Source organism: Gossypium hirsutum, chromosome A04, assembly GCF_007990345.1.
Source record: "Gossypium hirsutum isolate 1008001.06 chromosome A04, Gossypium_hirsutum_v2.1, whole genome shotgun sequence".
NCBI classification, from domain to species: domain Eukaryota; kingdom Viridiplantae; phylum Streptophyta; class Magnoliopsida; order Malvales; family Malvaceae; genus Gossypium; species Gossypium hirsutum.
In genome coordinates, this window is record NC_053427.1 from 50963058 (window position 1) to 51107236 (window position 144179).

General features: G+C 34.0%; 4 protein-coding genes and 1 pseudogene across 9 annotated transcripts; 2 read left to right on the top strand and 3 right to left on the bottom strand.

Moving 5' to 3' along the window:
- Positions 1-25329: 25329 nt before the first annotated feature.
- LOC107948383 (pentatricopeptide repeat-containing protein At2g36240) lies at positions 25330-27592 on the bottom strand. The gene has a single exon (XM_016882911.2). The coding sequence runs from the start codon at positions 27590-27592 to the stop codon at positions 26114-26116; it is 1479 nt and encodes a 492-aa protein (XP_016738400.1). The 3' UTR covers positions 25330-26113.
- Positions 27494-31556, top strand: LOC107948384 (1-(5-phosphoribosyl)-5-[(5-phosphoribosylamino)methylideneamino] imidazole-4-carboxamide isomerase, chloroplastic). Its single transcript, XM_041111044.1, has 9 exons — positions 27494-27687; positions 27843-28001; positions 28100-28161; positions 28507-28714; positions 29439-29524; positions 29648-29749; positions 29963-30096; positions 30723-30771; positions 30926-31556. Exons 2-9 carry the CDS (start codon positions 27866-27868, stop codon positions 31100-31102), a joined length of 954 nt encoding a protein of 317 aa, XP_040966978.1. The 5' UTR covers positions 27494-27687; positions 27843-27865; the 3' UTR covers positions 31103-31556.
- A 404-nt stretch (positions 31557-31960) lies between these two features.
- Positions 31961-58135, bottom strand: LOC107947811 (AT-hook motif nuclear-localized protein 22-like; annotated as a pseudogene).
- A 68284-nt stretch (positions 58136-126419) lies between these two features.
- LOC107948385 (heme-binding-like protein At3g10130, chloroplastic) lies at positions 126420-129790 on the top strand. Of its 6 annotated transcripts, none has more exons than XM_016882913.2 (8): positions 126420-126820; positions 126909-126995; positions 128104-128174; positions 128256-128357; positions 128447-128551; positions 128735-128870; positions 129241-129350; positions 129437-129790. In XM_016882913.2, exons 1-8 carry the CDS (start codon positions 126604-126606, stop codon positions 129521-129523), a joined length of 915 nt encoding a protein of 304 aa, XP_016738402.1. In that variant the 5' UTR covers positions 126420-126603; the 3' UTR covers positions 129524-129790. The 6 variants fall into 6 exon arrangements, with proteins under 6 accessions (XP_016738402.1, XP_016738404.1, XP_016738405.1 ...); XM_016882915.2 differs by having other exon boundaries at positions 129449-129790; XM_016882916.2 differs by having other exon boundaries at positions 129241-129327.
- Positions 129791-132230: 2440 nt separating this feature from the next.
- On the bottom strand, positions 132231-133212 carry LOC107948387 (uncharacterized). The gene has a single exon (XM_016882920.2). It carries the CDS (start codon positions 133083-133085, stop codon positions 132441-132443), a length of 645 nt encoding a protein of 214 aa, XP_016738409.2. The 5' UTR covers positions 133086-133212; the 3' UTR covers positions 132231-132440.
- Between the last annotated feature and the right edge of the window lie 10967 nt (positions 133213-144179).

A 144179-nucleotide genomic window follows, 5' to 3' on the forward strand; every position in this document is an offset into this window, starting at 1 on the left:
ATTTAACTGAAAGACTATTTTTCAAATTTGACTGAAAATAGGAGTCATATTTAACAAATAGGATAAAAAAATTATTATTACAAATAAATATGGATGCCCATATTCTAACCCCCCTCACTTATGAGGTAAAACCTTTCATTCATTATGCAAGTTGTTTAATGTATGCGTTAATGAAACACTTAAGTAAGCTTCATTTATTGTATTGCATTGAATGCCAGTTACTTATAAATAGTAAATAGAATCCTTATGTTAGTGAAATAAGATCCGAGAAAGTTCTCTGTTGATTTGATCTATTGTTTATTTTTAAGTATTTTTTTATTTGATTATTTTATAACACGTTATCAGTACGAGCCTCTACAAGTTCATACATAGTGAAATTCATGTCATTACGACTATATATAACTTGCCTGTAAAGCTTCCATTGAACTATATATGGCATACGTATTTTCATCATTGTTTTAATTTGTTCATCATATTTCAATAGAAAGAGAAATATTCAAAGCATACAAATCCTCTCTCTCTTTTTTTTTTGTTAAACTATTTGATTTATTCACTATTTTTAAAAGGTTACTAAAAAAATTAATTATTTCAATTTATTTTAATTTATATCTTATCTTCTTGATCTAGATAATTTGCATAAAATTTTATATTATATTATATTATATATATATATATATATATATATTACATTGCTGCTTGCATGCTCTTTCATGGATATACTATTTATGGACTACGTGGTAGTTTGGGATTTCATGTTGATGCATAATGGATATAGATTTGCAGTTACATTATATGTAACCTATCAAGCATTTTGAAGGAGATTTGTTGTTTGTTAATTTTGTGTGTTTTACATTCAGTTGACATGTGCAGTAAGTTCCTAATTTTATTTAAAATTTGATTGGCAAATGCACTATTTGACATTTTCTATAAGTAGCTCTTGAAATTCTTGATGAATACAGTTATTATTGTTCATAGTTTTTTCCCTTTAATTTATGGATTTATGCTGGAAGTTACCACTTATCTTTCTTTTTAAATATCCACCATGAATCATTTCAATATAATCAAGTAAATCTGGTTAATTATCTATCATTATGCAATGCTAAAATGTAATATATATTTTTAATGCTTTTAGTCTAGCTATAATCACTAGATTTTACAGGCTAGCAAGGTTAGTAACTTGTATAAAGATTATCAAACCTCACAAAGAATTTTTCTTTCAAGCATTTGTACTCGAGAATTTCTTTATGGGTTTCTATACCTCCATCTTTGTTTTATTTGCAGTAATGAGAATATCTTTAAAATTGTTTACTCATTTTATTTAATGTTCACATGTAGCTTAGTGGTAATCTTGATTGAGTCAATAATTCTCTGCTTACTGTTTAAAATATTTTAAAAAGTATTATGAATTGATCTCATGCATTCTTATGGCTAAACAAAAAAACAAGTTATCTGTTTAACTAGTTATGCTCCATTCCTCGAAGTGAATGTAGCAATACATAACAATTATGAAAAATAAAAATATAGAGATGTACTAATAACTGTTATCATGGTGGTTATAATAGCGATACTTCTAACCACTAGAAAAGAATAATAATGAAAAATAGGAAAATTATGGTCAAAATATTTGAAGGTTATTGAAAATTCATACTACTGATGTGGTATGAAAATGCATTGGTCACGTACCTGTCGTTGTTAAATATCTAGTAAAACATTATCAAAACATCCATTAAAAAAAAGAGTAACAATAGTCAAACAAATTTCGTTATCCCAAAATGATAAAAAATATGAAAAATTCTGATTTTTTCGTTAAACCCAAGAATAAAGCCACATGTCACATAGATTTTACAACAACATATTTTACCTTGAAAGGTAAAAGATTATTCTCATTTAATATCATATTAGGTAAATGTAAAAGTAATAAAAGGCTCTAGAAGAGTTATGATAGTATTATTTTAAGGGTAAAGCATATTATAGATGATGCATTGTTTTCTTTTAAGTCTCAAAGAAATTTAACTTTATAGATATTCACCGAAATGGATATCATATCAAGATTGAATATCTCTATATTACAAATGTTGAATGTGGAAAGAAATATGTTTTGGAAAAATAACCTGCTTTTCATCAGGTTTATATTATGCACATATTAGTGCAATTGAGACACATGTTACTACAAAACTAGAAGTTTGTAAAAGCACATACTTTTACTATTTGGTATGATCGGTTAGACCATCCTGGATCATAATGATGTAAAAAAAATGAGAATTCATATGGACATTCAGTACAGAACCAAAAGTTTCTTTAATTTAAAGAATTTTCGTGTGTTGCTTGTTTTCAATGATAATTGATTATTAAAAGCTTACTAGCTAAAGTTGAGATTTAATGTTTTACATAATCTGAAATGAATATGGATTCATTCATTCACTATGTGGATGATTTTGATATTATATGATTTTGGTAAATGCATCTACAAAATAATCACATATGTATTATCAACTTGCAACCTGTCATTTGCGAGATTGCTTGTTTAAATGATTAATTTCAGATTATGCAATTAAAACAATTTATCTTACTAATGCTGGTGAGTTTATATTCCAAGCTTTCACTAATTATTGTATGTCATTTGGGATAAAAGTTGAACATCCTGTAGCTCATGTTCACATATAAAACGATTTAGCTGAATCATGTATCAAACGCCTCCAACTAATAGCTAAACCATTACTTATGAGAACAAAGCTTCATATTTAAACATGAGATTGTGTTGATTTACATGTTGTACCTATCAAGCCAATCAATTATAAATACTCCCTATTACAATTGGCTTTTGTTAAGGAGCTAAATACTTCTCATCTTAGAATTTTTGGATGTGTGATATATATTTCAATTGCTCCACCACAACACACAAAAATGGGTCTTTAAACGAGGTTGGAAATATATGTTGGTTATGAATCTCCTTCTATAATTAAGTATGTTGAACCATCAACTGGAAATTTATTTACTGCATGATTTGAGGGACTAAAATGTGAAATAAATGAAATGTATGGACTTGTATGAGAGCTATGAAAATTTAGCTAAGCTTGTTACAAGCAAACTTTGTGCTTGAAATGAATTATCATTGTCTAAGATCCTTGTACAAAGCAATGTGAATAAAAAGTTTAGCAGATAATTTATTTTACAAATCAAACTACCAGATTCATTTATTGACCTAAAGAGAATTACAAAATCTTACATACCAGCTGAAAATGCTCCAATACAAATTGATGTCCCAATAAGGCAAATTGTTAGTACAAAATAAAGTAATCCATGCTTGAAGCATGAAAGAGCAATTGGTTCCATAGATAAAAAAAATCCTCGTAAAAGGAAATGAGCAAACATTCAAGATGGTCATATAGTTAAGGCAAGGGTTCCTGAAGAAACCCATGACATAACTAATTATAAAACTCAAGAAGAGATATAGGTGCCTAGAAATGAAAATGAAAATGGTGAAAATAAAGAGATCTCGATAAGTTATGTCAATACGAGAAAAAGATGGAATCGGAAAAAAAAAATTATCAACAAAAATTTTGCTTATAATGTTGCTATTGAAATAGCAAAAGAAAATGAGGAATATGTAGAAATAGAAAAGATTGGCCAAAATAGAAAGACACAATTCAAGCAAAATTAAATTCACTTTCTAAACGTGAGGTTTTTAGACCTATAGCCCAAGCATCTAAATATGTAAAACCGGTAGGATATAAATGGATATTTGTGTGAAAATGAAATGAAAAAAATGAATTCGTAACATATAAAGCATGACTTGTAGCATAAGGATTTTCGCAAAGACTCGGCATTGATTACAAAGAGACATATTTTCTTGTAGTGGATACAGTCACCTTTAAATACCTTATTAGTCTGGCAGTACATGAAAAACTTGACATGCGTCTAATGGATGTTGTTACAGCCTATTTGTATGGTGTACTTGATAGTGAAATTTATATGAAAATCCTTGAAGAATTTAAAATCCCAAAAGAATTTAAAATCCTCGAATGATATAGAGTTTTTTGGGAAAATTGCTCAATCAAATTAAAGAAAAGTTTATATGGATTAAAACAATCTGGATGTATGTGGTACAATCGTCTTAGTGAATATTTGTTAAAAGAATGTTGTAAAAATGATCCAATCTGTCCATTTAGGAGTTCCAATAATATTTAGATAATCAACATAAATAGCAATTATCACAAATGAAGTAAATTATTTAAAGAAATTTGAGATGAAAGATCTTGGAAAAATAAAGTTTTGTCTTGAAGTACCCCGATGGTTGTACGATCATTATATATGAATAAAGATTAATTTCGTCATTGCGAGAATGATGAAGAGTTTTTTGGTCCTAAAGTACCATATCTAAGTGCTATAAGGGCATTGATGTATCTTGTAAACAACACAAGACCTGATATAGCTTTTGCTGTAAACTTATTAGCAAAATTTAGTTATTCTCCAACACGTAGGGAATTAAACATGTATTTAGATATCTCAGAGGGACCATTGATATGGAGTTTTTTTCTTCAAATGATTCAAAATCCCTATTAGTCAACTATGCTGATGCTGGATATTTATCGGATCGACATAAAGGTCGATCTTAAACTAGATATTTATTTACATGTGGAGATACTATCGTATCATGGCATTCAACAAAGCAGACTTTAGCTGTTGCCTCTTCAAATCACGCTAAAATAATTGCAATGCATGAGACAAGTCGAGAGTGTGTTTGGTGGCTAAGTTTATTAACCTAACATATCCAGAAGATATGTAATTTGTTTTTATAGGAAAAAATGTCAACTATTTTATAAGAAGATAATGCAGCATGTATAGCTCAATTGAAGGGTGGTTACATCAAATGTGACAGAACGAAACATATTTCACCAAAATTATTCTTCACTCATGATTTTGAGAGAAATGTAACATAGAAGTTCAACAAATTCGTTCTAGTGATAATTTAGCAGATCTGTTTACCAAGGTATTGCCAACTTCAATGTTTGAAAGACTACTACACAATATTGGAATCCGTTAGTTGAAAGATGTAATGTGATATTGCTATTAGGGGGAGTCAAAAACACGTTGCACTCTTTTCTTTTAAACAAGGTTTTGTCCTACTAGGTTTTCCTAATAAAGGTTTTTAACGAGGCAACTTGTAACAAGAGATTGTGTACTCTTTTTCCTTCATTAGGTTTTTATCCCACATGAATTTGCCTAGTAAAGGTTTTAATGAGTCACAATTTTCTCTAGTTGACATCCAAGAGGGATTATTACAAATAAATGTGGATGTCAATTTTCTAACCCCCTCATTTATGAGGTAAAACCTCTAATTCATTATGCAAGTTGTTTAATGTATGCATTAATGAAGCACTTAAGTAAGCTTCATTTATTATATTGTATTGTATTAAATGCCAATTACTTATAAATAGAATCCTTACATGAGTGAAATAAGATATGAGAAAATTCTCTGTTGATTTGATTTATTGTTTACTTTAATTGTTCTTTTATTTAATTATTTTATAACATTTATTATATTATGTGTGTGAAAAATAAAATAAAATAAAAAACACAGATTTTTACGTGGAAACCCTTCTGGGAAAAAACCACAGGCAGAGGAGAAGAAAATTCACTATGTCGAATTCAAATCATTACAAGAGGAATAGACTATGTCTATTTATAGACTTGTAAAGCTATATTCTAGTAAGACTAAAACACCTTATTCTAATCAATATCAAATAGATGAAATTTAATAAGGTTTAAAAAACCTTATTTTAAAAATAAAATAAAAGAAATGTAATTCTATATGGATTCTTCTTTTATTTTATTTTACCACTGTATTTTATTTAAATAAGAATTTGGGTCACTTAATTCTAACCATCTCCACCTTGACATGAATTCTTAATGAACAAGTTCTTCATCGCGAACTCTCAACGAACAAGTTCTTCGCCTCTTCCATAAAACCCCTTAAGGGTTTAACTTCAACAATGAACACCAACCAAGTCTAAGCAATGCTCAAACTTGGTTATAGAAAGTGACTTAGTCATCATATCTGCAGGATTTTCATGAGTACTAATTTTGCTCACAACAATATCACTACGAGCAATAATATCACGAACAAAATAATACCGAACATTAATGTGTTTTGTTCTCTCATGAAACATTTTATCTTTTGTAAGAAAGATGGCACTCTGACTGTCACAAAATACTGTGCTGATTTGAATGTCTTCATTGAGTTCACTAAAGAGTCCCTTCAACCAAATAGCTTCTTTACAAGCCTCAGTAATCGCCATGTACTCAGCTTCAGTGGTAGACAATGGGACCGTAGATTGCAAAGTGGCTTTCCAACTGATTGCATAACTTCCGATTGTAAAGACATAACCTGTGACAGATCTTCTTCTATCAAGGTCTGTAGCAAAATCAGCATCAACATACCCAATGATTCCATCTCTAGTTCTTCCAAACTATAAGCAAACATCAGTAGTACCTCGTAAGTATCTTAAAATCCACTAAACTGCTTTCCAGTTTTCTTTATCGGGATTCTCCATGTATCTACTAACTGCACTGACTGCATATGATAAATTTGGACGTGAACAAACCATAGCATACATGAGAGATCTCACTGCACTAGAGTATGGAACATGTGACATGTACTCAATCTCATCATCTGATTGTGGAGACAAAACTGATGAAAGCCTGAAATGGGCTGCTAAAAGAGTACTAACAGGCTTAGCACTCTTCATATTGAACCTACAAAGAACTTTCTCAATGTATCCCTTCTGACTTAGGTACAATTTACTTGCTTTTCTATCTCTGAAAAACTCCATTCCAAGTATCTTCTTTGCTGGTCCTAAATCTTTCATCTCAAATTCTTTACCTAGTTGAACTTTGACCTTTCTTATCTCTCCTTTATCTTTTACTGCTATCAACATGTCATCAACATAAAGAAGTAGATACACAAAAGAACCATCACTATTTTTCTTAAAGTAAACATAACTGTCAAAACTACTTCTTTTGAAATCATGAGAAGTCATAAAGGAATCAAACCTCTTGTACCACTGTCTTGGTGACTGTTTCAAACCGTAAAGGGACTTTTTTAGCAAGCAAACATATTCTTCTTTTTTTGAGACTATAAAATCCTCTGGTTGTTACATGTAAATATACTCCTCAAGTTCTCTATGCAGAAATACAGTTTTTACATCTAACTGCTCAAGCTCCAAATCATGCGTGGCCACAATAACAAGCAAAGCTCGAATCGAACTATGCTTAAAACTGGTGGAACACATCTGTGAAGTCCACTTCTGGAATTTGACTATAACCCTTTGCAACAAGCCTTGCTTTATATCTAGGTTCTTCAACTTTTGGAGTCCCTTCTTTTTTTTTAAACACCCATTTACAACGAACAACCTTTTTACCTTTAGGAAGTTTCATAAGATCCCATATTCTATTTTTGTGGAGTGATTTCATCTCCTCTTACATAGCAAACATCCAATTTTCTGAGTCTTCATAGCTAACCGCCTCAGAATAATTAGATGGCTCTTGATTCACATCTATATCTTCAGCCACATTTAAAGCATAAGCAACTAGATTAGCCTTGGCATACTTCTTTGGAGGTTTAATTTCTCTTCTAGTTTTGTTTTTGGCGATAGAGTATTGTGGTGAAGAAGCAACTCTATTCTCAATTTTTGTACTGGCTTAATGAGCTGACTCTGTATTAATCTGATGCTCCATCTTCTTTTGATTTTCTTTATTGGAAAAATCTTTAAGAGATAAGTTAGGTAGTATAGCAGTTTCATCAAAAATATCTCTGCTAATCACAACTTCTCTATTTTCAAGACACCATAACTTATACCCTTTTACACTAGCTTTATAACCAAGAAAAACGCATTTAATAGATCTCTGTTCCAATTTTCCATTATCAACATGAGCATATGCAGGAGACCCAAAAATCTTTAAATCAGAATAATTAGCAGGATTACCTGACCATACCTCTTGTGGAATCTTTTTCTCAATGGCAACGGATGGACATCGATCGATCAAAAAACATGCAGTAGAGGCTGCTTCTGCCCAAAACGACTTTGGTAAGTTTGCATTTGACAACATTGAACCTTTTCCATGATCGTGCTGTTCATTCGTTCTGCAATGCCGTTTTGCTGTGGAGTATGACAAATTGTCAAGTGTCTCACGATCCCTTCTGACTTGCACAATCTATTAAACTCATTAGAACAGAACTCTAAGCCATTGTCTATGCGGAGATATTTTATCTGTTTTCCCGTCTATTTTTCAATCATAATTTTCCAGGACTTAAATGCAGAAAACACATTGCTTTTCTGCTTCAGAAAGAACGCCTAAACTTTTCTGAAAAAATCATCAATAAAGGTTAGTATATAATTAGCTCCACCTCTTGAAGGTACTCTAGATGGCCCGCACAGATCAGAATAAATATACTCCAACATTCCCTTCGTGTTATGGATTCCTCTAGTCAATCAAACTCTCTTTTACTTTCCAAAAACACAGTGGTCACAGAAATTTAGTTTGCAAATTCCTTGCCCATCAAGAAGTCCCCTTTTGCTCAATTCTATCATGCCATTCTCACTCATATGCCCTAGGCGCATATGCCAAAGTTTAGTAATATCATCATCTGACAAGGAAGAGAAAGCGACAGCTGCATCACTAGTAATAGTAGAACCTTGTAAAATATATAACTTGGCAGTTTTTCTTTGCCCTTTCATCACAACAAGGGAACCTTTGGAAATCTTTAAAACCTTACTTTCAGCTGTATATCTGTATCCTTTTGAATCAATAGTACTCAATGAAATTAAATTTCTCTTCAATTCTGAAACATGTCGCACGTCACTAAGTGTTCTAACAACTCCATCAAACATCTTAACTTTAATTGTTCCAACACCTGTGCTTTTACACGAAACATTATTTCCCATCAAAACAACACTTTCAGACACTGTTTTGTAAGTTGTAAACCAATCCCTATTGGGACTCATGTGGAAGGTGCAACTTAAATCAAGTATCCACTCCTCGCTCACTTTAGAATTGTTGATGGAAGCGACTAGAAGTTGACCATCGCTGTAGTCTTCTACAACATCAGCTTCACTAGAATTTTCTAGTTGTTTTCCTTTTTGATTCGTAGCCTCCCTTTTAATCTTGTTCTGTAGCTTATAGCACTCAGATTTAATGTGCCCTTTCTTCTTGCAGAAGTTACAAGTTTTACCTATGTTTGATGACTTTGATCTACCCTTAGATTTACCGCGAGGATTTCGTTCCTGTGTCCTTCCATGATCATCATCAGCATTCTGATCTAGTCTCCCATGAACAATGAGACCCTCTCCTTGAGAGTCAGGTTTAACCACAAGATGCTTCATCTTATCATACGAGGTTAAAGAATCATAAACCTCATCAACTGTGAGAAACTCGCGGCTATATAAAATCGTGTCTCTAAAGGTTGAATAAGACGGAGGCAACGAACAAAGTAGAATCAAACCTAGATCTTCCTTATCATACTGAACCTCCATGACCTCCAAGTTTGAGAGAATTTCTTTAAACACTGTTAAGTGTTCGTGTACAGATGCACCTTCCTCCAAATGATGAGCATAAAGACGTTGCTTCATATGCCACTTGCTTGTTAGAGTTTTCGACATACATATTTGTTCTAGCCTCTTCCATAATGCAGCGGTGGTCTTCTCTTTCATCACATCCTGTAAAATTTCGTTGGACAAATACAGATGTAATTGTGTTCACACCTTTCGATCCTTATGCTTTTTCTCTTCATCTGTTAATGTCAAAGGCATCTTATCTATCCCTAGCAAGGCATCCTCCAAATCCATCTGCGCAAGAACTGCTTGCATCTTAATTTGCCACAACGCAAATCTGGTGTTGCGATCCAACGGTAGAATTTCATACTTTAAATACGTCATTACCGTGATTGAGATGAAAAAACCTGGAAGCTCGGATACCAATTTGTGAAAAATAAAATAAAATAAAATAAAAAACACAGATACCACGGGCAGAGGAGAAGAAAATTCACTATGTCGAATTCAAATCGTTACAAGAGGAATAGACTATGTCTATTTATATGTAACAGCCCGAATTAGGGCCTAGCTAGAATAGTGGTCTCGGGACCACAAAGCCAAAGATAGAAGAAAATTATTTTATTATTTTTATTATTTTTATGAGGTTATAGTATAATTTTATTAGTGCATGAAAATTTTGGTGAGCTAATTTTAATGTTTTCTAGCTCAATTTAAAAAAAAAGACTAAATTGCATAAAAGGCAAAAGTTGCATTTTAGTACCCCAATGAGTTAAATAGCTAAAGAACTTAAATTGGGGGATTTTAAAGGGCAATTACACCCTTTATATTAGTGTTGGCCGGCCATGTGAATGATGTTAAGCAAATGGTCAAAGTATTAGGTGGATGATGTCATGATTTGGTGATAAAATAATGCCTAAAAGCCTAGCTATCATTTCTTTCTTCTCCATCTCTCTTCTTCTCCAAAAATATCAGCAAAAATGAAGTTTTGAAGGCTGAAAATTTTTAGCAACTAAAAGCCCTCACAAGTAAGTGATTCCCACACCCTTTGTTGATGATTTTTGCATTTTTGAGACCCTTGAAGCTTGAGTTTTCAAATGAGGGTGATATCTTACAAAATGGTCAAGAGTTTAGAGTGTTTCCATAAAATGATTTGTGATTTTTATTGAGTTTTTATGGCTGAATATGATTCCTTGTTGTGTTATAAACAACTTTTGTAAAAGGTGTTAGCATGAAAACACCTAAAGGGACTATGTTGCATAAGTTGTAAAATAGTTAGTAAGCATGTGAAATAGTGAGAATTTGAAGTTACTATAAGAGTAAAAATAGTTCAGTTAGGCCTAAGATATAAAGAAATTCGATGAAAATCGATTTTCGAGTATAGGGGCAAAATGGTCATTTTACCAAAGATGTAAATTCATGATTTCTTAATCTTAATTAGTGATTAAATGAGTGCATATTATCATTATAGATCAAGAATTACCAAATCTGAACCTAGATCGGGGGAAGGCCAAGCAAACCGACTAAACCGAATAGCCAAGTACTTTTTGTAAACCGAGGTAAGTTGTATGTAAATGATACAACTAAACTATTAATACTTGTATTCATATCTCTTTCGAATTGATATTGTATGAGTTGTCAAGTTATGAATTGAGAATGTCTAGTAATATTTGAGATAATAGAGATATCCCGTTGAAATATTAGGATACGAACTGGATATTCGTGCCAAGGCATTGGGTGATTTGTGCGCCAGTGTAAGACATGTCTGGGACATGTTTCAGCCACATTATGAGAACCAGTATAAGACCATGTCTAGGACATGGCATCGGCATCCAGACGAGGGCTACTGTAAGACATGTCTGGAACATGCATCAGCCATACTATAATAGCCAGTGTAAGACCATGTCTGGGACATGGCATCGGAACAGAGATGAGTATCAGTGTAAGACATGTCTAGGACATGCATCAGCCTCGACAGAGATAGCCAGTGTAAAACGTGTTTGGGACACGCATCGGCTAAGAGTTGTGCTAGTGTAAGACATGTCTGGGACATGCATCAACACGCGTATATGAGAGCCAGTGTAAGACCATGTCTGGGACATGGCATCAACAATGTATCCCATGTTAAAGGTTCATAGAATATCCAGTAGCATTCCAAACGTTTCAATGATGAGAGTTATAGATCAATTTTGATAAAGAAAGAATAATCGTGTTGTGAGTGGTACATGTACCTATATGGTAAGCATGAGTAACGAGCTTAATTTAGAGAATGTGACTCGAGTAGATGATAATGAGTAAGTTAAATTATTTTTACCTTTGAGCTATAAGTATGATGACTAATGGTGAGATTGTTATTATATATTTATTCATATGCAACTTACTAAGCTTTATGCTTACCCTCTTTCCTTTCCCTCTTCTTTCAGCATTATCAAGCAAACTTAAAGATCCCTTAAAGTCAGAGATATCGATCACACTATCTGTAACACCCCGTACCCGAGACCGTTGCCGGAGTCGGACACGAGGGGTTCACAGACTAAATTCGCTTACTATCGCAGTCCATTTTAAAAATTTCCAGGCAGTTGGCTAACTGCGTCACTGTCACCTTAAAAATCATATCTTGAGATTCACAACTCGAAAATCAGTTTCATAATTTTTCCCTGAAACTAGACTCATATGCCCATCTACATATTTTTTTCTAGAATTTTTGGTCAGGCAAATTAGTACAGTTTATTAGTTAAATTCTCCCCTGTTACAGGGTGCGACTACACTAACCTTCATGCATTACAATTTGGATATCTCCCTGCACAGAGCTTCAATACTGATGCTGTTTGTTTCTATAGAAACTAGACTCAGAGAGGAATCTATAAATATATGGCATGACTCCTAATTATCTCTGGTTAATTTATAATGAATTTCCAAAGTCGGAACAGGGAATCCAGAAACTGTTCTAGCCCTGTCTCACGAGAACCTGAATATCTCTTAACATACTGCCCATATGATCGTTTCGTTACTTTCCTATGAAAATAGATTCATCAAGGTTCGTTTACATAATTTATTAACTATTTAATTCCATTCCTACTATTTTTAGTGATTTTTCACATCCACATCACTGCTGCTGCCAGCATCTGTTTTTTTTTAAGGTAAACTTTACCTATTTCATGATCCTCCATGGATCAACTAGAGTTCGTCATACATATTCCAAAGGTGATCAAGAATAACCCTTCCCATGGCTAACCGTTACCAACATTTCCATACCTCTCGACGGACAACATACAAAACGATTATAATGTAATGATCAAAGTATATTTAAGCCATTTTCGCATGGCTATCCAAATTTACACAAAACCAAAGGGTCAATGACCAACAACAAAACGGGTAGTCCTATACATGCCATACCCAGAGTTCAATTAAAAGAGTACCAAAAGGGCTTTGATAGTGTGGATGACTTCGACTTCGATGATCCCGAATCCGATATCTAACGAACAAAATCTATAAAACAGAGAGCCAAAGCAACGGGGTAAGCATTTTAAAGCTTAGTAAGTTTCAAGTAATGAAATCGGCTTTGACTAAAGTATTACATTCACATAGCTAAATGAATCACTTTATTAATACACATTCTCATAAACATACTTACTTCACACTTCATCAACATATACACACAAGGTATTAACCTATCTAAAAGCCGAAGGTTCGTTAGTCGATTGAACGAATACTATTTAAAACGAATCGACTTTTCCGATGCACACGCAAACATACCTTATCGTTTGGGTTTTTCGAGCGTATTAATTGAATTTATTACAGCACAACACGCTCACCTTCGAACCCAAGTTTCTTCGGAATTTAGCCGGATATAACCACAAGCACAATTGCCTTCGGGTCTTAACCCGGGTATAGCAACTCGCACAAATGCCTTCGGGTCTTAGCCCGGATATCATTCAAATGCTCATGCACACATATATCAATAATCATGACACATCCATATTTCATTTTCGTTACTAAGGCTCAAACACAAAACATTTATTAAACCTTTCCAATTTCGGCTCAATAGCCACACACAAAGAGCATGATTTCAATTGGCTTTATAACATAGTCTCTATGCACATTCGGCTATCCGTCATAGTATGACTAATCATTTCAATATAATTCAAGTAGGGTCATTACTCGAAGACTTACCTCGGATGTTGTCGAACGGTTTCGACGGCTATTCGACCACTTTTTCCTTCCCTTTATCGGATTTAGTTCCCCTTTGCTTTTGAGCTTAATTCAAACAAATTTAACTCATTAAAGTCTCATTTTGCTAGCTTATGGCCGAATATGACAAGGAGTTTGATAGGTCATATGGCCACCTTTTAGCTCAAATACACAATGGTCATACGCATTTTTAATCACATCAAGCAATTTAATACAATTCATTCGAACATCAAAAGAGAAGCTCAAGGTACTTAGCCCATATATACATTAGACATTAGAGTCACATATGTGCGAAATTACGAATCGAATTCAACATACTAGCTAATATTTCCCTTAGCCGAATTTTCTAAGTCAAGATAAAGCCATCAATATGCTTACCTATGGCCGAACATACACATCAACTTATGTACTCATTCATGTGGCCGAACATACATGTCTATGTTGAGGCCGATTGCAACACTCAATACATTCTACAAGTATGGTCACTTGTATTGACTAAACACCATTTTGTTTCAAGTTCAAAACTTGGCCCATACACATATATTCACTAGTAAAGCATCCTCTCCCTTTCCATCAATTCAACACATGCATTACTCATTAATATACAAAAATTATATTCGGCCTTAGCACACAACTTGCTAGCCGATTCTTCTCCATCTAGCAACTAATGCACATATGTGCTCATTTGTTAGACTCTACTTCATCTAACAACAACCATATTTTCCCTTCTACTTCCTACCATGGCCAAATGCATCACAACACCATACCATTTCAATTTTTGGTCATGGTTAAACAAAGAACTTAATGTCTCACTCAAAAATGCTAAAAAGAAGATTCAAGAATCATCAATCCACCATCACATGCACCATTACAAAGCTTCACTTTTAGCATGCAAATGATATCAACACCAATCCACCTTGGCCGAATATCATCTCCATGACATAGTAAAGATTTGAACCATGGGCTATTTAGAACTCAAGCTAACTACTAAAACATGCATGCATCTCATGGAGCAACCTCAAACATACCTTAGCCTAGTTACATGCATGGCCGAACCTCTTCAACATTTCCTCCTTTCTTTCCTTTTGAATTTCGGTCAAGGATGTTCAAGGATGAACACACATTTTTTTTTCTTTGTTTTCTTTCTTCCATTCACGGCAAAGGGGGGGCATGGATGAGACCATTTTTTTTTCATCACTCCTCCCTTTCATTATTTAATTACCATGCTCATTATTTTATTGTTTCCTCCCATGATGCACCAACACAACATGTCTATGACATGTTTTGCCCATCACCCTTTGTCCATCCTAATGTCATGGCCAGCCACTACTAGATGGGGGGGGAAATTGACATGCAAGTCCCCCCTTTTTCAACATGCACTAATAGGTCCTTATGTTTTGATCTATCACATTTCAAAAATGTCACACATAAGTCCTATTGACTAAATTCACATGCAACTTACTAAATAGAAGCTTAAAATTTTCACACATTTATTTTAGACAATAAATATCATATTCAAACAATTTGGTGACTCGGTTTAGCGGTCCCGAAACCGCTTTCCTACTAGGGTCACTTTAGGGCTGTCACAACTCTCCCCCACTTAAGAAATTTTCGTCCCCGAAAATCTTACCAGTAAATAGGTTTGGGTATCGTTCTTTCATCGAGCTCTCGGTTTCCCAAGTAGCTTCCTCGATCCCGTGTTTGAGCCATAACACCTTTACTAACGGAACCTTTTGTTCCGCAACTCTTTCACTTCACGAGCTAGGATACGCATTGGTTCTTCTTCATAACTCATATCGGCTTGAATTTCAACCTCTGATGGGCTAATTATGTGCGATGGATCAGATCTATAGCGTCGAAGCATCGAAACATAAAAGACGTCGTGAATCTTTTCAAGTTCAGGGGGCAAAATCAATCGATACGCAACTGGACCGACTCGTTCGGATATTTCGTATGGCCCGATGAACCTCAGACTCAATTTGCCCTTACGCCCAAATCTGAGTATCTTTCTCCAAGGTGAAACTTTAAGAAACACTTTATCTCCCACCTGATATTCAATGTCTTTTCGTTTCAAATCCGCATACGATTTCTGACGATCTGTGGCTGCCTTCAGACTTTCACGGATTACCTTTACTTTCTGTTCGGCATCTTTAATCAAATCAACTTCGAAAATTTTACTTTCACCGAGCTCAGTCCAAAACAATGGTGTACGGCATTTACGACCGTACAAAGCCTCGTAAGGTGCCATCTTAATACTTGATTGAAAACTATTGTTGTAAGCGAATTCAATCAAAGGTAAATACCGTTCCCATGAACTACTGAACTCAAGGATGCAACATCTCAACATATCCTCAAGTATCTGAATTATCCGCTCGGATTGACCATCGGTTTGGGGGTGAAAAGCAGTGCTAAAATGCAGCTTGGTACCCAAAGCTTCTTGCAATTTCTTCCAAAATCGTGAGGTGAATCTCGGATCTCTATCCGACACGATAGAAATAGGTACCCCGTGTAATCTCACAATCTGAGAAACGTACAATTCAGCTAGTTTATCCAATGAAAAATCCGTACGCACGGGGATAAAGTGAGCCGACTTAGTCAGTCTATCAACAACAACCCAAATCGCATCCTTCTTACTTACTGACAATGGCAGTCCGGACCCAAAGTCCATTGTGACTCGATCCCATTTCCACTCAGGTATCATGATCGGCTGAAGTAATCCTGAAGGCACTTGATGTTCCGCTTTCACTTGCTGACATATTAAACATCTCGAAACAAAGTCGGAGATGTCTCGTTTCATACCATGCCACCAAAACTGACGTTTCAAATCGTTGTACATTTTCGTACTCCCCGGGTGAATTGACATTCGGCTACAATGGGCTTCGTTCAGAATCATCGAAATGAGTTCTGAATTTCTTGGAACACACAACCGACTTCTGAACCTCAAACAATCGTCATCATCAATTTGAAATTCGGATTCCATATTCGGAACACATTCAGCCCGTTTTGCAACCAATTCATCGTCGACTTTCTGAGCTTCACGAATTTGACGAATCAATAATGGTTTGGCCTTTAATTCAGCTACTAACACATTTTCGGGTAGAACAGACAAGTGCACATTCATCGCTTGTAAAGCAAACAGTGATTTCCGGCTTAAGGCGTCCGCAACCACATTAGCCTTTCCCGGGTGGTAATCAATGACAAGCTCGTAATCTTTCAACAACTCAAGCCAACGTCTTTGTCGCAGACTTAAGTCTCTTTGAGTCATCAATTATTTGAGACTTTTGTGATCCGAAAATACATGGCACTTTTCACCAAATAAGTAATGTCGCCATATTTTTAAAGCGAATACGATGGCAGCTAGTTCGAGATCATGGGTCGGATAATTTTTCTCATGTGGCTTTAATTGTCTCGACGCATAGGCCACCACTCGACCTTCTTGCATGAATACGCAACCCAACCCAAGTAGGGATGCGTCACTATAAATGACAAACTCTTTGCCTGATTCGGGTTGCACTAAAATTGGAGCTTTAGTCAAATAAGTTTTCAGTTGATCGAAACTTTTCTGACATTTCTCCGTCCATTCGAACTTAACATCCTTTTGAAGTAGCTTCGTCATTGGTGTGGCTATCATCGAGAAACCTTTGACAAATCGTCGGTAATAACCGACGAGCCCTAGGAAGCTTCGAACTTCGGTAATATTTCTTGGAGGCTTCCAGTTAAGTATGGCTGAAATTTTGCTCGGGTCAACTCGAATACCCGATGCGGATACCACATGACCCAAGCAGCTAACCTCTCTTAACCAGAACTCACACTTACTGAACTTAGCATATAACTGCTTATCCCGCAAAATTTGCAACACTAGTCTCAGGTGCTCAGCATGTTCGGTCTCATCTCTTGAATAGACCAAGATGTCATCAATGAACACAACTACGAACCGATCAAAATATGGTCTGAAGATCCGATTCATCAAATCCATAAATACCGCAGGGGCATTAGTGAGCCCAAACGGCATCACTAAGAACTCGTAGTGACCATATCTCGTTCTGAAGGCAGTTTTGGGTATGTCCGAATCTCGAATTCGCAACTGATAATAGCCCGATCTGAAATCTATTTTTGAGAACACTGAGGCTCCCTTCAGTTGGTCGAACAAATCATCGATACGCGGTAACGGATATTTGTTCTTTATTGTCACTTTATTCAGCTGACGATAGTCAATGCACAACCTCATGGTTCCGTCCTTCTTTTTCACGAACAATACTGGTGCACCCCAAGGTGAGAAACTTGGTCGAGCGAAACCTCTATCCGTCAATTCTTGCAACTGAGCTTTCAACTCTTTTAACTCGGTTGGTGCCATACGATACGGAGCTATCGAAATCGGCGTAGTCCCAGGTACAAGCTTAATACCAAACTCTATCTCCCGAACAGGTGGTAAACCCGGTAATTCTTCAGGAAAAACATCCGGGTATTCACAAACCACCGGCACAGATTCGGGTTTCTTTTCTAATTCTTTGTCATCAAGTACATACACAAGGTATGCTTCGCACCCTTTTCTTACATATTTCTGGGCCAACATTGAGGATATTACAGCTGGCAACCCATCCAAGTCCGTAGACTCAACTCGGATTACTTCGTTATTTGCGCACCTCAAATCAATAGTCTTGCTTTTGCAATTCACAACCGCATCATGCACGGTCAACCAATCCAACCCGAGAATAACATCAAATTCATCAAACGGCAAAAGCATCAAGTCCGCCGGAAAACAGGAACCTCGAATTACTAGGGGACATTTCTTACACACTTTGTCGACAAGCACGTAACGACCCAAGGGATTTGACACCCGAATTACGAACTCAGTAGACTCAATAGGTAAAGTCTTACTGGATGCTAAGGTTTCACATATGTAAGAATGAGTAGAACCGGGGTCAATCAAAGCAATTACATTAGTATCAAAGAGAGTAAAAGTACCGGTAATAACATCAGGCGAAGAAGCATCCTCGCGGGCACGTATAGCATAAGCTCTAGCAGGCGCACGAGCCTCGGATCTGGTCGTAGCATCTCTAGATCCTCTCTGACCACCACTAGCATTGCCCGTATTTCTAGATGGTCTACCTCGAGCAGTGGTAGCACCCGGTTTCCCACTCTGATTTACATTCTTTTCAGACAACCTCGGGCAATATTTAATGAAGTGGTCAACTGATCCGCACTTGTAACAGGAGCGGTCATGGAATCTACAACTCCTCGAATGCCATTTACCGCAATATCGACATTCCGTTCTGTCTCGACGTTCATTCCCAACACTGGCGACCAAAGTGCCTCGTGTACCCACAGGGGGTCGATCACGATCTCGTCTAAAAAGGCCCGAAGTGCCTCTAGACCGGCCCACATCATCTCGAAATTTCTTCGATGCCTGTTGAAGAGACTTTCCCGAGGATCATTTACGAAACTCTCCAGTTCCCACATCAACTTTTTGTTTTTCCTTTCTGAGCTCTTCGGCTTTACAAGCTCGCTCGACAAGTACTACGAACTCTCGTATTTCAAGAATGCCAACGAACATTTTTATATCTTCGTTCAGCCCATCCTCGAAGCGTTTACACATGATAGCCTCGAACGAAACACATTCCCGAGCGTATCTACTAAGTCTAACAAATTTTCGCTCGTAATCAGTAACTGGCATAGAACCTTACTTAAGCTCAAGAAATTCCTTCCGTTTTTATCAACAAATCTCTGACTGATATACTTTTTCCAAAACTCAGTTTGGAAAAACTCCCAAGTTACTTGTTCTCGGGGCACAACAGAAGTCAGAGTACTCCACCAATAGTAGGCAGAATCACGTAGCAAGGAGATAGTACACTTTAGGCATTCATCGGGTGTACAAGATAGCTCATCGAGTACCCGGATAGTGTTGTCCAACCAAAATTTAGCTTGCTCGGCATCATCACTATCCGTAGCCTTAAATTCAGTAGCCCCCTGTTTTCGAATTCTGTCAACTGGGGGCTTATTTGACCTTATTTGGTCAGATAACGGAGGTATTGTAGGTGCGGGGGTTGTATTAGTCGGGAATGGAGGTTGTGGAACAGCCGTATTAGTTCGAATGTATTGGTTGAACCAATCATTCATCACGCTATAGAAAGCTTGTCTAGCTTCATCATTCGGATTACTAGCATTAGGTTGAGAGTCCGCTGGCGCTGTCCCTTGTGCGGGAGCAGGCGCCACACTCTCCACATCATCAGCTATCGCTCGGTTGGGATCGGGATCCATTACTATAAATAAACACAAATTCAAATGTCAGAAATCACCACACTATCAATTAATCACATAATGGCATGTATAGCTAGACCCAAACGTATTACGGTAGTCCTAGAATCGACTAAACCGTAGCTCTGATACCAATAAAATTGTAAAACCCCGTATCCGAGACCGTTGCCGGAGTCGGACACGAGGGGTTCACAGACTAAATTCGCTTACTATCGCAGTCCATTTTAAAAATTTCCAGGCAGTTGGCTAACTGCGTCACTGTCACCTTAAAAATCATATCCTGAGTTTCACAACTCGAAAATCAGTTTCGTAATTTTTCCCTGAAACTAGACTCATATGCCCATCTACATATTATTTTCTAGAATTTTTGGTCGGGCCAATTAGTACAGTTTATTAGTTAAATTCTCCCCTGTTACAGGGTGCGACTACACTGACCTTCATGCATTATGATTTGGATATCTCCCTGCACAGAGCTTCAATACTGATGCCGTTTATTTCTATAGAAACTAGACTCAGAGAGAAATCTATACATATATGGAATGACTCCTAATTATCTATGGTTAATTTATAATGAATTTCCAAAGTCGGAACAGGGAATCCAGAAACCGTTCTGGCCCTGTCTCACAAGAACCTGAATATCTCTTAACATACTGTCCATATGATCGTTTCGTTACTTTCCTATGAAAATAGATTCATCAAGGTTCGTTTACATAATTTATTAACATACGTGTTTGGGACACGCATCGGCTAAGAGTTGTGCTAGTGTAAGACATGTCTGGGACATGCATCAACACGCGTATATGAGAGCCAGTGTAAGACCATGTCTGGGACATGGCATCGACAATGTATCCCATGTTAATGGTTCATAGAATATCCAGTAGCATTCCAAACGTTTCAATGATGAGAGTTATAGATCAATTTTGATAAAGAATGAATAATCATGTTGTGAGTGGTACAGGTACCTATATGGTAAGCATGAGTAACGAGCTTAATTTAGAGAATGTGATTCGAGTAGATAATAATGGGTAAGTTAAATTATGTTTACCTTTGAGCTATAAGTATGATGACTAATGGTGAGATTATTGTTGTATATTTATTCATATGCAACTTACTAAGCTTTATGCTTACCCTCTTTCCTTTCCCTCTTCTTTCAGTGTTATCAAGCAAACTTAAAGATCCCTTAAAGTCAGAGATATCGATCACACTATCGGCCACAATACCCGGTATAGTTCAATTTATATTTTTGAAAGTGGCATGTATAGGGCTAGACTAGGATGTTGTATTAAGAGAATGATTCATGTATTTTGGCTTAAGTCAAAAGCGCTTCATTTTGTAATCAAGCCTGGAATAATGGTTATTATTCATTTTGATGAATGCATGTAATGTTCTTTCTATCGATGAATTAGTGCCCATTGTGATGAGATTTATATATTGAAATGATGTTGTATAGGTTGTGCAAAATGGGCGACAAAAGGGCTTCGAAAATAGCCTAGTTTGTCCACACGGGTAAGACACACGGACGTGTGTCTAGGCTGTGTGTGACACACGATTCACACCCATGGGCGTGTGTTATGGCCGTGTGTCCCCTGCACTTAAATTTTTAAAGTCATTTTAGCACACGGGTAGGCCACACGGGCGTGTGTCCAGGCCGTGTCATAAAGTCAGTATGCATGCTTGTAGCACACGGACAAGAGACACGGCTGTGTGAATGACACGGTTATAAGGCACGGGTGTGTTCGTGGGCCGTGTGGTTTTGACAGAATGCTTATGATTTTAGACACGGGTTCAGGACACGGGCGTGTCCCTGGCACACGGCCGTGTGTTCTATGCTACACGGGCGTGTGAAGTCTTGATGCACAAAAGTTTTCTAAGTTTCTATGAGGACTCGGTTGGGTTGCAAACAACCCTGGATTTATGATTGGGCCTTGTAAGCCCATATATGAGATAGTTACTTATGAAAAGAGGAGTTTTTTTTTTCAATTGTTTAAAATTTCACGGCCCAGTTTTATACAGTTGGTTGAGTCTAAGTCAGGTAGCACCACGAACCCTATCCTAACGTCGGATACGGGTGAGGGGTGTTACATTATAGGCTTGTAAAGTCATACTCTAGTAAGACTGAAACACCTTATTCTAATCAATATCAAATAGATGGAATTTAATAAGGTTTAAAAAACCTTATTCTAAAAATAAAATAAAAGAAGTGTAATTCTATATGGATTCTTCTTTTATTTTATTTTACCATTGTATTTTATTTAAATAAGAATTTGGGTAACTTAATTCTAACAATGTGTTTTTAATATAATAAAACGATTATTATTATTTATGTTAGGGGTGTTTGGTAAACAAAGTTTTGTGCCCTTTTTAGCTGGTTTGGGCACAAATGGAGAATTGGGTAGTCAAAACCTCTAATTATGTGTTTGGTGAATGGAGATTTGTAAGAGCTTGTTGAGCTAAAACCTCTAAAGCAAAAAATGCTAGGATGAACAACTTTTTTTCAACAACTGATTGCGAATTAGATATGTGGAATGACATATCTAACCATACTTACTCAAAAATTACTCCATTCATGCTCTCAAACCTAACAGTGGTACCAAGATATCAGTAGCCTCTATTCTCCCATTTTTACTTTCACCTCTAAAGTCCAAAGTAAATATCAAAAAAAAAGAAAAGAAAAAAAACTCCATCATGAGTATACAAAAAAAAAACCTCCACCGTGAATCTATTTAAATCAACATTGCCGTGAGAAATTTTCAATCGAGCCTATTCACCTTTTAATATTTATGTACTCTTAATTTGTTTTCAATTTACTTGTAGAAAATGATTTCTTATGCAATTTTATATTAATTGAAATATGCTACTTGACAAATTTATTTAGAGTGTTATATAATTATTACTAATTTACATACTAAGAACATGACATAAATATCACTAAGAATATAGTTTACAAATATATTGATACACTATAAATGTTTATCAATTTCCACAAGGTTAATATTTGCAAATAAGGAACTTAAGAAATTTGTTTATTTAAAATTTCAAAAATATTCACTAATTAATTGCCAAAATGGATGTTTAATTCCTTATTAATAGTGTTTTATTTCAATAATTTCACCAAATAAAGACTAAAGTATTATAAACCAATAAATACTTAACAATAAAATGTGTTATGCCCTTATTTGTCATTTTACAGATATTAACTATCAGCTAAGTTTTACCAAATACTTTTAAATAAACAGTTAATAGAATTAGTTGGTTAAATTAGCCACTACAATCAGCAATCAGCTATCAACCAACTGCCAAATAGGGTCTTAGTGTTCTTTAATATAAATTAATGTGTTAGAAAACATTTATTTTAGTGTTTTTAGTGCATTTAGTGTATCATATTTTTTAAAATTTATTTTTAAATAAAAAATTAATCTAAAAAAATCAAATATAAGCAAACTAGGTCTGAGTTTACTTTTCTTAATTTTAGCAGGGCTTGGGCAAAAAATAAACCCATTTTTTGGGTCTAGCCCAAGCTTGAAAAATAGACCTAGACTCCTTGCACGAGCCCTCGCAAGTCAATCATGTATGATGGAATTATCAAAGATTTGACCTTTTCGAACTCTGCCTGTAATTTACTATAAACTCGAAAAACAAAGAGAAGATGTGTGCGAATGAGTTATCCAACAACAATAAGAAGGAAAAAGAGTGAATATAGGAACTCCAAGCTGCTTGATTAAAATATATAAGTAAAAAAAAATCATCACAAAGTTAATATTATATTAAATTAAAATTTAAATATTTAATGCATAAAAATTATTAAAAATAAGCGAGATGTAAAAGAGAAGATAAAAACAAATAGATAATTTTTTTTAAAATTAAACTTAAAAGCAAATGAGAGCATTTTTATTTGTTATCAAACTTGAGGGGCTTTGAATACTTTAAAAAAAAAAAAGTTGTTAAGAGCATACAAAATGGAGCCATTATGAAAAGAGTAGATATTAATGACATTTCAAGTCCTCCTTTGTCCTTCTACATTGCTCTCTTTATGGCAATACGAAAGACTCCATTCGCTGGAATTGCACTTCTAACGGTGTTTTCACCCTAAAATCTGCTTCCAATATCCATCATTGCAATTGGATCAACCTTCCACCTAAATTTTCTTTCTTTGGAAATTGTCTTCCAACTCGTTCCTTGCTTTTTTCGAGAGGAATGAGCGTTAGTATTGAGTGTTCGTTCTGCAACTCCAATCAGGAAACTGCCAGTCATCTCCTAAAAGAGTGCACTATGATCGACAACTTGTGGAAGCTTCTCCCTATCCCTCACTCTCAAGATCCTGTTGGAATGCTCCTTATGACACTTGGATTAAAGATATCCTTTTTTGAAACACCACCATATCCCTTGGGGCAATTTTGTTTGCCTTTCTCCTTCGTACCATTTGGATGACTAAGAATGCTATCATCTTCAATAAACCTTATGATGTTAAGGAGAGTTCTCTGCTTTCTCACTTCATTTTAAAATCAAAGGGCCTCCAGGACTAATTCATGTCAAATGGTCTCCTCTCCTCCCCCTTGGGTTGGCTCAAGCTCAACTATGACTGATCCTCGCTTGGCAACCCTGGCTCTGTTGGCTCGGGAGCTATCATTAGGGATCATAATGTTCATTCGATTGCAGTTTGTCATAGATTTATCGGAATCACAGTAAAGTTATAAGGTCTTAGGGATGCGCTCCAACTTGCTAAAAGCTTGCACCTTTCTCCCATCTCTTTGTGAACACAAAAAAATCATGATCATAAAAATGACTTGTTTGGTTCTCTTCTTCATGATTGAGTAGCTTATAGTGGAGCCGTCTGCTCCATATTTATCCGTTGTGCGGATGCTCTTGCTAGAAAAGGAAGCAGTTCCAATCTTAGTATTTGTATGAAACTAGGAGTTTAACTGATAACTTTGTTGTTTATTTTGACCTCTCGAGTTCTCTTCGTCCCCTAATAGCGTTGATCTGCCTATATACCAAACTGTTTAATTAAACAAAATTTCCTATCCATGGCAGGTGGTGGGATTAACCCTCTTAACCAAGTAAAACATTAAATTTAAGCATTTTAAACCTTTAGTTAAATAGAAAATTTCAAAATTTGGCCCCTCTAAAAATTAAATAATTTAATTTAAGTATTTTTAACACAATAATTTTAGCTTCCCAAAATTTTATAATTATTATCTTTATCACTCCTAAACAAAATTCCTGGTAAGTGTGTAGATAACTTACAAAATCTTCAGAATGGGAAATGGCAGCCATGAAAGGGTGATGTAGGAAGATTAGTAGCTAAACAAGTGGGAAGAACCAAGTAACATCATAATGAACCAAAAAAGAACATCATAATCCAAAGATAATTCACAAGGTAAAAAAACGGAGTATATACTAAATATAGTAATACATACATCATAAAAGGAGTATAGAGCAAAAGGAAATGAAAACCAGAGGTGGGTAAGACGGTGAATAGGGCCACTTCCTTCTGAAGTGCTGCAAATACACTGAGAAATGTTTACAATTAGGGAATTCATCAAATTGAAAATCTGTAGCGGCCCTAGCATCAGGTGTTCAGTCCTTTGGTCCGTTGCTTAGCAAATAAATGCTGTTAACTCAATCATATGCAGGGAAAAAAAGCATGATAGCCAAGTACTAACATCATATAGTATCCCATTTTGTGCTCTCAGACTCAAGTAGATTTGTTGTCAAATTTCGAGTTAGATCCAAATCCGTCCAAGCTTCTTTGTTTGGTCTTTAGCTTCAGGCTGATTAGCAAGCGGAAGATTGCTTTTCGATCAACGGATTCCCCCTTGCAGTTCAAAGCAGAAGATTGCCTTCACCAACTGACTTCACTTATCAGGCACCAAAGTGAATTTCACAGCACATTGCTTGCAAACTCTTGTTCTTCCTTGAACTACCAGTGCTTGTCATGCTAGTTTTTACAAGTAAATAATGCAGTCTTTCCTTCTCTAAATCAACTTATAACATCGGTACTGAATCAATCAAATGCCAATTAAACTTTTCAAAGAAAAAAATTCTTCCTCTCTGTTGATAAGAAAACCAGAAAATCTGAGATAAATTTGGGCTCTGATATTAATATTCACAACTCGTGCTCACCTATGAATGGCACTTACTTTCTCCAATGTGGAACTTGTAGAATTGGAGAGTCTATCCATCAACCTAGTATATGTAGCAATATCAGGTATATATCCTTTATCCAACATCTCATCCACCAAGTTTTCACCTTCCTTTCTTCTCCCATCCCTTGTATATCCATACACCAAAATGTTATAAGTCACCTCATCTGGTTCTAAACCCTTTGCTGAAGCCAATAATCTAAATTTATTTGCATCCATTGTTCTTCCCAAATCACAAAGATCTTGCATAAGACAATTAAAAGTCAGGATATCTGGAACAATACCATCTTTAAGCATTTTTTCCATCAATCCAAATGAATCTTCTCTTCTCTGGGATCTCCTTAAACCTTCAATCAATGTGGTACAAGCCATCGAACTTGGAACATCTTCTTTCAACCATAACTCATTAACCACCTCAAATGCTCTACCAGCATTGCCTTTACCACAAAGCTCTTCAACCAAACCACAATAATCAAACCCCTTCGGCAAAAGTCCCTTCCTACAGAAATCAACGATCATGTCAGATGCCTCCAGAACCTGGCCTTCCATACACAAACCCTTGACCAAAATCTCACAAGTCACGGTCGAAAATTGGCACCCTGATTGAGTCATCTCATTTGCCATCTCAATAGCTTCCTTAACCTTCCTTTCTCTGAAAAACCCTTGAATCAAAGTGTTAAAACTAACCACATTAGGCCTACAGCTTTTCTCCTTCATTTCTTTAAACAACTTCAATCCTGATTCAAACTTCCCATTCCTGCAATAACCACTAATCAAAGTATTAAATGTACACACATCTGGTTTCACTCTGTCCTTTTCCATCCTCTCATAAAACCTCAAAGCGTTATCAAAATCCCCACTTTTCAAATACCCATTAATCATAACATTATAAATAACGACACTAGGCCTTCCATCGATCAATTTCTTCATGGATTCAAAAGCAAAAACAGCATCACTCAACTTCCTAGACCTACAAAACGCATCGATAACGAAACGAAAAAGGGGTTCTATCTGAGGGCAAGAGAAGATACCTGGAGAGCAAGGGCAAGGATTGGCAACTACAAAACTAAGGAGAGAACGAAGCAGGGAGAAACGGTGAGAGGAAGCTAAGGAATGAGCCATCCACAGGTAAGTAGAGTGATCATGACGGAAAGAGTCAACGGTGGAGGCCCAAGAGAAAACTTGGAAGTCATAGTGGGTGAAAATGGGGTGATGGTGAAGCTTAGTTTTGAGGAAGTGAAGGAGGGTTTTAGGGGTTAAGGGTTGGTGGGTCAGGTGAGCTTTGAGGAAGGAAAATAGTTGCTTGTGGTGATGGGGTTGGGGTGTTGTGGGGAAGAGAGAAAGGGAAGGAATTGGTATTTGGGGTGAGTCCATGAGTGGAGAGAGTGGTGGGAGTGACTGTTGGCATTTCGATGGAGGATTTTGGAGAGGTTTAAGAAGGTTCTTCTTCTTCATTAGCTATTTTTTGAAGAACAGAAAACTTGTCAATATGACAAACAGGAAATAATGAATTTTGATAAGGCCATTGCCTTTTGTTGTTTCGATTCCAGGTAAGTTTTTGAAGCCCACCCGAGACACTTTTTCGGCCTATCTCAACCTGTTAACCTTTTGACTTAAATAACCAAGAAATAAAAAATAAAAAAACCTAAGATTTACTAGTTAAGTAACTTAACAACCCATTTTTTCTTCTCTGGACTGGCCCCAGGAGTTTTCAGTTTCAACCCAAAGATGAGAAGTAGCAGCCTCCATGGGACTTCTTCGATACGGGAGCTAAGTAGCATTTCTCATGGCAGGAATTTCAAGTCCTCCTTATACGATTCTTCCAAGCACCCATTTGCCAGAGCCATCCCTTCACTAAGTTTCAGTATTTCTCAAACTTCTACCATTTTCACTTTTGGTTTTTCTTTATTGAGTTTCTTAAATCTCTCATTTTTTTTTCTTTTAATTTATTTCTTCTTGCAGAATCTAGTCATTTCTGTGTTCGTTGCACTGTCAGTTTTCGACCTTGCATTGATATTCACAAGGTAATTTGAGAACAAAGGAATGCTTTTTTTTCTTGGTTTATTTTGGTTGAAGAAAGCTGACATTCTTTGTTATAACTTTCTAGTATACAATTTCTATAGACTGATAGTTTTCATCTCATTGTAGAAATTAATTTGGTTAATTATATGTTGAAACAAATTTCATCCTTTGGCTAGCATAGTTAAAGGAACCTAAAAGTAATATTGATTCTTTGGTGTTTTTATTTTTGTTCTCATTCCTGCACTATGGGAGGAGAAAAGAGTTTTTCTTCATGTATTGGGGCTTGTGTGAGACTGGCTTTGACATTTTTGCCAGTTCCTAACACGTGAAATATGATTTAATACCAGGGGAAAGTGAAACAAATTGTTGGGTCAACTCTTAGAGATTCCAAGGAGGATGGATCAACCCTTGTAACCAATTTTGAATCGGATAAGTTGGCAGCTGAGTTTGCTAACTTGTACAAAAAAGATGGGCTAAAGGGAGGTCATGTAATCATGCTTGGAGCTGAGCCTCTAAGCCAAGCAGCAGCCCTTGAAGCATTGCGTGCATATCCTGGTAAAAACTGATATTTCAGTTTCATATTTAGTTGTCTGTTTATTTCAGTTGTCTTTACTGCTTATCATAGTACTTTTTGTGATCGCTGCCAAATCTTTCTGTCCTAAGATGGCCTAATTTTCTGGTTCCTTGCAATCAAGATAAGTTTTAATTTTATTAATATATAATATTCTTGTAAAAAAGTGAAATTATTGATTCGAAGATATATGGTTCTCTAGACGCAAAAGGAGTAGTCGGAGTTAATTGTCAATAGTAAGTTGTTGGAACTTTATTTTCATTTGTAAATGTTAGGCTATTCTTCGGTAAATTGGGACTTTTTAAGTGCAATGTTTCAGATTATTTTCATAGTAATTCAGGTATTCTTAGATTATCACTGCAGACGAGTTCGTTAACAATACTATTGTCATATATATTTATGATGAATGGGAAACCTTTTACAGGTTGAAAATTTCTGATTCCAATATTCTTATACCTTTGGCATGATTTTCTTTGTCTTCCTGAAAGTACTTGATATCATTGTGAAAGCTTTGAAGGTCAGATATCTATCCTGGTTAGATATGTACACTCTCGAGTCATGATGCAAGCTTCTACTGGTTGTACTGTAATCTCAAATGAAGTTTCTTGAGAGTGGTTGTCTCATCCTTTTTCTCTATCTTTGGTAATATGTTTAATGTTTACCGACCTTTCCTCTGCTGAACTTATTGTGAGCACTGGAATAATCTAGGTGGCTTGCAAGTCGGAGGCGGGATCAATTTAGATAATTGTTTGAGTTACATTGATGAAGGAGCCAGCCATGTCATTGTCACCTCAGTATGTTGATCAATTTTTAACATTATTTGTTGCAAGATGTGAAATCCTGACATGTACAGGGTTTGCTGAGAGAAAACATCTTCACTTAATCTTGTGTATGTTTTCTTGTTGGACTTGTTGCAGTATGTATTTAACAACGGGCAAATGGACCTTGAAAGGCTCAAAGGTCTTGTCAATGTTATTGGTAAGCAAAGACTTGTTTTGGACCTTAGCTGCAGAAAGAAGGTAGGAAATATTTCTGTCTTCTGCACACTAAATACTTGGAGAAATCTCTTCTGAATTTGATTATTGTCATGCACATCCTACATCGTTATCCTCCATTACTCCTGATTCCCGAGTCCCCAATTTTACTCCCTTACTCTTGAGTGTTATCTTCTGAGTTGATAGAATACTTAATTTTGGCTGTTGTTAATCATAAGATGTTGGTTTCCATTGCAGGAAGACAAATATGCCATTGTCACTGATAGATGGCAAAAATTCAGTGATGTCTATCTTGATGAAGAAGTATTGAATTTTCTTGCCAGATTTGCAGATGAATTTTTGGTTCATGGTGTGGATGTTGAAGGGAAAAAGTAAGTCTGAACTGTGTCATTTATTACAACCTGCAATTCACACTTGCTAGTTTGTATGCTGTTGTAGTTTTTACCTGGTTGCTCTTTCAAATATGGATGGTCAATTATGATTTGTCAGTTAGTTGATCTGGATTTAAGTTTTTGTTGTCGGTGATCAGTACGCTTGTTTGAATTATGCGATTGTGTTGTTTTAGCAGTTGTCTCTTGTTCTTGCAGCTTTGAGTCTCTTGATTATCTTGATCCTTGCTCTGAGCTAACCATTGTATTAATGGCACTCAGAAAGGCTTGTCCATCATTTTGCTCACAACAATCCAAAGATATCCAATCAAGCTTTATTCGTGCTTATATGTCTGGTTTGCTTATATCTGTTCATAAGTGCCTGCCGTACCATATGGATTGATCACTCTATGTTTTTAGAATGTCTAAAGATTGGGAGCTTGTAAGACATAATTGGTTAGAGTTTCTGCATTTTGTACCGAACCATACCCCACTCTAACATGTCCTTTATGGAATGTCTGAGGGTTGAGGTGTTTCAGTAGTTATTTGCTTCAAACTTTATCAACAGAAGGGTAAAATGATTTGTACTTCCCTCTGTATTATAACTTCTAATGGTTTATTTATTACAGGCTGGGAATAGACAAAGATCTCGTGGCATTGCTAGGCGAGCATTCTCCGGTTGGTAGCTCCTACATTTGCCTCCATTATGTTTTAGTCCAGTTTTTGGTCTATCATTGCATTTGACTTTTTCTTCTATTCCGTGAATATAAAGTGCCCGGGGAATTAGATTTTTATTATAAGGTTATGACTTATTAAGGTGTATATTTTGCAGATTCCTGTCACTTATGCTGGCGGTGTGACAGTAATGGATGATTTAGAGACAATCAAAGCAGCAGGGAAGGGACGAGTGGACGTCACCGTAGGAAGTGCCTTGGATATTTTCGGGGGTAACTTAGCATACAGTGATGTAGTTGCATGGCATGAGAATAACAGGAGGGGCATAAACTAAAGTTGTAGAGCTACCTGAGGCCCTAGAAGTTACCTGGTCAGCCAGCCCTCACTCAAGGTGTGCTAAGACAACTTAAAACTTAAACCTGAGTCAACCCTCGATCTGCCGGGCTTCCCAAGATCATCACCTTCTTGGCATGGATGATTGTAGCTATGTTGTGTTATAGAAGCTTCTACTGGGAAATCCTTGGAATGAACTTGTGATTCTTTTATACTGCATTGCATATTTTACAAACAATAACCCTTTTTTTTCTATGTATTTCTCCTGTTCAGTTTTATGTATCTGATTTTATGATAAAACCAGAACTTCATGCCACCAAGTTTGTAGATAATTTAGTTGGAAGAGGAAGAAACCTCCGAAGTTGGTCGAGTTGCTAACAATAAGATACCATTCTTTTATGATTTTGAGCTTGCAATAAAACGTGGGAGAAAAAATATAGTACAAGTTACACTTATGATCACTCTAAGATAGAGGTTATTTTATTTAGGTTACTTTAATTTTTTTTTAATTTAGTCACTCTAATTAAAATAATTATTCAAATTAGCCGTTAAAAATTTTATTAATTTATAATGAATTGTTGATATGACGCCTTAACTTATTGAGTGATTAATAAGTGGCAATTTTTTTTTGTACTTTAGATTGAAGTCGAGTCTTTGTAATTAGTTCAAAATACTTTGTTTTTGTTTTTTTTAAATTTTCTGAGATGATAGATGAGCCTTTCTCATCCATTTAGCGAAGATGAAACAAAACCTAGAAAATGTTGCTCAACAAACCCAGATTTCCTAGCTATAAATCTAAGTTTTTTGTTTATCATCCTCTTGGTTGTAGTTGAGGCGTGTAGATGAAGCTGAACTAATATCACCAAGCAGTGGTACTGGAGATTGTTAGCAAGAATGGAGGGCGACCACCATTGGCCCAAAATGCGTCATTTGGTAATTGAATAAAATTATGAATATTTGGTGGTAGTCCATGAAAAAGAGGCACATTTGACTCTGCCAACGCTTGTTGTCGCTGTTGCTGAGCTCCGACTGCATCGGACGATGATTCAATTGCACTGCTTGGTATAGGAAGCTGTGGTTGTTCTTCTTCTTCCAATGGAAGTCGCTCATACGCGACGTTACTAAACGAAGCTGCCATAATCACAATAGGGCCTGAACACGTTAGTGTCCCGACAACACTGCCACCCATGCCCGTCGACCAAATAGATGGTTAGACTTGAGGCTACATGCGGTGCCGCTGGAGGCGAGAACGAACCCGACAATGATAATATTTCAAAATGCCCATGTAAGCTCACGATTGCACCAACCGAGGATGGTTGCTGATAGAGGATTGAGCAGATGAAGCGGGTAAGAATCGAATTCAAAGTTGTTGGATTCAATAAATAAAGATTTGGATGTAATCTAAAAGAAAGAAACCAAATAGATTTAAAAAAAAACAACAAAAATAAAAAAAATATATATGGAATTTAAAAATAAAGAATAAATATTTAAAGTAATAACTAAATAAATAAATATAGATTAGGGATTTAAATTGCGGTCGCGGTCGTGTTTTCGGTCGCGTTGCGTTTATCGCAGTTGCGGACATAACGGATGCTATTGGGGTCAATGCGGCTATCGCGGTTGTGAATTTTTTTAAAATTCGCACAACTTATTGTAAATCATAATAATTATAATTATAATTATAAAAAGTCATTTTTAATGATTTTTAGAGTGTTTTCTAACACTTAATATGATATGAAATTGAGAATACAACTTTTATAATCATGAATTGTTCTTATATTTATTTATGAATTTTCTAAGAATCTTATATTAACTAATAACAAAGTAAAAAAAGAGAAGAATATTAAACATTTATTATATTTAATAAGTTTGAAAGTTTTTATAGATAAAATAATTGAAAATTCATACCTGAGAGATGTGTTCAATATTTCTTGACAGCTTTGAAGATGGTGAAGATATAAACATTCTATGTTGCAATAGGAAAAAAATAATAGATAAATGTATAGATTCTCATTAATTTTCATGTTTCCTACCACTTATTCTCACTCTCATTCTACTTTCATTTATAGTTTAACATGCTTCGATTCTTAATTATCTTTTCATAAAATATACTCCATTCATTTATCTAAAGATATATTTTAAATGTTTTAATATCATCAAAATTAAGAACATTAACAAAAGTTTTCTTTAAAAAAAACATACCTTACAAATAATGGTAGTGGTACAATTTAGTTTTCGCCAATTAGTGGAATGACGAGGAAGATCAGATCCTTCACTTTCACTTTGAGAGCGTTCTTGACTTGATTCGCTTGGCCTTTGTCCAAAAATATATCCAAAAAAAAGTAACATTTTCACCTTGGTTTTCATATAATTGATATGGAGGATATATTTGAGGAGGAGGTTACATGAGAGGTGGAGGTGGGTGATACATTGGTGGTAGAGGATGCATTTGAGGCTGGTATGGCACACCATAATTAGGAAATGGTGGATAATAACCATATGGTTGTGGATAACCATGTGAAGGATGAAAATATGAAAGTTGTTTTGGTGGATAAAAACCTTGAGTGCTAGTAGATGAATCACTGTACCCAAGGCTACTAGAACTCGATCTCGTACCAGATGAAGAGCCTATAGAAGTATGCTTCTTGCCTTTTCCTTTTGATGAAGCTCTAGGTTCACTTCTATCTCTCCTAGGTTTAGGAAACATATTTCCATCAAACTCTGATCTATCACAGAAATGTCCACTAGTGGTACCAACCCCATATTCTCCTCCATACTGACTAGAAGATCTAATTTCACCTCTATCACCACTATATCCATCATCCTCATCAATTGGACTTAAACCACCACCATCGAGTCCATTGCCACTCTGACTTGGCGTTGAACTAGAACTTGAATGAGACAAATTTGTTGCTAAGATTGATCAACATCCATTTCATCATTAGAGGTATCCACAGGCAACACACCGACATTTTCACCATCTAATAATGGACTCTCTTTCTCATGAAGCCATTCTGATAGTGGATCAACATATTCAAAGATATGATCAAGGCTGATAGGATTAAAACTAGCGTTTATATCATCAGTGCTCATTCTTTTTTGATGCTTTATCTGAAGCCTCATATTATAATAAGTAAACACTAGTTTCTCAAGTTTTTTATACTTTAACCTATTTCTTGCCTTGGTGTGAATATAACTAAATGTGCTCCAATTTCGTTCGCAATTTGATTGTTTGCTAAGCACTTTAATTGCTAATTTTTGTAATTCAGGAACACATGTGCCATATATTATCCGCCACTCAGCTGCATAATATTATTTAAATTTCAAAATAACTTCAAAATGTACAATATAATTAAATAATATAAATTAAATAAAATAATTTAATTAACTATTTACCTGGATTCATTTGCTTCCAAGCTCTTTGTGCTTGTGGAATACCGAATGTCTCATGTTTATTTCTAAATAGTAACAACTGCATAAATAAAAGATAGAGTAAAAAATTATAATAATTCTATTTCAAATTATGTAACTAAGTTACAAATAATAGTACTTGAATCTAACTTGATTAACCGTTCTAACTTGAGTATCAAGAGAAGGTTCTAATCTTTCAATTACTGATCGTGTACCTTCTAATGTTTCTATTAGTACATTCTCAAAATGCTCCACTCCAAATTGAAATTGAGGATTGAGAAAATAACTTAAGTATAATTTATAAGAATATCATCAAATAATAATAACCTAAAGCTTAAAATAATAAAATATAAAAATAGTTCTTAATTATATGAAACATTTTATCTTACCAGCTGAATGCAAGTCGGAATGCATAAAATTACATCTATTGTCAATAATCTTTTCATACTCGGTGAAATATCGGCAATCTTGTTGAATTGCTCGTTTAGCTCTATCAACAGCCTCATAAATAAAGCCTATTGCTGGTTTTTCATCGCTATCCACAAGCATCAATACTTTTACTAGGGGCTCGTAAACTTTTATGATCGATAGGTCATTGACTTTTTTCCAAAAATCTTTTCCCAAAACATTTTCTTTGGCTTCATAAGTAGGCCCTGACTTTTGTTATCCCCATTTTGATTCTTTAAATTCCTATATATTCATAAGAAAAATTTTAAAATAATATAATTTAAATTATTTGAAACTAATAAAATCATTAAAGGTTGTTATATTTAAGTAATTATATTAACTAATTATAAAATACTAACCTTTGAATTAAACGTTTCTCTCAAACCCTGCTTTTGTCTTTTTATCTCTTCAAGTTAAATGAAATGAGTTGCAAATCGAGTAAGAGCGGGTCGAAGTGTTTGTTTCCCTTGTGTATACTTCTTCATCAAATCAACAGTCCAAATGTGATTGTATACAAAGCAAGTCACTTTCTTTGCCTCATCTAACACTTTTGCTACACTGGGCTTTTTCCTAATATCTTCAAGGCATAAATCTAAATAGTGAGCTGCACATGAGGTCTAATATAGATGTTTTCTTTTCAACATTAATTTTTTTCTAGCAGCTTTCATTGCTGCCTCATTATCAGTCACTATTTGGACAATGCAATTTTCTCCAATTTCTTCTACAACTGAATCGAGCAAACTGTAGTGTAATTCAGCATCTTTACTACTAACACTTAAGACATCTACCGATTTCTAAAAAATGGTTCATTTACTACAATGAACAAGGAAATGAATGATGTGCATTTGATTCAAACTGTTGGTCCAACCATCACACATTAGAGTTGCACCCAATTCTTTCCAATGAGTCTTTAGTCCATTTACCCAATCATGAACTCGTAGTTTCTCTGACTCCAAATACACATCTGAAACCTCATAAGGTGTTGGGAGCTTTACACCTTGTCTAACTTCTGTTGACACTTGAATTAAGTTATACAACCATGGAGAACTTGCTAATTGAAAAGGAAGTCTTTCATATATTAAAAATTTAGATACTGCTTCACCTATCTTCCTTCGAAAACTCTTTAAAAAGGAGTCATTGACCTTTGCTTGCTTTGAACTTTTGCTTCTAACCAATTCAGGTATAGCTCCCCTTAAGTTAGACTCAGACTCACTTGGGATGGATTTACTTGTTCTATCTCTATGATATTCTCTAGCTGATCCATGAGAAGATCGCCCTTCTTCATAAATGTTATTCCAACCACCAGTACTTCGTCTGAATTCTTCCATTCTATGCCACTCATGTTGTGATTGGATAGTTTCTCGAGTTCCTTGCCTTATAGCAGAAACCTCATCAATGAATTCCTTGTGTTCATCCTCATCTTCTCTTAATTGAGATAAGAATTCATCTTTTCTCCTCTTTTTGTCTATTTTCTTTGTCTTGCTTTCTTTCAGTATATTCATCATACTTTCTCTAATGACACCTGTTAATAAAATAAAAATAATTCACACTTTATATTATTATCAATTATATATAACCTTTATAGAAAATTTACAATAACATTTAAAAATAATAAAAAAATTTACAATAACATTTAAAAATAATAATAAAGTATCACATACCAGTAACATTGAGCATGGTGCAACATTGCCAGTTTTATGAGCAATGTGCTCTTTAAATCGCATTATTCCTCCTTTCACAACTTTACCACAACATTTACATATGATATTTCCTTTCGTATTTGGCACTGGAGTTCCAAAGTGCCAACCTATATCATTACTTGGTGCACCCTCCAATCTTTTAGTCGGGAACTCCTCTTCACGTGGTGGCATGCTTTAGTTTTATTTATATATAAGAAACATAAAATTATATTTAGAAATATAAGCAACTTATTACTTATATTATCAACAATATAATACAAAAAAAAGTAAACATCATTAACATGGAAAATTTAAATTTATTGCATAATCCATACATAATAATAATAAATAATAAATTATGAAAGTTATGAAATTTTAAAATAATAATAATGAATAATAAATAATTATCATTATAAATTATAATTACAATATTAATTAAAAAATAACATATAAAGTAAAATTATAAAGCTGATAAGATTGAAACTTTCATATTAAAAAATATAATAATAGATTGTAGTCAAAGTAATTTTCATTTTCTGTAAAAGCTCTCCAAACTCTAATAAATCATCCAAAATATACTTTACTTTAATAAGTTAAAAGATGAAGAGGATGGGAGTGAGAGGTGGGATTCACTCTTTTCCACTTTAAATACTTACTAGTTTATAGAAATAGTAGGTGAAAACATTTACGTAATATATTTATAAAAAATTTGTTATGAAAATTAAATGCATGAAATGATAAAGTTAAGATGATTTTAAAGTTCGGTTTCAAATGTCATTATTTACATTTATATGCATGTATTTTTTTCTAAATTTATCAATATAAAAATATAAAAATACCTCGAAATAATATTTGTTGTTTTATAAAAATGAATGAATATTTGATAATTTTCTAATTGAGTTTGGTCTCGTTTATTAGGTTACATCAACTCAATCAACTCCTTAATTTATAGTATAGATTATTTTTTATGGTTGCATTAGCATAGTATATAATTACATAAGAAAATTATTAAAACTCCATATGTGTATGTAAAAATTTAATTTCATAAATTATTAATATGTTAAAATTTATATCAATAAAAATTAAACAAATAGAATATGGATATTTATATTATACTTAATTGTCGATAAGTTAATGTCAAGAGTCAACTAAACACTAATTTGATTGGAAATTAATAAAAAACATAACCTTTTTACAAAGTAGCAAATATTACAATATAAAAGTGTTTTTACATTTTATACAAAATATAAAAAAAATCAATTTAAATCCAAAATACATATAGAAAAATACAAACAATAATCAAATTTAAAAACTTTCAAATCCTCAAATTTATCATTCAAATTAAATCTCATTTTTTATATTAATTTTAATAAACATAGTGAGGATATCATTCTCATTAAATAATATATAGTGGTTTTATTTTAAAAATGATTATATATATGTTTAATGGGTATAATGAATTTCATTTATGAGTGTCGAAACCATTTTCAAATCGAGTTTTGAAAAATGAGAATCGATTTTAAAAAACGAAAACGGGAGTCGTCACCAATCATTTTAGGTGTGATTGGATCACCTTTAAAACATTTTGTTTTAAAATCATTAGTTTTGGTCCACGAAATAAAAGGACGGGTTCGGGAGTCGGTTACGTATGAGGAAGGATTAGCACCCTCGTAACGCCCAAAAATTGGTACCTAATTGATTATCAAATGTCTTTAATGTCGAAAATTTAAAAATTTTAAGATGTAATCCTCTTTAAAATACTTTGATTTTGAAAATTTGGGTTCACTCGTATCAAAACATTGACACTAAGTTAACCTTTTGGAATCCCTATCTCGAAACGAAAAATCGCCACATCCAATAAGTTAGGACACAACCTTTGAAATTCTAAGACAGTTGCTCGTATTTTAAAAATCTTAAAAACTTAGAAGGGAACTTGACTATTCGAACTCAACGAGAAAAGTTGCAACCCAATAAGTTAGGGCACAACTTTTCTCGAAGCTTTCAAATACTAAGCATTGCCTTTTTTATTTTTATAAAACTTTTAAATATTGTTTTAAATTACCTTTTAGAGTGACAATTCTATATTACGAAACATAGATATTCAAATAGCATATATTATAAAGTATTATCACACTTTATACAAATGCAATCACTATATAGAGGGTAAAATAGAATAATAAAAATAATCATGCTAAGCAAATAGGAATATACCTAAAAGAAAGCATAATAAATGCACTAATTATATACAATATATCATAAATAAAAAATTAAATAATATAAAAAACATGGTAAATATTAATGTGTAAAATATGTATGAGTAAAAATAGATGACATGCATAGCAAATGGATAAATAGAATCTACATAAAATATAAAATATACAATCCAATAATTTAATGTACATATGAATGGATTAATAAATGAAATGATGCATATAATACAATATATCAATGTACATATATAAAAATATGCATTTGAAAGTAAATTATAAAAGTCTAAGATATTACATAACATATAAAATACATAACATAACAATAATACATTAATACTAAAGTAAAAATAAATATTGTATAATAATAAAAAAACAAAAGTTTTATAAATATATGTATAATATAAACAAATAATAAAAAAATGTGATATTTAATAATATAATGTATAATAAAAAATATTTATAAGAATAATAATTATAAAAAATATAAAATATATTGGTTTAGTAAAATAATGTATAAAATTTAAAATATGTAAAAGAATTTATATTTATAATGAAATAATTATATAATATATATAAATATAAGTTTAAAATAAGTAATTAATGATGAAATCTACGTATTATACAAATTATAATATTATAATATCTTCAAAATGTGTAATAATAGAACATAAATAAAGCAGTTATTAACATATAAATAATAAGTATATAATACAAGTTAAAAAACCTTTAATGATAATAATATATAGATAAAAAAGTATAATAATATAAAAATGACATAATAATATATAATAAAATAATTATAATATATAATATATAATATATATAATTAATAAATATATAATACAAGTAAAAATATAATAATAATATATAAATAATAAACTAATATATAATAAATAATAATAATGTAAATAATATATAATAAAATAATTATATAATATATAATATAAAAATAAGGTTAAATAAAACAAATAACAATATAAAATATATATATAATAATAAATATATAGGGTTAGATTTAAAGTTCAGCAAAGTTACAGGGTGAATTTAAAAGAACTAAAAATTGAATTAAGGCCTTATTTAAAATGCGCGCAAAATCAAAGGGGCTCATTGGGCAAAATGCCCTATCCCCAAAACGGCAACGTTTTCCAGAATATAATTTAATAGCCATCGGGACTAAATTAAAACTAAAATAAAATAATAGGCCAAATCATAAATAAAGTAAAGTCTAATTGTAAAAGCAAGAAGGGGTAGAAGGACCGATTAGGAATTAACCCAATTCTAAAAAAATGCGCGGATCCTCCTCGGGTAATCGGGTCAACGCGCGGATCCTGGGGGCGCAAAACGACGCCGTTTCGTTTAAGCTATATAAGCTACCTTCTCAGCTTAAGGTTCATTTGAACCCCAATTTACAAAAACTAAAAAAATTCTCTTTGAAAGAGAGAGGAAGGGAGCTCCGGGCTCTAGCCTTCGTACGCCATGCGCCGGTCCACGTGCCCACGCGCCCACGCGCAGCCCTAAGGGCCACCGTGTACAGAGATCGGGGGGTTTAAAAACCCTCGTCTCTTCAGATCCAAAACAGGTAGTTCTTCTCCTTTTCAAATACCCTTAGTATTTTGCTAAACAGTTCATATATATGCGCTAAAAAAATAGAGAATAAGTCACTCGGTTATCACCTTTGAAACTGTTTGTATTCGTTTTATATTTCTGTATCTCTCTCACTTTACAATGGTTACAAAGGGCTTTATATAGCCACTGATTTGTTACATAAGGAAAGAAATCTCCGATTTCTTTCTATTTCTTGTCTACTGTATCTTTGACTATTATCTGCTGAGTTTCCTTTTCCATTTTGTAGGTACCCCGACGATCTCAGCATTAATAGTGGTACCAAGGCCAGAGGGGAGGCCTAAGATCGCGGTGCTGGACGGTCGCGAGAGGGACGAACGCATTGATGGCGCGTCAGTGTGCATTGATGGCCTCAATCTGGGGAGTTGAACCGACGCATCTGATGGCTTCTAGAATCTTCTACTTGTGGCGCGAGAAGAAAGAAGGCAGAAACCCTAGGGTTTCCTGCCTGGGTCTATAACAGTTTGGGCCAATTGAGGCTTTGGGAATTTGGGTTTGCAACGGGTAGAGGTGGTTTAGACCTGTTTGGTCAGGTTGGGTATTGGGTCTGTGTATTTGGGCTAGTTTAGTGTATCTGGGTAGGATGTAGACGGGTTTAGCTGAATTGTTTTGGTTTTGGACCCATGATTTGGGCTTTGTAACCTGGACTGTTTAAATAAACAAACAAACATTTATTTATTCATTTTTGTATTTTGGTTTTGGTATTAAGGCCCGGATGAATTTGGGCTCTTACAGCTGCCCCTCTTTGCTTATTGCTGTGTAACAGGAATTGAGCAAAGACTTATAGAAAGACCAAATTTGTCCTGGACCTTAATCTGCTCACTGTAGACTCAAAACTGTCATGTTGATATCTTTGATCTATTCTCCATCGAACGCAAAGATACCGAATTTGCTTCTTCGATTTGTTCTCTGACAATACAGAGACAACAAATCATCCTAGATTTGCTTCATCGTAAACACGTAAAAGCCAAATCAGCTATGTTTTTTATTTGTTCCTTGTAAGCATAAGGATGTCAAACCATCTTGAGTCTGTTTGAGAACATCTGAGAGTCAAATCTGCTATGTCCTTGATTTGTTTCATGTAAACACAAGAATATCAAATCATCTTAGATCTTGCTTCAGTATAAACATCTGAAGGCTAGATCTGCCATGTCTGAGAACATCTGAGAGTCAAATCTGCTATGTCCTTGATTTGTTCCTTGTAAACACAAGAATATCAAATCATCTTGGATCTTGCTTCAGTATAAACATCTGAAAGCTAGATCTGCTATATTTGAGAACATCTGAGAGTCAAATCTGCTATGTCCTCGATTTCTTTCTTGTAAACACAAGAATACCAAATCATCTTGGATCTACTTCAGTATAAACATCTGAAAACTAGATCTGCTATATTTGAGAACATCTGATAGTCAAATCTGCTATGTCTTCGATTTGTTTCTTGTAAACACAAGAATACCAAATTATCTTGGATCTGCTTCATTATAAACATCTGAAAGCTAGATCTGCTATTCTGCGGCCTATTACCCTGCTGTTTAGGAGACTAAAGCACGCCGTCTTTGATAACCTGTAGAATGATTATGCCTGATAATTAGGATGCTATGCTCGAAGTGAGTCGAATGTTCCTAATTAAATGTGTTATGATGCAAAATGCTATGAATATGACCCCTATCCAAAGCGTCGCCATTCAAAATTTCATTCTTGCTCAGCCCGTAGACCTTCCTCCAATACTACAATCTGTTGAAGATGTCTGTAAGAATTGAATCATTGGTTTTGTCTATTTTCCTTTTGGACTAGAAGAAAGGAATTCCTCGAGTTTCTTCATCCCCTATTTATGCAGATCTCTCGAACAATCGTCCTATTTTAGTTTCTTGTATTATCTAGAAACTCTAGAGTAATGCGCAAAACTTCATTTGTGAATGTATTTAGTTCATCTATTATTATTTCAATGCAACATATTTAAAGAATAATGGAAAATGAATGAATCTTTTATGAATTATCAAAAAGATACAAAGGGAAATTAGCCATGAAAGCCTATCTTTAAGAAGAAATAGAATCTAAAGATAGTAAACGAAAGAGAAGTTAGATGCCCTAGATATAGCTTGAGTGCTTATACATCAACTTCATGAAGGCATGTGTTTAGAAGATTCAAAGTATTCTGTCGATGCCCCAGTATGCGACATTCTTTGCTCTTTGAATAGCAAGATTACCGTATGTCTTTCAATATTTGAGCTGCCCTTTCGGGTTTTCAACTCAAAACCCATTTGGCCACAAGGCACCCTTTGCGGGTTTTCACCTTGGCCTCTCCTTTTTTTTTTTGAAACATCTCAAGGCGCCCTTTGCGGGTTTTCACCTTGGACTCTCCCTTCTTATACAAAGTATCTTTTAACTGAGTTTGAATTCACTGGATTGGGTAAACTTTTCCCATCCATTTTTGTTAAGATCAATGCACCGCCGGAGAAAGCTTTCTTCACGGCATACGGCCCTTCCCAATTCGGCATCCATTTTCCCCTAAAGTCTTTTTGAATAGGAAGAATCTTTTTCAGCACAAGGTTTCCCTCATAAAACTCCCTTGGTCGAACTTTCTTGTCATAAGCCCGCATCATTCGCTTCTGATACATCTGACCATGACGAATGGCTCTTAGCCTCTTTTCTTCAATCAAGTTCAACTGGTCATCTCGGGATTGAACCCACTCAGCTTCATCTAACTTTACCTCCGTCAAAATTCGAAGAGAAGGTATTTCTATTTCAATAGGTAATACTGCTTCCATCCCATAAACTAACGAGAATGGAGTTACTCCAGTAGAGGTTCTGACAGATGTTCGATAGGCCAGGAGTGTGAACGGTAACTTTTCATGCCAATCCCTATAAGTCTCAGTCATCTTTCCCATTATTTTCTTAATGTTCTTATTGGCGGCCTCCACTGCCCCATTCATTTTTGGACAATAGGGTGAAGAGTAGTGATGCCTGATCTTGAACTGGTCGCAAACCTCTGCTATCGTTTTGTTGTTCAAATTCAATGCATTGTCGGATATGATCCTTTCAGGCATTCCATACTGATAAATAATCTCATTCTTCAAAAATCGACTTACAACTGACTTAGTAACATTTGCGTAAGAAGCAGCCTCTACCCATTTTGTAAAGTAGTCAATCACCACGAAGATAAACGGATGTCCATTTGAAGCTTTCGGTGATATTGGTCTAATGACATCTATGCCCCACATGGAAAAGGGCCATGGAGAAGTCATGACATGTAAAGGTGAAGGCGGCACATGAATTTTGTCCCCATAAATTTGAAACTTATGGCATTTTTTGGCATAGTTGATGCAGTCTCCTTCCATAGTGGCCCAGTAATAGCCAAACCTCATGATTTGCCTTGCCATCGTGAACCCGTTTGCATGGGTACCACATGCACCTTAATGAACCTCTTCTAGAATTAGCTTGGCTTCCATAGATTGATACATCTCAAAAGTATTTGGTCTTTCCTTCTCTTGTACAGGACATCCCCGTCCAAGACATAGTCACAAGCTAACCTTCTCAAAGTTTGTTTATCATTTTCGGTTGTCTGTTCTGGATATTTACGATCTCTTACATATCGCAATATATCCTGATACCAAGGATTATCATCCTTTTCTTCCTCTTCAAGGTTACAACAGCTAGCTGAAGTTTTATAGACACTCATTTGAATTGGTCTCATCTCTTCCTCTTTATTTTCCCTAATCATTGAGGCCAAAGTTGCTAGAGCATCTGCCATCTGATTTTCATCTCGCGGGAGATAATTAAAGGTGATATTATCAAACTCCTCAAGCAACCCCAAAACTACCTTTCGATAATTGATCAATTTAGAGTCCCTTATCTCCCACTCACCTCTAAGCTGATAGATTACCAACGCCGAATCTCCATATACTTCTAGGCTCTTATACCTCGCTCTATGGCTGCTTGAAGTCCCATGATACATGCTTCATACTCAGCCATATTATGTGTACAATCAAAGTCTAACTTGCACGTGAATGGGTAATGATCGCTATTAGGGGATACCAAGATTGCCCCAATTCCATTCCCGACTGCATTAGAAGCCTCATCAAAATTGAGCCTCCATGGAGAATTTTCAGTCATTGCTATACACATTAATTCCTCATTTGGAAAATCAAAGTTCAATGGCTCATAATCCTCTAAAGCTCGACTAGCTAAGAAATCAACTACCGCACTTCCTTTTATAGCCTTCTGACTTACGTAGACTATATCAAACTCTGAAAGCAAAATTTGCCATCTCGCCATTCTTCCATTTAAAGCCGTTGACTCCATCATGTATTTCAATGGATCCAATTTTGAGATGAGCCAAGTAGTATGGTATAACATGTACTATCTTAATCTTCGGGTGGTCCAGATTAGCGCACAACACAACTTTTCAATTGGTGAATATCTCATTTCATAGTCAGTGAATTTTTTACTGAGATAATAAATTGCCTTCTCCCTTTTCCCCGACTCGTCATGTTGGCCTAGCACACATCCCATAGAATTACTGAACACTGATAAATACATTATTAATGGTTTATCTGGGCTAGATGGAGATAACACTAGAGCATTCAACAAATATTGCTTGACTTTCTCAAAAGCATTCTGGCATTCTTCATCCCAAGTACCTTGATTGTGCTTTCTGATGAGGCAAAAAATAGGATCACATTTCTCAGTCAATTGTGAAATGAACCGAGCGATGTAATTCAACCTTCTTAGGAATCCTCGAACTTCCTTCTGAGTACATGGCAGAGGAAACTCTCGTATGGCTCTGACCTTGTCTGAGTCAACTTCAATTCCCTTTTCACTGACTACGAAGCCTAATAACTTTCCCGATATGGCCCCAAAGGTGCATTTTGCTGGATTGAGCTTCAACTGAAAATTTCTCAACCTTAAGAACAATCTTCTTAAGAACTCAATGTGTTCCTTTTCTGTTCACGACTTGGCAATCATATCATCAACGTATACCTCGATATTCTTATGCATCATGTCGTGGAATAAGTTTACCATAGCTCGTTGGTATGTTGCCCCTGCATTCTTCAATCCAAATGGCATTACTTTGTAGCAAAAGGTGCCCCATAAGGTTATGAAGGTAGTCTTATCCATGTCTTCTGGATGCATCTTTATCTAATTGTATCTTGAGAAACCATCCATGAAAGATTCGCTGTGTTGTCTACTAAAGTGTCAATGTGTGGCAAAGGAAAATTATCCTTTGGGCTTGCTTTGTTCAGATCTCTGTAATCAACACACATTCGTACCTTCCCATCCTTCTTAGGAACGGGCACAATGTTAGCTACCCATTCGGAATACTTCACTTCTTGCAAGAATCCTGCGTTAAACTGCTTCTTGATTTTATCCTTTATTTTCAGAACAATATCTGGACGCATTCTCCGCAACTTCTGTTGGACTGGTTTGCAATCTTGTCTTATCGAAAGACGATCTACTACAATGTCAGTACTCAATCTAGGCATATCCTGATATGACCAGGCGAAGATATCCTTGAACTCTCTAAGCAACTCAACTAGACCATGCCTTGAGTCCTCGCCAATTGGGTTCCGATTTTCAACTCCTTCCTTTCTCTAGGGCTATATTCTCTATTACCTCTTTCTCATGTGGCATGATTTGCTTCTCTTCCTGCTTAACCATTCTTAACAGATCGAGAGATACATCACAATCTTGAGCATCTTCAAAATCCTGAGGTTCCTCTAAACACATGTCTTGCTCGCCAGAGAAATTAGGAGCTGTAGTATCAGCGCTCATATCATTGATATCTAGAGACCTGTAGGGGTATGAAAGAATATACAAAGAATGAATGAATTGAAGAATGATTGTTTATGTGCTATGAATAAAAGAATAAGAATTGCTAGAATTTGAAGGAATATTGGTTGATAAAAATGAAACCATACTCGTTTAAATTGATAAAAGTTATGTTTTATTTAAATAATTATAGATAAACATAAGCCTATTTCACAAATATAATATTACTACTCCTAGGCCCTAGAGTAACAGACATGTTTTGAGAATTACTCTGAAAAATTCCTAAAGACTACAGGAAGGTCTTCCACAGTTCAATTATTCAGAGAGCTCCGGTTCGTAAGGGCGAATGCCCTCGAGGCTTCCTTACTCCGATCCATCATTGTGTACAGTATTAACTTGATGATTTTCCTTTATCAGCAGTCCTCCTGATTTAAAGGATTTGGATATAGGTGGGAATGTCATCGGTTTCCACTCGACTTCTCTTCCATTCAAACACGCCTTTCTTCTCGCTTGGCGCTTATCTATTTCCTGCCTCTTGTGCTTGTGGTCTGGCTTGAAGCCCAAGCCAAAGCGGTCCTTCTTCTAATCAGTTTTGGGATTTGAACCCCTCCTTGCAACTGTCTTCCTAGCCCTTTTCCCGGCAATGCTCATTTCCCTATCATCATTTGTAGGGTCATCCTCGTGGCTCCAGACATTTTTGGTACCGGCACTTCGCTTCCTTCCAAAATGAAGGTGACATTAATGACTTCTAAAGAGCGGAAAGAACATTCAATAGCCTCTTCATTTGCCTCAACATAAGGGGCATTGCTGGTAACTGCCGCTATGATGTCCTCTTCTACATTGATGGTTATTAAGCGACCATCTGTCACTAACTTCAATTTTTGGTGCAATGAAGAGGGCACCGCTCCTGCCGAGTGTATCCATGGTCTCCCCAATAAACAATTGTAGGAGGGCTTGATATCCATCACTAGGAAATCAACTTCATATGTATTCGGCCCAATCTCCAGAGGGATGTCAATTCGTCCCATTACTTTTCTTTCAGTTCCATCAAAGGCTCTTACCACATTATGACACGTTTTCATATGCGAACTGTCAATGGGCAATCTATTCAATGTGGATAGCGGCAGGACATTCAAAGCAGACCCATTATCCACGAGTACACTTGGAAGTGTGTATCCTTTGCACCGAGTAGTGATGTGTAGGGCTTTGGTTGACCCTATGCCCCCAGGTGGAATTTCATCATCATTAAAATAAATGAAATTGCCAGCACTGATGTTGTTTACCAACCAGTCCAACTTATTGATAGATATGTCGTGGGTGACATATGTCTAGTTAAGTACCTTCAACAATGCCTCCTGATGCACCTCAGAACTCAGAAGCAAGGCTAATACTGATATGCGCGCTGGTTGCTTACGCAACTGCTCGACCACACTATATTCACTATGCTTAAGGAACTTCAGAAATTCCTTAGCCTCTTCCTCTCTTACCGGTTCATTGATGGGTATTTTAGTCTTTTTCCTTTTCTCAACATCAATATCTTTTATTTTTGTGGGCTCCATTCTGATACCCCCCTCATCATAACGTTTCCCACTTCTTGTAAAGGAACCTTCATTCTGCACATCCTTAGATGTATTGGCTATACTCTCTTCTTTGGGTACTGTTACACTACAGTCGTAACTCCATGGCACCCTCTTGTCATTTTTGTAGGGGAAAAGGCGTGGGTTTATAGATGACCACTTTGGGTCTGTTTTGTGCCCCCACTTCATTATTCCCTGGCAAGGAAATAATAATTCTTGGCCGATTGGTTCCTTGTTGTACATCTTCTAATGCACTTATTTCTTTTTCATAAGAGCTACCTTCAAAATTTTGTAGCTCTTTATTATCAATAAAGCCTTGTACCAGGCCTTTGAATTCCTCACAATTTTGGGTCTCATGACCCTCCCTTCCATAGAACTCACAGTAGTCCCCCACTTCTTCTTTTCCTTCCTCAGAGGTTATTATCCCTTTCTTCGCCATCACATTCCAAATTATTCTCAAAGGCATCTTTACTTCAGCGACACTTTCCTTCATCCTTTTTTCACTAGCCTCACTAATGGCATTCACTTCTTGATGGTCATGGTTTGGCAAAGGGTTCTCAGTATTTGGGGTACTCTCAAATTTCAAAACCCCATTCTTGATCAACCTCTCTATGGCTTTCTTGAATCCAATACAATTCTCAATTGAGTGCCCCGATATTCCAGCATGATACTCACATCTGGCATTTGCATCGTACCATTTAGGATATGGAGGCTATAATGGTTTCAAGTGGAAAGGGGCTATAGTATGTGCATCATACAAGTTTTGATAAAGCTCTCGATATGTCACAGGTATAGGTGTAAATTGCATCCTCTCATGCCTAGTGCTAGATTCCTACTTTTGAGAGCCCTGTTGCCCAACTGGGGCTACTTTGGGCTGACTAACCGTGACTGCTTTCAAATTGAAACTGCTTGTGTTGTTCACCTCATTATCTTTTCTTCTTAGGGCCGATCTTTTGGCCACTTCCCCCTCAATTTTACCGCCCCTTATGGCGTTCTCAATCATCTCCCCTGCCATAACTATATCCGCGAAACTTTTCGTGGTGCTTTCAATCATGTAAGTGATGAACGACGCTTTCAAAGTGTTGATAAATAACATGGTGGTTTCCTTTTCTAACAATGGTGGTTGTACTTGCATTGCCACCTCCCTCCATCGTTGTGCATATTGCCTAAAACTTTCATTAGGCTTTTTCTCCATATTCTGAAGTGTGATCCTGTCCGGCGTCATATCAGTCACATGGTTGTACTGTTGCATGAAGGCTTGTGCAAGATCCCTCCACGAATTTATTCTAGCTCGGCTCAACTGATTGTACCATCTAGCTGCTGCTCCCACTAAACTATCTTGAAAATAATGGATCAACAGCTGATCATTGCTTACATACCCTGTCATCCTTCTGCAGAACATTGTGACGTGAGCCTTCGGGCAAGTAGTACCATTGTACTTCTCAAACTCCGGCATTTTGAATTTGTGAGGCAGCACTAGGTTTGGGACTAGACTTAAATCTTTGGCATCAATCCCATGATGATTGCCAGTGCCTTCCAAAGCCTTGAACTTTTCTTCTAGCCATCTGCAGCGTTCATCTAACTGCCTTGCAGCTTCATCTTTCAAATCCTCCTTTTCCACCATATCTAGATCAGGAACGAGAGGATTAGTAGGATTGTCACCCAAATTGAGTCCCAAACCAGCCGGGAAATTCATATGGATACCAGCATTAATCAGCCCATGTGGAGGCTTCACAGTGACAGATGGCCTTCTAGGAGGTGCCTCGGTTTGCAAGGGCACATAAGGCGGAGTAAAACCCGGAGGAGGACCTTCATTCTCCTCTTCAGTGATCGTCATGGGAGCTTTTCCTTTATCAATGGCTCTCAAAAGCTGAGCCATTTTAGCCATCATGTTTCTTTGAGCCTCTAGCTTCTGCTCCCTCATTTCATTCTGCATTTTGGCCAACTGCTCTTGCATTTGATCTTGCATATCTTTTTGTAATTGCTCGAACCTTTGATCCATGCTCTTAGTTTTAGTGCGAGTGCCGTAAGGATGTGTGATTTCCAAATTTTCTTTTCTACCTTTGAAAGTAAACTTTAACTAATCAGGGTCTTTCTATAACTTTGAATGCAAATGATGTGATGAAATGCTATGAGATACAAATGCATGAATGCAAAAAGAATATCGATTCTGGTTCAACTTCATTTAGAAAATTTTATTTAGAAAAAGAATATCTTTACATATAAGAGGATCACAAATACGCTTTCGCCCTAAGGCCCAAAGCTTTAACTCTATCTAATAAAAGGGCTAACTCTCATCCTACATCCGACGATGATGAATACATCAAACTCAATACATCAGCTCGAATTGTCAAGTCTTACATATACTCAGCAACCTCTTGAATCTGGGCTATGGCCTCTCCAATGACATGATCCCTTTCTCTGACCTGTCCTCTAGTCTAATGTAGCTCTCCCTTCAGATAATCTTCTTGCGCCTTGAGCTGCTCAACCCGGAGTTCACTGTCATGCAATGCTACCTCCAAATCCTCAACCTTGCTCTTTAGCTCCTTTAACTCGACCGTAGAATTATGGTTTTGGTACCAACGCAGGGATCTTCCATGTTCAATCACCTTAGTCTTTAATCCTTTATTCTCTTCTTCTAATTCCAAATTCTGCACTTGCATCTCTTGGAACCTCCTCTCCCAATACTCGGCTCTAGCCTTTTCCTCTTGGACTTCTTTCTGCAACTGCTCCGAAGATCCTCCTACTCTCGCCCTTCTCAAGGATACTTGTGCCCTTTTGTAATGCTCTTTTAGATCATCTCGATCTTCCTCAAGCTTCCTCTTTTCTTTCCTCTCTTTCTCGGCCTCCATCTTTTAAACGTCGATGTCCAAACTCAAGTACATCTTCTCTTCTTCGAGCTTTGCTATCCTTTTCTCAAACTCCAAGCTTTTTCTCTCGAACTCTTGCTTCATAATTTCTAACTCTGAGGGCTTTGCTCGCAAATATTCCTCCATTGGTCGAGCTTTTTCCACATTTGGCTTAGGGATATTATCATTCACCCTTATTCCTCTCCATTCAACAAATTCTAGTGTGGTAGCAGGGCTAATAGTTACTCCTTTCAATCGACAAGTCTTCTTCCAAGCACTAGACATTTCGCTAACCCTCCTCTTGTAATCGGCTCCTCTGTATACAAATTCACTTTGAACCAACCCATGAGTCACTGGCACGAACTATCTCAACCCATGCTGCCTTAGTACAAGCAATGGGGCATAACCAATGGCACCCCAAATTCCCAACAGGGGTACCCAATCAAAACTGCCACATCAGTAAAGAACCTCGCCAGGCATCATCCATGGAGCCCTCCACTCGACATCTTTCAACTGAAGATTCTGAAATAGCGCCATCCAATTTTCTTCTGGAACATCAACTCTCCTAGTTGAAGTTACTATATCTTTCAACGGTGAATAATCCCCTAAGAAAACCCGACAAACCACCCTATCTATCAACCGAAAATGACTGTAGAACCAAGCCAAAAGTAACTGAGCACATCCTATAAACCTGCCAGCACTAGCCCTCCTACATGCACCTAAAGATCTGAATGTTTCTGCCAGAATTGCAGGAACAGAAGTGACCTTTTTACTGAGTCGATGAAAAAGATCCGTGGTTGCCTCATCCACATATCCCAAAGCCCTAAGGAAAACCATCAATCCATATAAACTTAAGGCAAAAATATCTACCTTCTTCGTCTCATCAGGGTGTGTCAGAATCAGATCTTTCAAAGCGTCCCACGAAATGCACTTGCACTCACCCTTTTCTTTAATTCAGGCCGTGGCCCACTGCTCGCTCATCCCCGTAATAATCATCAATTTCTTCCAAAAGGTAGGGACACAAGGAGCTCAGGAATAGATCCTATCATTCTGAAACCGGGGACAACGAAGTAAAGCAGTGTACTCTTCCACAGTAGGCACCATGTCTACTTCCCCAAAAGTGAAGCAACTGTACGTCGGGTTCCAAAACTGAGTAAGGGCTCGGAATAAGTGTTCGTCTATCTGAACATCAAGCAAGTAAGGTAAGTCTCCATAGTTACCGTAGAATAACTGCTTGGTCTCTTGGCCCCACTGATCCCAAATTGCCTTAAGCTCTTGGAGATTATTCTGCGTGACGCTAACACGAGTGTAATCTGGCAACTCCGATATGTATCCCTCAGCTATACTATCTCCCTTTTCTAGTTGAGTTTGCTCAGACCATCTATGGATGTTAGCGTTGCCTTCCACTCTATCAAAAAGTCCGTTCTCCATAATAAAACTTCCTAACTTAGAAACTGATCGTGAACCGATATCTTTGTAAATGCAAAATGATATGCAACAAAAGAAAGGAAATAGTTAGTATCACATGATAACAATAAACTCAAAGATAACCTACAAGGGTAATCATTACGGTATAATTCTATCTAGGTTGAGCTCTTACGGTTTTTCTATATGTGGTTTGTTTCTAAAGTTTAAGGTACCCGAACCAGCAGATTCCTCGATTCTCACCCATTATAGGCTCATTTGAATCGAGTTCAGTTCAGGGGAATACATTTTCCTATGGCTACACGGAGATGAAAATCTCACGAAACCATAGGTACGGATGTATCTCGAAAGTGATCCGCTATCCTGCGCGGAGGCGAAAACCTCACGAAGGCGTAGTTTCTCACTCCCACTTAAGGGTGTGACTACAACGGTCATGCAAATGCAATGCGTATTAGAATATATAACATATGTAATAATACAAACACATGTAATGCAAAGAGGATTGAATTTTAAAATTTTTCAAATTTTTGACATTAAGACAAGAGGTAATCAATTATATGGCTTGACTCTCTTATTAGTCCCCAGTGGAGTCGCCAAGCTGTCGAAACCATTTTCAAATCGAGTTTTGGAAAATGGGAATCAATTTTAAAAAACGAAAACGGGAGTCGTCACCAATCTTTTTAGGTGTGATTGGATCACCTTTAAAACATTTTGTTTTAAAATCATTAGTTTTGGTCCACGAAATAAAAGGACGGGTTCGGGAGTCGGTTACGTACGAGGAAGGATTAGCACCCTCGTAACACCCAAAAATTGGTACCTAATTGATTATCAAATGTCTTTAATGTCGAAAATTTAAAAATTTTAAGATGTAATCCTCTTTAAAATACTTTGATTTTGAAAATTTGGGTTCACTCGTATCAAAACATTGACACTAAGTTAACCTTTTGGAATCCCTATCTCGAAACGAAAAATCGCCACATCCAATAAGTTAGGACACAACCTTTGAAATTCTAAGACAGTTGCTCGTATTTTAAAAATCTTAAAAACTTAGAAGGGAACTTGACTATTCGAACTCAACGAGAAAAGTTGCAACCCAATAAGTTAGGGCACTACTTTTCTCGAAGCTTTCAAATACTAAGCATTGCCTTTTTTATTTTTATAAAACTTTTAAATATTGTTTTAAATTACCTTTTAGAGTGACAATTCTATATTACGAAACATAGATATTCAAATAGCATATATTATAAAGTATTATCACACTTTATACAAATGCAATCACTATATAGAGGGTAAAATAGAATAATAAAAATAATCATGCTAAGCAAATAGGAATATACCTAAAAGAAAGCATAATAAATGCACTAATTATTTACAATATATCATAAATAAAAAATTAAATAATATAAAAACATGGTAAATATTAATGTGTAAAATATGTATGAGTAAAAATAGATGACATGCATAGCAAATGGATAAATAGAATCTACATAAAATATAAAATATACAATCCAATAATTTAATGTACATATGAATGGATTAATAAATGAAATGATGCATATAATACAATATATCAATGTACATATATAAAAATATGCATTTGAAAGTAAATTATAAAAGTCTAAGATATTACATAACATATAAAATACATAACATAACAATAATACATTAATACTAAAGTAAAAATAAATATTGTATAATAATAAAAAAACAAAAGTTTTATAAATATATGTATAATATAAACAAATAATAAAAAAATGTGATATTTAATAATATAATGTATAATAAAAAAATATTTATAAGAATAATAATTATAAAAAATATAAAATATATTGGTTTAGTAAAATAATGTATAAAATTTAAAATATGTAAAAGAATTTATATTTATAATGAAATAATTATATAATATATATAAATATAAGTTTAAAATAAGTAATTAATGATGAAATCTACGTATTATACAAATTATAATATTATAATATCTTCAAAATGTATAATAATAGAACATAAATAAAGCAGTTATTAACATATAAATAATAATAAGTATATAATACAAGTTAAAAAACCTTTAATGATAATAATATATAGATAAAAAAGTATAATAATATAAAAATGACATAATAATATATAATAAAATAATTATAATATATAATATATATAATTAATAAATATATAATACAAGTAAAAATATAATAATAATATATAAATAATAAACTAATATATAATAAATAATAATAATGTAAATAATATATAATAAAATAATTATATAATATATAATATAAAAATAAGGTTAAATAAAACAAATAACAATATAAAATATATATATAATAATAATAAATATATAGGGTTATATTTAAAGTTCAGCAAAGTTACAGGGTGAATTTAAAAGAACTAAAAATTGAATTAAGGCCTTATTTAAAATGCGCGCAAAATCAAAGGGGCTCACTGGGCAAAATACCCTATCCCCAAAACGGCAACGTTTTCCAGAATATAATTTAATAGCCATCGGGACTAAATTAAAACTAAAATAAAATAATGGGCCAATCTTAAATAAAGTAAAGTCTAATTGTAAAAGCAAGAAGGGGTAGAAGGACCGATTAGGAATTAACCCAATTCTAAAAAAATGCGCGGATCCTCCCCGGGTAATCGGGTCAACGTGCGGATCCTGGGGTCGCAAAACGACGCCGTTTCGTTCAAGCTATATAAGCTACCTTCTCAGCTTAAGGTTCATTTGAACCCCAATTTACAAAAACTAAAAAAATTCTCTTTGAAAGAGAGATAGGAAGGGAGCTCCGGGCTCTGGCCTTCGTACGCCACGTGCCGGTCCACGTGCCCACGCGCCCACGCGCAGCCCTAAGGGCCACCGTGTACAGAGATCGGGGGGTTTAAAAGCCCTCGTCTCTTCAGATCCAAAACAAGTAGTTCTTCTCCTTTTCAAATACCCTTAGTATTTTGCTAAACAGTTCATATATATGCGCTAAAAAAAATAGAGAATAAGTCACTCGGTTATCACCTTTGAAACTGTTTGTATTCGTTTTATATTTCTGTAACTCTCTCACTTTACAAGGGTTACAAAGGGCTTTTTATAGCCACTAATTTGTTACATAAGGAAAGAAATCTTCGATTTCTTTCTATTTCTTGTCTACTGTATCTTTGACCATTATCTGTTGAGTTTCCTTTTCCATTTTGTAGGTACCCCGACGATCTCGGCGTTAACAGTGGTACCAAGGCCAGAGGGGAGGCCTGAGATCGCGGTGCTGGACGGTCGCGAGAGGGACGAATGCATTGATGGCGCGTCAGTGTGCATTGATGGCCTCGATCTGGGGAGTTGAACCGACGCGTCTGATGGCTTCTGGAATCTTCTGCTTGCGGCGCGAGAAGAAAGAAGGCAGAAACCCTAGGGTTTCCTGCCTGGGTCTGTAACAGTTTAGGCCAGTTGGGCCTTTGGGAATTTGGGTTTGCAACGGGTAGAGGTGGTTTAGACCTGTTTGGTCGGGTTGGGTATTGGGTCTGTGTATTTGGGCTAGTTTAGTGTATCTGGGTAGGATGTAAACGGGTTTAGCTGAATTGTTTTCGTTTTGGACCCATGATTTAGGCTTTGTAACCTGGACTGTTTAAATAAACAAACAAACATTTATTTATTCATTTCTGTATTTTGGTTTTGGTATTAAGGCCCGGACGAATTTAAGCACTTACAATGAGCTTTAATTTCAAGTCTCTATAGGCTATAACATATTAAGTCAAACATTAATTCTTTAATTAGGTATAAACTAACAGCTGTCCTACTCTCCTACTACCTGTCAATACTTAAGAGAACACTAGAAATGTTGCCTCGGTTTTGGCTAGGGGTAAAGGAAAAAAAATGAAAAAATAAAGAAAAAAAGGAAATCAAACGGCAGAAAATTGAGAAAGAAAAACTGAAGAGGCCTGAAGTCCTAAACTCTATCGTGAATCATCCTCTCAAAACTCATATCATATCCTCTCAAAACTCTTATCAAACTGAAGAGGCCTTTTCCCTTCATCTTCATCCCTAACCTAAAGTCTATTTGCACTGCAAAAACAAGCAAGAATCAAGACAAAATTTCAGCCTTCAGATACTTCTGTACTTGAAAATCTCTGAAATCTGAATATGCAATTGCAAATGACTAGGGATTTAGGGTTTGCTTTGTTTTCCCTTTGCCATTTGGTTTGAAAACATAACACTAAAACATTTGGTCTCTTGATGGACTGATATTGGTCATGGCGTCATGCAGTAAACCAAATTTTATAACGATGGTTTATATTTTTCATTTTTTCAAGGTTTTCAGTTTTCCAGTTTTCAACTCTCCTCTCTCTTTCAACATGATGATGAGGATGGCAGAGGGTAAAGGAAGAGATGGTGGAAAGTGGAATGGCTAGAAGTAGGGAGCAAAAGAAGAAGGGGGTGGAAACAAAAGGTGGGCGTGGGCATGAAGGGGAAGAAGATGATGAACAATAGTGAGGCCCTCTTCCCCTGTTTATTTGGTCTTCTTTTTATTTTTATTTTGGTTGAAAACACTGATTTTGCAGGTAAGGGAATATATTCCCTTTTGTTTGATTGTGTTTCACTGTTGCTGTTGATTTTTGTTTAGAGAAGATACATTTTTTTTAAATTTACTGTAATGGGAAATAACAGGAATAGTAGTCCATTATTGCTGCAATTGGCCATTACCCGTTAAATTGTGGCCGCGACCCACCACTATCGGTGTGACTCTGCTTCACACCGCAATTTTCAACAGTAGCAGTTTCGGACGGTGCTGCTACCGCTATATAGCGGCCGCTATAGCGGTATCGGACCGCTATTTAAATCCATGATATAGATTAGATGAAACAAACAAACTAATGGATAAAATGATAAATGTCCAATTAAACCCTTTAAGATATGAATCACAATCAACTCAATTAATGGTTCTAATACATCTTTCAATAAATAATCATTAACAAATTAAAAGGTGAAGAATGGATTCTCACAACTCTTTAAAGAAAATCGAGAAGAAAACTATTTTTAAAAATCATAAGAAAAAAAATCTTGCACAAAGAAATAAACTCTCGAAGTTAAAAATTTTATGAATGAAAACAATTGTGTGTTAATGAACAATGAAGAAGTTTTCGTATAGGCTAGTTAAGCACATTCAAATAAAACTCTAAGTACAAAATTCTAATTAATCTAAATAATAAGTAATTTTAAACTAAACTTTCTTGTTTGACTAGGAAACAAAAACTCCTCCTAAACAATTTAAAATATTTAAACAATATCTAAAATTTGGAATAAATAAATAATAAATTTTAAGTCTAAAAACTGAACCCAATTTGATTTAAACTCAAGTTAAAAGCTCGTAACTCGTAATTTATGTCATAATCGCATTTAGAAATTCTGCTCGCGCAATCTTCACTAAATAGTTATAACTTGAGCTCCCAAACTCGAAATCGAGTGAGTCAAAGTGTGTTTTGAAGCTAATAGATAGATCTTCAAACGCTATGCAAACATCTAAACCCAAAAATGCATTGATCCCATCTAAAAATTCATTGCAAGTTGACTAATCTTTTCAGTTTGAAAATTGGCAACTTGGTTGAACTGACTTTAATAAATTTCACTCATTCCGTGCATGTATCCTCCCTCGTTTTCTAGAAAAGGTTTATCTTTACATCTTGTCTTTGATTAAATCTTGGTTTGATTTGCTCGGCCTTTGACCTTATTATTGGGCCTTGAGGTAGTATAAGCCCTTCACATCAATAAGTCTAAAATCAGGCATTGAAACTCCCATCAGTAGCCAAAGTGTAACATTGGTAACGTGCCTAGTTCTGCTCATGATGCAAATGCCTCTCTTGAGTCATCGAGCGAAGGTGGAGATGCTCTTGACGATGTCGTACTCGTTGCCTATTTCCATTACGTGTATGCGTAAAGCGTTGGCATTATCTCAAGTCATGATGATGGCTGGCTTAGGTTTGTTCTTGGATCTAGCAGATCTGCCTCGTGGCTTTCTATTATTTAGTTCAACTTCATCACTGAAGGAATGAGAAAAGGTCATATACCAAAAATAAAAAATAAAAAAAAGTGAGAGAAGGGGAAGTACAAAAAAATGAAAACAAAGTTTTTTGTCCTACTATTATTAAAAAGTACAAAAAAAAGTCACGATCACTTACTTAATCAGCTAATGTGTCATGTCAACAAATCGTTAGTGTATTAATAAAAATTTTAACAGCAATGATTAATTCGAATAATTATTTTAATTAGAGTAATTAAATTAGAAAAAATAGAGTGACTAAAATAGGATGACGGTGTAATTTACTTTACCTAAAATAATAGTTCAATGGAAGTAAAATATTGAATAAAAATGTTTTTTTTTATTTTTTAAAAAATATTTATAATTAATGTGATGCAAATTTTTTTACTTATTAGTTTTTATATTAAATATTATATAATGATGTGTCAAAATCCCAATTTCTCAAGATTGAGTTTTATATGGTCTTATTCTGGTCCTATTTTGAAATAACTGATTATGATTATTTAGATATATTAATTCTCATATAGGATGTGTTTATTTTTAATTTTTTTTAAATAATATATTTTATGATATTTACAATATATATGTTAATTAAATAAGAATTGACCTAAATTATAATAAAAACACTGAGAGAATAAAATAACATTTTAAAAGGTTCAAGAGCTTGGAAAGTTCTTGTATTATAGTGACTGGATCAAATTAGTCTCACTATTATTAAATGGATTAAGTTAGCCACTGTACTACTAAAAAAATTAAATAAGTCCAAATTATAAAAAAATTAACATGTATTGTATAGAAAATGTCTTGAAAATTATTTTTTTCAATTGAAACAAAAGATTTCATTTAGAGAACCATAAAACTTTAAAAATATAAACTCTGATAAATAGTAAATGATATTTTTTAAATAGTAATTGTTAATTCTATTTCAATTTGACATTATTTGATTCTTTTTAATAGTTCATGGATTAAATTGATTCATTAATAGTAAAGAGACTAATTTAATTAAGCCACTATAATAGAGAGACCTCTAAAGTATATTCATTCATTTTAAAAGTATTTAAAAAAAATGAAATAACATATAGTATAAGATACTAAGTAATTGGATAAAATAATTCATCATTCGAATATTAATTAAAATTTCACCTAAAAAGCTATTGCTTTAATATTTTTAATTGCCTTTCAGATCAACGCAAAGGTAAACAACATTCACAATTATATAAATATTATGAAATAATAATAACTAAACATCTCAAATAACAATGAAAATCATACTCTCTTTTTTTTTTTGTAATGAAAACAAAACTTATTAAATAATGTTAAACTGTGATCTTTCCCGTAATTCTTTAAATATTAATTTGAATGGAAATGTTTGATAATGAATATATTTATAGTGTTAAATATTATTTTTAATTGGTATACAAGTATAACACTAATTAAATGGTAATTAATCTAAAATAATAAGTGTAATTTAATATGAATCCAAAGTTTAATTAACTAATAATAACTATTACCTTGATAGTGAAAATATTATTAATAAAATTATTAATTATAATTATTTTTATTAGTTATTTGGTAAGATCATAATTTTATATTCAATATTTAATAGAAATATTATTAATAAAATAATTATATTATATTATATTATATTGTATTATATTATACTATATTATATAGATTTTAAAAAAATATGAGTCTAACATTGATCACCTCTCTTTCAAGCGACAAGAGGGAGATAAATCAATAGTGGGACTAAAACAAATATAAATATCATGGCTTACTGTAAGTGTGGCAGATAAGTTGTAATATTTGTAGTATTGCAAAGGAACACTAAAGTATTCCAAGGATCGAACCCAAAGGAGTTGACGATTGAACAATTTCTAAATATTTGTAGTATTACAATAGAACACTTGGACTAGATCAGGAAATTAAGTCACATAGTTGTAAAGTATCGAACTCGTACTAGAACTACCTCACATGCAATTTAAGAGTGATATCTAGCTAACTTGGTTATTCCTATTGCAAACATAATTAGTTTACTAACTTAAAATGTCAATAGATATAGAGGCAACGGAAATGAACGTATGTATAAGTGTTATCCATCAAAATAAATTATGCGGATTGCTTATAGATATTTAAAAAGAATTGATCATATTTTTTCAAACAAATGCCAGCTATTCATGAATTATTGTGTTGATGCAGGTCCCAAAGTTCTTCTAGACTTGTAGAGTTCTTAGGCTTAAGACAGTTTAGAATTCAAATAACAGACACTCAAAACTGGTTCAAGCATTAGAAATGGTTAAGCACATGACATTATTCCCTACTTGCCCCTAATTTTTTTACAAACTCACCTCCTTATTTTTCGTTCCCTCGCCTACCTTATTTCTCCAAAATGCTAGAAGGTATTATGCGATATAAGTACTAAAAAATTGGTAATTGTGAATCGAAAGATTTTCTTTTTTCGAGCTCAACTTTGATTTAGCGTTCTTTTTCTTCATTTTCCATTCTTTCATTCACGTTTTTTTATTAATGTACTAAATCAGGTAATCTCTTCATTTTCTTTTTCACACACAAAGCCACCATAATGTTTCTACCTAGCCCTCAATGTCCATGGCCTGAATTCCATTACATAATGCATTTTAAAGATTGGGACAAAAAAGGATTGAGTACTAGACTCATTTAGGCTCAAGGTTTTGATATTAAGGTTACAAGGAAAGGGTACTTGAGGCTCAAAGATACGAGAACTGGAAGTATGTAGCAAAAGGTAAGCTTTTAGGCTCTAGGCTAGTTCAAACAATGCCTAAGGTTTTTCCCAAATTATTCACACAACACCAATTCTATCAAGCAGACATCTATTTAAACGAAAAATTAACAATTCAAATTATTTATCTACAATGATCCATATACTTTATTCATCCTATGGTACAGTTTATACATTTCATTTAGGTTACTGCCTCTACACTATTATACGCATTAACTAAATGAACTAATTAGTCTACAATTAAACACATCAAGTTGTCTAGTATCATTCGAAATTTACAGGTTTGGCAATTCAATGTACTTATTCAATATTTACAACTAATAACTTATTACCTAATTATATTCCAAGCACCATGCAATTACACAAAACAAAAATGAAAAATTTGAAATTTGAAATTTTTGAAGGTTTTTTAAAAAGGCCTAAAAATGAAAATAAACATACAAAACAATATAAAAGTAAAAAACTAAAACATATAAAAAAATGTGCATCCCTCCATACTTAGACTACACACTATCTTCAGTGTGTGCTCGAAAAAAGGATAGAAAGTTACCGGACTTCCCTCAGAGGAGCATCAAACTAGTTCGAGTGTCACCTCCTCGTCAAAGCTTGTGAATGTAGTGTAGTCTTCCAAGGCAATTCGCTACACATAGAACAAACACAAACAACTATAAAAATACAAAATAGAAAAATAGAAAAATAAGTCCAAAAGTAATGTATTTTATATAGTTTACATGCTGCACAAATAAATAAAATTAAAATTAAAATTGTGAAAGCATGCAACTATTCTGAGTCGGAGCTTAACTCCTCGATCATTGGTTGTTTCTTTTTACCCTTGAAGGTGGATCCATGTTGATATTGTGGTCAAATGTCTGACTCTTCCTCACTAAAGGTATGAATTGCTATTCCTCTCGGCTTCTTCGGCCAACTTGATTGCACAAAACCATACTCGATGCTTCTCGATTAATATGTGACTTTATTACTTCAATCATTTGAGTATTGTATTGGCTCATTTCTACCAACACATCAATCTTTGTTTGCATGGCACCAATAATCTTTTGCAAAGGGAGCTCATCTTTCTAACCTAAGGCTCAATCTTTTTTATTCTTTTGGTTACGACTTTTCTCTTGGTTTTGTTACTCCTTCAGCTTTTGGAAATCTCATGGCATTGAATCACCGATTACAAATGTAGGAGGGCAATGGTGCAGTTTAGTGGGATCTATGACTACCCCAACCTAACTGCATAAGTCTGTGATCAAATGGGGGGAGATAGATGCCAAACGCATCATTCTCTTTGCAACATAACATGCATTGATAGATCTAAGTTCTTAGAAAAGCATGATTTCGGTGCAAAATAAAAGTCAACAAGATAGCTCCAAAAATGCTAACCATTCAAGCATTAGGCGGGGGAATAACTCAGGTACAAATAAATTCCATCCAAAGTTTCACAATTGAAGACAATAATACATGGTCAAATGAAAGTGGTCGTCCCAACTTTTTGTCTTGAACCTATTCTCCCCTATTTTCCTTCAAGTATGATAGTATGACATCCATATTTAAGCCATAATAGCTAGAGATATCCATCAATTCAATATCATCATTTTCAAAAAATGAAATGCATAATATACACACATGGGGGGGAGAAACTTCCACCTCCTAGTTCCTAACATATACTTTACATCTTTCAACGTACCCAAAATTTGCATAGAATTCCAAAACTATTAGTATAACCATAAGAGTCGAAGGTCGGAGGCAAAAGCCTTGTCACCAATGAAATTAAATTAGGTCTAAAACTTTATCTCCTAAATGTGAGTTGGGATCAAAGCCACTTTTTTGGACAAATAATCATCCCCGAAGCTTAAGAACAAAATTCTTTAGCTTGTTTCAAGACAAATTTTGCACTATTAAACTCGGGTGACCGAATAGATAAAGATTGTGATTTATTTTGATGGGGAGGCATTTAGGGTTTCTCTATTTTAGTTACTAAAACGGATCAAATCATAAACAATTACCAATGCAAGAAGGAAGTATAACAATATATCAAGATAAGGAATGTGAAACCTTAACTCGTCGTTAATGATAAAGGTGAAGCCCTACTTACGGTTCTTCTTGTTGATTTAAGAAGTCCCAATGAAGGGGGAATAGAGACTTGCAAATATGAGAGAGAAAAACAAGACTTACAACAAAAAAGATAAAGTAGTGAGTTAAAAATAGCAAACAACTTATATAAGAAGTGCAATGGGGGGGAGAAGGATGGATTAAAAAAAATTAGGGGGTTTAGAGTTTTCATGAGTGTTTTAGGGGTTAAAATAAGGTTGCATTCACGGATCAGGATATTAAAAAAGACTATTTTGCTCGACCGAACATGAGTATAATGATATCCTATGCTTTTGGACCCTCGCCCAATTCAAATATGCCCGAGGTATAGTGATATCGATGGTTCGGTATCACAATACCATTGTGTGTAAACCAAATTTTTTATTTTTGAAATTCCAGGGTTTTGCGATACCATGAGTTCGATGTTGCAATACCTAAAAAAATTTGTCTCCCTAAATGAATATGTTGAAGAAATCGCGATATCCTCATTTGAATATCGAGATTTCACTGTATAACTCCCCAAAGAGTCCAAACTTATCATCAAAACTTCCTCTTATCCAACGATTGTCCTAGCAAGTTCTGAGAACTAACCATGCAACTAATCACATCCAAACTAAACAAAAGAAAAATCACAAATTGAAGTTCAAATAATTCAACTATATATTTACATCATGTCACATAAAAAATCCACGCTCATAAAGTACAGGATAGGGTTAAACCTTATTGAGAGCTTGGAGTGCCTCTTTGAGGTCCTATTCACATTCAAGTGCTTGTCCATCCATTTTATCAAGGTGTGTTTCATGCGCGAGATAGTGAACTTCCTTGAACGTATTAGGCATCCCTCCAAAATAAAATTTTGAAAATCGACCCGATTTATGATATTTATAGCAATAAACCTTAACTGAAATCATACTTGTGTTTTTGGATTAAGTGGATCCTTATTTTTTTTGGCTTTCAAGTAAATAATCTTCTTCACTATTCTCATCCCACGAACTATTTCGAGTGTGGACTTGAACCAATTGAATCAAAACATAGAACTAGAAAAAGTTTTCTTTTCTTTTTGGGGTGAAAACAAAAATTCCCTCTTCTTTAATAGAAATCGATAGAGATGTTATTCTGGAAAATTATATTTAATAGTTAATAATAAATTCTCTCTATGTTTTGGTAGAATAACAATCTCTCAAAGTTGCGTAAATAGCTCTACTGATGCCATCTATTTATAGGAAGAGAATGTATAACCCTTGTTGAGTTGTACTGGTTTATTTCAAATAGAAAAACAATTTCCTACTTAGAGTAGCAGAGGGGTGGACGGCATACCCTAGTATTCCTAGTAAGGTTGTCGCCCCCTTCATGTTACATGAGGGTTTTGAGCCTCTCTCACATTGAGTCAGACTACGAGTACTTCTTTGGCATTTTTTTAACCCAGTACTCTATAATGTGATCCAACCCGATTCAGTTTTTCTATTTCCCAAAATAAACTATAATATTTATATTAAAAATATTTCTTATCCCTAGTTTGCCGGAGTAGAATTTTAACAATTTTACACCTGGTAAAAATTTCACGATTTTGATCTTGGTAAAATTTCGAGAAAATATGTCCAATATTTCACAACTCAAAATGTTCACTATGACCGAATAGTTTATTTCATTTTTGGGCTTCAAAATAGTCCAAAAACATAAACTCATTCTTCTGATCATTTTTTAAGTAATCCATATAGGATTGCAAATTTCCATTTCCATTCTCGAAAACCTACATTCATTTTTAAATGATTTCATTTCTCCATTTCAATGAAAAACATAACAATTTTTAATTGTTTATCATTTCTCTTTTTCTATTCATTTCATTCTTTTCTATTCAAACACAATTCATTTTTGGTTTCAATGAGCTAGCAAAAGGACTAATTGGATATATGTAGTTGAGGCTCAAATGATTTATAATTAAGATTGGGCTTTTCAGCTGTTAATTTAAACCCATTTATCACAAATTTATTCCACTATAGTATCCTAATTGAGCTCTCCCCAACGACATACCATTACGAAAGCAACTACTTAGTACTCGTCCAATGACCTTGTCATTAGTGTGTTACCCTGATATGATATCCTTGATCTCTTTGAGATAATATGCATTCTCCCAATATGATCCTATTTTATCTCATGGTAACCATTACATCTTTCTTCACAAAAAGTAAATCACTATCAAATACAGATCAAGTCATCCATCACAAAGATAGATGACCCGTGGCCACGTTTACTTTTCATCAACCATGTAATGCCAAAGAGAGGATATCACTTACCCATGTTTTGGGCTATGAATTCTACTGTTGTGAATGACACTACATACTATAGAAGTTGTACACCCAATGCACTAGCTTTCGGTTCCTTATCTATTTGAACTCAAACTTTTACTTACATCAAAGTGTATGAGTCACGCATACATAGACCGCTATCTACTTAGGATTTAGGTATGCTACACTATGAATGTTCCAAGTAAATAAATCCATAAATGGATTCAGGATCTATTTTGCTTGGGTCTTATTTGATGTACTGTTAGTCTACTCAGTTACATCTATGTCTCTATTTTCTGAGAGTCACCCGCTTTGATACCCAAGATAATGCATATCCCCAATTGGACTTAACAGACAACATATTAGTCTTTTAATCAGTTTGCTTATTTCTGATTAGACTAAGGACATGTTTAGATTCATCTACTAATATAAGTTGTCTTTCCGTACTACAATCCGACCACATAATACCACTTAGTATTAGTTAAATATTTAGACAACCAATGAGCAACATTTTCTTCCATTTTGCTTTGCATGCAAAAACCATGTGAGGAAAATTATACAAACTATATTAATGTAATTAATGAATTTATTTTATTAACCAATTTGTTCGAAAAAATTATAAGTGTATATTTACGAAAATACTACACTTAGGGCACCAGATCTAACACCTAATATGTTTGTTTCTCCAACTCAAGAGGAAGATGTCAATTTTTCCCATAGACCAATTGGTAGGGAAACATCCCAAGTGGTGTATTGTAAGTTGTTCTATACAACTATAATGCATCATCCAAGTGAGCTAACAAATCCTTCCTATTTGGGTTCATCGTTTTTTTCCAATACTTTCTTAATTTTGTGATTGGAAACTTCTATTATTTGGCCACTTGCTTAAGGATGGTAAGCAGTGATGATGCGATGCCTCACACTATATTTATCTAGAGCACTTTCGAGTTGTCTACTACAAAAATGCAACCCTTCATCACTGATAAGAGCCCTGGGTGTCCCGAATCGTGAAAAGATGTTGTTCCGAAGGAACATGACAACAACTTTTGTGCCATTAGTCAGAAGTACAACAAATTCCACCTATCTAGACTCATAATCAACTGCTAACAAGATATATTTGTTCCTAAAGAAGTTCAGGAACGGCCCCATGAAGTCAATTACCCATACATAAAAAAAATTCACTTCCAGAATTATTTTCTTAGGCATTTCATAATGTTTGGAAATGGTTCTCATTTTTTGGCACTAGTTACATCATTTCGCAAACTCATATGCTTCTTGAATCATAGTGGGCCTCGAAGTGTCCCTTACAAGGAGAAGTATGGCATCCATTAAAAATACCCTTCAACTATTCTTCTGCAACACACCATCGGATGATTTGTTTAGCACACTTTCGAAAGGCATAGGGTTCCTCCCAAATGTAATTCTTAGCACCATGAATGATCTTTTTTTTTGTGACTAGATGCTTCTGCATGGAAAATGCCTCGCACCAAATAATTAACAATATCATCAAACCAATGTATGGATTCAATTCTGTCCTTCACATGATAACATTGGATAAGGAATAATTGCTAGTTTGTAAAAGATCCATTTATGGTGCCAGTCTTCCATTGGTCATCTTCAATCTCTAACCACGATAAGTGATCAGCCACCTGATTTTCTGTTCTTTTTCTGTCCAAAACCCATAGATCGAATTCCTACAAAAGCAAAACCCACCTCATTAGTTGATATTTGAAATATTTCTTTTTCATTACGTATTTTAATATTAAATGATTTGTATATACATAAACCTGATTTGCCATCAAATATAGTCAGAACTTTTCACACGCAATTGCCATCAAATTCAATTCTTAGCCCTTTTTTTTCCCTAACACTACCCCAACCACATAATCACTGGCATCGCACATGACCGCAAAGGGACCATTCCAATTTGGGCTTGTTATGATTAAAATTGTAACTAACTTCTGTTTCAGCACCTCAAAGGCTTTATGGCATGCTTTGTCAAAGACAAAAAGGACATCCTTTTGGAGGATATGAGTAAATGGTTTAGCTATTTGGGAGAAATCCTTAATGAAGGACTGGTAAAATCTCAAATGCCCAAGAAAGATCTAAATTCTATGGACTATCTTTGGATGAGGGAGTTTCTCAATGACCTCAATCTTAGCTTGGTTAACTTCCAACCCCTTCCTAGAAATTCAGTGCCCCAAAATAATCCTCTTATTGACCATAAAATGATATTTTTCTCAATTCAAAATTAGGTTCGTGTCTTCACATCTTTCTAGAACCCGTTCTAAATTAGCTAAATAGTCAATGAAAGAATCCCTATACAAAGAAAAGTAATCTATGAGCACATCCAATCCTTCTTCTATCATCTTAAAAAAAAATTTGTCATGCAACGCATGAATGTAGTCGGGGCATTACATAAGTCGAAAGGCATTTTTTGAAAATCATAGTTCCCAAAGGGACATGTGAATGTGGTCTTCTCCTAATCATATAGATGAATCAGGATTTGATGGTGTCTAGAGTAGCCATCAAGAAAACAATAGTACTCTTTCCCTGCTAGCCTGTCTAGCATTTGGTCAATGAATGGTAAATAAAAGTGGTCTTTCTAGGTGGCATCATTGAGCTTCCTATAGTCGATGCAAACATGCCATCTAGTTACGATGTAGGTCGGGACTAATTTATTCCTTTCATTAGGGACCACAGTTAAGTTTCCCTTCTTTCGAACACTCTGAGTCAGACTAACCCACTTGCTATCAAAGGTCACCTACACGATACCTGCATTTAGCTGTTTAGTTAATTTCTTTTTTTCATAACCTCTTTCATTGTGGGATTTAATCTTCTCTAGGAATCCATCATTAGATTTTTAGCTTCCTCTAATCAGATTTTATGTTGACATAGAAACGAGTTTATACCCTTAATATCTGCAATAGTTCATCCAATAGCTCACTTATATGACTTTAACACACGAAGTAGAGTCTTTTCATGTTATGGGATCAACTGAGCATAGATAATCACAGGTAACGTGTTGCTTTCCCCCAAATACCCATACTTCAAATTTTCAAGAAAATGTTTCAATTCCAATTTCAATGGTTTAACGATGGAGGGTATCATTTTCTCGAAGGTGTCTTTAAGGGTCCCAACGGTTCTTTGCAATGTCTCCACCAATCTAGTTGGTTAACCCGTTCCTACTCAAATTAAACCTTAATATCATTGTGAGGGTCCTAAGTGTCATCATCATCAGAATGACATTCACCCTCTTTTTAAGCTACATAACCTATAGGTGAACCTTATTGTTCAAAATTTGCAAAACCCAAGCTACCGACATCGGAAAACTATTCCACCTTATACTCTTCAGATTCCTTATATGTGACAGCCCTATTTTGACCCTAGTCGGGAAGTGGTTTCGGGACCACAAAATCGAGTCAGAAAAAAAATTTCTAAATGCTCATTTCTATGTCTATTATATGTGTTTAAATCATGTGTGAAATTTTTTGATGTTTTGATATAGTCATTTGATGTGAATTTTCCAAATAGGACTTGAGTGTGAAACATGAGAAGTATAATGGGTAAATTTATGGTGACCAACAAATGCATGCAAATAAAAAAAAATGTGGACTTGCATGTCAATTTACCCAAAATACTTTGAGTGGCCAGCCATGACAAGATCATTTCCACTAAGTTATGTTTTCTTGTAATATTGAATTGATAATGAATTAAATGAATTAAAGATGAATAAAAGAATAAGGGAAATAAAATATGTGTTAGTGGGAGGAGAAACCAAAGTTGGTTCATCCGTGTTCCTCCATTGCTAGCTAGAAAAGATAAAGAAGAAAAATTTTTGTTAAAATTTTCGGCTAAGGAAATTGCTAGAATAAGGTATGTGTAATGCTACTCTTGGAAATTCATGCATAATTTGAATGGTTAGTTTGAATTCTACCTATTTCATGGTTCGAATTGTTGTTATTTTGGAAGATTGATATTCGACCATGGAGGTTGAAATTCTTGGTAGATGTTTTGATGCCATTGGTATGGAGATTTATGTTGGATGTGTTGAGTTTGCTAGTTGTTTTGGCTTGAAAGTTAAGGTTTTAGTATTTGATTATGTGATTGCCGAATTTAAATTTAGGGAGATAAAAAAAATTAAGCATTCGGTTATGTTATAGATTCATGATGAAAAATGTTTAATGCTTTATATGTTATATATATGTGCTTGTAAGTGAATTTGAGATTTGTTAAATTATTGAAGGGAGGTATCGAATGTGGTTTTTAAAAGTGTCTTAAGGAATAATATTATTGTGACTTGAGTTTAATGACATTCGGCCAAAGGCCCTATGTGTTAGCAAATTCGGATATAAATGTTTAGGTGTTATTCATATTGTATTTGATGTTTTGAAGAATAAGTAGTGGTTAATTGAAGTGAAGAAGGTTAAATTTTGAGTTTTTAGTTAAGTTTGTGAGTTCGGCATATTGCCATAAATTGAAATGGTGTAATATGAAAGTTTTTAATTAGTTCATAATTATGTGGTTATAGAAACATGAATGAAATTTTGTTAAAAGAGCTATGAACATGTTAAAGTTTGATCGATTGGATTTTAAATTCATTTTATATCCGGTCAAGAAAAATTTATATGAAGCTTGAGTAAGGTTAAATTGTAAATGCCAAATGAGCTATAGGAAGTGTGGATAACTTTTATGCATGTGAGTGTGTGTATGCCATTTAGTTGGTGACATTCGGCATTTCTTAATTAACATTAGAGATGAGTGCATGAAATCGGCATGTGTATTTGTGAAAATGCTGAATTTGAACTTGAATAATGATTTGAGCACGATGTGTTGTATTGAGATTATGCTTAAGTGAAATTATAGATATATGTGATGAAATTGATTGGTGACATACATGTTTAAATAATATGAATGCAAAGAGTTGTGAAAGAGTAAATTGTAGTAAATCTGCTTGGGACAGCAGCTGTAATGTGAATTTGGAAAAATCACCATAAATTGTGGGACTGGAGTTAGAAGCTGAACAAATTATGTAATTAAAGCTTAATGAGTCTAGTTTCAAATGAAATCAACGAGATCATATTTTGACTTCTGTACAATTAGAAATTTGATTCGTAGTAAAGGGTGGTCAGATTAGTCAAACAGTGAAACAGGGGAAAACTTTAAGAAAAATCTGGTATTGTTTGGCCAAACTAAAAATTCTGAAAATTTTATGGATAAAAGATATATGAGTCTATTTTCAAAGAAATTTTACGAAAATTTATTTGGAGTTTCGTAGATCCAATTATAAATAATTTAGTGACTGTTGCTCAGGAAGACAGCTTATTGTGAATTTGTGATTATGTGGTAAACATTGATAAAAATTTGTTAATGAGTTGCTTAATGTTTTCTTATAAACTTACTATGATCTATATGTGTGAAAGTCGAATATATATATTATATTTTTGAAGTAATGCTTGAATAGTCGAATAATGACTAGTTTAAAATTGTTGAATTTAAGCTCAAGAGCAAAGAGGGTCGAAGTTGGATAGGGGAAAGGAGAAAGTAATTGAGTAGTCTTTCCGCAACCGTTCAAGTATATCCGAGGTAATTTTTGAATAGTCACATTTAGTACGTAATTGATAATGTCTTAATATGTGTATGATAACTGTACTGCAACCTATTGATTCTATTTGAATATAGTTGAGTGACAAATAATTTATGTTTAAGGCTTAAAGCCGAATAGACATTAGAAGTTAAGCTTGGAAAGTAAAATGGACATATATTTTTATGTATGTTATTGAGCCAAAAGTTATATGAATGGTGCCCATGTTATGCTATTATTCGAATGAAATAAATGAACTATGATTGTGTGATGCTATGTGGATTGAATTTTTCTTGCGAATAAGTATGCATGACATTCAGTGATGTATATCCGGACTTAAGGTCTGCAGGCTATGTGCTGGAATTATATCCGGACTTAAGGTCCGCAGGCTATGTGCTGGAATTATAACCGGACTTAAGGTCCGCAGGCTACGTGCTGGAAATATGTCCGGGCTAAAGTCCCGCAGGCTTCGAGCTGGTATTATACCGGGTTTAAATTCCCGCAGGCTTGTACTGGTAATTGGTTTCAAGTTCTAAGACCTGACAGGCTTAATGCCAGTAAATTAAGTAAGATTACGATATTGAATGTTCGCAGTAAACCATCGTTGAGTAAGTACTATACATTTAAGATGTTCAGGTACGTATTACTTACACATCGGTGATTTGATTTCGAAGTGAGTCATTAGCATCAAAGAAGAATATATATATAAATGTGATTGATGGTTATATTTGCGAATATGAGAATGATTTAATCAGTCATGGTATATTTGTATATGAATTATATGTTAAAATTACTTTATGTACTCATTTACATTCAGTCAATGATTTTGTGAATTATTAGTATTAAAGAATGATACTTAAGTGTGAATGATTGTTATATCTACGAGTAAAACAATGACCTATTCGGTCAAATGTTGTTAATATATGAGATTATTTGATTTAAATGCATCGTATGAACTTTAAGTAAAAGAAAAATATGTGCTGAGAATCTATGTTTATGTTTATGTGTATTCGGCCATGAAGCAATTTGAATTGAGAATAAGTCTGTTTAAATGAATGTTTCGATTTTCGATAAGTCTTAATTGTTTGTGATGCTTAAAACTTACTAAGCTTTCAAAGCTTACTCTATTCTTTATTTCTCTGTTTTATAGATTGTTGATTTTGGCCACCGACTCGCGGATCGTCAGCAGTTCATCACACTATCGATCTTTTTGGGTACAGTTATATTTTGATCTCGATATGGCATGTATAGGTTAGGCTGATGATAACGATGTTTTGAAATTGTAAATATTTTGACCATACGAAAATGGCATATAACTTAAATATCAGTATGTATTTCAGCTCGATCTCTGTTTATGTGTATTGACAATATGAATGAGATAATTAAATGTTTAGTTCGGTAATACCTCTTAGCCTTAATCCGACGATCGGATTCGGGTTAGGGGTGTTACATTATATCTCCTTTCTCCCTTAGAAGTGATTGTTAGAGCTACAGAAAATCCATTTTTGTTTCATGCATCTTGCATCTTTATGTCCCCTAATGATTGAGGAGTATTGTAATTGAGGGTGCGCTCATACCTTCAAGCAGAGTCAAGTGAAATAATGATTTCTCATGTTGTTTTGGTGCAAAAACTTCCACTAGGAATGACATAAAACTGTACCTGGCTATTCTTGTCTAGGCCGATATAGAAATATTGAAGTTGTAATGCACTCTCAACCCTATTTCTAATTAGTTTCCATAGTATTCTCTTAAATCCCTCAACAAGTTTGCCTTAGAGTCTTTGTACTCCCTTGTTTGAATTAAAATAACTCCTCATAAATGACTAACACCTCAGTTATAGGAATATTTCACTTCAAGAGCAATTAGAGAAATTCTTTCCACAAAGTAATCGTATTTGGGGGCAACATATCTAACCACTCCCTAGCTTTTCCTCCTAAGGCAAATGGCATCAACAATAGCCAAATTGTATCCTTTGGGATCCTTGCATAGCTAATAGTGCCACAAACATGTTTGAACCTTCGAAGAAAAACCATAGGGTTTCCCCTTCATTTTTCCAAAATTGAAGATTCATCATAATCCATGTTATCAAGGTGGATTAATCTCAAAGTGTGGCACATTCCTATCAGGAGTCTTAATACAAGGTCTTAGCCAATTACTGTAACACCCTATACCCGTAACCCACACAGGGGAGGAGCACAAGGCATTACCTAACTTGATCTCATGCATACAACCAATCTCAAGTCACCGAGACTCGATCCAAACTTAAAAATTTTTTAGTTTCTACTTTAAACTTCTTATTATGGGCCAACGAGCCTCAAATCGACCGTTGAAAACCATTTGGTACTATACCGAGTCCTTAAACCAACTATGAAAATTTTGTCCTTAAAATAGGGCACATGCCTGTGTGGAAGGGCAACACGCCCGTGTGACCGACTCGGCATGGTCGTGCTGATGGCCCGTGTGGCTCACACAGCCTAAGCACCCTGGGACATGCTCGTGTCCCACACCCGTATAGAATTAATTTCTAATTCACACCTATAGGGGTTTTCACACGGCCAGACACACTCCCGTGCCATTGGCCCGTGTTCCTCACATGGCCACGACACGCCCGTGTTCTAACCCGTGTGTAAAAACCTGGGTATTCTATTTCTGACGTCAGCATGCTCATAATGTCACACGGCCGAGGCATACGCCCATGTGCTAGGCCATGTCCTCTACATGGTTGAGACACATGGCCGTATCTCTGCCCGTGTGTTTAATACAATGCATACTGACTTGAAATTTTTACGTACAGGGGACACACGGCTGAACTACGCACCCATAGGGCAGACCGTGTGTCTCACACGGCCTAGACACATGCCTATGTGCCTACCCATGTGGACAATATAAGTCTATTTACCAAGCCTCATTGCCACCCTTACCTATCTATTTACACACAAATGCCAACCAATACCAAAACGAGCAAAATTTCTATAATCCATTCAACAACATTAGACATTTATTCAACCATGATAATGCATCTTTTATAAATTCAAAATGAATATTACTATCATTCAAAGCTTAATACAAATTAAAGGGTTTCCAACCCAAGCCAACACATTTGGCTAATTCTCAAAAATACAAAATAATAAAGTCTAAGTCCTATACATGCCATATTCAAAAATATAAATCCAACTATACCGAGTGCTTCGGTTAATAGTGTGATCGATATCTCTGACTTCTGGAATCCTTGAGCTAGTTAGGCGGCACTGTAAGGAAATGGAAAGGAAAGAGAGTAAGCATAAAATCTTAGTAAGTTGCATATAAGTAAGTACACAACAACAACAATTTTATCAATGATCTACATGCTCATGATACCAAGGTAGGCATAGGCATAACTTTCTATTACCATCCATACTAGTCACATATTGTTCAATGAGCTCATATCTCATACGTACCAATTAGGTACCTGTACCACTCACAACACGGTTATACTTTCCTCATTAGCTTAAGGACATAATGTTCACCGTTGAACCATTTGGAACACTACTGGATATTCATTAAGCCTTAAATATGGGTAAGGTGCCGATGCCATGTCCCAGACATGGTCTGACACTGGCTCACATCTCAAGTCATGCCATGTCCCAGACATGGTCTTACACTGACTATCATCTCGTAGCAGATGCATGTCCGAGACATGTCTTACACTAGCCCTCGTCTCAATGCCAATGCCATGTCCCAGACATGGTCTTACATTGGCTCTCATAATGTGGTGGATGCATGTCCGACACATGTCTTACACTAGCAAATAATAACCCATATGTCACGGCATGAATATCTGATTTATTTCCTAGGTTCAAACATGAACTCTATTATCTCTATTATCATCATACCATCTCAATTCCACAATCAAGTAATTCATGCTACATTAATTCAAATACAATTCAACACATACATTAATAATGTAGTTTTATTATTTACATACAACTTACCTCGGATTACAAAATGTGGCAACTAGTCAATTTAGTCAATTTGCTTGGCTTTTCCCCGATGGCAATCCTTGATTTGTGAGTGCTTCAAGTTGCTAAAAATTTTAAGCTCTCAAACCCCCCTTTAATGGCCAATTTTTGGTGGAGAAAAGAGATGAGAAAGGGATGATATCATCCTTCTTTTATTTATTTCTATTTTAGTAAAAATTGGTCACCTAACCCAACAAATTTTTAAAATTTTGACTACATATGACTCTTATGGCCGGCCACTCTATTTCTAGGGGTCTAATTACCCTTTAAAATCCCCCAATTTTTCCTCTCTAACAAAATAATATATTTAGCTATCAAAATAGAACTTTTGCACTTTATGCAATTTAGTCCTTTTTCGTAATTGGGCTCATAAATGTCAAAATTAACTCACCAAATTTTTCATGTACTAATATAAACATGCTATGACTCTGAAATAATAATAAAATAATTTATCTAATTTCAAATTTTTGGTCCCGAGACCACTATTCTGACTAGCCCCAAAATCAGGCTGTTACAATTACGGTTGTACAACATGATGCTAAGTAAGGAGGACATGATTTACGAACAGTAGGTACCTTACTCTACAAGAAAGCTCAAATTCCTATAACAGCGAAAGAATAAATCAAATAAACACATTGTGTTGTCCATTCAACCAAAACAATTAATATTTAAGGTCGTATCTATAACTTCGAATTTCATCGATTATCTCTTTAAGTACACGCAACGAAACTAAAAATAGTTCAATATAGCAATGACTCCCCAGCAATGGTGCCAACAACTTGATCGGTAACACCCCCTAACCCCAAACCGTCACTGAAATAGGGTTACGAGGCATTACCGGACTTATACACTAGCATTTATACAAAACAAAGTCATAAATTTACATATTAAACACATCTAATTCATGCCCAAACATTTACTAATAGTTCTTAAATCAAATATCATTCATTATGCTATTCAAACTTAGCAAATATATATTCATTCACTTCAATACCTCTTAAGGAATATGTACCACAATTCATATTGAAATTATACTACATTATCATACTAGTCAAACTCATGTAAGTTTAACTTCCAAAATATGCATATTTCATACCATGTTTCAACATCTTTCATGCTCATTCTTATCATTTACAAAATAAAATCTTATCTGCCTAGGTACGTGCCAATTTACCAAAAGAAAGGTACTTAGTGGTATTTAATCCTGCATATGGAAAAACAAACCGTACGCTGAGTATACACTCAGTGGTATTTATATAAACCAATACTTAACATGCATTTAAAACATAACTATAAATTCTAACAATAAGAACTTTAGAAATTACCATTCAATTATCCTTAAATTACAATAACACTTATTAATAAAATCTATTAAATAAGATCATACGGTAACAACAGTATCTTTCAGTGCTCAGTACAGTAGTTTATCTCTTACATTCATTTTACATCTCTTCCCTGTAGTTAAGCAATTCATATCTATATTTATACTTCATGTCTTTCGATAAATTAAATATTTGTAAATCAATCACAGTCATTTAATCGATATCAGACAGCCTTCAGTACTTTCATTTACCCCTATTAACATCACTCAGACTTAAACGGATACGCGGATCTAACCCACACACAGGGGATAATATACAGTGTTTCATCGGCCGAAACCGGAATACACCGTAGGGTAATAGTAACAGTAACAGTAACAGTCATAATCAGGTACGAAGTGCCTTTTTGGAACGAATCTGGAACAGTCACAATAGTCAACACATATACTGTCTCATCGACACACAGTCGGAATATCCCTGAACACTTCCAATCCTATGGCATGCCAATTGTATCCGACTAGCCCGACAATGTTAATAGAGTATTCAAATTGTTTTATTTCAATACAAAAGTAGTAACAGTTTCCATCATATCATTCATTATACATTCTAACTATTAAAAATAACAATTACATTGTATTAAATCATTAAGCATAGTTTATAGAAATACAAACCGAAATTCTCGAGTTTATTCGATATCCTCGTTCACTTTCTCCTTTCCATTTTTCGATGACGTTTCCGGTTCTATGTTGGCTACATAAAATTTAACATTTAAAGTTATCAATATATGTTATTTAATAACACACTCTTTAATTTCCATGTAACTTTTACTATATTTCCAATTAGGTCCTACTACCATAACCATTCTTTTTCTTCAAATAACCTTATAAATTTCATTTTATACCTACTTTAAGCAAGTTTCAACTCTTAATATTCAATATAAAACATCAATTCTACAATTTAAACAATTTAATCCCTACTATAACAAAACTTATATCTATCTTTACAATTCAATCCTTCTCCCACTTCTAACTTGAATTTCTATCAATTAAACCAACAATTCTTCCATTCATTCAACTTAATCAACACATAAAAATTCAATAACTTTCTAAATTTCAACAAAATTCAAATAGTATTTCTTCCTAAGATTCCATAGACAGCAAAACTACAAGAAAAGGGATTCAATTGACTTACCACTTAAAGTTTGAACCTTAAAACCCTATTTTTCCTTTCTTTTCCTTCCCATTTTTCTTTCTTTCTTTCCCTGTTCTGTTTCATCCTTCTTTCTTTCCTTTTTCTTTATTCTTTTATTATTTCTTTTATTTTATTATTAACTATTATATTATTATAATTATTAATTTCTTAAATAATAAGTAAATACATTTATTTACATACATTTGTACCAATTATAATAATACAAATGTATTTATACTTACCACACACTTGTTACATAAGGCTTATTTGCTAATTTAGTCATTTGACTTTTTTATAGTTAATAATTAAACCTTCACACTTTATTCAATTTAGTCCATATCCTTAATTAACCTTAATTAAGCTAAATTTACTTAATTAAAATCTAATTAACCACTCACTTAACTTCATAAATATCTCTAATAAATATTTACGAATCTAATTTTCAGAATTAAAAACCCAAAAACTCAATTTTCCAATGACCTTAAAATTTGGGTCATTACAGCCTCCTTCTCAACCGATAAGAGAGAGATAAATCAACATTCAGACTAAAATGAATATAAATATTGTGACTTATTATAAGTGTGATAGATCAATTGTAATAATTGTAATGTTACAATGGAACACTAGAGTATTCTAAAGATTGAACCCGAATGAGTTGGCGATTGAATAATTTCTAAAGAGCGTGTGAAATAAAGAGTCTAACCAGCTAAACACAATAAAGAGTCTAGAGAAATTTAACTAATCTACGACCTATCTATAAGGACTAAATTGTAAAATATGTAAAATTACAAAATTAACAATTAATAGCAAACGATGGTTAGTTGATCTTGATATGGTTCTCTAATCTTCAAATTAGGGATCCAAATCATTTGAACTCCCAAAATGGCTTCATTTTACCTTTCGGTCTTAATTTTACCAAGTTAGAAAAATTAATCTGGTTAACTCTCGATCTCACTAGTTAATCCGGGACTAATGAATTGGTGTCCAACAAGACCTCCTCTCAATCTCATTTGCTTGGATATTCCCTTAGGGTCGTCAATCCTAAGTTTTTAAGTTTATTCAAATTGTTAGCCAAATTTATTATAATTTGATCCCTCATCCAAAAGTTAACTCACCATATCTCCATCAACTAACCCCCTTAAAATTTTAGTTACTCATGCTAAAAAGAAAGGTGGTGAACATGAAAATGAAAAGCATGAAAGCCAATAAAGAAAAGCTTAAGAAAAAAAGTAGAAGTTGGGATTTTTATGCAAGAAAACTTAAAGGACATGTAAAGAGAAGCATTCAACAAAAAAATCTAAAACAAAAAATATAAAAGGAACAACCTTTAATAGATTTAAAGTAAAGAAAATTGAAGTGCATTAAACTAAAGCTGGAAATGTCATTACAACCAAGGTGCAGGGATTCAAAGTGCAAATACACCTAAGCTAGAGTGATAACTAACTTAATAACTACAAGAACACTAAGAACAAGAAGAAAGTGCGGTAAAATAAACTCTAAAACTAAGAAAGAAGAAAAGAAAATATAAACCCTAGAAAAAGTGCAAAAAACTAAAGAGAAAACTTAGAGAAAACTAAGGTTAAACTAAGCTACTATAGCCTCTCTCTCGGCCAAATTTTGGTTGATTAAAGCAACTATTCTAATCCTATCTTATTGCCCAAAATACCCTTGAATAGGCCTTCAATGATTGGTGCTTTAATTGGACAACGACTACACTTTATGTCATTTTTTGTCCTCTTACAAAGTGGATATCGCGAAGGGAGTGCTCTTGGCAAGTGGGAATCGTGATACCATTGTAGGTGATCTTCATCTTTAGGGTTTGTTGGAGGTATCACGATTTCAAGGGTAGGGTATCGCAAAACCCTCTCATTTGATGATGTTCTTGCTCAATATTGGCCTCCAACACGTCCCTACAACACTCAATCACATGTTAGGTCCCTTAATGGAACTATTGGCCAATTTGAGTCTCAAAATAAGTAAAAATGAGGCATTAACACTTATTAAATCAAAACATTAAAACGATAATAAACTATGAAAAATATGCTAATATCTTGAAAACAAGCTCCTCAAGTGTACCGGGAATGCCTAATTTGCAATCTTAAATTACGATAGATCAAACACCCCTCACCCACCTTGACATATGGTACGAATGAGAGATGCTACCAAAATATGTTCGACATAAAAATATTAGAGTTATTTAAAATTTTAAACCTTAAACCATTTTTATAAAATCATAAAATTTAGTTTGAAACTATTTGAGGGTTTTAAAAACTATCTTAAACCATTTAGGATAATTTTGTAAGAGATTGGAAGTATCCAGGGTAAACAAAAATGAGCTTAAGCTTGCTCAAAATTCACAAACAGGGCAAAAGTGATGCTCAGGGACCTAGGTATCTGTACATAACCCCTAGGTTCTAATACCTAGGGCTATATATTGATACTTGGTCCAATGACAGTAGTTTTTTAGTTATTTACTTGCCTTGTTCTGATACCCATAGTAAGGGTACAGGAACTTAGGCCCTTGAAGTTGAAATTTAGTCCAAAAACACTTACAAACATGTCCTAATAAATCCATCTCCTTTCCATAAGTTCCAAGATATTATCAAACAAATTTAAATCTCCCTTCAAGCTTATAACACATATCAAAAACATATTTAAACTAAATAGTCCAAAGTTTGATTGATAGCATAAAAATGAGTTCGAAATATAAATCAAATTATATTTAACAAAAATATATCCAAATCTCTATGGACATACCTGACCACTATCGCACATATGCATAAAAACAAACAATTTTACAAAGAAATTTTAAAGGTGCGACTTTAATTGCAAACGTACAATGTTAGTGTTAATATATGGAACACCAGAGTATTCCAAGGGGTTGAACCCAAAGGAGTCAATGGTTTAGCGATTTCTATTTAACAAGCATGTAATAAAGGAGTCTAGCTAGCTACTCACTAAGTTTTTATATTACGAGATTGCAAAATTTGAAGTATAATTAAGCTAATTAGTTATCAATGTTGAAAAGGACTGAATTGCAAAACAAGCAAAATTATGAAATTCAGAAAATTAATAACAAACAGCGGTCAATTGACTTCTATGATGCTAATTAAGTTTTATATTAAGGATCTAAACCACTTAAACTCCTAAATTGGTTCCATTTTACCTCTCAGCCTTAACCTTATCAACTTATACAAATTAGTTTGGTTTATCTCTCGACCTCAACAACTAATTCGGGACTAACGAATTGGTGCCTGATAAGATCTCCACTTGATCTCATTTACCTAAATTTTTCCTTAGGGGTGTCAATCCTAAGTTCTTAAGTCTATTCAGTTTATTCTAGTTTTTACAATTTAATCCCTATACCAAAAATTAACCAAACAACATGTAATAGCCCGGTTTAGACCCTAGTCGGAATAGTGGTTTTGGGACCACAAATCCAAGTCAAAAAATATTTTAAATATTATTTTCCATGCTCATTATACGTGAATTGATATTTGTGAAAATTTCGTATGAAAATTTGATCGTTTGTGTGCTTAATTTAATAAAAGGACTTAATAACAGAAAATGCAAAATTGGCATGCTATGTGTTAAAAGTGCTTAAATGTTATGTCTTATTAAATGAAAGGTCCTTATGTTGTAATTTGACCATGGTTAGTGGGATTGGTCATAAATAACCTTAAAATGGGTGAATTAAAATGTTTTAATTAAGAGGCAAATTAGTAATTGGTGAATTAATATGTGTTATAATAAAACAAAACATGATAATGGATGATTATTCATCCTTGTTGGCTGATTATATCAAAAGAAAAGAGAAGAAAAGTTGGTTCTAGGGTTCGACTAGAAGAATTTATGATTAAGGTATGGTTTTTGATCCATTTTTGATAATTTCTATGTTTTTCTAATCGTTGCTTTGAGTTCTAGCTAGCCCATGTCTCAATTTTTGAAAGTTTTGATGACTTTAGAAGTTTCAATTGATGAATGCTTGAGTTTTATGATGTTTGATGATGAAATATGTAAGCTTGGTGCTTGATATACATGTTCTGTAAACTGATTTTGAGTAAAAATGTATATTAGGGATTAAATTGAGAAAAGTGTAAATTGAGAGGTTAAATTGTGAAATAAATGAAATTTATGGGCTGCTAGGGACCATAGGAAGATTCGGCTAAGGCATGGTTGTGATGAATTTTGTATATTTTCGTGTTTTGTATAATAAGGACTAAAATGTCAAAATGTGTAATTTTAGGGGCTAAAGTGCAAAATGCCCAAAAATGTGTTTGTGTATTTAATTGAATGAATGTGATATTGAATAAGTGAATGAATTTATATAGATCAAGAAAGGAGAAATTTAGACCTAGATCGAGGCAAAAACAAAGTGCTCGATTGATCGACTAATATCGTCGTTCTTACTTTTGAGGTAAGTTCGTGTATAATACATATTGTTTAAAAAATGTTTATATGAGTTGAAATGAATAGAAATGTGACTGTGAAGTTTGAGTATGTGAATTTTGGATTGAATATATGAGGCACTAAGTGTGCGAATAAAGAAATAGCTACGACTACTAAAATGGCACTAAGTGTGCGAGATTAAAACAACGTCGGCTGAATAAATGGCACTATGTAGGCGATACTGATATAAATTCGATTTATTGTATTGGAACTAAGTGTGCGAGTTTATTGAACATTTAAGAATGATCGAAGGAATTAGTGCACGAGCTTTGAAGTGATAAATGTGATAGATATGAACGTGATGGTACAGGTATGTATGGAACCTATGTAGTTGATGATATAGAGTATGAAATAGATGAAAGATTTTGTAAATGAATGATGAAATGAGTAATGTGATGATCTGTATTAAGTGTTAGTTAATTGATTGAATTATATCTAAATTGATGAGTTAAATGTGTTATATCATGAACTTACTAAGCTTTAAAGCTTACTGTGTAAAATGTTCTTTGTTTTACAGTGTTATAAAGCTAGCTCGGATCCAGGAATCGTCAGTGACTCATCCACACTATCGGACATCTATTTTGGTACCATTTTGAGAGTTGTATATATGGTATATGGCATGTATAGGCTAGAGTTATTTTGGTATGTTTTGTGATGTGAATATCTAGCCATGTGATATGGCTTGGTTTTGGTCGTGTATAAGGATGAGGTATGGTTATAATCTTTTTGATGCAATATTGTCTATATGCTATATTTTGATGTGTATAAAAGGGTCTTGTGAGAAATGGTTGATTTGGTAAGTTAGAAATGTGAATTTGTTGTGGAAATGGTATGATGATGTTATGTGGATGAATGAGTTGGTATGACTTTGGCTCATGATTTGGCATGTTTTGATTTGTATATTAAGGATGAAATAAGTTGATGAATATATGAAATGAATGATGAATGTTTTGTGATTGAAATTTTGGAAACGTGATACATTTGGTTTGGTTTTGGTGCTTGTAGGAAAGATCCAAAATGGGTGGTATACTAGCATTGTAGATGGCCTATTTTTGCTCACACGAGCAGGGACATGGGTGTGTGTTTTAGCCTTATTGTTCAAGAGCCATTTCGAAATGAGCCTGAGCAGACCACACAGTCACACACACAAGGACATGTGCTAGGCTGTGTGGCCAAGTCAGTTTCGAGCATGGGCTAGACACACGGGAGTGAGACTGGCCGTGTGACCAAGTCAGTAGCCTCCCTAATTTTCACACGGCCTGGTACATAATCGTGTCTTGTGGCCGTGTAGACAAGTCAATATGTATGTCCTATTTTGACACAGCCTAGACACACGAGCATGTCTAATGCCGTATGAGACACACGGCCTGTTCACATGGGTGTGTGACCTTTATAACTTAGAAAAATTGTTAAGTTTTGAAAAATTTTGAATGTGCTCGATTTAGTTCCGACCCCTTCCTAATACATGTTTAAGGTTTCAATGACCTTAGAAAGGGACTTTATGTTGATGTTTGATTATGATATGATGAAGTATGACTTTTTAATTGTGAAACGAATTCGAAATGTTTCGGTTGTCCAGTAATGCTTCTTAACCCTAGTCCAAATACGGATATAGGTTAGGGGTGTTACACAACACTTCCATCAACCAACCACCTAACGTTTAGCTACTCCTACTCATTTCTCAACCAACAACATGCAAAAATTCAAGCAATGGAAACATTAACTTAAAATTAAAAAGAAGTGAATAAAAATCCAAGTTCTCTTTCAAAAGCTTGGAGAGAACAAAAGTGGAAGCAAGATAAATGAATAAAAATACTAAAGTTATGATTTTTAACAAGTGAAAAGAAAAAAAAAGTTGACTAATATTAAACGAGGACTGAAATGTGGTTACAAAAAAGTTTAAGGTGCTGAACATATAAATGAACCTAAGCTACAATAAAAACTAACTTATCTATTTAAGAAATTCAAGAAAAATAAAGAAGTTGTAGAAAAATTAAATCCTACAGCTATGGAGAAGAAAACTACCCTAAACCTAAACTAAAAGATAAAATAAGCCTTAAACTAAAAATCTCTCTCTACACTACACACTTGTTCTCAACCAAAAGTGACTTTTAATATCTTATTACAATCCAAAATTTTGGACCAAATTTCCCTTAGACATCTAATTTTGGTATATGTTGGACAAAGACTACCCTTGCGGTCATTTTTTGTTTCTCTCAACACTGATATTGCAGTACCCACGGTTCAATATTGCGATATCCTTGTCAGTCTTGAAATGGGGGTCCTTTGGGAGCTTGAGTATCATGATACCACTGTTGAGGCCTTTATTCTTTTCATTCTTACACTATTAGGGGTGTCGCGACGTCGGATCTCCATATCGTGATATCACTTCGCGCTACTTTTGGATCTAGTGCCCTAATTGTAGTATTTTTATTTAAGTACACTTCTAATCTTTTCAAACAGATTGGTTTATGAAATTATTCATGAATTACATTAATATTTTGTATGTTTTCCTCACATGGTTTTTTCACGCAAAGAAAAATGGAAGCAAATGTTGCACATGAGTTGTCTAATGTTTAACTAATACTAAGCGGTATTACGTAGTCGGATCGTAATATGAAAAGATGGCTTGTATTAGTAGGCAAACCTAAAAATGTCCTTAGTCTAATCAAAAATGAGAAAACTAATTGAAAGACTAATATGTCATCTATCAAGTCCAATTGGGGAGATGTTTTTTCTTTGGCATCGAAGCATATGACTCACAGAAGATAAAGATATAGATGTGTCTTACTGGACAGACAGTACATTAAACAAGACCCAAGTAGAATAGATCCTGAATTCGCTTATAGATTTATTCACTTGTGACATTCATAGTGTGGCATACTTAAATCTTGAGTGGATGGTGGACTATACCTAAATCTTGTGTGGATGGCGAAACATGTATGTGCGACACCCCAAACTCGACCAGGATAGACCGGCCCGAATTTGAAGTGCTACATTAGCCACCTAAGTGACTCTTTGGCTAACGACATCCCAAGACACACCTCGAACTTATAACACCTCAATCTTATCCATTTATTAGTTATTTATTAATACGGAAGCAATTTGTGAACCAATTTTAAACTTTTTATAATTAATTTAACCTAAGGACATTTTTATCATTTTACCACCTATAGTTAAACTAACTTAAATTTAGATTTATAAATTTACCAACCTTTTTTTAATCAATTTATATAAGCCCTAAAAATTTCAAATTAATCTGAGTTTCTTATGATGCCATTTGGTTTGACAAATGCACTTGCTGTATTTATGGATTTAATGAACAAAATTTTTAAACCGCATCTAAACAGGTTTGTGATGGTATTTATTGATGATATTATGGTTTACTCTCAAGATGAAAATGAACATGAAGATCATTTAAGAATTGTGTTGCAAACTCTACATAAGAAACAACGGTATGCCAAATTTAGTAAATGTGAATTTTGGCTACGAGAAGTTGGTTTTCTCAGACATATTGTATCTGCAGAAGGTATTCGAGTAGATCCAAGCAAAATTTTAGCTATTGTAAATTAGAAGTGACCAATGAATGTGTCTGAAGTCAGAAATTTTCTAGGACATGCTGGATATTATCTGAGGTTCGTAAAAAGGGTTTTCAATGATAGCTTCTCCAATGACTCAATTGTTACAAAAAGATGTGAAATTCGAGTGGTTTGATAAGTGTCAACAGAACTTTGATAGGTTGAAAGTCGTATTGATAGAAGCACCTGTGTTAATCCAACCTGAATCGGATAAGGAATTTATAATTTATAGTGATGCATCGTTAAATGTTTTAGGCTGTGTTTTGATGCAAGAAGGTAAAGTAATAGCCTATGCTTCAAGACAGCTAAAACCACATGAAAGAAATTACCCGGTACATGATCTTGAATTGGTAGCCATAGTGTTTACATTGAAAATTTGGTCGCATTACTTATTTGGTGAAAAATGTCACATATTCACTGATCATAAAAGTTTGAAGTATTTGATGTCACAGAAAGATTTGAATTTGAGACAGCACAGGTGGCTTGAATTATTGAAAGATTATGATTTGGTTATTGACTATCATCTAGGAAAAGCTAATGTGGTTGCAGATGCTCTGAGTGGAAAATCTCTATTTGCTTTACGAGTAATGAATACCCGATTATCATTTTCGGATGATGGTTCAATCATAGCTGAATTAAAAGCTAGACCGACATTTTTGCAGTAGATCTCTGAAGCTCAAAAAGATGATAGTAAGCTACAAGCAAAACGGATATAGTGTGAATTGACTTCTGATATAGAATTTCAGATCAGGACCGATGGTTGTTTGTTGTTCAAAAACAGAATATGTGTACCAAAGGATTCAAAATTAGTACAGAAAATTATGAATGAAGCTCATAATGGTAACACGTCTATTCATCCTAGTAGTAATAAAATGTATAATGATCTAAAAAAGATATACCGGTGGTCGGGAATGAAACAAGATATTTCTAAATTTGTATCAAAACGTTTGATATGTCAGCAATTAAAAGCTGAACATTAGTTGCCTTCGAGATTATTATAGCTACTTACAATTTCGAAAGGAAATGGGAAAGAATTACCATGGAATTTGTATCGGGGCTACCCCTGTCTCCAAAGAAAAAATATACTATCTGGGTAATTATTGACCGGTTGAAAAAGTCTGCACACTTTATTTCGGTACGTATAGATTTTTCTTTAGATAGATTGGCTTAATTATATGTCTCTGAGATTGTTAGATTGCATAAGAGTACCTATCTTCATTATTTTAGATAGAGATCATCTATTTACATCTTGATTTTGGAACAAATTGCAAGAAACTCTGGGTACGTAGTTACATTTTAGCACTGTATTCCATCCTCAAACAGATGGTCAATCTGAATGTGTAATAAAAAAATGGAAAGTGTTCAATTGGAACATGAAAACGTGACTAAATTTGTCCTAGTTACTCTTTGGGACAGAGTGGAAGAAGGGAGGAGATTCTCGAACGAGGAAAAGGACCCAATGACTTCGAAAGAATTGAACGAGGAGCTGTATGAGGTGAAATCCTCATGTACGGTTTTGTAGAGTGGAAGTAAGGGTGACTTAATCTTGGAAGATATGCTTCGATGTTGTGTACTTGAATTTGAAGGTGATTAGGAAAAGTATTTGTCTTTGGTTGAATTTGCTTATAATAACAGTTATCAGTCCAGTATCAAAATGGCATCGTATGAAGCTCTGTATGGTCGCAAATGTAGAACTCCATTGTATTGGATAGAACTTAGTGAGAAAAAGTTACATGGAGTTGATTTAGTCTGTGAAACTGAAGAAAAGGTGAAAATAATTCAAGACAGTTTGAAAGCAGCTTTTGATCGTCGAAAGTCTTATGCTGATCTTAAACAGAAAGAAATAGAATTTCAGGTCGGTGACAAGGTATTCTTGAAAGTATCACCTTGGAAGAAAGTTCTCTGGTTTGGTCGTAAAGGAAAATTGAGTCCACGGTTTGTTGGACCATATGAAATTACAGAAAGAATTGGACCATATGAAATGACAAAAAGAATTGGACTTGTTGCATATCGGTTAGCTTTACCACCAGAACTTGATCGGATCCATAATTTTTTTTATGTGTCTATACTACGATGGTATCGATCAAATCGTTCACATGTTATTTCTCCAACAGAGGTAAAGATATAGGTTGATATGACATACACTGAAGAATCGATTAAAATATTAACTCGGGAAACAAAAGAGTTAAGAAATAAAAAGGTGACAGTAGTAAAAGTTCTCTAGCAAAGACATGGTATTGAAGAAGCAACTTGGAAACCATAGGATACCATGAGAAAGCAATATCCAAACCTCTTTACTGGTAAGATTTTCGAGGATGAAAATCCTTAAGAGGGGAGAGTTGTAACAGCCCATTTTCAGTGAAATTAGAATAGTGGTTTCGGGACCACAAATTCAAGCCGAAAATAAAAATTATTTTAATTTTATTGCATGGTCCATATTATGATAGAGATGTCATGTGAAAATTTTGATAAGAAAATTTTACCGGTTATATACTTAATTACAGGAAGTACCAAATCGCATAGAATGCAAAAGTTAAATTCTAGTAGCTAGAAGAATTAAATAGCTATGGAATTCAAAACTTGAGGTCCTTATATGGTAATTAGACCATTACTCAAAAGTTAGTAGGTATTTTTGATTATTCATCCATGAAAATTTAGAAAAGGGCAATGACTAAACTGGAAATAGAAATAATTAAAGATGATAAATAACTAAAATAGAATAAAAATCATTTTATATCATCTTCTTCCCCAAATATTTCATGGAAACCCGAGGAAAGAGAAAACAATCTTTCTTGGCTTAATTGGGTAAGTTTTCATGTCCCTTTTTAGTAATTTTAATATTTTTAAAATTGGGATAGTTTAATCTATCTATTTGGGGAATTAATTTGAAAAGTTATCCAAGTATAGAAGTTATGTCATGGATGAATATGCTGAAAATTAGAAAATTATGGTAGAAAATGAAAAGTTGTTGATAGATAAACAACTTTTACAAAGTGATTTTTGATGAAAACATGATTTAGGGACTAATTAGTAAAGTTGTGAATATTGAAGAAAAATTCTGAATTTTATAGAATATATGTGCTGTAAATTTTATATTGAAATTTCGGTTAGGCTTGGAAAAATGAGTAAATTGCATGAATTTCATTTTCCGAGCCTAGTGATGTCTAGGATGTAAATTGTCCAATTGAATATGAAATGTAATAAATTGATGACTAAATTCATTTATATAGATCCGAATAACTCAAACTGAAAGCTAGATCGAGGAAAAGAGAGTTTCAGATTAGAAAATCTATATACACGAATGAGTGTTGAGGTAAGTTCGTGTAATTTAATTGAGCATGTAAATATGTTGAGTTGGATGTTATATTTGTATAGAATGTGGTTTATTTGTATGTAAATTGTTTGGACGTTACAATAGAAGAAATGAATACACGCTTGAAATTGTTTGAAAAGGGGTTAAGTTCTGTTTGAATTTTGAATTTCAATGGATAAATGTGATTTCCCTTATTGAATGAGGTCTTACATTTGTTGCTAACGGGATTTCACTCGGACGAGTAATATTATTGACCTCATTACAGAAAGAATTTAGCCTGGACTGGTAATCCTGATATAAGCCCTCTTGAGCATATGTTACAGATAGGATTTAGTCTTGACGAGTAATCCTGATTAAGCTCTTGTGAGCAGGTGTTGGAAACAGGATTTAGTTTGGACAAGTAATCTTGTTATGTGATATGTGGCTCGAGAGTGTGCTCACTGATTATGTGCCATAGTGAATACTCTTGAATATAAAATGACAAGTTATTGAATTGTACACCTTGAGTGTACTATCTGAGTATCCATTGGAATTTCAATGATTCAACGGATAAAATACTTGACATGTTACGAGAATTTATTAGATGAAATGAATAATGTCTTGAAAGAATATAGCATGATGACCTCATTTATGTTTACTTGATGTATATGAGAATTATGTTACTAATTTGTTTGATTGAATGCATGTGTTTACGTAATTTTGCCAAGTTGATGGAAACATGTTATTATATACTTAATTTTAATAAATGAGATTGATAAGTTTAATTCTAGTTATACGAACTTACTAAGTATAATATGCTTACTAGGTTCACTTTTCTCTGTTTTATAGTGCTTGGAAGCTCGCAAAGGTTAGTGAACGGTTGGAGCATCATCACACTATCCACTAGTTTGTTTTGGTATAAATATTAATCTCATTTTGGTATAATGGCATGTATAGGTAACTTGGCCAAATGTTGGCATATAAATGTTGTTTGTAATTTAGCCATTTGAAATGGCTAGCAATGATTATGTTTTGGGGTATCTATTAAGGTAATCCTATGGTATTATCGTGAGTACATATATTACAGTTTGATTTAGCTATGCTAAATGAATATAATTATTAAAGTTAAGATCATAAATAGGTATGCATATAATGATATATTATGTTAAATGCTTGAATTGGCCTTGTTATAGTGCTTGGATTGGTTTGTATTTGGATATAAGTTTTGGTGCAGGATATTGGTAAAATTTTGGGTGAGAATTGAAGCTAGAAATGGCTTTATTTTGTCCACAAAGGTAGACGTGTGTTTACACCATGTGTGACACACGGCCTGGTACATGGGCATGTGGTTAGGCCATGTGTCTCCTACATCTTAAATTCGAGAAACAGAATGCTCAGAATTGAGCACACGGGTAGAGACACGGGTGTGTGTCCCAACCGTGTTTGCTACACGGCCTAGAACACGGACGTGTGTCTCGGCCCTGTGAACCCTGCACCTAATTTTTGAAAATTAAATTGATTGCATGGCCTACCTACACGGGCGTGTGGCTGGCCGTGTGGCACAAATCAAAGAGTGACACGAGATCGAACAGGCCTGCAGCACGGGCGTGACCTAGGGTCACACGGGCGTGTCCCTTGGACCATACGGACGTGTGAGCCTTGTAACTTGAAAAATTTTTAAATTTTGCGAAAAATTTTGAAATTTTGTGAAAATTTTTTGGAGTTCTCGATAAAGCCCCAATTTGATTACAATACTCAAATTGAGCCTCGAGGGTCCATTTATGGGGCGTTATAATAATCTCAAAAAATAAATAGCAATTCATATGAAATATTTATAAATGTTCTAAAATCTCCAGTAATACTTCATAACCCTATTCTGGCAACGGATACGAGTTAGGGGTGTCACATATACAATCATGGCTTAATCGGGTGTTCATACATCGGATAAACGAATCTCCTTACTCCCAATCAGAATCAACCCTGGATTGAGTGGGTCGAGGCCATTTGCTCCCTTATATCGTCTCACATCAATCCCGTTGAGTGGAGACACAAGCTCAATACTCCCTTATCTACTCCAAATTAGTCCACCTAGAGCCTCATTGCTCACAAATAACATATCAATTTGGTGAGTACTCATAAATCCCATGGCATGCCAACTATATCCAATGAATCCACCATGCTATAATGCCAATATAACCAATCAATCATAACATAATTTCAGTCAATAATGTGCTCAATTTAAAGTGCCAAAATGCATATATGAATCATGTAACATTGCCATTTTAACATCAAATTAATCTAGCATACCAATTACCTATTATCAATGTTCATTTATCAATTGAAATATCAACATACCATGAACCAAAAACTCCAGCATGCTTGCTTAGTTCACCATTATAATCAATCAAATCAAGCACATAAAATCACTAGATGCTCACTTACCAACACTTAACAAAAAATTCATCACTTAAACATATATCAATAATCTTGCAAAATTAACCAACCAAAACTCAATTAAATATTTGAAATCAGTAATTAATAATCCAACTAAGCATAAGTGAGGGTAAATTTACCAAATTGCCTTTTAATAACACTCACCACACAACTAACTCAACCACAACCAAGTGATCAACCAAGCAAATCCAAGCTTCAATTTCGATTAGCTTGATCCTCCTCAAGATTCGAAGCTTCAATAAAGATAAAATAGATATTACCAGCTTTCAAAAGATATAATAAACACAAATCTTCATCAACTAGGCTACACAAAATTCTCACTCAAAGTTACCTTACCGAATTTGTATCATCAAGTCAAAAACTCAATTCCTCACAAAATCATGCACTCCAACCCTACTAATCACTTCCAAACATCAATACTAGACCAAATAAACATATACTAAGCATCAATTTCACATTTAAATCAATTTCACAAAAATCTAGAAAATCGGTTCATGAAGATGATGAAATTCAAATTTCTTTAAATTACCTTACAAAACATGTTTAATCTTGATAAATAAGATCAAAATCCTTCTAATAGATCCATTTTGAGTTGGAACATCCATTAATTTGTGGATTTCCTCTCAAAATTCAAGATCCACCATTAAAGTACCTTAAGCTTTTGAAGAAGATGACATTGATAAAAAAAATCATGTAATTATCACTCAAATCATGGAAATATGCTTCTAATCATCATAAAAATAATTTTACAAATAATAATTACCTTTGATTCGTTCTAACTCCTTTAAATGAATATCTCAATTCAATAATCTTGAGAAATTTCAAAATATTCTTGACTACTTTTGTGAATAATTTTGGGTGAAAAGAGAGCATTCTGAGAAAGAAAATGAATTTTATAGCTCTCTAATCTGATTTAAATGGTGTAAAAACTATGCTAGATGCATTGTGTTTAAAACTGAAACAACCCACAAAAAATTTAAAAATTGGGAAATTTGCCCAATGGCCACTCCCACATTTCTCTTACATTACCAATTGATCATTTCCCTCTAAAATTCTGAATTTAAAAGTTTATTTTCCAAATAAATACTCCAAAATTTCCCTTATTTTACAATTAAATCCAATTTAATTAATATTTAAATTTAACTCAAATTAACCCCCAATAAAAATTATTTTAAAATTTTTTTCGACACAAATTAATTATTTTCACTAACAATTATTTAATTACTTTAAAATTAATTTTCCAATTTTTTTTATTTTTTCAGATTATTGTTTAATAGATTTTAAATGAAATTGACCTCCTAAATTAAATTAAAAATTAATATTAACCTGATAAATTCCTAAATTCATGCTTGGAACCCGAAAAATATACATGAAACTTATAGACCCAGTTTAGGGATATTACAGTATCTGTGACTCATGCACTTTGAGGTAAGTAAAAGCTTGACTTTGAATAGATAAGAAATCGAAAGCTTGTGCGTTGGGTATAGCTTTATTCACAATAATGGAATTCATAGCACGAGATATGGGTAAATGATATCCTCTTATTGACATTAGATGGCTGATGAAAAGTAAACGTGACCATGGGTCGTTCATCTTTGTGATGAAAATCTTAAATTAAGATGTAATGGTTACCATGAGATAAAATAGGATCATATTGATAGAACGAATCTTATCCCAAAGAGATCAAGGATATCCAAAGAAGGTAACACTTATGATAATGTTATTGGATGTGTAATATCCTATTTTCAGTGACATCGGAACAGTGGTTTTGGGAAAAAAATTTATTTTTATATTTTTCATGGTTAGTATTTTGATAAGAATGTCATATGCAAATTCTGATAAGAAAATTTTGATCAATTTTGTGCTTAATTACGGATAGGACCAAATTGCAAAAAATGCAAAAGTTGAATTCTAGTAGCTAGAAGGGTCAAATAGCTATGGAATTCAAAATTTGAGGTCCTGATATGGTAATTATACCATTAAAGAAAAGTTAGTAGATATTTTTGATGATTCGTCCATGAAAAAATTAAAAAAGGGCAAGGACTAAATTGGAAAAGAGAAAAATTAATGGATGATAAATAATTAATAAGAAATAAAAATTATTTTATATCATCTTCTTCCCCAAATATTCCATGGAAACCCTAGGAACGAGAAAACAAGCTTTCTTGACATAATTGGGTAAGTATTCTTGTCCCGTTTTTAGTAATTTTTATAATTTTGAGATTGGGATAGTCTAATCTATCTATTTAAGGGATTAATTTGAAAAGTTATTAAAGTATAGACGTTATTTCATGGATGAATATGCTGTAAATTTGAAATTTATGGGAGAAAATGAAAGGCTGTTGATAGATAAACAACTTTTACAAAGTGAATTTTAATGAAATTGTGATTTAAGGATTAAATTCTAAAGTTGTGAAAATTGAAAAAAAATTATGAATTTTATAGAATACATGTTCTGTGAATTTTGTATTGAAATTTCGGTTAGGCTTGGAATAAGAAGTAAATTGCATGAATTTCATTTTCCGAGCCTAGGGACAAAATTGGAATTTGTGGAAAGTTTAGGGGCAAAATAGTAATTTTGCCTAAGATGTGAATTGAGTTTAATAGAATATGAAATGTGAGAAATTGATGATTAAATTCATTTATATAGATCCGGATAACACAAATTCAAAGCTAGATAGAAGAAAAGAGAAAGTTTCAGATTAGTAGATTTTCTTGTACGAATTATTATCAAAGTAAGTTCGTGTAACTTAATTAATTACGTTTAACTGTTTCAATTGAATATTTTATTTGGACTGAATGTGATATGTGTTTTTATGGATTTTATGAATCTTATAAATAACATGAAATGATTACATGATTGAAAATGTTGTAAAGAAGTTAAGTTCTGTTGAATAATGAAAATCGATGGATACATGTGATTTCCCGTACATGAATATGATTCTGCATATGTTGCAGAAGGGGTTTAGCTCTGACGAGTAATCCTGATATAGCCTCTCGAGCATCCTGTTATATATAGTTCATGCGAGCATCCTGATCGGTAGTGATTTTGCATTTGTTGCACATTACCGCAGCTCTATGTGAGCGTCTTGACATACTATCGGTTGTGATCTTACATATAATGCAGACACAAATGCAGCTCTTAATGAACATCCTGATAAGCTCGCTTGAACTTTCTGTTACCTTATCTGAAGCTCCCTAATATTATCTCTTTGGAGATATTTGAAAGGCTCTATGAGCTTCCTAAGTAAACTCTTATGAGTTTCCTAATTAGCTTGGATAAGTTTCTTGTTACATGATTACATGGCTCATTTGAGCATCCTTCCATATGGCTCTAGAGTATGCTCTATGAATAAGAATTCACGGTTTATAGATATGTAAACCTTGAGTGTACTATTTGAGTATCCATCGATATTTCAATAATTCAATGGATAACACTATTGACATGAGAAAATGATGAGATAAATAGAAATATGCCCTAAATGTTTTTGAATTGTTTGATGAAGGATTATATGATGAGCTCATCTATGTTTATTTAACATTTACATGTATTATATGACTAACTTGCTTGATTGAGTATATGTGTTTAGGTAAATTTTTCAAAATGATGAAAGCATGTTAATTGTATGCTTACTGTTGTTAAATGTGATTGGTAAGTTTCAATTCTTGTTATATGAACTTACTAAGCATATAATGCTTACTAGGTTTTATTTTCTTTGTTTTATAGTGCTCAAAAGCTCGCGAAGGTTGGAAATTAGTTGGAGCATCATCACACTATCCACTAGCTTGTTTTGGTATAGAAAGTAAACTTATTATGGTATAATGGCATGTATAGGTAACTTGGTCTTTGATGGCATATGAATGTGGTTTGTAAACTAGCTATTGGAATGGCTAGTAATGTTTTGCTTGGTATAATTATAAGGTTTTATTAAAAAAAATACCTATGTGTTAAGTTTATTAAATATGATTGATCAAGTTATACTTAACCTATAAGTTAAACAAAGGTAAGATTATAATCATGATTGCATATGATAAAATATCATATAGATGTTAGAATTGGCTTGGAATTAATACTTGAATTGGCTGGTATATACTTGTAAGTTTTGGTGTAGGTTATTGGCAAATTTTGGTGAGAAATAAAGCTAGGAAATGGTTTTATTTTGTCCACACGGGAAGACACACGGGCATGAGTCCCCTGCATTTTAAAATTGAGAAATAGAATGCTCAGAATTGAGAACACGGGTAGAAACACGGGCGTGTGTCTCAGCCGTGTGTGCTACATGACCTAGAACACGGGCGTGTGTCTTGGCTGTATGAAACCTACACTTAATTTTGAAAATTTTAATTAACCACACGGCCTAGCATACGGGCATGTGGCTGGCCGTGTGGCATAAGTTAGAGAGTTACAGGGAGTCGAACACGGCCTACAGCACGGGCATGTCTTAGGGTCAAACTGGCGTGTCCCTGGACCACACGGACGTGTGTGCCCTGTATCTAGGAAAATTTTAGAAATATTTGTGAAAAATTCTCTGAGTTCCTGATTTAGTTCTTACTCGATTCTAATACTCATATTAGGCCTCGAGGGTCCATTTAAGGGACATTATGAATAATCTTGATAAATGAATAATAAATTACATGAATTATTTGTAAATATTTCGTAAACTCTAGTAATACTCTGTAACCTTGTTCTGGCGACAGATACGAGTTAGGGGTGTTACAGGACGAGTATTGAGTAGTTCCTTTTGTAATGGTATGTCGTTAGGGCTCAGTCACGATACTATAGTGGAATGGATTCGTGACTAAATAAGTTTATAATTAATAGGTAAAAAGCCAAAACTTAATTATAAATCATTTGAGCCCTAATTAAATATATCCAATCGGCCCCTCCGTTAGCTTTTTGAAACCAAAAATGAATTGCGTGTTTGAATTGAAATGAATAGAATGAATAGAAATGGAGAAATGAAAAAAATTCAGAAATGATTATGATTTTCTTCAAAATGGAGAAATGAAATCATTTGGAAATGAATGTGGTTTTCTTAAAATAAAAATGAAAATGAGAAATGATTCATTTGCAAATGTAGGTGAATTAGTTAAAAATGATCGGAAAAATGAGTTTATGTTTTAGAGCTATTTTAAGGCTCAAAAATGAAAATAAATCATACGATCATTATGAACAAGTTGAATTGTGAAATATTAAATATATTTTCTCAAAATTTTTATCAAGGGTATAATCTTCATAATTTTACTGGAAGTAAAATTGGGATGAGAAAAAATATTTAATTGATTATAAATATATTAAAGTTTATTTTTGGGAAATAGAAAAAAAATATTAGGTTGGATTAAAATATAAAATTTTGAGTTAAAAAGTCTAGAAAGCACATATAATTGTGTCCAATATAATGAGAGGCTCGAATCTTCATCATAATAAATATGAAGGGAAGAACACCCTGTTAGCCCCTGTCCCTCTCCTAGTTGAACTAAGAAGTTTTTTATTTGAAATAAACCTTTACAATTCAACAAGAGTTCTACTTTCTTTTTCTATAAATAGACGGAACCAGTAGAGCTATTTACAATAACTTTAAAATATTGTTCCTATATAAAAAAATAGAGAGAATTTATTCTCAACTATTAAATATATTTTTCCAGAATAACAATTCTACTTGTTTCTATTAAAGAAGAGAGAACTTTCGTTTTCATTTTCAAAACAAAAGAAAACTTTTTCTAGTTCTGTATTTTCATTTAATTGGTTTAATCCCACACTCGAAGTAGTTTGTGGTAAGAGAATAGCAGAGAAGATTGTTTGGTTGAAATCCGAAAAACATCTAGGACCCATTTATCTGAAAACACAAGAACGATTTCAGTCTAAGGTTTATTTGTAACACCCCTAACCTGTATCCGTCGCTGGAATAGGGTTACGAGGCATTACCTTTCAACCACAACATAAATCATACATTTGTGCAATCATAATTAAAATCCATTCATCTCAATCACTTTGTCCCTTATAAGGTCCTATTAGATCTTAAAACATGCTTAAAAGTGGTTCGGGACTAAACCAATAACACTAGCAAACTTTGGGAGACTAAGAAAATTTTCAAATATTCTAGGGTCACACGTCCGCGTGAACAGGCAGTGTGCCTCACACGGCCACCAAACACGCCCATGTCACAGGCCGTGTGAAAACAGTGCATACATACTGACTTGTACCACACGGTAGAGGACACGCCCGTGTGCCATGGCCATGGGAAAACTGGGGAGGTTACTGACTTGGGTCACACGGCCGGCCACATGCCCATGTACCAACCCGTGTGTCACGGCCAATAGACACTCTCGTGTGTCACACACGGCCAATAGACACGCCCGTGTATCTAGGCCGTGTCAAAACTGTAGGGTATACTACCTTAAATCGAAAAGGTACTCTAGGGGACACATGGCTGTGTAACATGACCGTGTGTCACACACGGCTGAGACACACGCCCATGTGGACAAAAATAGGTCATTTGTAAAGCCAATTTGCCACCCTTTTCTCTTGCACACCTACCAACTAAAATGATACTATTTCAATACATTTATAAGCAGCCAAAAACATGCTATTTCACACATATTTCAAGCCATTTATAACCATTCGATTCACTACTCAAATCCACATGCCAAAAGCATCAAGTTTACATAATTTCTAAATGCATTTCATCATCTTTTTTTCATCTATTTCTTGCATCATAACATACCATTTCATCATCTCAAAGTCAAGATACAAAATATCATTCTTCAAGCATTATTACTCCAACTTACAAACAACCAAAGAACAACCATGTAACTATACCAAACAAGCCAATATTTACAAGCCAAATCACATGGCTAAAATCACAACTCAAAACATATCATTAACTTTGTGACAGCCCTAAATTGACCCTAGTCGGAAAGTGGTTTTGGGACCACGAAACCGAGTCATAAAAATAATTAACAGTCATATTTGATGCTTATTATATGTGAATATGAATGTGTGAAAGTTTCATACTTTAATTTGGTCAGTATATGTGAAATTTATTAGTAGGGACTTATGTGAGACAATTGTGAAATGTGTTAGACTAATGTAAAAGTGATCTAATAGTGCATGATGTCAAAAAAAGTGTACTTGCATGTCAAATTAGCCAAATTTTGGATAGTGGCCGGCCATGGTATGGGTTATTAATGATAATATGTATTTTCTATTAACATTTTTAGTTTACAAAATGAATTAAGGAATTAAGAATAATAAAATATGAGGTGAGTGGGAGGAGAAACCAAAGTTGTTTCATCCTTGCTCCTCCATTGCCGTAACTTGAGGGAGGAAGAAGAAAGGAATTCTCTTGTTTCATGTTCAGCTTGGATGATGTTTAGGAAGAGGTAAGTACTTTGAAATTCTTGGAAATTTATGTATAAATAAGGTGATTAGTTCAAGTTCTATTCATTCCATGGATTAAGTTTTGGTTGTTTGGAGGTTTGATATTCGGCCAAGTAGTTTGAAGCTCTTAGTACATATATTTTTTTCTTGAAGGTTGAAATTGGTTTGTTCATAGGGAGGTGCCGAATGTGGTCATTGAAGGGTCTTAATGAACAATATGTGTGGCTTGGGTTTATAACATTCGGTTAAGGAATTTTGTGTGCTAGCAAGTTTGGTTTAATATATAGATGTAAATCACCTTGTATTTGATAATTTGAAGAGTAAGAAATGGCAAATTAAAATGATGTTGGGTAAATTTTTAGTTTAGTTGTGCTTAAGCATTCGGCATTAATATTTGATATTGGCTATGAAAGTATGAAAGATTAGAGATTATTTTTTTAAAATGAATTATGACATTAATATGAACAAGATAGAAAATCGGTTATAGATGTGATTGAGTGATTCGGTCATTGATGGGCATTATTGTAACCTAATTGTAGTTTGCTACTTTTAATTTCGAGATGGAATTTGTATATATAAGCTAAGTTGATCGGTTAGGGCCGAATGAGGTATATAAGATATTAAAGCATGCTAGAATTATACATTAGTGAAAATGTGTGATTGTACTAAATTCTCTACTTGAATTCGGTTAGGTATAGTCATGGTATGAGCTCATTAGGGATACTACCTTATAAGTGAATGTAGCTTTAGTTAACTTTATATGTTATGCGTGTGTTAAAATAATTAATGATTTGGATGTTATTATAGGTATTTATGTTAAAGATTTTTCGGCTATGTTTTGTACCCATGTGATGACTCTAATGTCTAATATATATGAGAGTTATTTCGGCTAAAAAATATATATATATATAATTAGGTATATGGTTGGTTTCATTATTAAAAATAAGGGTTAAGTACCTTGAATTTCTCTTTGATGTTCAAAATGATTAAATCAATTTATTTGTTAAATTAAGCTCAAGAGCAAAGGGGAACTAAATTTGATAAAGGAAAGGAGAAAGCAATCGAGTAGCCTATCCGTAACTATCGAAAAATACCGAGATAAGTCTTTGAGTAACGGAACTTAGCTTATGATTTTATGGGTATCATATAAAAGCATAGTAGATAAGTTGTGATCTTATGGTTCTATATAAATTACATAATGAAACAAATGATTTTTATTTTATATGACTTGGAGCTGAATGGTTAAAGAATTCATGTGGAATAACGAAATGAAATCGTATTATGTGTATGTAGCTATTGAGCCGTAAGAGTAAGGGTTGATAAGCATGTTGAACTTGTTTTCTAGCAATGCAATGGAAATGCTAATAGGTTATGATATATATATGTGCACAGCATTCGTGCGGGTTATTATAACCGGGTTAAGTCCCGAAGGCATTCGTGCGGGTTATTATAACCGGGCTAAGTCCCGAAGGCATTCGTGCGGGTTATTATAACCGGGCTAAGTCTCGAAGGCATTCGTGCGAGTTATTATTACCGGGTTAAGTCTCGAAGGCATTCGTGCTGGTTGTTACATCCGAGCCAAATTCCGAAAGTATTTAAGTTTGGAAAGGTGCGATTCTGTCATAATAATTCCGATTAATGTGCTCATAATCCCTAATATGACCAGGTATGGTTCGTATATACATTGGAAAAATTTGGTACAGTATAAGTTGTGATTATGAAATCGAATGAGGTTCTCCCGACCATTCCTTAGGGTTATATGAAGTTTATAGCTCACTCGAGTTACATGAAATTGATTCAAATGAAATTTAGTTAAGTTTGATTTCGAATGTGTAAACATATTGATAGAAGTGTAAATTAAAATGAATATGTGATCTTGTGCATAGACATTTATTTATCCTTATGAATGCTATTTCTTTTGTGTTTTTGTTTCAAATGATTTCCTTACTTATAAGCTTACTAAGCATCGAAACGCTTACTCTGTTGCTTAAATTCTTTGTATTATAGATTTTGTTCGTTAGCTATCGGACTCGGAAGTGTCAAAGTCGAAGTTATCCACACTATCTAAGCCCCTTTTTGGTACTCTTTTAGTTGAACTTTGATAATGGCATGTATAGGACTGACGTTTGTTGTTAATTAAGTATCTTTTGGTAATGTATATTCGAATAGCCATGCGAAAATGGCTTGTATATTTTGAGTATGGCATTATAATCATTTTGTATATATATGGTCTTATGATATGGTTATTGAGTGGTATGGAAATGCTTGATAATGATTAGCCATTGGAATGGCTAATCATGATCATAATTAGTGCTATGTATGTCAAATTGCTAGCTAATCCATGGAAACCATGAAATAGGTAAAATTTACCACAAAATATTTTTCAGACAGCAGTAGTGAAGTGAGTCTGAAAAATCACTAAAAATAACAGAAATGGAATTAAATAATGAATAAGTTATGGAATCGAAGCTTGATGAGTCTATTTTCATATGGAAGAAGCAAAACAGATATATGAGCTATATTTTATGAGATGTTTAAATTTTTGTGAAATAGGGCCAGAACGATTTCTGGATCCCCTGTTATAACTTTGAAAATTCACCATAAATTTTACAAAGATAATTATAAGTCATGATTTATATGTACAGATTAATTATTGAGTCTAGTTTTATTAGAGACAAACGGCATAGTCATTGAAGCTTTGTACAGGGAGATATCTGATTCGTAATACACAGAGGTCAGAGTAGTTGAACCCCGAAACAGGGGAGACTTTAACTAATAAACTGTACTAATTGGCCTGACCAAAAATTCTAGAAAAAATTTGTAGATAGATATATGAGTCTAGTTTCAGGAAAAATTTACGGAATTTAATTTTGAGTTCTGGAACTCGAGATATGATTTTTAAAGTGACTGTGATGCAGTTAGTCAGCTAGTCTGGAAAATTTAAAAATGAATTGTGCGAACTGTGTAAGTAATGAAGTAAGTCCGTTAACACCTCGTGTTCGACTCCGGAAACGGTCTCGGGTACGGGGTGTTACAAACTCACTAGCCTATACATGTCACATTCCATAATTACAAGCATTCAAAAATACCAACAAGTAGTCGATAGTGTGATGATGGTTCCCGATGATCCTTGATGTCCGAGCTAGCTTCGATAAACTATAAAACATGAAAAAGAACACACAAAGTAAGCTTTAAAAGCTTAGTAAGCTAGATAAAAATAAATTCATCACATGAATATTTACATAACATATAAAATATGCTAAACATAGCTATTCACATTCAAATTCACAAACCTTTCTCATTGAACATATATTCAATATCTTAATCGGGTTCATCAAATACTTTTCCTTTCAATACTCATGTAAATCTCGTATGTACCTGAGTCACCTAGCTCATTCACATTTTCTTTCTCAACTTGACTTTGCTCGTTGATCCGTTTGAAATCGCTTAGGATACTCGAAAATCACATAAGCTCGTACAATGCCATATCCCAGATATGGTCTTACATGTTGTCACATATCGATGCCGCTGTCCCAGACAGGGTCTTACACGAAATCATAATACGATGCTAATGTCCCAGGCATGGTCTTACACGTAATCACAATACAATACTAATGTCCCAGACATGGTCTTACATGTAATCACATCTCGATAACCTAATGTCTTGACATTCGTATCCTATACTATTCCTAGGTTCGTACAGGGCTTTCGGATGTCATAGCTTTGTCGATTCTTGTTCATAATTACTTGTTCAACATTCATAACAATTCATTGACAAATAAACACATATAATTCAATTTGCAGGCATTTATTTGCCTATGAACTTACCTTGTATTCGGAATAAATGGACCAGATTAACTATTCGTCAACTTTCGATTTTCCTCGATCTAAATCCGTTTTCTTTCATTCCTGATCTATATACATTGAAAATTAACTCTTTTATTCATCAACACATTCAATTTCGTCCACAAACACATATTTGGGCTTTTTACACTTTAGCCCCTAAAGTTCCACATTTATTCAATTTAGTTGCTATTTCTTTAATACACAAAATTCACAAAATTCAATATGACCCATGCTTAACCGAATTCTCTATAGATCCCTAGCAACCCATATTTTCATTTATTTCACAATTTAACCCCTCAATTTACACTTTTCTCAAATTAAACCCAAATTGACATTTTTGTCAAAAATCACTTTACAAAACATGTATATCAAACACCAAGCTTGCATAATTTATCATCAAACATCATAAAACTCATGAATTTATCAATGGCAACTTTCAAAATCATCAACACTTTCAAAAATTGAGGCATGGACTAGCTAGTACTCAAAGCAACGATCACAAAAACATAGAAATCATTAAAAATCGAGCTCAAAACACTTACCAATTAAGCTAGGAAAGTGCTGAATGTAACAAGCCCTAAAATGGTTTTCTCTTTTTCTATACACGATTGAAGAAAAATGAATGAAATTCATCTTTTTGTTTTGTTTAATTAAAACATAAGTTAATAACTAATTTACCAATTTAACATTGGTTTAAAACATTAATAAATCACATAATATAAAGCCATTAATGTCCATTAACCTTATCAATGGCATAATAACATCATAAGGACCTCTCATTTAATAAACCATAGCAATTAAGCACATTTAACTTATAGTATGCTACTTTTGCATTTTACGCGATTAAGTCATTTTTTCTCAAATTAAGCTATTAAACAATAAAATTAGTTGACGAAATTTTCACACATATATATTCACATGCTATAAACACTAAAAATAATATTAAAATAATTTTATGACCTTGAATTTTTGGTTTCAAAACCACTTTTCCGGTTTAGCTAAAACTGGGCTGTTACAACTCTCCCCCTTAGGGATTTTCGTCCCCGAAAATCTTACCAGCAAGCAGGTTTGGATATTGCTTTCTCATAGCATCCTCAGGTTCCTACGTAGCTTCTTCAATCCTATGTCAATACCATAATACTTTCACTAACGCTATTGTTTTATTTCTCAGCTTTTTGATCTCACGATCTAGAATTCGGATCAGTTCTTCACTGTATGATAAATCTGACTGAATCTCAACTTCTGTCTGAGAAATAATATGCGAAGGATCGGATTGGTATCACCGAAGCATCGGTACATGAAATACGTTATGAATCTTTTCTAACTCATACGACAACATTAGTTGATAAGCCACTGGTCTGACTTGCTCGATAATTTCGTACGATCCGATGAATCTCAGACTTAATTTGTCTTTACGACCAAATCGAAGTATTTTCTTCTATGAAGACACTTTCAAAAACACTTTATCCTCGATCTGAAACTCAATATCTTTCCGTTTCAAGTCTGCATAAGATTTCTGTCGATCTAATGCTGCTTTCAAACTATCACGAGTTACTTTCACTTTTTCTTCTGTTTCTCTAATCAGATAAACCTTGTGAATCTTATTCTCACTGAGTTCAGTTCAGTACAAAGGTGTTCGACACTTTTGACCATATAAAGCTTCGTACGATGCCATTTTAATACTTGATTGAAAACTGTTATTATACGCAAATTCAATCAACGGAAAATACTTTTCCCACGAACCTTCGAACTCAAGAATGCAACATCTCAACATATCCTCGATATTTGAATAACTAGCTCGGATTGACCATCTATCTACGGATGAAATGTGGTACTAAAATGTAGTTTTGTACCCAGTGCATCTTATAGTTTCTTCCAAAATCTTGATATGAACCTCGGATCTCTATCCGTAACAATAGAAACAGGTACTCCGTGTAATCTCACAACCTCGAAGATGTACAACTTAGCTAACTTTTCAAGTGAATAGTTTGTTCGTATCGGAATGAAATGAGTCGATTTTTTCAATCTGTCAACTATAACCCGGATTGCATCTTTCTTACTGACAAAATCCATAGTCACTTTCTCCCATTTCCACTTGGGAACCATAATCGGCTACAACAAACCAGACTGTACCTGATGCTCAGCTTTAACTTGCTGACAAATTAAACATTTAGAAACGAACTCTAAAATATCATATTTCATACCATGCCACTAGTAGAGCTATTTCAAATTGTTATACATTTTTGTGCTTCTCTGATGAACAGACAAACGACTATTATGTGATTCATTCAAAATCATCTGTATCAACTCTAAATTTCTCGGAACACACATTTTGCCTCTGAATCTCAAACAGTCATCATAATCAACTTGAATCTCTGAATCAAGGTTCGAATGACATTGAGCTCGTTTTGCTAACATTTCATTATCAACTTTCTGAGCTTCACAAATCTACTGTAAAAATAACGGTCTCGCTTTCATCTCAGCCACAATTGAACCATCATTACACCAGGCTATTTGAGTGTTCATCGCACGTAGAGCGAATAGAGATTTTTGGCTCAAAGCATCAGCAACAACATTAGCCTTTCTTGGATGGTAATCGATCACTAACTAGTAATCTTTTAGTAATTCTAGTCATCTCCGCTGTCGCAAATTCAAATGTTTCTGAGTCATCAAATATTTCAAACTTTTGTGATCTGAGTAAACATGACATTTCCCACCGAATAGATAATGGCGCCAAATCTTCAATACAAACACAATGGTTGCTAACTCTAAATCATGCTTCAGGTAATTCTTTTCATGCGACTTTAACTATCTCGAGGCATAAGCTATAACTTTGGCTTCTTGCATCAAAACAAAGCCTAGACCATTCAACGATACATCACTATAAATCACAAATTCTTTACCCGATTCTGGCTGCACTAACACTGGAGCTTCAGTCAATAGAGTTTTCAGTTGATCAAAACTTTTCTGACATTTCTCAGACCATTCAAATTTTACATCTTTCTGAAGCAATCTCGTCAATGGAGTCTCAATCATCGAAAAGCTTTTCACAAATCGTCGATAATAGCCAACTAATCCCAAAAAACTACAGACTTCAGATACATTCTCCGAGGCTTCTAATCCATTATTGTAGAAATCTTACTCGGATTGACTCGAATACTCGATACTGACACAATATGCCCTAGAAAACCAACCTCGCACTACCAGGATTCACATTTACTACTCTTTGCATATAGTTGTTTATCACGCAGAGTTTGTAATACAATTCTCAAATGCTCGGCATGCTCAGTTTCATCTCTTGAATAGATCAAAATATAATATATGAACACAACAACAAATCAATTTAGGTACAGTCTGAAAATTTGATTCATTAAGTCCATAAAGATAGCAGGTGCATTCGTTAGTCCAAAAGGCATAACCAAAAATTCATAGTGACCATACCTCGTTCTAAATGCAGTCTTTGGCACATCAGAGTCTCTAACTTGCAATTGATAATAGCCCAATCTAAAATCTATCTTTGAAAACACTATAGCCCTTTTCAATTGGTCAAACAAATCATCGATTCGTGGTAGAGGATATTTGTTCTTGATTGTTACTTTGATAAGCTATCGTAGTCTATACACATTCTCATCGTGCCATCTTTCTTTTTTACAAATAACACAGGAGCACCCCAGCACAAGAAACTCGATCGTACAAATCCTCTATCAGTTAATTCTTGCAACTGGGCTTTTAATTCTTTTAACTCTGTTGGAGCCATTCTGTACAGAGCTATTGATATAGGCGTTGTTCTCGGTACTAATTCAATACCAAATTCAACCTCTCTTATCGGTGGTAAACCCAGTAACTCTTCAGGAAACACATCCGGATATTCAGACACAACTGGTATTGATTCAATCTTTTTTCAATCACTTTCGTATCAAGCACATAAGCAAAATAAGCTTCGCAACCCTTTCACACATATTTCTAAGCTAACATCGATGAAATCACTGCTAGCAAGCCATTCAGGTTATCTGACTCAATTCAGATAATTTCATTATTCTGATATCTCAAATCAATCATCTTTCTTTTGCAATTCACAATAGCATCATCCAATGTTAGCCAATCCATACCCAAAATTATATCAAATTCATCAAATGGTAACAACATCAAATTGGTCGGAAAGTAATTATCCCGAATCATCAATGGACAATTCTTGCACACTTTATCAACCAAAACACACTCACTTAAGGGGTTCGATACTATAATTACAAATTCAATGGAGTTTACAGGAAAAGTCTTACTGGATACTGAATTCACAGATACATATGAATGGGTTGATCCTGGATCTATCAATGCAATAACTTTAGTATCATAGAGCGTAAAAGTACCGGTCATAACATTTGGAGATGACACTTCTTCACGAGCACGAATAGTGTAAGCTTGTGTAGGTGCTCTAGCATCAGTCTCGCAGTAATGTCCCGTGTCACACCTCTACCACCACTCACATTTCCCGTGTTTTTAGGTGGTCTACCTCTAGCTGTAGTGTTACTCGATCTCATATTCTGTACTGTATCTTGTTCAGCCAACTCCGGACAATCACGGATAAAATGATCCAATGATCCACATTTAAAATACGCCCTATCATTCAATCTACAATCACTGAGATATTGTTTACCACAATGTTTACATTTAGGTCGGTTAGGTCTTACACTGTCGACACTAGCAATAGATGTATTTTGGGCTTTGGAACTCACATGTTGCTTTTCACGATTCCTATTTGAATATCCCACAGATGCACTGGAACGATTAAACGAGTTTCAAAATTTCTTCGATGCAGACTGATAAGATTTACTAGTTGATCTCTTTCTCGAATCTCTTACTTCAAAATCAGCTTTTCTCTTTTCTTTCCTGAGATCCTCGGCTTTACAAGCCCTCTCAACCAGTACTACAAATTCCTTCGATTAAAGTATCCCAACTAAAAGCTTTATATCTTCATTCAACCTATTAACAAATCTTTTACACATGATCTCCTCAGTGGAAACATATTCCCAAGCATACTTGCTCAAACATACAAATTCTCTTTCATATTTAGTGATAGTCATTTGACCCTATTTCAATATTAGCAACTCTTTATGTTTCTGATCGAGAAATCTTTGGCTTATGTACTTCTTGCGGAATTTGGATTGAAAGAACTCCCAAGTAACCCATTCTCTAGGAACCTCTGATGTCAACATTTTCCACCAATGATATGCATTATCACTAAGCAAAGATACCTCACATTTGATAAATTCTTCAGGAGTACAGGATAATTCCTCAAATACTCGGATCGTATTCTCGAGCCAAAAAACTCAACTCTCTCAGCACCATCATCTACTATAGCCCAAAAATTTTCAGCCCCATGTTTTCGAATCTTATCAACAGGTGGCTTACTCACTCGAATCAGATCTATCACTTATGGCACAATTGGGATTTGTTGAGGAACAGGCGAGGGTGGAAGTTGTTGCGCAGCCGGATTTGTTCAAACGAATTTCGTGAACCACTCACTCATCATTTGGAAGAAGGCTTACTTAGCCTCTCTCCTTTGGCTACTTGAAATCGGCCTAGACTCAGCCAACGCTGCCCCTTGAGCGGGAGTGAGCGCATTACTTTCAACACCGTCAGCTATTGCTCGATTGGGATCCATTTGCTATACGAAAAACACATTTTAACTATCAAGAATCATCACATTATCACAGTTATATATATAGGGCATGTATAGCTAAACTCTCACACATTACGTTAGTCTTAGAATCGACTAAACTATAGCTCTGATACCAATAAATATAACACCCCTAACCCGTATCCATTGCTGGAATAGGGTTACGAGGCATTACCATTCAACCACAACATAAATCATACATTTATGCAATCATGATTAAAATCCATTCATCTCAATCACTTTGTCCCTTATAAGGTCCTATTAGACCTTAAAACATGCTTAGAAATGGTTCAGGACTAAACCAATAACATTAGCAAATTTTGGGAGACTTAGAAAATTTTCAAATATTCCAGGGTCATATGCCTGTGTGAACAAGCCATGTGAAAACAGGGCATACATACTAACTTGTACCACACGGCCGAGGACACGCCTGTGTGCCATGGCCATGGGAAAACTAGGGAGGTTACTGACTTGGGTCACACGGCCGGCCACACGCCCATGTGCCAGCCCGTGTGTCACACACAGCCAATAGACACGTCTGTGTGTCTCGGTCGTGTCAAAACTGTAAGGTATACTGCCTTAATTCGAAAGGGTACCCCAGGGGACACACGACCGTGTAACATGACCATGTGTCGCACACGGCTAAGACACACGCCCGTGTCTCTGCCTGTGTAGACAAAAATAGGCCATTTGCAAAGCCAATTTGTAATACCCGATTTAGGGCCTAATTGTAATAGTGGTCTCGGGACCACAAATCTGAAGTTGGTAAAATTATTTTTATTATTATGAGGTTATAGTATGATTATAGTAGTGCATGAGAAATATGGGGAGCTAATTTTAATGTTTTTTAGCCCAATTGCGGGAAAGGACTAAATCGCATAAAAGGAAAAAGTTGCATTTTAGTACACAAATGTGTCAATTAGCTAGAGAACTAAAATTTGGGGCTTTTAAAGAGCAATTAGACCCTTTTTAAAGGAGCATAGCCGGCCATAGGGTCAAGAGGAGACAAAAATTTTAAAATTAGGTAGGTTAGGTGACTTATTTTGACTAAAATAGAGATAGATGAAAGGAGGATGATATCATCCCTTTCTATCTTCTTCCTCCACAGAAATTTTCAGCAAAGAATGGGGTTTTGAAAGCTTCAAAAATTTTAGCAACATTAAGCCTCTTAAGTAAGTAATTTTGAAAGTTTCTCTTAATGACTTTTACATTTTTAGACTCCTTGAAGCATAGGCTTTCTAATGAGAGGTCCATTTTGCAAAATGGTTGAAAGTTTAGGGTTTTACCATGAAAATATTTGTGATGTTTGCTGAGTTTTTATGGAATAAAATGAGTCTTAGTTGTGTAATAGACAAATTTTATGAAAGAACTTCTCATGAAAACCCTTATAGGATCATTTTGCAAAGTTTGTGAAATTAGGTGATAAGGGTATGAAATAGTGAGAATTTTGTGATGCTATAAGAGTAAAAAAGGGTCAGCTAGGCCTAAGATACGAAGAAATTCAATAAAAATTAAATTTTGACCATAGGGGCAAAATGGTCATTTTGCCAAGATTTGGGGGCAAAATAGCCATTTTACTTAATATATGAATTTTAGATTGCCTAATTGTGTTTAGTGACTAAATGAGTGCATTTTTTATCATAGATCAAGAGTTGCCAAATCCGAACCTAGAACAGGGGAAAGCCAAGCAAATCGACTAAACCAACTAGTCGAGTACATTTTGTAACCTAAGGTAAGTTGTATGTAAATAACACAACTACATTGTTAATGTATGTATTCGAATTGTCTTTGAATTGATATAGTATGAATTGCTAGATTGGGAACTGAGAATGCATAGTAATGATTAAGATAGTAGAAAGATCTAGTTGGGACCTTAGGAAACAAACTGGATATTCATGCCATAATATTCGAATTTCTTGTGTGCCAGTGTAAGCCATGTCTGGGACATGCATCAGCCACATTATGAGTGCCAGTGTAAGACCATGTCTAGGACATGGCATTGGCGTAGAGATGAGTGCCAGTGTAAGATATGTCTGGGACAAGTATCGGCCTCGATGATGATAGCCAGTGTAAGATGTGTCTGGAAGATGCATCGGCTAAGAGTCGTGCTAGTGTAAGACATGTCTGGGACATGCATCAGCACGTATATACGAGAGCTAGTATAAGACCATGTCTAGGACATGGCATCAGCCTCGATGATGATAGCCTGTGTGAGACCATGTCTGGAACATGGCATCGGCAACTTATCCCATGTTTGAGGCTTATAGAAATCTGGTAGTATTCCGAAAGGTTCGACTTTAAGATTACGAAAGTGATTTAATAAGGAAAGTAAAATAATGTTGTGAGTGGTACAGGTACCTATTTGGTATACATGAGTAATGAGCTCAAATTAGAAAATGTGATTTGAGTAGACAGTAATGAGTAAGTCAAGTTTATGCTTACCTTTGGGCTATGAGTATGATGACTAATGGTGAAATTGTTGTTATATATTTATTTATATGCAACTTACTAAGCTTTACGCTTACTCTCTTTCCTTTCCTTTTTCTTTCAGTGCCGCTTAATTAGCTCAAGGATCCCTAGAAGTCAGGGATATCAATCACACTATCAATCGAAGCACTTGGTATAGTATAAATCTTCTTTTAAGTATGGCATGTATAGGGCTAGACTAGGATGTTTGTTTTAATGAGAAATTGGTTATGTACTTTGGCTTAAGTCAAAAGCCCTTCATTTTGTATCAAGTATAGAATAATGGCTATTATTCATTTTGGCAAATGAATATAATGTTCTTTCTATGGATGAATTGGTGTCTATTGTGGTGAAATTAGTATATTGAAATGATCTTGTGTAGGTTGTATAAAATGGGTGACAAAATGACTTGGAAGAATGGCCTCCTTTTGTCCACACGGGCAAGGTACACGGGCGTGTGTCTAGACCGTGTATGACACATGGCTCACTCCCATGGGTGTGTGTTATGGCCGTGCGTCCCCTGCACTTAAAATTTTAAGTCAGTTTAGTACACAGGTAGGCCACACGGACGTGTGTCATGGCCATGTTTTAAAGTCAGTGTTGTACACGGGCGTGTGTCATGGCCGTGTTTTAAAGTCAGTGTTGCACACGGGCTAAGGGCACGGGCATGTCCCAAGCCACACGGGCGTGTGTGACCATACAATCTATACCATACGGGCGTGTGGAGCTTTAAAGCATGAATTTTTCAAGTTTTTCTCAAGTTCTCGGTTTAGTCCTAAACAGTCTCTAATGTATGTTTTGGGCCTCATGAGCCTATTTAAGGGACATAATGCATGTGAACGAAAAGTTTAAGTTAAAAGAAATTTTATGGCCCAGTTTTATATGTGTATGCTTGAGTTAAGTCCAGTAGCACCTCAAACCCTTTCCCGACATTGGATACGGGCGAGGGGTGTTACACAATTTGCCACCCTTTTCTCTTGCACGCCTAACAACTAAAATGATACCATTTCAATACATTTATAGGCAGCCAAAGACATGTTATTTCACACACATCTCAAGCCATTTATAACCATTCAATTCACTACTTAAATCCATATGCCAAACCATAAAGTTTACATAATTTCTAAATGCATTTCATCATCATTTTTTCATCTATTTCTTGCATCATAACATACCATTTCATCATCTCAAAGTCAAGACACAACATATCATTCTTCAAGCATTATTACTCCAACTTACAAACAACCAAAGAACAACCATGTAACTATACCAAACAAGCCAACATTTACAAGCCAAATCACATGGCTAAAATCACAACTCAAAACATATCATTAACTCAGTAGCCTATACATTTCATATACCATAATTACAAGCATTCAAAAATACCAACAAGTAGTCGATAGTGTGATGATTGTTCCCGATGATCCCCTATGTCCGAGCTAGCTTCGATAATCTATAAAACATGGAAAGAACACACAAAGTAAGCTTTAAAAGCATAGTAAGCCATATAAAAATAAATTCATCACATGAATATTTGCATAACAAATCAAATATGCTAAACATAGCTATTCACATTCAAATTCACAAACCTTTCTCATTGAACATATATTCAATATCTTAATCGGGTTCATCAAATACTTTCCCTTTCAATACTCATGTAAATCTTGTACGTACCTGAGTCACTTAGCTCATTCACATTTTCTTTCTCAACTTGACTTTGCCCGTTGATCCGTTTGAAATCATTTAGGATACTCGAAAATCACATAAGCTCGTACAATGCCATATCCCAAATATGGTCTTACGTGTTGTCACATATCGATGCCACTGTCCCAGACAGGGTCTTACAAGAAATCATAATACGATGCCAATGTCCCAGACATGGTCTTACACGTAATCACAATACAATGTCAATGTCCCAGACATGGTCTTACATGTAATCACATCTCGATAACCTAATGTCTTGACATTCGTATCCTATATTATTCTTAGGTTCGTATGAGGCTTTCGGATGTCGTAGCCTTGTTGCTTCTTGCTCGTAATTACTCGTTCAACATTCATAACAATTCAATGACAAATAAGCACATATAATTCAATTTGAAGGCATTTATTTGCATATGAACTTACCTCGTATTAGGAATAAATGGACCGAACCGACTATTCGTCAACTTTCGATTTTCCCTGATCTAAATCCATTTTCTTTCGTTCTTGATCTATATACATTCAAAATTAACTTTTTTTTATTCATCAACACATTCAATTTCATCCATAAACACATATTTGGGCATTTTTTCACTTTAGCCCCTAAAGTTACACATTTATTCAATTTAGTCCCTATTTCATAAATACACAAAATTCACTAAATTCAATATGACGTCGAATTCTCTATAGTCTCTAGCAGCTCATATTTTTATTTATTTTACAATTTAACCCCTTAATTTACACTTTTCTCAAATTAAACCCTAATTGACATTTTTGTCAAAAATCACTTTACAAAACATGTATGTCAAACACCAAGCTTGCATAATTTATCATCCAACATCATGAAACTCATGAATTCATCAATGGAAACTTTCAAAATCATCAACACTTTCTTTAAATTGAGGCATGGGCCAGCTAGTACTCAAAGCAACAATCACAAAAACATAGAAATCATTAAAAATCGAGCTCAAAACACTTACCAATTAAGCTAGGAGAGTGCTAAGTGTAACAATCCCTAAAATGGTTTTCTTTTTTTCTATACTCGATTGAAGAAAGATGAATGAAATTCATCTTTTTGTTTTGTTTAATTAAAACATAAGTTAATAACTAATTTACCAATTTAACCTTGGTTTAAAACATTAATAAATCACATAATATAAGGCCATTAATGTCCATTAACCTTATCAATGGCATAATAATATCATAAGGACCTCTTATTTAATAAACCATAGCAATTAAGCCCATTTAACTTATAGCATGCTACTTTTGCATTTTACGCGATTAAGTCTTTTTTCTCAAATTGAGCTATTAAACGATAGAATTAGTTCACAAAATTTTCACACATATATATTCACATGCTATAAACACTAAAAATAATATTAAAATAACACTATTTTGATTTAGCTAAAACAGGCTATTACAGTATTGTTATAAAAATCACAAACCGAGTCGATTTTCAAATTTTGAATTTTCTGCTATGCAAGAAAACCATTTTCATACCAGATTTTTTCCAACAGCTACCACCTTATGATCTCACCTCGCACTACCTTCTTGTAGTACCACTTAGCAATCTCACCTCACGCTACTTCCTTGCAGTACACCTCACGATCTCACCTTGCGACACCACCTCGCGTTATCACCTCGCAATACCACCTTGCGATTCCACTTAGCAATATCACTTAGCGGTATCATTTAGTGGTAGCACTTAATGGTAGCACTTAGGAGTATCACTTATTAGTATCACTCAGCTCCATGTTTAACTCCCTACAATACTCAATCAACTTGTTAGATTCTCAAGGCGTCATTTGGCCAACTCAGGTCTCAAAAATGGGATAAAAATATGTTAAACACTTATTAAAGAATGAAACTAAAACTAAGCAAAAACTACAAAAAAGAGATTCAATGTAACACCCCAAACCCGGCCTAAAAGTTTAGACCAAATTCGAAATGCTACATTGATCACCGAAGTGATCGTGAGAAAATATTTATATAAATATCCTTTACTCGATTTTTAAAAAAACATAAATATCACATGTTCAAAATCCGAATAATAAAATGATTAAAACATAAAACAGCATTCTACCATAGTGTTAGTAAAAACCTTACTTTCAAAACTAAATTACAAATAGAAATCAGAAACCATAACTAATAATTTTTTAATCTCAGACTGCTTGAGTCCTTCGCATACCGAGTCCAGCAACAAAATTTCTGAAATGTACTTGAAAAGGGAAACAGAAGAGGGGGTAAGCTATACGAGCTTAGTGTGAGATCAAACTAACTAACTACCGAAACAGGAACAAATACAGTAAACTTGAAAATAGTTCAATGGTGAATTCGGTTGAGAGAATGCAAAAATGAAGAAGATGGACACATTTTCTTTTAGTTATTTTTACTTTAATTACCTATTTACCATTTTATCCTTTTAAAACCTTAATAATTTCAATAAAACCAAACCCATAAATTTCCACTACCACATAAATGATCTAATTATCTTATAAGTCCTCTTACATTAAAGTTCTATAGCCATTTAACACCTTTAGCTACTAGAACTACACTTTTTCACCTTTTACGATTTAGTCTTTTTCATGAAATTAAGCATGCAAACATTAAAATTTCTTAACAAAATTTTTATACGATACTACTAACATACTATAGACATTAAAATAATAATAAAATAAATATTTACTTGTCATATTTATGGTCCCGAAACCGCTATTCTGATTTCACCAAAAATGGATTGTTACATCGATAGTCCGGAATACTTATTGAATGTCTACAACCAATGGCCTATTGCTCAATTATTGTCCAAGCACCATGCGAAAACAAGAAAGAAAAGAATCAAAGAAACAAAAGAAGAATATTTTTTGAATTTTTTTAAAAATTGGCATAAAAATAGAAAACATGCAATTAACACACAAAAACAAAGAAAAATAAAATAATGTACATCCCCCACACACTTAAATTACACATTGTTCTTAATATGCAACCCTATACAAAGAAAGAAGGTTACTGAACTTCCCTAGCAGCGTGATCACTCATCGTAGTATGGTCAAATTGTGATTAGCCATTTTAGCAAAATAAGAATTACCCAAACTTCAATTATGTCATGCTTAGCCTTTTTAGCATATTCAAATTCAATTGCTAAATTATAGGGTTCAACTTACCTATTAATGGTTAATTAGCCATTAAATATGAGGTCAAACAAATTTAACTCTGAATGAGTATTGGACCAAACATATATCCTCTTGTCACAATTTTGCATAAGTTGCACTTAAGGCCTCTTATTATCTTCTCTTATTCTTCCAATTCATTCTCCACCAATTGAGGCACTCCTTAAATTTCATGAACTCCTTTGGGCTCTCTTTGGAGTACGGAAGACAAAAACCCTTATAGGGGATAATACCTTTCGTTGAGGGTCATAGACATTCCCCTCAACAATTTTAAATAGATTTTAACCTCTAACCATTTTTTTATAAATATGTTTGGTGGTTGAACATAAAATATAAAAATATGTATTGTTGGTTGAACATAGAATATTAGCAAAACGCTAATTGTTTTTACATAATAAACTAAATAAAGAGTGTTCTTGCTCGGAATTGTTGTTTTTTTTATGGGTTTTCAAAAAGATCCATGAATATTTTTATATGCATGCTCATACATCATGCAACCAACGAGTTTAAGGATAGTGGAAATGATAAAATATTTGAAAGCAGAAGTTGGAAACTTTGTGTGTGAAATTAAAAGTTCCCACAAGGTTTCATAGAATTAACTTCAAGTCAATTTTTGGAAGTCTTCCATCTAGATTGTGGAAAAGTAGTTAGACAAAGACATGCGGGTCTTTGAGCTATCTCAATAATGCACTTTGAAACTTCTAATTTGTAACTTTATAGCTTGAGATTATGCTTGATCATGGGTCGAGACGATGCAAAATTTTAGGCTCATTTCCGAAGCCTAGGCTTGGTCTGAAAAATGGGTTTAAAATTTTTTCCAATTCTAACTAGATAAAAAATGCTAAACTTGAACTTGACCCAGTCTTCCTATTAAAGTTTTTATATTATTATTTTATATAAAAACAAATTTAAAAAATATAATACATCAAATACGCTAAAAACATTAAAATAAATGTTTCCTAACTGATTGAAAATACATTTAAAAAATGTTTTATACTTAAATAACATTAAAATAGTTACAACTTAGCAAGTAAATGTCTCTAAAATAGTAATAAAATTAACAAAACAAGAATTATACAATATTCAAACAATAACAACCAAATAGTAACAATATAATAGCAAAATAACAACAAAACATCAACAAAATGATAGGAAAAAAAAACTAGGCAGATTCGGGCCGAGCTTGGGCAAAAAAAACTTATCTGAGACTCGGCCCATTTAGAAAACAGGTCTTATTTTTTTGTCTAAACTCATTTTTCGAGCTTATATTTTTGCTTAAACGTTCTCACTTTTCGAGTGAACTTTTGAAACTGAACGGGTGACTTGACCCGTAATCAAGTTTAGTAAAAATACAATCATTTCATGGAAGAAGTTCAAAGCCTTACAGAGTTGCTGGTTTTGGATCAAGATATGTAAGTGTACTAAATAATTGATAATTTATGTGATTGATTAGAAGGATAATTATTTAATATATTGGTGGAAAATTTCAAATTCACTAGTGAAATTAAAATTTTTCACTTGTCTTTAAATTATATTTAAAAAATTAATAAATGAATAGAATATGTGAAAAAAATGTCATCTCACGTGTAAAGTTAAAATTTTACATCTGTACAAAATATTACCCGAATTAGAATTGTATAAAATTTTAGGTTTTCTAAATTAAGAAAGCAAAAACCGGTGGTAGTAAGAGTAATAGATTAGCTATATACAATCCTTAAAATTGAAAAGAAGGTGATGAATTCAAACAAATCCAATTTCACAAAAGAGTTATTATTAATCAACATTTTCAAAAATTTCATTTATAAATTTTCTTAAATTATATTTTTATTAACATACAATAATTAGTTTTCATATATACGATAAGGCATATGGATATTGACTCAATTATAAATATATATATATATTAGGCACCTAAAAAGTTTACAATTTAAGTGCTTGCATTATATAGTATTTTCATTTTGATCACTCTTGTTAAAATAAAAAATGACAAGCATATGTGACAGTTAAAAAAATCGATATAATAACAAATTTAGCCATCAATTTTTACATGTTATATCAATTTAGTCATAATTTTAAAAAATTAACCCTCAAAATTTACAAATGATCTTAATTTGATTTTAATTCTAAAAAATTTAAAAAAGTATATAAAAATACATAAATATTTTAAAATATATATAATAATAAAGATAAAAAATATATAAAATTTAAAAATATGTAAAAATATATAATTTTAAAAAAATATAATAATAAATTTAAATTTTATATTAATATTAATATTAAATAAAATAAAAATTACCTCCTCCCCACAGCCATCCCTCTCCCTCCCCCCTCTCTCTCTGTGTTGTTGCTGCATTTAAATATTAGAATCGGAGAAAAAGATATATCTACGACGATGGCAGAGTTTAGTAGAGTGGCTCCGGTAAAATTTTATTTTATGTATTTTATAATTTATAATATTTTAAAATAGTAAAAATAAATTATAATTTAATTTCTTAAAAATAATAAATTTTTAATTTAATCTTTTAAAATTTATAAAAATAACTATTAAAATAACAAAATTATATTTTTACTACCATAAAAAAAATTTCTCCTACGCGACTGTCTACGGAGTTGACAATTACTAGAAGGTTTTTGTTTGCAAAACCCATTCCATTAGGTGGTCGGACCAAGATAAGGCTTTGTTGTTCGCTCATCTTGTTTAGCAGGCTCTGCTTGACCATTTCAAAAGACTGCTCTAGGTTCATCAGCTGCATCATGGTAGACAGCACTAGTGTTCTTAAAAGAAAGGTTGGATGTTTGTTTTCAGTCACATGGATAGCTACCAACCTAACTCTTGTTGAGCAAACCCGTTATGGATGAATAACCCGCTGAACAGATCGAAAGCATCATTGGTAGCGCTCTCTTTCTGCAATCATTATCATATTACTGCATCTCTTTTTGAGAAAGTTGGAGGAGCGAAATATAAATTGCATTAGTTTAAGGCATCTTATTGAGCTTACAAATTTAACAGGTGTTCATGAATGTGGATTCATTTCCCATTTCCGGTGGTGGGGGAAGGGGAGAGTGACGGGGTATTTTTATTTTATTTAATATTAATATAATTAGTTTTTATTTAATATTAAGATTAATATTTGTATATATTTTTAAAATTTATATAATATTATTTTTGTCAACAATTTTTATTTTTATATATTTTAAATTTTATTATTATATATTTTTGAAAATATTTATGCACTTTTATTTTTTAATTTTTTTAAAAATTAATATCAAATCGAGACCATTTGTAAATTTTGAGGATTAATTTTTTAAAATTATGATTAAATTGATATAATATGTAAAAGTTGAGGGTTAAAATTTTTATTATACTAATTTTTTTAACTATCACGGTAGCTTATCAATTGTGATTTTAACAGAAGCAATCAAAATGACCGAATTATATAATTTAAGTGCTTAAATTATAAACCTTTTATTTTAAATATCTAAAATAAAAATATTTTATAATTAAGTGACTATCTATATAATTTACCTTAATTTTAAGAAAAGCTTCAAGCTTCTGTGGATTTTATGGGATGAATATAATAATACATATTATTTGCATTTTTTGAAATCTATATAACTATATATAAAAGCCTTCCTTTGGGCCTTCCTTCTACTTACAAGTTACAGGTGAGTAGCTAAATCATGCTCTTTTTTTTTGTTGCATTTTATCAAAATAGTTAAATTTTAGTTTTCATCCTTTTAATATGTCTAAGTTCAAACGGCCTTCCTTCTACTTACATGTGGTACACTCAAACCATGCTTTTTTTCTTTGTGCATTTTGATTAAATTTCAGTTTCGGTCGGTCTAAAATGTCTATAATTTAAATTTAATTTTTATACTTTAATTTTTAATATAAATTGGTTCCTATTAAATTTTAAATTTGGTCAGTTTAAAATGTCTAAAATTTAAATTTAAATTTTATATTCTAATTTTTAACATAAATTGGTCTCTATATTTTTATAATGTCATTTATTAGTTCAATAGTTAATATTATTAACTTTTTTATTAAAATATTGTGTAATTATTTATAATTTTAAAGTAGATTTTTAAATCTATAAGATTAAGAGATTAAATTATTAAAAATAAAAGTTAGAGTAAATTTCAAAAGTACGAAGTGCAGAGATTTAGAATTATAGTTGTTTGAACCAAACCAGTTTGGCCAGTATGATCAAGAAGTGACTGAAGTACTAGTCTAGAGAGAGACATTAGATTAACTGACCCGAATATGGGTATGGATCGATTGAACCAAACTAAAAAATCGATTGAATCGATTGAATTAACCAATAATTTGACCAAGAGTTATTCAATTTTAAAAACCTTAAAAATTTAAGATAAATAAATAATCAACCCAACCAAACCTTCTATTATGGCTAAAATACTAATAAATGCCATTTTTTTAAAATTACAAAAATAGACCGAATCTTTGAATATTTATGGGAATGGGCCAATCTTGGTAAAACGCTGCTAGAAACTTTTTCAGATGCTCTAGCTGGACGCGTTTTTAGCATATTGACAGAAAAACGCTTCTAGATTTTTTCCATATCAACACTAAAAAGTGGCAGCACTAATGTTTTTGTTTTTAAAAAATTTTTGGTGTTACCTATTAATCTGGAAATGAAACTTATAAAACAGGAGTTTATATAGACCTAAAGTCTCGTTTCCCTTGTTTTCTTAAACAATATGAGATATGAGATATGAGATATGAGATATGTGTATATGTGTATATGTGTATATGTGTATATGTAAACTAATGAATAGGTTTGCAACTTGTTTCTAAACAATATGAGATTTCATACTCTTTTAACTAACAACATAAGATTAAATGCTACACTATATTTTATAATTTTTTATGGGTAAATTACATAAGCAATCACTCAACTTTAGGGTAGCTAACAAAACAGTCACCTAGGTTTCATTTTAGTCACTTAACTTTGAAAAAAATAACAAAATAGTCATTTTAACCATTTTCCGTTATAGACGTAACGGAAAAATGACATGGCATTTAACGATGGGTTAGCTATCATTTTAACAGTCTTTTTTAACCCTAAACAGCCCTGGGCAGTAGAAGAAGGAGAGAAAAAAAAGAATAAGAGAAGAAACAGAGAAGAAGAAGAAGAAGAAAAAGAAGAAGAATAAGAGAAAATGGAAGGAGATGAGACTAGTGCTCAATTGCTTGAGTCTGCTGCACCAAGGGTTCAAAGAAGTTTTGCTTGTAACACCCCGTACCCGAGACCGTTGCCGGAGTCGGACACGAGGGGTTCACAGACTAAATTCGCTTACTATCGCAGTCCATTTTAAAAATTTCTTGGCAGTTGGCTAACTGCGTCACTGTCACCTTAAAAATCATATCTTGAGTTTCACAACTCGAAAATCAGTTTCGTAATTTTTCCCTGAAACTAGACTCATATGCACATCTACATATTTTTTTCTAGAATTTTTGGTCGTGCCAATTAGTACAGTTTATTAGTCAAAGTCTCCCATGTTACAGGGATCGACTACACTGACCTTTGCGCATTACGACTTGGATATCTCCCTGTACAGGGCTTCAATACTGATGTCGTTTGTTTCTATAGAAACTAGACTCAAAAGGGAATCTATACATATATGGCATGACTTCTAATTATCTCTGGTTAATTTATAATGAATTTCCAAAGTCGGAACAGGGAATCCAGAAACCATTCTGGCCCTGTCTAACGAGAACCTGAATATCTCTTAACATACTGTCCATATGATCGTTTCGTTACTTTCCTATGAAAATAGATTCATCAAGGTTTGTTTACATAATTTATTCACTATTTAATTCCATTCCTACTATTTTTAGTGATTTTTCACATCCACATCACTGCTGCTGCCAGCATCTGTTTTTAAGGTAAACTTTACCTATATCATGATCCTCCATGGATCAACTAGAGTTTGTCATACATATTCCAAAGGTGATCAAGAATAACCCTTCCCATGGCTAACCGTTACCAACATTTCCATACCTCTCGACGGACAACATACAAAACGATTATAATGCTATGATCAAAGTATATTTAAGCCATTTTCGCATGGCTATCCAAATTTACACAAAACCGAAGGGTACATGACCAACAACAAAAGGGTAGTCCTATACATGTCATTTTCAGAGTTCAACCAAAAGTGTACCAAAAGGGCTTTGATAGTGTGGGCGACTTCGACTTCAAAATCCCGAGTCCGATAGCTGAAGAACCAAAATCTATAAAACAGAGAATCAAAGAAACGGAGTAAGCATTAAATGCTTAGTAAGTTTTTAGCAAAGAGTTTAGACACAACCAAAGTATAGCATTCATGTAGCTAAACGGATAATTTCATATGCACAAATTTTCAATATCATACTTACTTCACATTACCAACCCTTATGTTCATACACAAAAGATCAACTTAGCCAAAGGCCGGTAGCTCATTTATCAACTGAGCGAATACTTATTTGTAAGGGCTCAACTAATTCAAAGCACATACGAAACATACCTCAATGTTGGGATGTTACAAGCGTATTAACTGAAATTTTTACAGCAAGATCATTCATTCCCAAATCACGTACCTTCGGAATTTAACCGGATATAGCTACTCGTTCAAATGCCTTCGGGACATAGCCCGGTTATAGTAACTCGCACAAATGCCTTCGGGACTTAACCCGGTTATAGTAACTCGCACCAATGCCTTCGGGCTTAGCCCGGAATTAGTATCTCACACAAATGCCTTCAGATCTTAGTCCGGATATGGTCACTTAGCACAAAGCCTTCTGGACTTAGCCCGGACATCATTCGAATAACCATGCACATTTAACAATAAATCATGACACATTCGTATTTCATTTTCATTAGCAAAACTCAAACACAAGACACTTATCACTCTTGCAATTTCGGCTCAATAGCCACACACAAAGAGCATGATTTTGATTTGCTTAAAACATGATCTAATCAAATCATAATTTAAGCTCTATTACTCAAGAACTTACCTCGGATGTGGTCGAGCGATTTCGACAGCTATTCGATCACTTTTTCCTTTCCCTTATCCAACTGTGGTCCTCTAAGCTCTTGAGCTAATTCAAACAAATTTAACTCATTAAAGTCTCATTTTGCTAGCTTATGGCCGAATATGACAAGGAGTTTGATAGGTCATATGGCCACCTTTTAGCTCAAATACACAATGGTCATACGCATTTTTAATCACATCAAGCAATTTAATACAATCCATTCGAACATCAAAAGAGAAGCTCAAGGTACTTAGCCCATATATACATTAGACATTAGAGTCACATATGTACGAAATCACGAATCGAATTCAACATACTAGCTAATATTTCCCCTTAGCCGAATTTTCTAAGTCAAGCTAAAGCCATCAATAGGCTACCTATGGCCGAACATACACATAACTTATGTACTTATTCATGTGGCCGAACATACATGTCTATGTTGGGGCCGATTGCAACACTTAATACATTCTACAAGTATGGTCACTTGTATTGACTAAACACCATTTTGTTTCAAGTTCAAAACTTGGCTAATACACACATATATACACTAGTAAAGCATCCTCTCCCTTTCCATCAATTTAACACATGCATTACTCATTAATATACAAAAATTATATTCGGCCTTAGCACACAACTTGCTAGCCGATTCTTCTCCATCTAGCAACTAATGCACATATGTGCTCATTCGTTAGACTCTACTTCATCTAACAACAACCATATTTTTCCCTTCTACTTCCTACCATGGCCGAATGCATCACAACACCATACCATTTCAATTTTTGGTCATGGTTAAACAAAGAACTTAATGTCTCACTCAAAAATGCTAAAAAGAAGATTCAAGAATCATCAATCCACCATCACATGCACCATTACAAAGCTTCACTTTTAGCATGCAAATGATATCAACACAAATCCACCTTAGCCGAATATCATCTCCATGACATAGTAAAGATTTGAACCATGGGCTAGTTAGAACTCAAGCTAACTACTAAAATATAAATGAATCTCATGGAGCAACCTCAAACATACCTTAGCCTAGTTACATGCATGGCCGAACCTCTTCAACATTTCCTCCTTTCTTTCCTTTTGAATTTCGGTCAAGGATGTTCAAGGATGAACACACATTTTTTTTTCTTTGTTTTCTTTCTTCCGTTCACGGCAAAGGAGGGGCATGGATGAGACCATTTTTTTTTCATCACTCCTCCCTTTCATTATTTAATTACCATGCTCATTATTTTATTGTTTCCTCCCATGATGCACCAACACAACATGTCTATGACATGTTTTGCCCATCACCCTTTGTCCATCCTAATGTCATGGCCGGCCACTACTAGATGGGGGGAAAATTGACATGCAAGCCCCCCCTTTTTCAACATGCACTAATAGGTCCTTATGTTTTGATCTATCACATTTCAAAAATGTCACACATAAGTCCTATTGACTAAATTCACATGCAACTTACTAAATAGAAGCTTAAAATTTTCACACATTTATTTTAGACAATAAATATCATATTCAAACAATTTGGTGACTCGGTTTAGCGGTCCCGAAACCGCTTTCCTACTAGGGTCACTTTAGGGCTGTCACATTGCTAATTTTAGAGGCTCTCATGCCGATTCATCCTTTGCTGCAACTTCTGTTATGTATATATATTCCTATCAATAAATACCACTTTTCCTCCATTTTTTTCTTCTTCCTAAACTCTTTCTTTTCTTTCTTTTTTCACTTTCAGTGAAAATCTAGGGGATTCCGCTACTGTTTTCCTTTCCTTACATATGATTACATAAGATAACGTAATCTAGAAAAGACTTAATTGTTGCACCAGCAGCAGAAACAGTAGCAGCAGACGCCTATGAAGAAATCGAAGAGTGAAGAAGAAGATATAGGGGCGTTAGGCAAAGGCCATGGGAGAAATGGGCGGCTAAAATACGCGATCCTCACAAAGTAGCAAGAGTTTGGCTAGGCACCTTTGATACTGCGGAAGTTGCCGCAAGAGCCTATGATGAAGCTGCTTTGAAATTCAGGGGAAGCAGGGCCAAATTAAATTTTCCTGAACTTGTAAGGCTTGTTCCTCAATCAATGCAGAACTTTCCCACTACCTAAACATCAGTTTTTAGTTCTTTAACAACCCAGTTTTGGCCACCTTCTTCGACGCCATTACCATCGCTTTACTAGTCCCAACATCTTCACAGCCCTACAGTTGATATGCTGAGAGATTACTAGCAGTAGTCCCAGTTGCTATAGAGTTCTACTAATTTCCATGGACAAGAAGCTACGAGCTTGATGGAACAGATGATGCAATCTTCTCAATTATCTAACTTTCAACACCTATTTCTATCTTCTTCTTTGTCACCTTTTCCTTCTTCATTTGTAGCTCCTTCTTCTTCTGCTTCATCATCTTCTTCTTCCTCTGTTTCTTTTCCTCTGGTTTTTATTGAGCATCAACAATTGCATGTTTTTAGGCAGTCATCTAATCAAAGTCGGGCAAGTGGGTTAGATTTTCCAGTGCCTCTGTGGTCTCATCTAGTCATTATCCTTCATCCATTGGTGCATAGTAATCCCATGGTTTTTCAGGGATGCGGGTGGCATGGAGTTGTTCAGCAACTGTTTTGTTGGCTCCTGATTTGTAGCCATTGTTCTATTGTGGGAGAAAGAAGATGAAGAGAAAATAGAGAAGAACAAGAAAAAATAACAGAAGCATAAAGAGAAAGAGGTTGAGGGAGAAGAAGATGAAGAGAAAGATGAGAAGAAAAATCATTCTGGCCAATCATCTTTAAAAATCATTTTGGCCAATCATCTTTTCTTTTTTTGTTTGACCCTTTGACTATTCGTCTTACGTGGCAAGTTAACTGGCCACATCAACTAACTGGCCACATCAACTAGTTAACTTGCCATGTCAGCGCTCCCGTTAACCCCCTAACAGAAACTGTTAATCAGTGACTATTTTGTCACTTTTTCATAACATAAGTGACTGTTTTGCAACTTTTCGAAAGTTGAATGACTGAAATGAAACCTAGGTGACTGTTTTGTCAGCTACCCCAAAGTTGAGTGACTGTTGTTGTAATTTACCCTTTTTTTATTTTCTTTTCCTGCAATTCCAAAGACTAGTAACCAAAATTATGAGCCAAAGAAATTTAACAATAGCAAGCAAATCATTTATGCTTTGTTTATTATTAAAATATGACTCTACGATTCCGAAAAATTAGATTAAATTTTTGTATATAATACTGTATTAGTTATATTTATATAACGTATAAGCCATGTGTATTAGTTTTAAGAAAATGAATTTAAATTTAAACCTAAATCTCTATATCAAATTACTAAACAATAAAATGATGTGAGTACAATATTAATACTATATAAATGAATTATTAATGTGTAGAATATTTAAAAATTTATAATACTCTAAACAAATAAAAAATAATATTATAAATTGACATCACGATTAAAATTGTAATGAATTTCAACACATTACTTTAAACTAAATTTTTATTCAAAATAAACCTTAATAACAAATTATGCAAAATATAAATACAACTATCGACATGTAAAAATTTTCTAAAAGAAACTAAAACATAAAAGAAAAACATTTGTTACATTATCAATAAAATTTTTAAACTTTATAAGAAGAAAAATTATAAAATATAATGTAGCTTTTAGTTTTATATTGTTAGTTAAAAGAGGAAGCAACCCCACATTGTCTAGGAATAAGCTGCAAATTTATTCATGAGTCTATATATACACATATCTCATATTCCACATTGTTTAAGAAAATAAGATAAATAAAATTTTGGATCCATATAAAGATCTATTTTATAAAATTTACTTTCATATTAATAAGTAATATCACCTCCGATTAAAAGTTTTTTTTTTAATTTTTTCTTATCAAAATTCACCTATTTCTGAAAATATTTAAAAAATTAACTTACCTTCGTAATTTAAAAAAAGCGGCATTTATTGGTATTTTATCCTTCTATTATATTATACTAATGCATACTTTAAAAACGCTAATCCGATTAGACAAGTTAAAAGAGAAAAATCTAGTATCTTGTTTTCATGGGTCTAATCCTTACCGGGAAAACTCCAACCGTCTCATTGTCAAATTGTATTATTTATATAATTTATATATATTCTTTCCGGCTGAAATTAAACGCAACAATCTGTAACAGATAATTTCGACCTCCAAGAAAGCATTTGCTTCCTTTCAAAGCCATCGATGGCAGCTCAATCTCTTGCCAGAACCCTAATTCTTTCTTCAACCCTAACCCCTAATATCAACCCACCATCCTTCAACTGCCTCAAGTCTATGGCCCCGACGGTGAACACAACAACCACCTTCGCTCCGCTGCAGAGACGAACCATGTCTGCGTTCGAAGCTCGAATCTCCCTTGTCTTCGCTCTCGCTTCTCAAGCTTCCTCTGTCTCTCAACGACGTAAATGTTCAGTTTCGAATTCCAAATATTCCAAAATTTCATTTCTTTAGATTTTTTAATTTTAAATTTCAAAATAATTTCCTTGTAGTTTTGATGGACTTGGCCTCAGAGACTGCAAAATACGTGTTTCCGAAGAGGTTTGAGAGCCAGAACTTGGAGGAAGCGCTAATGGCAGGTTACTTTTTGTATTGGATTTAAGTCATTAATGTTAGCCAATTATAGCATCAAGATTAATAGTGTTTAATGAACGCCTTGCAATTTGTGAAGATGTAGCGAATATTTCATGGACAAATAGTAGAACTGTACCCGGCAAAAAAAATTGTACGAAAATATTGAACCCTTTATGGTTCCGAGGGCTGGGTAGAGATTCTGTAATCCAGAATAGGTCCCATTTTAATAAATAATAATATAAAATGTATGTTCAATATTTTCAAGTGTAAACTTGACTAATAGCTATCCAACTATTAATAAAATTTGTTTGATGGTTCAACTATGAAAAATTATAAAATGGTTACTTAATTGGTAGTATTTTTTTTTTAGTCATCTAATTATGAAAAAGTTAAAAAATAGTTGCCCTATTATTCAATTTTGTCATTTTTTATCATCAGTGGGCTAACAATAACTTTTAAAATTGACATAATAATAATTTTAATATTTAAAATTTATAAATTATGTCAATTTAATCTTGATTATTAAAAAAAGTTTAGCCTCAACATTTACAGGTGTACTTTGTTTTTTGTTTTTTTTTAGTTTTGTCTTTATTTTGACATTGAGAGATAATTTTAAAAAACTAATAAAAGATGAAAATTATTATCTTAGACTTTTAATTTTTTTATTTTATTTTATATTTTTAATCAAATTTAATTGATAATTTTTTTTGGCTTTTTAGGTAGAAGGTTCATAAAAAAAAATAAAACTGCAAAAAAGATTAAATTACATAATGTGTAAATATTGAGGGTTAAAGTTGCTATTATGTCAATTTTAAAAGCTGCTACAATTAGCTAGCTATTGAAAAAAATATTGAATAATTAGGTGACCATTTTATAACTTTGGATAGTTAGATGATAAAAAAGAAAAATATTAATATTTAGGTTAGTAATAAGGTAGTTTTATCCTATTTTTAAATACTAACCGAACTTGAGGACGACATCAGCTTAGGCTAGACTTGGGCAAGCAAAAATAAATTGCTTTGTGACTGGGACACCTCTTGTACACCTCTAAGTATTTACCTTTTAGTTTGTTTTATTGACATTTTCTCCTTTTACATGGACTTATTGGTGCAGTCCCTGATCTTGAGACGGTGAGGTTTAAGGTTTTGAATAGGGCAGACAAGTATGAGATAAGGGAAGTAGAGGTACGCATTTAACTTTTGGGTTTGTTCTTAGTTTAATATTTACTATGTACAATCTAAAGAGAATTAGGATTGTTATTACAGCCTTATTTTATAGCTGAGACAACAATGCCAGGGAAGACTGGATTTGATTTTAATGGTTCATCTCAGTCTTTCAATGTTTTAGCTGAGTACCTGTTTGGTAAGGTAGTTAGATTTTCTGCTTTAAATTGGAAAATTTTCTTTCTATAATCATCTCTTTTAATTTGCTTATTCTATATGTTTGATGCTTATAGAATACTAGTAAGGAGAAAATGGAGATGACTACCCCTGTTATTACAAGTAGGACTAGATCTGATGGGGAGAGGATGGAAATGACAACACCTGTGATAACGAAGAAGGTAAGTTTTTGTGTTAGGATTGCATGCTCTAACTTTTTAAGGGTTTCTGAAACTCTAGTTGTTTATAAATTTGGTCCATAGTTACTTTTGTATTGGCTTGCAATGCATTACAACTATTTCATGTCCTATATAATTAATTGTTCATTAAATTGGTTCTTATCTGTTTGACAACTTATGATCTAGGTGGAAAATCAAGATAAGTGGCAGATGTCATTTGTCATGCCATCCAAGTATGGCTCCACTCTGCCATTACCTAAAGATCCTTCTGTGAGGATCAAGGAGGTGCCAAGGAAAGTAGTTGCAGTTGTTGCTTTCTCAGGTTTGTTCTTAGCCTCTGTGTAGTCGAAGGCATCAGAAAACAAAAATGAATCAGGTTAAGATTTCCCAAGTAATTTGCAAACTTTAATGGATAATACAATTATGAGTTGTCATCTGTAAGTTCCAAGCATATTGTCACACAGTTTTTTATTTTGATTCAAATAGTTGCAGGTAACTGTTTATTGGAGTGACCCTCGAATTTTAAAATATCGTTTTAACCTTGTGTAAAATCTTTTTCTTTAGAGCATAAAACTACGGTTTATTTCAATTTAAGGAAAAAAGAAAGCATGACATTGGTAAATTATGTGCTTCAACTGTGAAGCTCCCCGAACTAAAATTGTTAATGAATTATGATCATGTTCTTGCACCAGGTTTTGTCACTGATGAAGAAGTTAAACGAAGGGAATTGAGATTAAGAGATGCTCTGAAAAATGACAGCGGGTTTCGAGTTAAAGAAGGTACTTCTGTGGAAGTTTCACAGGTCAGATCTGTAGTTAATTATCTTTAATGAAGTCAGCCTCTAAATAAGTTGTTTCTGGGAATACCTTTCTAAAAATAGCTCCATAGTTTTGGTTGCAGTACAATCCACCATTTACGCTTCCATTTACCCGCCGTAATGAGATAGCATTGGAACTAGAAAAGAAGAAAGAATAGCTCTGGATAATGAATTCTAGAACCCTGAGGTATCTGCTTGCTGAATATACAATGTTTTCCCTGTAAACTCAGTTACACACTTGTTTAATATTTGCCTGGCCTGGTGGTATACGTGACCAATCGATCTCTATGATTGTACACATTTATTCAGTTATCCTTCTGGAACTCAATTAGACATAACTACTGATGTATATAGTAGTGGAAGACTAGCAAACTAAGTTGATGGTTAGTGGTTTTACAATGCAGATTTTGTTTGGATTTTGGTCATCTCGAACTGTTGATTCATATATGTCACAGTACATTGCAATTTCTTTTCTAAAAACAATGGATCGTAATGTCTTTAAATGAAAAACACTCGGTGTGGCTGAACTGTTCTATACTGACTGTTTACAGTGCAAGTTCCACAACATTCGGAGATGCACTTTGACTAGAAAATTAGCTTCCTTCTCTTTTGGTTTGGGACTCGAACTACTTTTGGACATGAGAAAGTGATAAAGCTGAAGTCAGATTCGTGGTGCATTAGAATCCTTGATTAGAGGCACCCCTACCATACTCGGTGTGCCTCTTTAAGGATCCATATGCACCCTCAGGGTTACTTGGACTGCAGAATGAAAGGATTTGTGGAATGCAAACCACAAAGTAATCCGCTATGTACCAAATTCGTGGTACGATAGTAATATGCTTTAGTTCAATTTAGAAGGAGCATTTACTTATGTTTAAGTGTTCCAAATTCCAAATTCCCAGAAAATTAGCAGAAGAATAAATAATAGACAATTTCGATATGGCTGCTATCTTCACCTTCCTTTTGTTTTCTTCACTTCTCATTTCTTTTTTCTATTCTGTTTTTCCAAAATGGAGGTCCTTACATGCATTGTTGGCCAATGGCCACAACATTTAAAGCTTACAGTGAAGTCATCATGCTTCTAAACAGTTCTCCCACTGCTTTTCTTTTAAATCTTGTTAAAAGAGTTCTGGGTGGGAACTTCATTTTCTTCCCATGGTAGGACTGTTTACGCTTATAAACCAAGCCTATGAAAACCAATCGTGGTAGTGTAAAAATATATTTTATTCATATAAAAATCATTTTAGGCTGGAGACCAAGTCTGTATCTTAACTGTACCTTTCCCTGCAGGCCTAATAGTGGGGATGTTTCAAAATCTGACCACCCTCTTTAGTGGAAGAAGACTATCTTTGGGTTTTTAATATTGAACTTTTAGATGGGTAAGATATAGGTCTGTATTTGACATTAATATGCTCAATTCTTTTCCAAACTTTTTCCACATATTTGGAGGATTATTCTCCAATGTTGTGTTCAAATATATTTCTGATATAGATGTCAAACACGGATAATTTAGGGAAAATGAAGAGTCTAAATTACATATATTACACCTACATGATAAAGTGAAACAGAAGTGTCTATAATCAGTACTTTGAATCCTACAAAAATTCTGAATATACCCTGAATGAGGAAAGAGCTATCAGCTAAATCTAAGGTGACGCTATGCAAATAGTTGTGGCTCAGCAAGTTAAAAAATGCCATGTATGGCAAACTTGGTGCCATGCCTTTTCCAATGAATGAGGCACTTAAGACGGCTGATCATCAAGCATGTTCATGGAGTACCGCATCTGTTATTCCTAGCTTGTTTTGGGGCTCTTTTTTCTCTTTGCTTGACATGCTCTGGATGTTTAAATGAAAAATAGGGTTGTGTTTACTTATTATCACAACGGTGTGTATGTATTAATTTATCTGTGTTGATGTCTCTGTACATCCGTTTGACCATGGTTAGAAGCATTTAGTCTTTCATTCATAAAACGTTTTATTTTTTGTTGCAAAAATTTATGATGATTTGAAATGATTTTGTGAATATATTCAACTTCCAGAGTGTGGTAATGACATGGAACACATCTTATCAAATTCTATTTTACCTTCATTTTCGGAACCTTTCTGTTTTTAAATTTTAAATTTTATTATGATTTATTAGCTATTGATGTTTTCATGATATAGTTTAGGTTTATTTTCAGAAACCAGTGCTCTTAGAAGAAGCAAATTGAGAGCTTGATTAGTGTTGGAAATGTGGCCAATGCCAGAGTATCATGATTCATGGCTTCTAGACATACCAAAGCGAACTCCCCTAAGCTTTTCCTGCACCAGATAATGAATTCTTTTACCGGGTCAAGTTGACTTGCCCTAACAGTCTATGAAAGCATTGCCTACTAATTATGAGCAATAAGCACAAATGCTATCATGGGTGGAGCAGTAGACGCACCACCATAACCCTGATAATTACCACCGCAGAAAATATAACTAGACTTGTTTTAGGTAGGTTAGGCTCTAAAGGATGCATTAGTTGCCAGCATTCCATTTTTCCTTTTCAAACTTCCTTTTATGGTGAGATGGCTATTAGAAATGTTCTTTTAATGACTTGGCAGGTGAGACTTGATCTAGTAATCACTTCTTTTTGTGGAACATATTAATTTAAGTTACCTACAATGTGGTGAAATATGAACTCCATTGATGAACCTTGATTCTTATTTTGACATAAAAGGGTGCTGAGATTTTGAATATTTTCTGTTTGATCGGGGTTTTTACCGACTAGTAATTAGCTCTTTGTGTCTGAGACCTGGTAATAAAGACCTGTGCATTTTGTTTTAGTTTAAGCAGAAGTGATCGATATTCTTTGTTGCTTCGTTTAACTGAGTGGTAGAAGCCATTTAAGTGATGTCAAACACGACAAAGTCATGGATGTTCACAAAGGGCATGGATTCGGTTCAAGAGTACTCATCTTTCTGTCAGCTGATTCTCGTAAAGGAGCATCATGTATTGTGTAGTGACATTGTTGCAGTATATTTCATATATGCGTGTATATGTATATACTTGAATTTAAGATAATTCTAGCTAAAAGAGTGATATGCTTTACTAGTTTACTTCATCTATACTTTCCAAAACAGGCTTCCACTTCCACCCTCCGCTGTTACCAATAGCATCCGATTTGTGTATCTGAGACACCATATCCTGAACTGTAACTCCTTGTTTTTGAATCAGCTCCTGCAATTCTTGCTTAGTGATTATCAACTTAATTCTTACGACACCAGGGCTTCCTTTATCATCATCATTCACTTCTGGATTCAAAAACCGTACCTTCTTTTCCTTGCACTTATTGATTGCTGTTGATGGAAGAGGTACAAGGTAATATAGGTGGCCGGGGAGCATGTTAGCATCAGGCTGAAAATGGTGGAAGCCAGAGAATGTATCAGAGATAGCATGAGCAAGGAAGTCTGATAAAACTTGTTCAACTTTGATGGGTGGTTGATATTCAAGGATTTTTCCATCAGTTTTCATAACTCTGATTAGCTTCTGTTGTTGAGCTAAGCAATTCCCCATGGCTTTGTTTTGTTTTGCAGTTGCTTGCAATAGAAAACAGACTTTTATCATGAAAGGTTGAGTTACTGAATCGAGGATGTTTGAAGTGTTAATTTGTTGGTATTTAAACAAAGTGATTATGGCAATGCCCTTATAACATTCAAATATTACATTAATGCCTGCCCTTTCTTTGGACCCCATTGATGGATTAAGAAGACGACTGGGGGCTTGACTTTTGGTATTCAAATCATATTGAATCCCGATTAAATATAAAGTTGAAGTTAAACTCTTTTAAAGAGGAGTAAACTCTTTTAACATTATTTTTTCTTTCGAACTTAAAACCATACAAAAATACTATTAAATTACTTTATCTTAGTAAATCATTTCATTTCGAGAGTTGACAAAAAAATTATTTTGAGTTAATGGAGCAGACTCAGAGTTATAGGCTGGATTTGAATGAATTGAAGTAGGTTATTTTGGTTTTTGTTCTTTGCAAAATTAAATTTGAGTGGGTTGGAAGTGTTTGAAATGTGGTTATGGATTGGGTCTTTTTTGGCAACAACTATGAGGTAGGAGAAAACAAAGCAATATATATATGTAGAGATAGGTAAACAAGTTGCAATTTGGCTCTTCATGTTTGGAAAAAGTATTTATTTAAAAATATCTTATTTCTTGTAGCATAACACAATTAAAATATTTTATTAAAAACATTTCTTATTTACAAATTCTAATAGTCTCAAGATAAATATAAGATAGTATTTCGTGTTGTTCTATTATAATTCTAATGAAATGCAATTTTTTAAAATGTAATTGTCTTACTGTACAACATTTAGTATATACTGAAATGTATTGATTAAAATTTGGGAAAAGTTATTTTTTTTTCTAAAGGGAAGTTACATTATTACAACGAAATGTATTGATTAAAATTCTAGAAAAGTTACATTATCACATTTGGTTCATTAAATATTTTTAAGTGAATGTAATGATACTTTACAAAATTGCCCTTGTTAAATAAAAAATAATTTCATGTATTTAATATTTACAATAAATTTTATTATTAATAAACTAATATTTTAATTGATATTTTTTAAAATTATCATTTTAATTGATTTTTTTTTTTGTTTCTCGTACCATATACAAAGCTTATTTTTTATCAGTTGTTTTGCTTATACTTTGGACGTTGCTAATGCTGTGACGGAGGCTGAGGGAGCAAACTGAGAGCTGAGCCAACAACATTGGCATATTTAACTGTCGTGGGATGTTTTTGTAGGTTTTAGCTACAATTATATTGAAATTTTCTTTTGACAGGAGAGTGAAAACAATATTCTATATATATATATATATGATTAAATATGCATATTAAAAATAAAATTAGAAAAAAATAATTTTGTTTTAGAAAATTTGTAATACTCCAAACCCAACCTAGAAGTTTAAGTTGAATTTGGACAGAGTTACACCAACGTAGTAAAAATGTACTTCTTTTCATAGTTTTAACTTTGAAAATCAAAAATTCATTTTAGTTGGTTTAGATGATTTTATAGTTTTGTTTTAGACTTGACAGATACTAACGAGATTATAAAAAGAAAAATAAGACAAGTTCAAAACAGATTACAAATCCAAAGGATTAAATTGTAGTTATCTTAGTGCAAAACAGTACGAGCTCCCGCAAGCCGTTCGATTTTAAATCAGATGCCTTCCTGACAAATAAAAGTAAGACAAAAGGGTGAGTCACCAAGCACCGCGTGTAACCAAACTCAAATACAAATAAACAGAATGTGATATATAAATCATAGTAACACAAAAATTTGATAACAGTTGTATAACCAGTACCAAACAGATCTAGAGTATCACAAAGGTTCCAACTGAAGTAGTACAGCAGAACAAGGGAAAACAGAACAGAGCAGAACAACGCAATTCAAACAGAACAGAATTGAATAGAGCAAAACAGAACAGGATGGAACAGAGTAGAACAATACTGAACTGAACAGAACGAAACAGAGCAGAGCAGAACAGAGCAGAACGAAGCATGTATGTTTATGCAGATGCAGTATTTTTCAACAGACCAGAATGCAGATTTATCAGAAACAATCTTCCCAAACTCTGCTACACACAAGAATAGAGTTCTCCCCCAAACTCATCCATCCAAACACACCAATAAAGTTATCTCAGGTTTTTCAGCAACAATGACCCGCTACCTTGAGTTGCCGGTAACAATGGCTGATCAATATGTAGTTAAATTGTGAATTAAATATATGTGGTCAAGCCACATAGTGCAGTCAAATTTCCAGAACAGAAGTGTGGATAAACCACCAGAAAATGCAGATCATTAAATTGCCAGAAACTTCCTCCTTTTATTTCAACCCAAGTCCCATGCAATGTGTCATGGCATGCTTATGCAGAATCATAGTAATGAACATGTAAGTCATGCTATCTCTCAATAATAGAATCAGTAAATATGGGAGTCCATGTTTTGTAAAACAGACTTATCAAACCTCAACGGACCATATCAGCTTTTCCATGAAGTTACATGCATGGTTATAAATTAGAATCAGTAACAATCAGTCTAGCATGTTTAGATATCACTTATTCTTCATCAACAGAGCAATGCAGAAGCGTACCAACAAACTTAACAGAATACATATTGTACCTGATAATTCGCACACATAGACAATAGCATATTATGTTCTGAAGGATCCTACTAACTTAGGTTCAAACATAACAGATATACGTATAGATCACAAGTTGTTCATCATTAGTCTAACATGTTTAAATATTGCATATATCATCCATATATCAGTCTTAGAGCATCAAATAGTCATCTTACGATCAAATTTAGATCATAAATACATTGTGGAGGTCAGTGCTCGTCTTGGGCAACACTCACGGCATCAAAAATAAGATTCAAATCCTATTCATATGCCACACGACCTAGACACATGCCCATGTCCTTACTCATGTGGCTCACATAGCCTGGGCACACGCCCATGTCCCTGGTCATGTGGCGTTGACAGTCCTATTTTTCAATGACTGTGTAACACCCCATACCCGTAACCCACACCGGAGCGGAGTACGAGGCATTACTTAACTTGATCTCATGCACAAAAACATTCACAAGTCACCCAGACTCGGTCCAATTTAAAACTTTTTCAATTTCTACTTTAAACCTCTTGTTATGAGCCTACGAGCCCCAATCGACCATTGAAAACTGTTCGGGATGAACTTGGGTCCTTAAACTATCTATATAAAATTTAACTTTGAAACAAGGCACACGCCCGTATAGAAGGTAACACTCTTGTGTGGCCATTTTGACATGGCCGTGTGATGACCCGTGTGGCTCACACGGCCTAAGAAATATAGGGACACACCCGTGTCCTCCATTCGTGTGGAATATGTTCTAAATGCACGCCTACAGGGGTTTTCACATGGCCTGGCACACGTTTGTGTCCTTCACACGGCCATTACATGCCTGTGTCTTAGCTCGTGTACAAAAACATGGACATTCTCTTTCTGACGTTAGCATCCCCAAAATGTCACACGGCCAAGGCACACGCCTGTGTGCTGGGCCGTTCCCATCATATGGCTAAGACACACGGCCGTGTCTCTGCCCGTGTGTTTACTACCATGCATACTGGCTTGAAATTTTCATGCACAAGGAACATACGGCTGGACCATACACCCATAAGGTAGACCGTGTGTCACGCCCGTGTGTCTACCCGTGTGAACAATATAAGGCTATTTACCAAGCCTCTTTGCCACCCTTACTTACACAACCTACACATTAACAACCAAAACCAATACAAGGCTATCTCATGTAATCAAATCAACCACAATAAACAACATTTCATGTGTGCATTTTACTCATCTATGAAGATAACATCTTTGTATATAAATCAAAATGAATATTGACCATCATTCGAGGCTTAATACAAAATGAAATATTTATCCCAAGCCAACACATTTGGCCAAATTGATAATGACGCAAAACACAAGTCTAGTTCCCTATATATGCCATATTCAAAAATATAAATCAAACTATACCGAATGCTTCGATTGATAGTGTGATCGATATCTCTGACTTCCGATGATCCTTGAGCTAGATTAGGCAGCATTATAAGAAAATAGAAAGAAAAGAGAGTAAGCATATAGCTTAGTAAGTTGCACATAAATAAGTATACAACAACAACTTTACCATTTATCAACAAGCTCATAATACAAAAGAGGGTATAAACATAACTTGCTCATCACTATCCATACAAATCACATAGCATATACCTTGAGCTCACATCTTATACATACCAATTAGGTACCACTCACAACACAATTATACTTTCCTCATTTACTTAAGTTCATAACTTTCTCCGTCGAACCATTCGGAACACTACTGGATATTCATTAAGCCTCAAACGTGGGTAAGGTGCTGATGCCATGTCCCAGACACGGTCTTACACAAGCTATAGCATATCTGTACCGATGCCATGTCCCGGACATGGTCTTACACTGACACATCTCGTAGCCGATGCATGTCCCAAACATGTCTTACACTGGCTTACATCTCGAGGCCGATGCATGTCCCATACATGTCTTACATTAGCACTTGTCTCAATACCGATGCCATGTCCCAGACATGGTCTTACACTGTCTCTCATAAAGTGACTGATGCATGTCTTAGACATGTCTTACACTAGCTCATAATAACCCATATGTTATGGCATCAATATCCAATTTATTTCCTAGGTTCAAACGAGAGCTCTACTTTCTCTATTACCATCATGCTTTCTCAATTCCAAAACCAAGAAATTCATACTATATTAAATTCAAGTACAATTCAATACATACATTAGCAATGTAGTTGTATTATTTACATACAACTTACCTCGGATTACAAAATGTGGCGACTAATCGATTTAGTCGATTTGCTTGGCTTTCCCTCGGTCTAGGTTCGGATTTGGTAATTCTTAATCTATAATAGAAAAATGTACTTATTTAGTCACTAAATAAAATTAGGCAAATAAAAAATTTACATTTTTTGTAAAATGACCATTTTGCCCCTAGGCTTTGACAAAATGACCATTTTACCCCTAGGCTCGAAAATTGATTTTTATCGAATTTCTTCATATCTTAAGCCTAGACGAACCCTTTTTACTCTTATAGAAACTCCAAATTCCCACTATTTCACATACATAACATCTATTTTACAACTTATACAATATAGTCCTTTTAGGTGTTTTCATGCTAACATATTTCACAAAAGTTGTTCATAACACACCCAAGACTTATTTCTTCCATAAAAACTCAGCAAACATTACAAAACCTTTCATGGAAAAACCCTATACTCTTGATTATTTTGCAAAATAGTACCCTCATTTGAAAGCTCATGCTTCAAGGGTCTCAAAAGTACAAAAATATTCAAGAAAGCCATTAAAATCACTTACTTGTGAAGAATTAAAGTTGCTGAAATTTCAAGCTCTTAAAACCCCATTTCTTTGCTGAAAATTTCAGTGGTAGAGAAGAAGATGAGAAGGTAATATCATCTTTCTCTTATTTTATTTCTATTTTTAATCAATTTAGCCACCAAACCCACCAAATTTGGACTTTTTGACCAAGTTTGTCTCCTATGGCCGGCCATGCCTCCCTAGGGGGTATATTTTCCCTTTAAAGGCCCCCAATTTAGGCTTTCTAGCTATATAGCACTTTTAGCTACCAAAATAGGACTTTTGCATTTTATGCGATTTAGTCCTTTTTCACAATTGGGCTTACAAACGTCACAATTAACTCACCAAATTTTTCACGCACTCTTAAAAACATGCTATAAAATCTAAATAATTATAAAATAATTTACTCAACTCCATATTTGTGGTCCCGAGACCACTATTTTGACTAGGCCTTAAATCGGGCTGTTATAGACTGAAAATCTAGAAAAAGAGGGGTTTCGACACCCACCTGATATGGACTCAATGCAGGAGCAACAAGGATGAATTCTCGTCCTAAACGATAAACAATTTTTCAAAAAACAGTTAAGTCACAGTCAAATCGCTAAAAACTAACATTCTAAAATCGAAGTTATATCGAAGAACTTTCGACACTAGAACTTAAATCAAACTTAGCAGCCAGCGAATTGAACTAAAATGAGAAGTCATATCCCGTACAGAATCAACGTAATGTAACATAGCAAAAAGAATTGAACTTGAGACGGTGAAGAAAGAAGCCAAAAGTAACGTTAGAAAATAAAATAAAAAAACCAAATGAGAACGATGAATAGCAAAGGAAGTTTTTGTTTTGGGGAAATTTTAACTACAATAAACTACCCCACGAGGCAGTTTAACAAAAACATCTCCATAGCTTTTATCAAGACTCAAACATAGGACTAAAGGGTAAGCTGAGGCCTTACAATTGAACCAATAGGCTTATTCTTAATATTAATTGCACACAATTACCTTATAAACCACACATTCCAATGTAAGAGTTTAAGCAAAATAACAAAATTTCCAGAAACAAAATTTGAACCCAAAACCTCACACACATAACTAGAACATTTAACCACTGAACTAGATCAATTTACTTGACAAAAATTTCCAAAGTCTAAACTCAAATCGAGGGATGACCTCTTTTGGTTTCAAAATGCAATTTCTTCTAGGCCGATTTTTGGGATGTTACAAAATTAGTAGAGTATGTTAGAAACAAAAGAACTAGTAGTAGTAAGGAGGAAAGATGCAACACTTTTTTTTTGAAGTATAACGTACTAATACCCTAAATTAAAAGAAAATAAGGTTAATTTTATCTTATTTTTTAAAACTTTTCAATCTACATGAAAAAGTAAATTTCAAACCTTTTGTCATGTGAATCACATTTCCATATTTATTAAAAAATAACTCTCAATGTGAATCACATTTCCATATTTATTAAAAAATAACTCTCAAGGGAAAGTTAAATTCCAAAGAAAATAAATAAAATATTACATACCAGAATCACTTTTCAACTGATTTAGTTGTCAAGAAAGTGATCATTTTCCATCATACCAAACTCTACCTAAGATAATTCAAAATTCATTAGATTTTATGTATTCAAATTTTTTTAATATAATAATAAAAAAATATATTAATTTACAATGAAAGCGTAATTCTATATTAATATAAGGTGCACTTCAATATTTTGTAAGACTCTATTTATTTAATTTTTTATTAGTTTTAATGTAATAATAAAAATATTCAATTAAAAATAATAAGATATTGATAATCTATAATTTTAAATATTTTAAATATTTATTGGTTTTGTCTATTTAAAATTTTAAACTTTTTGTAACAACTTTTAATTAATAATATAGTAATACTACCGTTTTAATGTTTAAAATTTAACAATAATAAAACATTATTTTAAAAATTGTAAGTTTTATCTTATAAAAGTGAAAAAAATAAATACTTCTTATATTATAAAATTGGATAATATTGTCTATTCTCTTATCACATTTTTATATTTTTGTTCGTATGTGTTTTTTTGTTCTTTTTCGTCCTCTTTTATTTGATCTTTGTCCTTTTCGTGTTTTCTTTAATGGAAGAAGGGTTGGCGAGTCCATGTATTGGTGAGAAGGAGGAAGAGGTTTGGCAGATTCAAGGAAGGGAGGTTGCAACTCCAATCAACTATGAGTTTTGCTTTGTTGGAAGTTTCCTCATGATTAGTATTGTAAACTTCCAATCGATGCAAAATACCCTAGCCAACCCGTGGCATTTAATTGGTGGTGTTTAGATTTAGGTGACACATTTTTTGTTTATATTCTGTTACGAAATTGATATTACGTGAGTCCTTGATAGGGGGCCATGTACTTTCAATACTCATCTTTACTAATGCGCCGGTTAAAGGAAGGGGAAGTTATGATGTTGGTCCTTCTACTTTACAGTGGTTTATGGGTGCAAGTCCACAATCTCCCTTACGGTTTATTTTCCAAGGCAATGGCTCGTCAATTGAGTAACCTTTTTGGATTATGATACTAAAGCAATTGAACAGGGGTTTGAAAACTACATGAGAATTCGAGTTCGATTGGATATTCGGACACCCTTCCAACATTACAATAAGCTTATAGTGTTTCAGTGGACTCAGATTTATGCTGTATTTTACTATGAATGATTATCTTTTTTCTGTTTCTTGTGTGGGAGCCAGGGGCAAAATGATAGTTTTTTCTGGTTTACGTTTTGCTAGATTCTAAAGATACTCTGTCGGGATGGAACATTTTCTTGACGATCAACATTTGACGAGGAACGCCAATGGTAAGCTATTGGTTCAAAGATGATGATGGGAGTTTGGCTCCTAAATTTTGGAACAAATTAAGGAGGAGGAAATTAGGCATGATCATCAAAAATCAAATTTCCTTAATAAAATGAGTCTTAATCTTGGATTAAATCTGGATGGTAATTTGAATAAAGGTCTAATATGTCAAGTATCAGATCGACCATCTCACTTATTTGTTAAAAATGGTACAAGCTCATGTGGTGAAGAGGATCTTTTGTCGCATATAGATGGGAAGAAACAACCCAAGAGGGATACGCCATCTTCAATTATTTTTTCTAAGCCTAATTCGGTTGGGGATATGATTGACCATGTGATGACTGGCAATTTGAATGGATCAATTGAGCCCGTTAAATAGGCCAATTAGGATAAATAAGGCTTATTTTTTGGAATGTTCGTGGGTTGGGGAACCTATGGGCCGTTAGGTGCCTTCGGTCTGTACTGAGGGCTTATAATCCCCATGTAGTTTTTTAATTTTAAAAAGCTACCAAGTAGGAGAATTGAATGTCTTCAGTGAATGTTTTGGTTCAATCAAGGTATCGGTGTTAATTTATAAGGTTTAAGAGGTGGCCTCTCTATAGGATGGAAATAGGAATGTATGGTTAATATTTGGATTTTTTAAAAAAATCTTATAGATGTGGTTTTTATTAATGATAAGGACTCTAATTCTTGGCAGTTTAAGGGTTTCTATGGATCTCCAAGCAATTTTTGGCGCAATGGTTTTTGGGAGTTGATTCGTACATTGAAGTCTTAACTTGGTGATAGATGGTTGGTGATAGGAGACTTCAATGATATTACTTACTCATTTGAGAAATGAAGGGGGAGTTTACGAGATAAGGATCAAATGATGACATTCAGGAAGGTTTGGCAAGATTGTGGGATGATTGATATTGGGTATATGGGTAATTGGTTCACATGGGAATGAGGGCAGTTGCCTCATAATATATCAGGGAACAATTGGACAACTGAGCGCCTCCAAATATGCAAACGTTCAAAATAATAATCATGCAAATAAAAAAATATAAATATTTAAGTGCGGTGTTTGTAAGCGTATAGGTCAAATTGTAATATAGAAGTGTTATAATAGAATACCTGTAAGTATTCCGAGGATTATACCTAAGGGATTTCAGATTGGAGAAACTATTATTAAATTAATTATAGAAAATAATTACTAATCTAATCGGTTCACGAATTAGTAGTGTGAATATAAATTAAAATATTAATTAAACTAATTAACCTAAACTAACCAAATTAAATTTCCTACTCCTAGTGTCAACGATGTTAGCCTTTACCCTATGTCGATTAAATCCTTAATTATCTAATTAAATAATTAATTATTCTCGATTGAGTTATTTATCACCCTTAGTTAAGAATACAATTTTGGTCTTATTTTCGCTAAGGATTACCACCTAAGGCACCCTTCTGGTCTCTTCCTAAGCATACGGATACCCTCTTGGTCTTACCGTTTGGCACAAGTTATACACAAGTTATACACGACAGGATACCCTTCTGGTCTCACTTGTCTAGATATTTTATCAAGGACATCACTCCCTAATATACTAAGTACTTTTGAATAAACAACCAATTTCAAATAAATAACTACTTAACACATAAATCAGTTTAATAATTGAATCATGCAAGATATAAATAAAGCACAATAATCTATCTGATTATTCATACAAACATTAATTGGCTAGATTAACGAAAGATAAATAAAAGAATAGAAAAGTTAAGAGAATGCTCATGAATAAATATATTGAAGCGCGGGTTCTGAACAATCTTCGATGGGATCTTCCGACTATGGAAGAATAAAAGAAAACTAAAACTAAAAAATTGAAGAAAAAAATTGTTTGTAGAAATCTCTGTGTTTGATTGGATTGATGGATAATTTGTGTACAAGAGCCATCTATATATAGGCTAAAATATGTTCACTTTGTGTCGGATATGCCCCCGATAATAATAAATGTGAGATATCAACCGATATCTTTAATTGCTTGCAAAATAAGGTTACTAATGTCATCCCACGCACAAGCTACCATCACCACGTCGGGATGCCATGAGGCTTGTCGAGATGTCGCGCGTAATTTAGACCTGGGATGCTTCATAGCGTCATGTTGCGACACGACCATTGTTCTTTGCAGTCTTGGGCCTGAAATGACTTCCTGCACACTTAATTAACCTATTTAAACTTTTTAAGGTTTGAATTGGCCTAACAGGTCATCGGCACATCAAAAAATACGTATAAACGCTTATTTTATTAACTTTTACTACTAGCCTACTAATTACTAAAAGTGTAATAATTAATATTAGAAGTGTTAAAAAACAAGCTAAAGTGCATAAATATACTAAAATAACTACTACATTTGATGTTAAGTCAAATACCCCCTATACTTAAGTCTTTGCTTGCCCTCAAGCACACAAAAACAAAAACAAAAACAAATCAAAACAAAACAAACTAGAAAATAAAACAACTAAAAACAAAAAATAAACATGCAAGAAGGTAAAATGTACTAGTTCATAATGTAAGTAAACATATAACTCTAGAATGATATAAAATTAACTCACAATTTCTAAAATTAAACAGATTAATTCCCTAAATTATAAAGCAAATAAATAAAAGAATATTAAGCATTGGTACCCAACAAACTAAATATATAAATATAAAATATGTTCAAATGAATATAAGTGGTAAAAATATCAAAACTTGGCACAACTGTCATCCATATAAAGTACTACCTAGGTCATATAGGACTTTTCAACTTGTAATGTTCTGCGGCTTAGGTTGGTTCGGAATTCAAATACAAGCTCGACAAAATGGCTAAGCACAAAGTATTTTGACACATTATACTGTCCCTTATACTCCCCCAAGTGTATGCCTAAGTTTTAGAATTGTCCCTAAGGAAAGAAGCTTATTGATTCTAGGTTGCATGCTACCAATTGGGTTGCATGTTACCAATTCATGCATGCATGGAAAATTTTGATGGTTTGATGATCTGGTAGATATGTTTGGCTTTATTT

Coding starts and splice junctions, on each gene's coding strand:
- LOC107948385 (XM_016882913.2), top strand. CDS start 126,604: ATGGCAGCTCAATCTCTTGCCAGAACCCTAATTCTTTCTTCAACCCTA. Junction 126,821..126,908: donor TTCCTCTGTCTCTCAACGAC/GTAAATGTTCAG, acceptor ATTTCCTTGTAG/TTTTGATGGACTTGGCCTCA. Junction 128,358..128,446: donor CTGAGTACCTGTTTGGTAAG/GTAGTTAGATTT, acceptor TGATGCTTATAG/AATACTAGTAAGGAGAAAAT.
- LOC107948383 (XM_016882911.2), bottom strand. CDS start 27,592: ATGAAGAAGAAGAACCTTCTTAAACCTCTCCAAAATCCTCCATCGAAA.
- LOC107948387 (XM_016882920.2), bottom strand. CDS start 133,085: ATGGGGTCCAAAGAAAGGGCAGGCATTAATGTAATATTTGAATGTTAT.
- LOC107948384 (XM_041111044.1), top strand. CDS start 27,866: ATGAGAAGTAGCAGCCTCCATGGGACTTCTTCGATACGGGAGCTAAGT. Junction 28,162..28,506: donor CTTGCATTGATATTCACAAG/GTAATTTGAGAA, acceptor ATTTAATACCAG/GGGAAAGTGAAACAAATTGT. Junction 30,097..30,722: donor GTGGATGTTGAAGGGAAAAA/GTAAGTCTGAAC, acceptor TATTTATTACAG/GCTGGGAATAGACAAAGATC.